The 143,607-nt window shown below is 47.0% G+C and overlaps 4 protein-coding genes and 1 long non-coding RNA gene across 9 annotated transcripts; 3 read left to right on the top strand and 2 right to left on the bottom strand.

Moving 5' to 3' along the window:
* Positions 1-36,481: 36,481 nt before the first annotated feature.
* On the bottom strand, positions 36,482-51,638 carry LOC119453270 (uncharacterized). Its single transcript, XR_005192241.2, has 3 exons — positions 51,277-51,638; positions 48,396-48,630; positions 36,482-41,788 (listed from the first exon to the last, which is right to left on the bottom strand). It is a non-coding gene; the product is annotated as an uncharacterized LOC119453270 (long non-coding RNA).
* Positions 51,639-52,122: 484 nt separating this feature from the next.
* LOC119453269 (ER lumen protein-retaining receptor) lies at positions 52,123-71,234 on the top strand. 2 transcript variants are annotated; one of them, XM_037715295.2, is made up of 5 exons: positions 52,123-52,316; positions 58,073-58,332; positions 60,025-60,105; positions 63,335-63,587; positions 69,191-71,234. In XM_037715295.2, the coding sequence occupies exons 1-5, from the start codon at positions 52,226-52,228 to the stop codon at positions 69,223-69,225; spliced, it is 720 nt and encodes a 239-aa protein (XP_037571223.1). In that variant the 5' UTR covers positions 52,123-52,225; the 3' UTR covers positions 69,226-71,234. The 2 variants fall into 2 exon arrangements, with proteins under 2 accessions (XP_037571223.1, XP_037571224.1); XM_037715296.2 differs by lacking the exon at positions 60,025-60,105 and having other exon boundaries at positions 52,137-52,316.
* A 5,615-nt stretch (positions 71,235-76,849) lies between these two features.
* Positions 76,850-78,135, bottom strand: LOC119453268 (glutathione S-transferase kappa 1). The gene has a single exon (XM_037715294.2). It carries the CDS (start codon positions 77,766-77,768, stop codon positions 77,088-77,090), a length of 681 nt encoding a protein of 226 aa, XP_037571222.1. The 5' UTR covers positions 77,769-78,135; the 3' UTR covers positions 76,850-77,087.
* A 1,138-nt stretch (positions 78,136-79,273) lies between these two features.
* On the top strand, positions 79,274-119,912 carry LOC119453267 (axin-2). 3 transcript variants are annotated; one of them, XM_037715293.2, is made up of 12 exons: positions 79,274-79,541; positions 86,719-86,901; positions 87,028-87,321; positions 89,553-89,843; positions 91,224-91,516; positions 93,410-93,698; positions 98,081-98,293; positions 103,504-103,764; positions 104,209-104,438; positions 107,466-107,789; positions 108,791-109,054; positions 114,063-119,912. In XM_037715293.2, the coding sequence occupies exons 2-12, from the start codon at positions 86,803-86,805 to the stop codon at positions 114,187-114,189; spliced, it is 2,685 nt and encodes an 894-aa protein (XP_037571221.1). In that variant the 5' UTR covers positions 79,274-79,541; positions 86,719-86,802; the 3' UTR covers positions 114,190-119,912. The 3 variants fall into 3 exon arrangements, with proteins under 3 accessions (XP_037571221.1, XP_049523633.1, XP_049523634.1); XM_049667676.1 differs by lacking the exon at positions 79,274-79,541 and adding an exon at positions 82,078-82,169; XM_049667677.1 differs by lacking the exon at positions 79,274-79,541 and adding an exon at positions 82,245-82,900.
* A 5,640-nt stretch (positions 119,913-125,552) lies between these two features.
* LOC119453265 (ubiquitin-conjugating enzyme E2 S) lies at positions 125,553-142,451 on the top strand. Of its 2 annotated transcripts, XR_007467028.1 has the most exons (5): positions 125,553-125,707; positions 132,378-132,566; positions 133,624-133,853; positions 137,441-139,847; positions 140,626-142,451. XR_007467028.1 is itself a non-coding variant. In XM_037715292.2 (4 exons), exons 1-4 carry the CDS (start codon positions 125,699-125,701, stop codon positions 137,574-137,576), a joined length of 564 nt encoding a protein of 187 aa, XP_037571220.1. In that variant the 5' UTR covers positions 125,553-125,698; the 3' UTR covers positions 137,577-142,451. The 2 variants fall into 2 exon arrangements, 1 of the variants encoding a protein (XP_037571220.1); XM_037715292.2 differs by having other exon boundaries at positions 137,441-142,451.
* Positions 142,452-143,607: the final 1,156 nt, after the last annotated feature.

Genomic DNA, 143,607 nt, shown 5'->3' with positions numbered 1-143,607 from the left:
AGTGTAAACGCGAGGAAATCTGCCAAAATTCTAAATGTACTCGATTCCGCGGAACATTAGAATTCAGCGTCACGTCCGTGCGTCGCTCATATTTGCATACAGAGAGACGCGCGCTTTCAGAGTATAGCGAGCCAAGAAGAACGGGTCCGGCGTTTAGGCAACGCTGCCGTACAGAGCCACAGACAGGAGAAGATTAATAGGTTTCACATGCAAATGAGCACGCGGTGGCTGGCGATATAGAACGAGCCGGAGAGACCACCGTCCCGACCAGAATGAGGACCCACCGAATGCAAATTTTGCTTTGGTCGCGTGGCGCAGGTCGCTACAAAGCTTTTAAACGCGGTCGGCGCACGCCACACACACACACAGGGAAGCTCTCGGTCGTAAGATCCTGATAAGGCGGTTGCGATAAGGCACGACGCCGCCCGTGCCGCAAACCAGTATACTAACGTAACGAGAAACGCGCAAGCGGCCTTGAAATAACCGAAATCGTCCGTTCAGAAGCCATCTTTCTTCGTGCTTGTTTACAATAAATCACGACGAAAGCATCCGGAAGAAGCGAAGAGAGAAACAGTTCTTTTTTAAACCGGAATTGTGAGTAGAAGCACCGCTTTGTTTGCGTTGCCCCCCCCCCCCCCCCCCCCCCTCCTTACAATAACTCCGCTTAGAGGTTTTGGTGCCCTGCGATTGTGTAACGCTGTCGTTGAAGGCTGTTCCATTTGTTTAATGGCAGGACTTCCGCATCGTGCGAAACGGCGGTTTTGCGTTACAGGTATATCTGAAGCGTAGGGTAAAAACAATCCACGTGGTGCTCAGAAAACAAAGCAAAACAAATAAAGATAAATGATGCCACTGTGGATTGCGGGATATCTATCCTGTTTCCCGCAGTTGTTTTACTTCCAGCCCACCCCGTAGGCCCCCTATACGCTCTATAGCAGCTCGCGAAACAAGCTTCCGCTCCTTACGAGACACCGGGATTATCGGCTATCCCGTCTCACCGCGTTGTGTTCTTCATTAAAAGCCCATCCGCGAGATTATATATAAGGCCAGTGCCTTAAGCTTGAAGCGAGCGAGCTCTCCGGGGCGGGCAATTCACAGTGCTGTTACAGGACCCATCCTCATTGCCTGCCGGCGATGGCGGTAATGAGGCGCCTGGGTAACTTGGTCGAGGCGACGTCGCACTCTCTGGTTTGTTCCGGAAAAAGCCGGTACGCTCCTCGACCCCCCCCCCCCCCCCCCCACCAACCTCCTTTATTAGTCTTTTTGTTTTCCCGCGGATCACCGTCGTTTGCTGCGTTTGAGTGCGCGAGAAAGGAGGAAGGGGGTAAAAAGGAGGATAAGTGAGGCCGGGTGGTGGTGTGCCAGTAGTGCTAACAAACGGCGCGGTTCAGTCGGTTACGAGGGTGTTTTGACGATCGTCGACGATCCCCTTTCCCTCCTCCTCCTTCTTCACGACTCGGCACCGCTAGGGCTTTTCGGCGGTTTCCTCATCGTCGGCGAGCGGCCTTTTGTTGCCGCGAAGCCGATGATGGTCGTCGTGCGGTTGTTGCGGTGTGACGACGGCGAGGACGGCCCGAGCGCTCTTTCATTCGCCCCCGTACTTTCTTTTTCTTTCTTTTTTTTCTCTCTCTCTTTCTTTTCTGTCCCAATGAGGTGACCGACCTCTTAGAAGACGCTGACGCCACAATCAACGCGCTTTTTTGGCGCGGAGATGCGTGTGCACGGAAGAAACCAAAACTCCTTGAACCTACCGTCGTGTCTCTAGAGGGGTGTAAAAAGGAGTCGCAGCGCCTCTTTAAACAAACAGTCCTCAATTAGCTCCATCTGCGCACTCGGTTCACTCCGTTCGCGAACGCAGTGCGCGAGAGGACGACGTTTTGGAGGGTGTAAATAAAGACGGTCACAATACATTTCGGCCAGTTCAAATAGAATGACGACACTCCGGTCGCATCTGTGAATATGGACGTGAGTACGGGCTCTCCTGTTAATGGCCGTTATTTCCGCACCAAGCAGCCCTCGTGTCTGTACACGGTGTGCAAACATTAGCCGGGCCTTTTGTGACCAATGCACTTCAACATCAGCAGCTTCGTATGCGTTAATGTTAAGCGGGTCGAATCGAGCTGACCCAGCCCGACCTGACCGCGTTTTTACATGCATCTCGCCAAGCGGGATGGCGGAATCATACCCACACCTTGCTGGCGGGTTGACTGAACACGTGAACCCGACGATTGGCTTTCGGCCCGACTCAACGCGATATAATAGTTTTAGATCAGGGAGATGCAAGCCTTGGGGCCCCCTAGCGCTTAGGGTTACGGTACTGCGCATGCGCTGAAGGGCCTGCGCATTTCTCCAGCCGAGCGGACACAAGGAGGGGACCTCCGCTTTTGCACGCTGTTATCACTTGTCCTAAGGAAGACGCGCTCATGGCAGTCGCTGAGGCTATTGATGAACAGTGTGCTAAGTTAAGTGCTTCTGTCGGCCTGGAGTTCCAAGAAGGTGCATCCCCGTCCGTAGCAGCCGAGGCGAGCCTCTCCTGCGTTCAGGATCAGTCGCACCTCATCGATCATCGTTAACTGCATGTTAAGGAAACGGTTGGGGGCATTGCTGCTCCCCCCGTCAAGGCCATCGTAGCTACCTGTGGCACGGAGCTTGGCATTTCCGGTGCTTGACCAGGTTGATGACCACGCCGCGGGAGAGCAGGATACCGAGAATATTGGGACTGGCGTATACAGGGACACTGATTGGGACTTGCCCGCCTGGGGACAATTTTGTGGGGTCTAGAAGCGCGTAAGGCAAGCGCCTACGCCACTTTTCGTACTTTCTCTCGTCTCTGACTTTCATCGTGTAAATAAACTACTAACTTCTTGGACACCAGACCCCCGTGACCAGTGTCCTGCGCTCCGGCCTATTACCGTCATAACGACAGGCGCCATTCCTGGGTGTGAGTTAAAGGTGCGGGGTTTAAGGCCCCGAAATCGCACCGCGGGTAATTAAAGCGTTATACCGGGGAAGTTAAAAAAAATAAAATGAAGATTCTGGTTTCCCGTGTGCCAAAACCATGATCTGATTATGAGTCCACGCCATAGTTGGGGTGGTCTCCGGATTAGTTTTGACCACCTGGTATTCTTAACGTGTACCCAAATGCACGCCACACGGGCGTTTTTTGCTGTTTCACCTTCGTCTAAATGCGGTCTACGCGGCCGGGATTCGCTCCGGCGACTTCGGGCCGGGGAATCGAACCTACGACCTCGGCAGCGCAACGCCACCGGGTCATCGCGGCGGGTATTGCAACCCATTCTAGTAAAGCACGGCCTCCGAGTGTGCCCGCCCGCTCCACTCGGGAAGCCACGGGTCGAGAGGCGTTAGATAAAAAAAAAAAACTGTTTATTCTCTCTGTGTTGCACGCTCAGTGTCTTCGGCAATGTCGTGAGAACCAGCACGCCGCAGTGCCACCGGCGACGGCCGTGACCTCAGTGGTTGCGTAAGATGCGTCCGCAGCGATAACCTCGCGGCGGGCCGCCTTGCGATAGCAGACGCGTGAAAAGGGCTTATCGGCCATCCTCATTTCGTAACGAGTTAAAGTAGATGCACACTGCTAGACGCGAAGCCGGCCGGTGGTTTGAGGCTCTGCAAGTATGCGTCTATCGCAGCTGTAAACTGCCCTCCTTTTTTTTTTTTTTTTTTTTGGCGCGTGGCGAATCTACAAACAACGCACACCGCTGCCCGTTAAGTAAAGAGACATAAGCTGGACGTTTTCTGCCTATCTTGTTTGTTATTTCCTTTCTGTTTGCTACGACCTAAATACGCTAAACGTTTAACACCCTACAAACTGCAAATGCGAGCGCCTTTAAGAACCGAGTGTTCGCCGGCGGAGCAGCGAAAAATGCACAGCATCAAGACGTCACCGTGATCATCATGGATCGTGTTTTTAAAGGACTGTCAATTACTCCGATTTATTTAGTTCGTGTTGCAAGATTATGACTAATTCCATACCGGTTCATGTTAAAGGGGGAAATCGGTAACGTCATCACCGTGATAGGGCCCCTTGCGAATTACTGGTATTGTGGGGGAACATCGAAGCCATTTGTGAAGACAAGCTCTAAGCCTCGCTCGATGCTTGCTCTACCGCCACACATCCCGTGGGCTGGTCGCACCCCCCACTATGACCTCACCATCAGCCCCGTTCAACTTTCACGTGGCTAGTATCATAATGAAGGAACGATTGACTGTACAAGGGCTAGCCGTGCTCACTATACTTGTTGCCGCTACGTTATAGGGTGGCTAGAACCACAGATCGCGTGGCCAGGTCGTCCCCGTCCCCCCTTCACATGACGTCATCACTAATGGCGACCGACTTTCCGGTATCGAATTCGAGGCGGAGTATAGTCGAACGGACGCGAACACGTTTGCGAAAACAAGGTCCGCGCTTGTTCGCACACTTGCTCTGACACCACCACGCCACCACACATCGCGTGATGCATTCGCCCCGCTTGTGACGTCATCACCTGCCCCGAAAAGAGGGGGGGGGGGGGGGAGAGATAACGGACCGAGTACTGCTATTACCTTTTCGCGGGCATTAATGTGACCAACCCACGTCCGCCTCGCGGACTTTCCCGCGCGTGCTTTTGGTCCATCATAGTGATTTCAAAAAGCCAATCCCGCTGCTGCGTTGTTACTGTTAAAAGCGTTATCTTGGGTCTGCTCCACCGACGGACACGGACGGAATTAAACGGCTAAATAACCGTATAAAACGAACAAACTAAAAAAAAAAAGATCTTGCAGCCTTCTCCTTTGCGCGGCGTCCCACTTTTCGAGCACATGTAGTATACGTGTGACGCACTTACCGCAGCTTTTGCGGGCTTCGGAATTCCGGGGAAAATACGTGACCGCCATGACACAACGGTCTTCCCCTCCGTGGAGGAGCTGCTGTGCCGGCGCGTAGTTTATGACTCTTGCCGGTGCCGACACCCCGTGTATATTGTTGTCGGTGTTGACATACCATATATATCGTTACGACAGTGGCGACACACCGAGTACCTGCACTTCCAGAGGCGCGGGGTGGGATAAAATGCAGACGGGCGGGATTTCCGGGAACCAGAGGACGTCGTTCATTGGTGTCGGTGACTTTCCAAGGAGCGACCAGTGACGTCGGCCGACAAGCGGTTCAGCCGAAAAAGCCCACATACACGGGGGATTATGTGAAACAGCGTACAGTCGATCCAGGATATAAGGAACAGGCACTAAAGATATTTCGACATATCGGGTATAGTTCGATATACCTACACTATAGCCTGCAATGAACTCTTGCACGATCCTCTGTGATCCGTTCGTTATGTGCGGATTTTTTTTTATATATATCGCTAACGGATAAAAGACGCCGGGAAGGAAACCACTTATTGGAACCGAAAGTACGCCTAAGTGGCATTAAATTTACCTTGGTGTGCCTTAATGTGTTGCTCAGTGTCACCAAGAATCACCGTCTCGATGCCCGAGATTGTGTAGACCTGCTCCTGTCCACTTCGCTGACAATGTCCGAACAGTATACCGACGCAGCACATCCAGCGTAAAAGTCAGTCCCGAAGCGTCGAGCTCCTCACCTGGCAATAGACACACCGAGTTACTTTTCTAAAAAAAGAAAAAGGGGCGCTCCCCGAGTTCGATATATTAGGTGTCCGATTCGTTGCGAGGGAGTTTCAAAGGTGCCCTGAATAAGTTTCGGTTTCGTTTCAACGGATGTGGGCACGAGCGCACCAGATGCCCGAGGCAACGCGTATTACACCCCGCTGTCTGCCGCCGTGCGCGCCAACTCACTCTCCCTTTCTTTCAATGCCTTCGCCCCTGTGCAGGGTAGTCGACCGTCTGGTTTAACGTCCCTACAATTCCTAGTTTTTTTTCTCTCTCTCTCTTTTCCTGTCACGTGAACCACAGTTTGGTCGTTCAATCCGGAAGCCTCCCCCCCCCCCCCCCACCGCCCCCCTTTTACCTTCCCTTATTTTTCTATTTATTATGTCGGACGGTTTTTGCCCAACGGAGTAAATGACCACGCATACAACAAATCCGCGCCGCTTTGGGTTAAAGGTCAGTCGGTCTCGGTTGTGGGGTCCGATGCGAGCTTCCTTTCGAATTTCGCCACTTTCTTTAATTCGATGCCGAGTTCCTTGTCAGGAGACGTTTGATTCGGGCCTGTCTTCAGCTTCTCTCTAACCATCAAATCTCTTTTCTGGCAGCTATGTGCCTTCATTGTTCGACGCGTGCCGTTCTTGGGGGGCTTTTAAGACAGTATAGCCGAGTATTGCAACATACTTCTTACCAACCTACAAGAAAGAAAGAAAGAAAAGAAAAAGAAGGAACAGCGTCGATCAGGTATAGTGTTTCCCGGATATGTCGCAATCTTCCGACCTGTGCGTGGTTCTACGCAGTCGCACATAGAAGAAAGAAAGAAGCAAACACTCGGTGGCTGACTGAGCTGTTGCAGCACATCGGAACGGCCCAGAAGTGCCAATCAAGAGTGTTACAGCACATGCCGTAAGCATCATGCACGCGTACAGCCACCACGAGCCGCGTTCTCCGAGGTTCGCCAGCACGTCTTTTCCTGCGTGCCAACCTCTACGGTCCATCTCGCGAGTCGTTTGCAGCACGATGGAAGCTGCGTTGCTCCTCAGCCAATAGGAAGGCCGAATGCCCCTCGAGATGTGTTCATCCGCGCCGCGTCGTCTGTTCCAACGGCTGCTGAATCCGCGACACTACGGCGCGCATGCGCAAGGGCCCTAATATGTCACGTGTCGCTGCAACGTATCGTGTGCCAAGCAAAAACAAAACACTCTAATTCTGTCATTAATCAGACAGTTACGCCCGGAACTATATTCCGCGGCGCAGGAATACTGCCTGTGTACGCGTCGCACTTTCGGCAGCGCTGCAAACGACTTGTGAAATGGTAAGAAACAGGGTTTGTAGCAGCTTTTGCGCGTAAAAATATTACTGAATAGTTTTTAAGGGTTTTCAAGACTATGACAAAGCATTTTTAAGGATTAAATCATATAATGCTTCACAGCATAAAACAAAAACACAGATTTCAACAACGGACAATCATTTTCTTTAGCGCGCGGAAGAAAGAATGAACGCTAAGGCGTTTTTTTTTTTTTTTTTCTTTTCATAAACCACCACCAACCACTAGAAGCAAGATGACTCGTGGTAGGGAATCATGCTTGTAGTGGCTGGCGGTGGCGCAAGGATAGGGTACAAATTGAACTCGACTTCTTTGACTTGCATAAAGCTCGCGCTCGAATACACAAATAAAATCCGCTAGGCGTAGCCGAAAAGGGAAATTCGAGGCTCTCAAGACCTTGAAAATGGCAGCCTTACAATCAAGGTTTCTCAAGGTTCACAGAAACTTCGAAGAAAGCATATAGATAAGAAACGAAAACGACGAGCAATGAATGAGGCATTACAGGCAGATCAGAAGATTTCCGTTGTTCCAGTTTCTCGCTATACGCTGTAGCGAGTTGTCGTAACCCTTCCGCAACACGTGCTGGCTTCGCAACGTAGGAACGGCCGAGACCAGCCGTCAAGAAAGCGGTAGCACGCGACAAGAGAAATGCGAGAGCTGTCTGTAATTGCAGCTGCGAAATGGGATCGTCCGTCACGGACTTCAACAATGGAATCAACAACTCGGCCCGCAACACAGCCCGTGCGGTTGGTTGGCGTCATTTTGCGTAGCATAGATGTTCGCTGGACGCTCGGGAACTTCTGCAACATGTTCCCATTCGTAACGTGTACCGCAAAACAATAAAAAAAGAAGTACGAAACTTCCGTTCACTAACGGGTTCCGAGCACTCGGGCCTTCGGCAACCACACAGAAACTGTAGTAATCGGTGAATGTCCAAAACGCTGCGTTTCGGCAATAGGGCGGCCATAGGGTAGTCTAGTGTTCGCACCAAACCCAAGTCATAACCTAGTAGCGCATTGCATAGCTGTTTAATCGTTATTATTTGCTGGCCGTCAACGGGGCTTTCGTAACACGCCAGTATTCCCGATAATGGCAAAATGCACAAAAAAAAAGAACATCAGTTTGTTTTCATATTGGCGTATACGTTGAAGATGCGTACGGCGTCAAAATCAATCCGGACACTGCCTCCACGGATAAACTCCGGCTGAGCTTGGGAACGTTGGATGCGCGACAGAACGTCAGGTCCGAATCTTCTCGCGAATGGTGCTCGAGCAGCGAGTTGTGAGGAACTGCGTTCTGGGTGACGTGAGCATCGCGGCCACAGTCTGGCAGTGCCCGTGCGCCCAGAGTCCGTTTGCGAAGTCGCGCAACTATAAAAAACACGCTTTCGCGACGGCAATTTCCGCGCGCGTGAGCGCACTTTAACCAGCACCAACACGTCTTAATTGCTGCGCTGACGTCACTCATGTTTTCCGCATACTCCACCTCTCCACCAGCCCCTTACGTGACCAAGGAATTACCGCGTGACTTACCAGCTCCATGCACACTTGACGACCAATGATTTCTGCTGAAAAGTGGAAATATACTATCTACAAAAAAAAAAAAAAAAACATTTGAAGGTTACCGACAGCTTATGAATGTAATCACACTTCTGTCGCGAGTCTGCTAGGTGACTCACTTTTGTTCAGCACGGTTGTGCATTGTTTTTTTTTTTTTTTTTTTTTTGCTTTTCAAGGAACACGACTACTGTCTAACGCCGGCACAAAGTCTACAAAGCAAAGAAGAAAAAAGCAAGCTAAACAGCTTCTAACTAGTGGTCTGGTGCTGGCATTCGGCGGAGACGGCGAACGATCATCATTACTGTGCAGGAGTTGTATGGATGCAGATTGCTACTATGAATAAGAAGTGATTGATCGCAGTGGGCTCAGTTTCCGCTTCGGAGCCCGAGGTCGCGGGATCGATTCCCAGGGTCCCATTCCGATTGTGGCGGAATGCAGAAACCCTCGTAAGATTGAGATGTGCGCTGGAGAACACCAAGCATCCAATATTATTTGCACCCCCTCTACTAAGGCGTCAATGTCGTTGCCTTGGACCCCGTGCCTTGAACGTTAAACGCCATAATTATATAGAAGGAAAGAGCTAGTTGGCTTAGAAATGTCACGCGCAGTGACAAAGTGTGCATCACTAAAGGGAAATCGAAGACCCAAGTTTCGCTGACGATAGCGCGCTCCAAAGATAACAGCCTTTTCCAACGATGGTTAAACTTATCATTTCCAAAGCAGTTAGCAGTAAAACCAGACTGACCTTCGTATGATAACGACTTTCTTCGGTGACTAATCGGGCAAAAGTTTGACCATCGCCAAACAAAAAACGATAAAAACAGCGTTGCCAAGCATGACTCACGAGTTCAAGTTTCTTGATATTTATACGCATTGGCTCATAGACCATCTATAGAACTTCCAACAAACAAATCGGCGTAGTTGACTACGCGCCGAAGTACATACAGACAGGACGAAGCTATATCGTGTCCGATGTCGTGATCACGTGCATAAAAAAAAAGAAAATACGCAATGGGCTACCCACGTGGAGACAAAACGGTGCCTTCAACGCGCATTCTTTTTTTTCTTTCGCGAGAAATCCGAAACGTCCCCACAACGACTCATCGACAGTCGCAGCACGTCCGGACACGAATGCAAAGCTGTTCTTCACAGCGCGCGCGTCGGTACCCCCCCGTCCCATAACGAGACTTGCTTGTGCCAAGAAAATAAAGCGAGCTTGCCCACAAACATAAAAGGAACGTGGACTTACGTGCGTTGGTTGAGATCACACTCTTTTTTTTTTTTTCTGCTCTTCTTTCACGTGCAACCTGCAGCACTGAACATCACACGGTCCCCGGAAAAAACGGCGTCGAGAATTCCAAATGGCCGCCCGAAGTTCGTCAGATGCGGGCCCCGCTGTTGTCAACCACGGCGGCGGACACCCAAGCACCACCACCAACCACCACCACAACCGACGCGGAGAACAACTTTTCGAAAACTGGAACGTCGCGGTCCTGCCTGCCCGTCTGCCCAGAGGCGGCCGAGGAGCAGCAGAAGACGCGGTGGCAGCACCAGAAGCAGACGATAAGTGTGGCAAGGGTAGGGCGGTTCCCCCCTCTCTTACACCTCTCCATTCTTTCTTTCTTTTTTTGCCCCCCCTCCCTCCCCTCCTTTGTACCGTGACGTGCCGCGTGACGTTTACACGTCTCCGCCAATGCGGAGAGCGAGAAAAAGCTGAGAACTGTAGAGAGAGACTTCGAGGGAGAGAGAAAGGTGTCGGCGCGTGGTGGAGGTTTGTTGAGAGGGAAAAAAAAGCCGAACCGGAACGGTGTGCCTCCTCGCTCGGTGTCTTCTGCTTCTCGCTAGAAGTCGTCTGCTGCTACTGCTGCCATTGCCGAAATGCTTTCTTTCTTCGGTTCGAAGATTTAACGGCCGTTCCAACCGCCTGGGAGCGGCAATCTGAATAAGGGATATATACAAGGGCGTACAAAAAGCGCCGCGCTGTAACTAAACCGAGCGGACGGGATGAGATATGGGACTAAGATACGGAAACAAGGTAGCAGCGTTTGGGAAGCCAGTTTCCGAGTGCCGGAGAAATATACCGGCGCGGTGGGGTGTGTCAGATTGCTGGCAGACGAAATTGGAGAATGTATCGTCTGCTACTCGTTTGTTGCAGACGAAAAAGAAAAAACACGAACGGTGATTCTGCAGGCCGAGTGAGGATATATATATATATATATATATATATATATATATATATATATATATATGATAAAGAGACGATAATCGGGCGCCTTGATTTGCACCACCACTGGAGAAGTGTGCCACTGCGTCCAAGGCTGCCAAAATCTGTACCGGTCGGTACCGTGGTAAAGCTAACGATGTAGTAATACCGGAACCGATATTTCAGCTGCAATGAGGCGCTATGTCGGCAGACATTGTAGACAAGACCGTATCTGTGACAGTAAGATGTTATAAACATAAGACATTTGCTTTTTTTAACACATTGCATACCTAATGGGTATGCAATGCATAACATGAATAAGTGCGTCCATGTGTGTTTTACTAAGTAGAAAAAAAATTATTCATGCAAGTTACCATATAATGAACAACACTTTAGATAAGAAATTCATGAATAAATATTTGGGTATGCTGCTGTCGGGCGATTGCTCTTGGAATGCAAATGTGGACCATGTGGTTGCCAAAGCCGCAGTAGCATTGAATTATGTTGAAATAAATTGAAAATGTGCAAATTCTAACCTTATAAGCACGGCGTACCTAACATGTATAAGACTTATTTTGGAACGTCAGTGGTGACGTTGGTACTAGTAAAAAAAAAAAAAAAAAACTGACAGAATGAGAACTACAATACAAATCTGAAACAATTCAAAACGCAAAAAATGAAAGAAACTAATAATAATCTGACACACGTAATATTTCAAAGGGAGCACTAGAAATTGGCGATTTAATTCCACAGCACATCTGAAATCTCAATAGGGAAATAGTAGTACGGAAATCAGTGAGACGCATCATCAGAAGAACGAGAGCTTGATTTATGACAGAGAGAGAAGGTTTGCAAGTTCAGTGCTCATCTAACCAGAACTATCTGGTGAAATAAAGGGAATTGAAATTGAAATACACTCCAGTTCTTTCCTTGTGTACGCGTCTGCATGTCGCACTGGCTTCCTGCTTATTCACAAATACGTAACGTTACGTTATGTAACGTTAACGTTATGTTGTATTATGGCTTCAACACAAGAGCGGTTGGGCTCAACTCCAATTACAAGATTGCGGAGTGCTATGCAAAGTTTCGTATTATTTAAAAATAAATGGACACAGACCGTAAGTTCCAAACGGCGCTTGTATAGTGAACCAATATACATTTCGAAAAGTTCCAAGTGTCACTGAAAAGTGTTCTCTGCTGTTCCTACGTTTGTGTAGCATTGGTGATTGATATCTTTATGTTAAAAAATTAATTATGGGGTTTTACGTGCCAAAACCACGATCTGATTATGAGGCACGCCATACTGGGGGACTCCGGAATAATTTTGACCATCTGGGCTTCTTTAACGTGCACCTAAATCTAAGCACACGGGCGTTTTCGCATTTCGCCCCCATCGAAATGCGGCCGCCGTGACCGGGATTCGATCCCGCGACCTCCTGTTTAGCAGCCCAACACTATTTTTATGTTGTCTCAGTACTTCCAACTGGGCCAGCGTAACGCGTATGTGTTACATTCACAAATGTTCTCAACGCGATGGATGAGGGGCATCAATATCCTTAGATGCGCAGAAATTATAAGAGAAGGTCCACACGTGAAATTCGATGACCCAGCCTCTGAATCTAGTATACGAAGTGTTTCAGTATGCTAAATGCATGATATGCAGTGCCTTTCTTGAGAAAACCAGCTTAGCTGTTTTGTACCAAAAATAAAGAGCTCCTATACATATGTATATACGAGTATAGAATAGCGAATAAAAATGGTCTCCAGTGGCGTGAGGTCCTTTTCGGAACTACCGGGAAGATTAAAAATACGAACTGCAGTTTCTTAACATGTGGCTAGTAATGGAAAGTAATGCAAACAGTGTAAATCTTGAAAAAACTTCGAATGATTAATATACATTCAAGGGTTTTTAACTGGATTGAGAACTTTTGTCACAACGCCGTCAATGTGTTCTCATCAACAGAATCAAGTCAGATCTATATAGGTCACGCCAGGCATCCCGCAGGGGTCTGTGCTGGGGCGTCTTTTATTTCTTGTTTATATTAATTATATTCGCTTAGGCATCAGCTCAAATATGCGGCTCTTCGCATATGACTGTATTACATATAGAAAAATCCAAAACGATTGTGATATCCTAGAACCGCATCAGCTCAAATATGCGGCTCTTCGCGTATGACTGTATTACATATAGAAAAATCCAAAACGAACGTGATATCCTAGAACCATAGGCCGATCTTGAACGTATTTGTGAATGGCGTCTGAACGCGAACTTTCATTCATTCAATAAGTGCGTCCATGTGTGTTTTACTAAGTATAAAAAAATTATTGATGCAAGTTACCATATAATGAAGAACACTTTAGGTAAGAAATTCACGAATAAATATTTGGGTATGCTGCTGTCGGGCGATTGCTCTTGGAATGCAAATGTGGACCACGTGGTTGCCAAAGCCGCAGTAGCATTGAATTATGTTCAAATAAATTGAAAATGCGCAAATTCTAACCTTATAAGCTTGGCGTACCTAACATGTATAAGACTTATCTTGGAATCATATGTCTGTACTCTTTGGGCAACGCGGATACATCAGTGCTACACGGTGATTAGGAAGAAGGAAGTCGACGCGTTCTTCGCCAGAAGACAGCTCGAACACCAGGTACCCCATCTCTTTTCAACAATGGATTCGTTTGCAAAGGAGATCGCGTCCTCAGAGGAAAAGAAACACCGCGAAACGCAGAAGAAGAAACTCTCTTCCTTAATCAACCAAACTGAGAAATCAGGATTTATTAGACAGGCACACAGTAACCAATTTGTCATCGGGGAAGCTCACAACAAAACAGACTTCAATCCTGGGAAAAGGTCATAAATTCAATGTCACCACAGGTAACCTCCCCCTGCCCAAGATTATCGCGGCCCTCGAGAGCGGCATCCAGCAGCTGGACCCCAAAGTGCGGGAACTGGTCAGACTGAAAGCAATAGGCATAATAAGGTTCCATAACAACCGCAGAAGAGACAGGAACTTGTCTTCCGACGAAATAAGAGCGCTGAGAATAATGAAAGATACAAACATTGTAATTCTACCGGCGGACAAGGGCAACTTAACCGTTGTGTTGAACATACAGGACTACGAGGAAAAGGCGTCCACCCTACTTAACAGCCAAGGCTACGAAAAACTAAAGAAGGACCCACCACAAGGACCCAATCAGTACTGAATAAGACGCTGGTCGAAATATTCCGAAACCATCCAAGTTCTCGAAATCCATCTAAAGTTAATGTGCAGGAACGGGTCCGCACCAGCCTTTTACCGCTTGCCAAAACTCCGTAAACCCGGAATCCCCTTACGGCCAATCGTAGACTTTTCGTGCTCCCCACTTCGATCACTATCCATATACTTGCATCAGATCATATCACCCCTCACCGGAAGGACAGGATCCCACGTGCGCAACCCCGAGAACTTCATCAAGTTCACATCAAATGTACGTCTCGAAGATGATGAATGCCTGGTCTCTTTTGATGTGATCTCTTTGTTCACCAGAGTACCCATTCAGTTAGCTATATCGGCAACTAGGGGTGCCCTGGAACGCGACGATACACTCGACAAGAGAACCCCCTTGAGTGTAGACGAGACCTGCCGCCTTCTCGAGCTGTGCCTGTCAAATGCCTACTTCACCTTCCGAGGCAGCTATACTACAAGCAGGTGAAAGCAGGTGGAACTCCCATGGGGGCCTCAATTTCCGTTACCATGGCTAACCTAACTATGAAGAATATCGAGGAGAGAGCTCTGAGTACTCTTTCCCTCGAAGCCAAAGGTTTTCCTCTGGTACGTGGATGATTGCTGCTGCATCCTGAAGGCGTCGCAAGTCGAAAACCTGCAGGAAGGAAGGAAGCAAGAGAAAGGCAGAAGGCAGGGAGGTTAACCAGAATAACGTCCGGTTGGCTACCCTACACCGGGGGAATGGGAAGAGGGAACACAAAGATGACAGGGACAGAGAGGAGAGAAGGAAAGAAGGGAAATGAGCGGTTAGTTCGCTGACGCGTGTGTTATTGCACCAATAGTCACAGACGATGACACAAGCCCGTCGTCCTCAAGAAGCACAAAAGTGCCTTCACCGCTTTATGGGCCGACGAGCGATGGGGGCGGTGTTCCAGCAGCACCTGCACGGAAAGCGTCCGATTATCCAGGGTTTTTTTTTTCTTTTTTTTTTTTTTTTTTTAGCGCGTTAGCAAGTTCTTGTCTTTCTTGGGCATATCGTGGACAGTGGCACAGCAGGTGGTCAATAGTTTCGTCGGTGCCGCATGCTGCACTGTCGGTCACTCCAATTAATAATGTAGAGTATGCCTTTGTGAAGGCAACTCCTAACCAAAGGCGACATAGAAGCGAAGCTTCACGTCGAGGAAGTCCGAATAGAGGTCGGAGGTGCAGTGAGGGGTTTAATTGATGCAGTCGTGTAAGTCGTAAGTTTGGCGAGTTCCACTCGGTCAGTGAGAGACTGCGTGCCAGGTGTCGAAGCTGCCTTGCGGCGTCTGTCCTCGAAAGTGGAATTGGAACGCTGAGCTCTGCTTGGTGTGATGTGCGAGCAGCGTTATCTGCGGAATCATTGCCACCGATTCCACAATGACCAGGTACCCATTGAAATACAACCTCGTGGCCTTTTTGTCGGACGTGATAGTGAAGTTTCACGGTTTCGTATGTCAACTGTTCATGACAGCCGCGTCGGAGAACTGACTGCATGCACTGTAATGCCGGTTTTGAGTCTGAAAACACAGCCCATTTTGTAGGTCTTTTAGAATCAATGAATTCTAGTGCACGACGCAGAGCCGTTAGTTCTGCCGCCGTTGAGGTCGTGGCATGCGATGTCTTGAACTGCAGTGTTATTCCTCGCGTTGGTATAACCACCGCACCACCAGAACTGGACGACGTAGTCGATCCATCGGTATAGATGTGCACGTGGTTGCTGTACTTTTCATGCAAGAGGAGTAAGCTCAGTTGTTTTAGAGCAGGGGCCGGTACAACTGACTTCTTCTGTAGTCCTGGAATCGTTATATGTACTTGTGGACGGCTCAAACACCACGGAGGAAGCACTGGCTTGGCCGCAGGTGCGTACCCTGAAGTAAACGATGCACGATGTGCACTGACAAACCTGCAGAGCCACTTAAACTCCATAGACCATGATATATAGTTCACGTATGAGCGCGAACAAAACGGATCGCGACCATTCCCAGATGTACAAGTTACACGAGCCGACGGTGTTCTAAAATTTTCAGTCTACCGAAAAACCAACCCACACGGGCCGCTACCTTCACCTCCGCATCCAACCATCCGGCAAACCACAAGGCATCGGTCGTAAATTCTTTATTGAAAGGAGCCGAAACTCATTGCTCATCGGAATAAGATCAAAAGAAAGAAAGGAGAACGGTTCTCGACGAACTTAGAAAGAATGGCTATACAGCGGACTTCACTCGAAAAACCACCCGACAACAAAAAAGAAGAAACAAACTACTAGACCTCCAGCCGTTGATTCCCCCCTTACCACAGAAACGAGTGTTCATCCCATACGTCCAAGGCACCAGCGAAGCTCTCAGCCGAATATTGAAAAAAGAAGGCCTTAACGTCGCGCACAAACCGATGAACACTTTAATATATTCCTCCTTCCTAAACCAAAAGACCGTCCACCAAAACAAAAAGCTCAAGGCGTCGTCTATAAAATCAGCTGTGCCGACTGTCCGGCGTCGTACATCGGGGAAACCAAAAATCCAAAAGAAAGCATCAGACATGAGAATGACGTCAGGACATTCAACCGAATACGCAGCGTCGTCGCCGAACATTCCGAAGACGCCGACCACAGTATTGCTTTCCAAGAAACTCAAATCCTTCAAACAGAGACAAACTCGCGAAAAAGGCTGGTCCTGGAGTCGTGGCATGTTCAGAATACGGCGGGTAATATAAACCGCGTGAAGGGCATCCTACCTTCTGTGTATGTCCATGGCCTTGGAGACACGACGAAAAGAAGAAAGGACCCCCCGCTCTAGGTCACCAACACCAAAACATCTCGCTCCCCTCCCCCCTTCAATGGCATCCCCGCGGGTAAAAGCGCCCCCAGCATCGGTCCTCCCAGCCGACCACCAAAACGCCGGGGCCACCCCACCTTTTAGCCTTTTCCGCCTGTCAAGAACAGCTGTCCTGTCAAGTGCCTCCCCACCTTCCGCTCTCTCCCCTATCCTCCTTTCTTACGATGGACCTTTTAAAAGCTGCACACCACGCGCGAGACTAAATACCGACCACAACATCGCCCAAGGTTAGCGGTATAGAAAACATCATGCTGGCAACTCTGGGCTGCTCATCAAAACTAGCTCTTTCATGTACCCAGAATGGAGGCCGAAATCGAGGTCTTAATAAATTTTCCCAACCAGACAGGTTATTCTGTCGAAATGTTTAGCTTCAGCTCTTTGGGACCCGTCTCAAGCATGCCTGATCAATAAACTAGAAAAAAAATCAGAATAGAGCAGCCAGGTTCGACTTGGGTAGGTACGGTAGGAACTATTCGCGATGATGATGATGATGATGATGATGATGATGATGATGATTTATTGGCATCCCCTTTGAAACGGGGTGGCGACAGATAGTCACCTAGCCTGCTTGACTCCAGCAATTCATGCGACACCTAGCGGCGAGCGCCGGAAACCTCGTACGGAGGTCGGAGCGTCGGAGCAGACGCTCCGTCCGTAGCCTTCGCACTGCGATCGGGTGCGCGTCAACCATCAACGAAACTCCACACGGCCGTGGAATTATGCTGCGCCTTGCATTTTTGCGGCGTCGAAGAGCCACATGGATTGCGAATCTTATCATAAGCTGCGACAACGGCAATTGTTATGTTCGCAACGTCTTTCTCGAGAAAGTTTTTTTTTTTTTTTTTTCAGCCGAGTTTCGGTTTGTTGTTCGTGTGAAGAGAACGCGATACTGTTGCTTGTACTATGTTTGCAGTAAAGCGCTATAGCGAACTTCAGGAAGTTTGCGTTGAGGTTGTTACTGCCATCGTGATTACGTTCAGCGTATTGCTGCAACATGCAGTTTCATGTGATAGCCGGCGTGGTAATGCAGTTTATGATGGAAATGTCGCCGCGGTACTCAAGCTTTCCTTCATTAAAGCTGTTATATCGGATACATGCTGCGCACAACGTGGAACTACCGAGTATGGTACATCAGCGAAAATCGTTACATCGGAGTTTCAGATACTCCCGGGTAACGTCGGTAAATCGTTCTATGTAAACACATGTACGCGCCAGCGTGTAAACTAACTATGGGGTGGCATAGCGGTACGCCTTCCTTGCGACCTGGACACGCTACCCGTGTAACTAGTGCAAATTAGTAGGCGCTCATATGAAAATGCGTAATTATCAAAGCAATTGTATCTCTTATCAGTGTCTGAAGGAAATTGGCAGTTCAGAGGCGAACACAGTTTTGGCCACTTAAAGTGCAGGCTACGTAAATTATAGAATAACATGAAAATTAATTAGATTCATAATGCAGTAGCTTAGTTAACATTAATTTACACAGATACATTTGTTTTATTTCATTAGTACACAACAGCCATAAGCGACATGTTCGTAGACAGCGGGGAGTAATCAATCATGGTCAGGCCACGCAGCACAAGCCATACATGTACATGGTATGCAAATGTGTTTTTATTGTAGTATAGCAGATCTTTCAGCTTCTTATTTATCGTTTTGTTCTCTACAAGAGAAAAAATGGTTCGCCACAGATTCGTAGTGCATGCTGGCGATAAAGTGCAAAGCTTGATTTTAGGTTCGCTTGCTCTCTGGACTTTTTGAAAAGAGCGTGCAGAGTTTGAGCCTTCGCCGAACGAAAATGTGGCAACAATGAGAAAGTGCGCGCCGGCTGAGCATTTATCCGCATTTACAGCGGCAACAGCTGATCGAGCAAGTCGGTGCGCTGCTGCGGGCCATGTTAAACGTACCAAACTGAGGAGGTTGTAATATTTCGACAATCCTGGCGAGGCCAGCGTGACGTATTCAACTTCACCGGCCGCTGTCTCGCACGCTCGAAACACCGGACTATCTATCCACGCCTTAACAGTGACTCAAAGCAGCAGAAACGTGCTTGTACTTTTCTGGCCATCCAACAGTGCACGAGCACTTCGGTTCCAGGACCAATGCGTTCAAGAATCAGAATCTCGTGCGGGTCCGCTGTCCCGCTAGATGTTTGCACACACCGTGCGACCACTTCAGCCTCATTACCCACTGTGCCTCTCTCAGATCGGCTAAAATGATTTGGCCGGCGTAAGCTACTCGCTTTCCTTCCACAAAACGGCGCAAACCGGCATCACACTGCACGGAAATCATCAAACTACAGTGTACGGTACATCCAACACAGCGGTTGTGGCGACGGGGGGACCTCCGTATAGCCGCCATGTTGCACAGTGTAGCCAGACGCTGGATGGATGGATGGATGGATGAGGCTGAACCCTTTAAATCGGGCGGTGGCATACGCCACCTAGCCATGGCTATTAACATAATACATACAGTTTTCGCAGCGCCCCCTGCAGTTCATTTGAGTTGCGATATTGAAAAAAGAGTTGAATTGGTAATCACTTTCGTCTCGCAGAAAAAGATTGCGATTATAACTTCTTGTACCAAATATTTAATAACAAAACTGGAATTGATAGTGAAAGTTACTCAAAACAGCCAAATTATATATCTGGATGGACTGACCACAAGTGCAAAATAAGGGAATAACTGGCCAAGACGAACCTGAATGCAAATTCTTTTTTTTAAGCTATTGCTCAGTGGAATCGACTGACGTCTGAGCAAGTGTGCAGTTAGAATGAAGCTGTATTTTTGTAAGCTTGTAACCCCCCGCTTGTAACCCCCATTTATACATTTGCCCGCTAAGCTGGGAAATGTATGAATAAAGAACACAGAAAAAATGTCCACAGCCATGTAATAGCACTCACGAGAGGTAAAACATACCAATATTATAATGAAAACAGTGATCTAGCTCCATGGCTCCCGCCTACCGATTTTTGCACATGCTTTTGCAGAAGGACGTTTATTTACCTCAAACGGGACCATTAAAAAATGTTTTTGAAGAGTCACGGAGAACTGTTGGTGCAAGGTGTATTAGGTGTTTACAAAAAGTGGCTGAACATATATTTTGCCAACAAGCGGGTAATCAGTGGTGAAAATCACGCAGTCACATCACACGGGAGACCGTTCGTAATTTCACACAGCGAAGAAATGCGAGTGGCGAAGCGTCCTGCCGGTTTCTTTCCTCGAAGCCTGCTGCAAGAGCTGGGTGCAGAGTTTTGTTTTTTCAGCCACAACAGCCGATTTTGAACTGATGTCCATTTTAAATATGTTTCTTCTTGAGTGTTTATCGCGGAACTACAATTGCAACCGAGTCGGAGGCGCCCTCTTCTGCCCCTATCAATATGGCCGCCGCGGCTTCACTCGCTCCCTAGACGGCTGCAGGGACTGCACATCCAGAAGTTTTATGGGTGAAAATGACCACTAGCGACGCGAACCAGTGTACGCTGGGAAAATAAATACTTCTGTCTGCGATTGTGTGCGTATATACAGGGTGTTTTCGTTTTTTAGCTGCACCATTTTTTTAATTGCCTGTGGCAGGTAGCACAATTCTAACCCTTGATCTAAATTATCCGATGAGGCGGCCATTACGTTTATGAGAAACCAAAATGCATAAGTGAATAGTCAACGTTAAATACGCTGATTAACTTTCAAATTAATCATTTTACGGCACATATTTTTATCTACGAATTGTATAGCTAATTGATTCGCAAGGCGTATCCACTTAGAGCTAATTCTCAGGACTGCACCAGTTTCGAGGCATTAATTTTCAAAGTGTTCGACGAAGTGCATTGGTGTTTCAGCTACTTTTGTGCTTCAGTGCGTAAAACAGCGTCTTATAAAAAAATGTAACAGGACATATATTATACATACATACAATATACATATCGGTATAGTTTAACGGCTACAGCGCCAGCATTGTCCTACTTTTGGCTTGAAATTTCTATACAAATCGTCTGTCTGCACAAGTCAGTGTAAATGTGTCAGGTATACCGCGAACACTGAAGGCAAGGTGTTATTATGAAAATTACACCAGTGGAAATTCTTAACTTTATTCAACATATAAACAAAGAATTGGATGAGAACATCGAAGAGGCAAACATTATTTCGTCCTTCCATTGTCTATAAAGACACGCATATATGTTGCACTTTGTAAAAAACAGTAATAATAACCCCCAGCCCTTCATACAAAAAAAAAAAGAAGAAAGGTGCAATAAACAGGGGACCGCCTCCTTCCTTAGGTGCATGCTCACTCCCGCATTTTGGAGGTTCGCGGGTCCCAAGCACGACAATGCGACATCGTGGAGTACCAATGGAATATGTTTCGGTAGTGGCCGTGCTTCTTGAAGGCGTCGGTGTGGATCGCCCGCCAGAGTTGGCACAAATCCCAGCCGCCCCAGTGCCATATTCTGTAACGGCCTTTCCAGGCGAAGTTGGCGCGCGTACATGCCAAAGTCGCGCGACGCGGCCACCAGGTAGCGGGTCAGGGCTGCGAGAGAGCCGAAGGACAGCGCGTCCACGTAGGGACCCAGGGGGCGCTGCGTAACCGTAGTCGGTAGGGAGCCTACATGCAAACGGCGTTGCATGTAGGCTCCCTAGTAGTCGGCGGCGCCGAACACGACGGGCACGAGGTCGTGGTCGAGCGTGTCGAACAGCTTCTCGGTCACGTAGTCGAGGCACGGGTTGCTTTTGAACGACAGATAGAAGAAGTACTCGCTCCTGGAGTTCTTCCAGCAATTGTCCCGGCAGCCTCGTTTGTTGCCGCAGTTTCCGATGATGTCGACGTCCATGTTCTTTCTGAGCTCTCTAACGAACAGCTCGCGCTTTCCGAGCGTCTGGCAGTGGCTGACGAGCGTCTGACGGGCCAGATGGCCATCCGGCGCTTCCCCTACCACAGAAGCCGCAGTGCCTCCATCGAGTATGCGAAGGGCTCCTCGTGCTCAATGGTCCCACCGTAGGGGACATTGAAGTAGTCTAGCAAGTAATTAGAGAGCGAGAGCGAAATCTGTCGAAGCAGCGGAGCTGTGGTCGTTCTGTTTCTGCGATTGTCGCGTATGTTTCTTTTAACAGCGATGGGCGCCGAACGTCCATCGTGCTAAGAGCGCGCTGCGCAAACGCCTGGCTCCTCTCCTCCTCCTCCTCCCCGGCGCGCACTCCGATTGGTCGGCTAATCTCCTCCCGGCGAGTGGGTCACGCGACCTCTCCGGCTCTGCTCCTGCGTGACTGCGCCGTCAGCAACGAAAGGACATCACTGGGACCGAGCTGCGACTCGGACCCCCGTCACCCTTTTGACAGGTGCTAATAAATGTTATTTCTTTCTCTCTTTCGCTGTGAAAGCGAACGAGAGAGAGAGAGAGAGAGTGAGCAAAAGAGAGAGACAGAGCGCGAACGAACGAACGCTTTTCTTGAGTCCAACCACTCTCCCCGTCGTAAATGCGAAAGGTCATAACTTCGACTCCAAATCTAAGCGTTGAGAAAAAAAATTAATAAGCATTAAGATTATTTGGATAAAAGAATTACTCCTTACTCTAAATGCTTTTTCGTGTTTTCTTTATTGGCAAGGCTGCGGCGCATTCTGAAAGTCAAGTTGAAAATTATCGTCGAGGAAGGCAGCAGGAGGACGATGGTTTGCTTGATACAACAAGCAGACATAAAATTTGCGCCCCTGTCTAATTGGGGATCCGTCATTAGAAAAAATTGTGTTGCTGGGATTGGCAGATGCGCCTTTGCTGTTGAAAAATATCCTTGGGAAAGGCAGCAGGAGGACGAGGTTGGCTTGAGACAACAGCAGACATTAAATGTGCAACCTTGATTTCTAATTGCCGTTCTGTGATAGCAGAATGTCCTGTTGCCGAGATTGGCAGATACGACTTTGCATATCACCCTCGGTACCTTCATGATCATCAGTTGTACGTATACAATGGCGATGCCAAGTATATGACCTCCTTGGGCGATGCGGACAAGGCCTCACCGCAAATATTTTTTGTTTCTTTCTTTCCAACCATTACAGCATTTAAGCAGGCCCCCAAACGATAGCTTCTTTCTCCCGTTTGCCTGACCCCAAAAGTCCCCAGAAGCAACGTGGGGACTTTTTGTTGGATAACCTTGCCTCTCGTCTTGCGCCTCAAAATGTGCCTTTGCGAAAATAATGAGGACCAGCGCCGGATTAAAGTGGGGGCTATGGGGGCTGCAGCCCCGGGCCCTCAACTTTCAGGGGCTTCGCTCGACCATTTGACAAAAAAAAAAGTAAGTTGCTTGCTGCCCACGTTGTCATCGAAAACCGACAGCCAGGGCAACTTCTTGACAGCCGTCGCGTTCCTTTCGGCGAAAGCCCCGAGCTCGGCTCTGGTCTTTTCGATACAGGGCGTTTCGACGAAACGTAACTCTGAGCATGCCACCAAAACACTGTAAGGCATGCCTTTACCATACAAGAATTTGAAATTGTTTAAGCAACAAATAAAGTTTCAGATTACAAAGTCTAACAGTAGCAACAAGCAGAATACTCACTTGCAGGCGCGACAGAATCACCAGAAGGACGTGTACGTCGGATAATAACCATTAAATAACACTAGAAATCACAGCAAGAAATTAGTTTCCTGAACCCATAAAGATTATGTATATTTTATCACTAATCAGCGAACGTAACATGTGGGTTTCGAAAAATTCAGCGTCCTAAACCAGTCATCATCATCATCATCATCACCGTCGTCGTCGTCATTAGGGCTCCAAGGATGCAGTTAGCCCCGGGCCCCGAAATTTCTTAATCCGGCACTGTTGAGGACAACGCTTTTTGCTTCGTCGGCCGCCTCATGCAACTGCCGTCCAAACATGACCATAGTGACCGATAGAAGTGTAATGGCGAAGCGTCAGTTTTTGTCGTCAGAGGTTGGACGCGCTCTGTGCATGCGCCGCCCACCCATGAACACGAACTTCAGTATAAGGTGCAATCTAATATTTATCACTAAACGAATTCGCAGCAACAACGTACGTGACATCATTAATTCGCCTGCGGCAGTTAAAGAAGTATCTACGACCCCCCCCCCCCCCCCTCGCTGTACTCATGGTCGCTTAATTCACTCCCCTTAGCAGCAACCTTCCATGTCTGTCGTGGTGGCAAAACATGCGACACATGCGAAAAAAAAAGAACACCCACTGCAGAAGTGAAAGGTGGAAATGATATAATAAATGCAGAAACAAAACAAATGAAACAAAAAAGGGGCAAGTTTGCACTCGGTCGTGCAAAGCTTAGGCACAGCGAAACTGTCGATCCTCAAGTCTTACTGGCTGCTGCTGCTAGGTATTAACTTGGTTGCTGCTAGGTCTTGACTTGTGTTAACTTAACTACGCATGTAGGAAGGTATTCTCGAGCGATCACTTTCGGAGGTACCTTCCCTTTCGCGACATTTCGCGTGACTAGCGCTGGGCGCGTCAGCGCCTACGAGCGACAGCGTCCCTGGCATGCCACAAACGCAGGCAGGCTAACCAAGGATGACACAGTGCCACGAACGCTGTTGCTTGCCGACGCCGAACGCGTTGGAGGCTAGCCGCTCGTTATCAATCGGCCCGCTTTTTTTTTCTCCTGGCTCAGCGCGCCGCGGAGAGAAGAGAGGTGGGGGTCGGGAAGGGAGGGAGCTGGTGAGGAGGAGACCGCGTGCGGACTCCTCCTCCTCCTGGTTTCCATGGCTACGGCGTGGCAGTTTCTTGATACGAATCACAAATTACGGCTGGCTTAAACAGCTTGGCTGTTAAAAATTAAACCCACCGCTATTCGAACACAGCGCCTCAGTCACGAGCCGAACACTTTGGCGCGGCGCCACGGAAGCTTTTTGTTTTCTATATTGATTCGAGCACATCAAATGGCCCACTGAGCGAAAAGACCGGCGTTGTGACAGAGTCAGGTCGGCTTACGCATTCGGTTACAGGCAAGGCAATGATCACTCAGCAAAGCGCCGTCTCCATTGGAGGTGTACTATCGCAGTCGCCTTTCAGCGAGAAACTGCGCGCGACATGAACTGACAGGCATTGTCTTCCATAAGAAAGAAAAAGAAAATGTCGTATACGCGAGATCGCACGCACCGAAATTGACTGCTCACGACAAAGCGCCATTGCAAGCGTCGAAAGAGTGGCAGTGGCGGTTAGAACCCCCTCAAGTTGACGCCCCTCCCCTCCCCTTTACACTACATACTTCTCGTTGCATCGAAGACAATGGAGGAATTGTGCACAAAAGACGTCAATGACCGAGTGGTGAAATTTGAAATAGGGAGGGGGCAAAAAAATAAAAAAATAAAAAAAAGAGTGTGGTCTGTCCAACACCTCTATCACACTCACTTCGAAAGTGAACATGCACATGTCCGAACCAATTCGATGCTTAAAACATTCACCAGCCCGTCTCCTGTAGAGAAAATGGGGGTAAGCGAAGCTTGTGTGTGTATCTGGTCTTCGTCAAGGTAACGTAAAGTTTACGACATGTTACGGTAATGAAGCATCAACGTTTATTAAATGTATGCATCGAGGGAAGGAAACGTACAACGCAACGGAAGGAAAAGTAGCACGAAAGGGAAACAAAAGTATAAGGAAAGAGAAGGGAAAGTAGTAGGTCAAGTACACACACAACCTTTGCTTACCCCCATTTTCTCGACAGGGGAAGGGCTGGTGATTTCCTTTCTTTCTCTCTCTCTATCTTTCTCTATCTTTCTTTCTCTCTCTCTCTTTCTTTATATCTTCTTTCCTCTCTCTCTTCTATCTTTCTTCGTCTTTCTCTTTCTCTCTTTCTTTTTTGTCCCTGATATGTGCCATTGAGCTTGGACCCTTTCTGCACTATCGCCAGGATCGGCCCACTTTTCAGCGTGACACCAACACCACCACCACTGCCGAAACTTGTGAGCCTACAAAGCTTCGCTTAAAAAATTGCTGGAGTGGCATCCCCCGCAGTTACTTACCAGCACAGTTGAAGCCAGAGTTTGCCTATACTTCTATTCTGAAAGAGGGTTGCGACAGGTGAAATCCGCTCACAGCACATTTCATTTCGCTCCGTTATTATTAATGTTATCCTAACCGGAAAATAAAAGCTCGTGGATTCCGGCTAAAATGTTACACCTTTGACTGCGTATTGATATCATGATGTGCCATAAAATTTGACAAGACGTCTAGGTTTCCTTCTCAAACCAGTGACAGAAAGAAAGACGTCGAACAATACATGTACGGCAAGATTAACCATCCTAAACAGCACGGAGTAGGAAGAAAGTGCGTCGATAATCCCCGCTATTCGCTAACGGTTTTACGTGCCTATGGTAAGATGGCGGCGGTCCGGCTTCACTTTTGAGACGCCATCTCCACTTCGAGCTCCTTGGTCAAAACGGATACTGGATCCTGTGGCCGAAGTGTGAGAAGCACGCGACGTAGAAGGCATTCGCTTGAGGGCACTCCTGATTGGCTTACGGGACGTCGCCTTTCTTAAGTCAATTCCGGCGCCACGTGTGACAAGAGCATTTAACGCTCAATCTCATCCCTTTCAGGCACTAATTATACAAGATGCACTGTCAGTTAGTGTGTCAAAGTTGCATAATTTTATTCCTGGAAGCTGAAGACTGCCCTTAAAGAAAAGAACAAAAAGTAACTCTTGTATGTAAAAAAGCCGCAGTTTTGCCGGAAAGACGAAGCATCGATTGCGATATCAAATTAGTGGACAGCTATACGAAGTAAGAATAGCATAGTTTCATCGGCCGTGTAAACTTGTAAACATAGGCATACTAACTGAATTAACAAGCATGGTGTCACGCGCGCACAAGCACACATGAACGCATCTCACTCGATGACCGCGGAAACTCGCTGTCAAAACGCTGGAGTGAGTAAGCGTGGCAGCAGCTGCAAGCGAATTGACCTTTGTGCTGCGTCTCGCATCAACGCGAACTAAGCCGCGAAAACACAGCGCGCGACGGAAGACGGCGCACTTCCTTCCCGCTGTCCTTCCTTGCGTGCGCAAGATTGAGCCGCAATCGCAGGCTCACCCTTGCAAGCTTTTACTCGCCCATTCAGCATACGGCACGCGGCGATGTTATCGCCCATAGACTTTATGCGGAACCTCACGGCGACGACAGAAATGCGCAGGACAGCTACGTTCCAAGCCTTGTGTGCAGCAAGAACAAATCTATCGGAACGGAGCACTCCCGCGAGCGATTAGGCCGAAAATAATCAGGTATAGTGACCGCACCGACGTACTTCACTGCGTCAGAAACGTGCCAAGCCGCTGCTTCAAATATTTGCCAAATGAGGAACGGAGAGCAAAACACACTGATCCTGATTGAATTCATAAGCGGAAAGTTTGGATAGCCTGTAATACATTTTTAGCCTTGCCATTACAACAAGCACCATATGCGCTGCTCGCGCCGTTTGGACAAAGCTTAATGAACTCCGAAAGCACTTACACGTCCCCTGAAGCTGTAGCCAAAGCTTCTTGTCGTCCACCCAGTCACTGTCTACGATATATCCCGAAACAGAGGTTTTTTTGCGCCGCATCGGGCGTCATGTGCACCCATTGTAAACGTGGAGGCAACAGAGGCAGTTGAGGTAGTTGATGCAAGCAATGGACGCGTCACCACGTGATCAAACATGACAGCGCCCACGGGATCGCCGCGAAAAGGGTCAATAATTGATATCGCAATAAAATGATGGAGTGGAAGCCGGCGCTTGCCATTCGTTCACCTCTGAAATACAGTCTAAATTTTCGGCTGGTGTCCGTTTACAGGATCAAGTCCTTTGGCTCTGTTTATGTAAATGCCAATTGAACTAGAAAATACTTAAGCTGGTTGTTTCCGGCGAAATTATTATCTTCGCCTGAGTATTGATGACGTTATCTACAATAAAATTTGCCAGGACATTCAGGATTCATCCTAAAACCAGTAACAAATAGATACGCGTCGACCTGTACAGCAAAATAAGGTATAGTTCTAAACTCTCGGGAGTGTGAAGAAAGCGCTTCGTTTCTTTCAATATGCGGTAATGTCTTATTTGCCCCTCCTAAGATGGCGGTTTTTCGGCTTAACTTTCGGAACATCATTAAATTCAACTCCATCAAATTATACGGGCAGTTCAAGCGATTTTTTGCCGTCGTCGTTGCCGTGAGGTTCCGCACACATTTAGGAATATGTATGCTCTATGCCATGCCATGCTATAGACATGCGGTATACTCGGGTTGTATTGCCACACCATCCTATCACTAAAGTTCCTCACACCAGGTCTTACATTCTTGACAAAATTATGAGTGTGTGACATAACTTTATTTGAAATCCGGCGATTGGGAGGCCCGGGCCTGGGGCCGCCTAGATGGCCACTGGGAGCTGTTGCTCCCGCACGGCATCCATGGCTCGCTGGACGGCCCAAAGTTGGTCTAGGAGTTCTGAGCTGAGTAGCGTGGCCGACCACCACGCCCGTAGTTTTTTCGGGGAGACTGCCATTTTTTCTTGATATATTTTACATCCCCACAACATGTGTTGAAGGGTGGCTCTAGCAGACTTGCATAGCTTGCATATATCGCTGGCGTATATCTCGGGGTAGAAAGTCTTTAACCGCACGGGACTCACATAGGTTTCTGTTTGTAATCGCCTCCAAGCAACGGACTCAGTTCTGTTCAGTTTAGTGTCAGGCGGTGGTAATATTCGCCTCTGATTTTGATAGAATTTTCTAATATCGCTAAATCTTGTTAATCTGTCTTTTTCTCTCCTGAGGCGTGGCACGTCATCATAGTCAACAAAGCAAAATTCTCTAACGCAGAGAAGAATGGCAGGCAATTGCTCCGGTTCCCAGCACATACGACTTCAGGCATTCACGCAATCAACCCCAACGAGGTATACAGCACACCGCGAAGCTCGAGTTCTTACTCGCCGAGCTTAGCAAGGAGTGACTTCCATCGGTCAGGGGAACGCGGAGGAGGAGACAAAATTATTCCTCGGAATTTTATGAGAATGGCAGCCCCCAAACAAATGTCACGGAAACAAAACACAGACAGCGCATGCCTTTTATCTTAAATCTTCTCAGACTTAAATACGAAAAGTGCGAAACAGATCAGAGCTCAAACCTGAAAATGATGTAACTTTATTGGCGCGGCTGTGCGCAACCTCTGGGATCGGCCTATAGGGAAGAGGTTTGAAACGTACCCGATACGGAAAAGTGGTGGCAATGTCGCTAAGAATGACGTTGGCTTTAATTAATAAACATAAATGAAATTGTCCGATGGCAGGATTCAAAGGTACAGGATGAAATGTCGCCGCGCGCCGAACGCTGTATGTGCGAGTGAAAGGGCGCGATCACGGGATAAAAGACGTCGTGGGGGAGGGGGAGGGAAGGGAGGCGACGTTTAGCTGCGGCACCAAGTGCCTATTTATATCAGAGGCTACGTCACCAACGCCGCACGCATTTTGAGCTAACGCCGATGGCGTCGATAACAGTTCTGCGTGTTGTTGCTACCAAAGCCGCTCACCTACTTCTAATAGGGCGAAACTGTGACATTTTTTTACTTAGCTTACGTGCCAATGCAGCTGCGAGTCTCACACATCGTGACTCAAAAGCAGATGATGGCTTTATCGTCGCCGCGCGCCGAACGGTATGTGCGAGTGAAAGGGCGGAGGGGCGCGTCTTTCACGGGAGTGAACGCACGGCGGAAAACGCTTAACAGGCGCTCTGTTCTCCTTTCACCATGTATTACGCGCCTTCTTACGTTAGCTGCGGCACGCAGTGGATCCGGCAACATACATTTATATCTAACATGTGGCTATCGCGCTTATGGCGAAACACACACACACACAATATATATATATATATATATATATATATATATATATATATATATATATATATATATATATATAACCTGGTGTGAGAAGCTTCCGGCACCGCTACAGCTGTAATTAACGGCTCTATTCTCTGCGGATGCAGGCAATGAAACAACAAACGCTGCCTATTTTTGCTGCAAAAAATATACGCCTTTAAAGGGACTTACAACCGATTTTGTAAGGACCAAGTTTTTTTTTTTGTTTTTTTTTTTTTATGGCGCAAAAGAAAGCTCACCTTCTGCAGTGTTTACACCTGCAGCGGTTACTTAAAAAAGTGCGTGGATATTTCGTAAGCACAATTTCTCGATCTGAGCAGCCTCTAAAAAAAGTAAGAGTCCCTCCGCCAGCAATACTGAGAAGTGGGAGCGATACCGATAGCCCACCTCGCAAATTGTAAAAGCCGCCCATCGTCCTGCTTTCACAGGAGCGAGTGCAACTGTGATTAACCACCCTCGATTCGAACTTTTCAACCACTTTTGGGAATGAAAATCTGATACAATAATTTTGCGTTGTCGTACAGACCTTTCTTATACTTGTATCGCGTTTTCCCCAAGTATACGCCTATATACGCCAAGACTGGCTGGCCCCCGTCGTCGCTATTCTGTAGATAGATGAGACAAGCCAACTCATCAAAAACAAAAGCGAAGGCAGCGCCACTTTTCTACTCACTACAAACGAAGGCCTATCTGCACATTGCAAGTTAGAAGGAAAACTTATAACAGAAAAAAAAAAGATAGTTAACCAGAGAACCTGAAACGGCGCCCCGGTGTTCAGCAGTGGGTTAATCCCGACGCTGTATTGAAGCGTTTCTGAATTATTGGTTACATGTTTGTGTTTCTAGTGGAACGCAAGTACCAGTGGCGGGCGGATGCTGCTAACCACGACGCCGAGCTAACTCGAGATATCGAACACATGCGACAACGGCGGGCCGAGGAGACGGCGTTGCGGGCAGAGCAGGTACACGTATACGACGCAGAGAACGACGTCACTAACGGCGCTGCCAATGGCGCGCGCGCTTGGGTGCGACGTAGAGAACGACGTAACTGACGGCGCAGCCAATGGAGACGTTTAGAGAAACATGGGACGAACGATTTTTCGTTTCGCCTAGCCATATACAGCTTTCGCTGTAAGAAGTGTACTGCATTTCAATACCGATAGAAAGACCAGGAACCGCGTGCGCTAATAGAAGGTCACGTGGTAGACCTCATATGCATCCTAATTGTTTTTGCCAGGTGGGGCGCCAAAGGTCATTTTTCGCGACTTTTAGTAAAGAATTAAAAATATAAATTCACATTTAATAAGAAAACCACGACTCGTTTTAACCAGTACGATATGCAATCTTTCCGTCAGCGGGGTTATCTCGATTCATGTTCTGAGCGGTTGTCAGTCCCTTTAAGCGAATCATTCCCTCAGTAAAGTGAATAGCTTCCTAGAAGCGTTCAGCTGTTAACCTACATTGACAACCATCGGTGATGCTTTTAGCAAAACTTAGTTGATATAGCGAGTCCTTGTCATTACAGAGTGATTAAACTTCATTATACTGTGCAATGAATACAGAAAAAATATTTGTCGCTTTTTTTTTTTTGCAGCGAAACTGATTCGGGTTGCTGCGCGAGTCTAGTCGCCATCTGATACTTGATTTCTTTTCTACCCGTGAGTAACGATGTCATCACCAATGTTTGTTGTGTATACAGGTCCGGATATATCAATTTAACTGATATCTCGAACTATTTTTAGCACACGAACCACTTCGTTATAATCGCGGGTTTGGCTCAGTATGTATAACAAGCAGGCGGCGAATTGTATATTCCTTTGAGCGACGAATTATATAGTATTCCTTGAAAAACACAAGTCCACCTGTCGAAACGTTGGCTCCTGCTTTCACCTTAATTGTTCTCGTTTTGCTCATCGTTTTGAGACCCGAAGACAGCTATGGGGCATAATCGCTTTTCAAGTCGGTTCATCATTCATGGTGTAGAAAAACATCGCTAAAAATACGGTCAGAAGGAAGAACACAGGACGAACGCTGGTCCTGTGTTCATCATTCGATTACCATCTTTTATCATCATCATTGCATTACCGTGCATCAACTTGTATTACCGAATATGCTAAACGGGTCAGAAGGAAGAACACAGGACGAACGCTGGTCCTGTGTTCATCATTCGATTACCATCTTTTATCATCATCATTGCATTACCGTGCATCAACTTTATTACCGAATATGCTAAACGTTATTATTATTACGAACGCGACCCCCCCCCCCTCCCGCCTTCTTTTTTTTTTTTTAACTAAGCACCACGGTTAGATGTTGCCAAACAGCATCTCCATGTATGTAGACAAAAAATCATCTCCTCAAGTTCGTCGCGGTGAAAACCGCTTTTCTTCGGCTAAACGCAGAGATGAAGGTGTGACGTCATGCGGTTTGTTGCCATGGTGATCTTTGCATCCCGGATTTTCATGTTATGTCGCGCTATTCGAAACGCACTTCATGGGCGCATTTCCGCATCTGAGAGGACACAAAAGTGTATACCTAAGATAGCGTCAGTATTTCTCGTAAGCTGCCAGTAAGGATATATAATCAAACAACTTATACATATACAACTCCACACGCATCTGACATCATATCCGTAGTAAATGTTTTACGTAATCGCATCCGAGTTCATTTTAAAAGGTTTGAAGGCAATATGCAGTATATTGTACAAGCTGTCTCATGTACTATCGACCAAAAACGTTTACGGACCAAGGGATCTGACAAAAAGCTGAATATCTCCGCAGCCTCAAAACGCAGCCTGGTATTCCCATTTCCAGCCTCTACTGGTATATGCGAACGACATTGTGATGTACGGTTTTACTGGCTACTTTTCTGAGATCCCGTGGTGCGTAAATCTTTTCGGTCGATAGTACATATACGAGCTGCCGATGTAGTCCTGTTGAAAACAAAATCCGTAAGCCCCATATCGAAAAATCCCATATGAATTCATATCCCATATAAAACCTCATATGTTCTTATACATTATGGGAACGTACGGCATGCCTTTCATATGATTTAGGTGAACATGGTTTTTATGTGGGACCCACATACACATGAGATTACTGGAGGCGACTCTCATGTGATTTTTCGATAGATGGTTGCTTTAGATGATAGATGGCTTTTTCATCTTGAAATGTGTATCCAGTGGTGAAAAAAAAACACATGATGATGACGATTATTGACGTCATCGCGGCCGCCATCTTGAGGTACCAGCACGTCGAGAAGCTGCACAAGCAACAAACGTGGCAGCGCCGCGACAAGCGCGCGTCTCGTTAGCGCCCCTCGAGCGGAGCGACAACTTCGATAGCAGTAATAACAATTCGGCGAAATATTGTCACCGTCAAAAAAAAAAAAAGGCAAAACAATGTGTACACGCGTCACAATATGTGGTGCACCGACATCATCGTGGCCGTGGGCCACGTTCGGGTTATACTGCAGCACGGTGAGAAATTAAAAGGCTGCGTCCGCGAGACATCACGTGGTGCACTGCAGCCTTCGTAATATCGTCCGCCATTGCATGCACGCGGTGTTGGAGCGAGACCTCTGCCGCGTGACGCCACCACGAGCGAGACGTAGAGGAAGGTATTGGTGGCCGGCCTGAACGCAGCCACGTTGTGAAAGTTGACGCAACGGCGCCTTTGTGTCTGCGCCGAGGGGGCGAAGTCGTGCGCGCTCGCGCGCCGTCGATCGCTTCGGCGTCGCCCTGTGCCCCAACACAATGCATAAGCCGCGTCTCGCCACGATGTATAGAAGCCAACATTTCATTGTCCGGCCGTGTCGTTTTCTCCGCGTGTTCGGAGATCGATGTACGTACGTGCTCGCGTCGACTACATTATTCCTGCTTCGATATATTCTGCAGGGAAAGTGGGAATCAGTTCGCGGAGGGTTCATTGTGGCTTTTACACTCGTTATATAATAGCACGTTATACGCGGAGGCCGCCGCGAGCGCATTGTTTCGAGCGGTGCATAATGTCAGCATAAACTCAAACGCGCGAACGATTCCGAAACTATACTCCGACTCGATTGATCCGTCTTCAGGTTCGTCTGCCATTTGTAGAAGTGGGTTGATTTCAGACTGTAAAGCGTATATACACTTAATTTGGGACTGTGCTGCCCGGTATCCATCCAGGTCGCAAACGGCAAAGCGCGTTATCAGAAAGACATGCGTAATCAATCGCATTCGATCTTGACAGGGAATTGTAGCGAGCGCAGGGTTTTCTAGAACGGAAACGCAAGCAAGACAAATTATAATTATTAGAGAGCTTTAGATCAGGGTGCCCAGGCATTGGAGGACGCAAACCGCCGGGCGTTACAAAAGAACGCAAAGCGAGCGCAAAAGAGCGCAGAGGTTCTTTTGGGTGAGGCTCTTATTATAAAACTCTCTATTGTTAGACAAAATACACCCTAAAGGGTATTTGAGTACCCCAACGCTTGGGTGTGGTTTTTAATCTAAAACTCTATTGTTTCGCAAAACACGCCCAAAAGGGTGTAAACTATTTTTAGAGTTTTAGATATCTCATATCTGACTCCATTCTTGGAGTTCTCTTTACTCTTTACAACTTTTTGGAGTTCTCTAAAAAAATGTATACCCTTCGGGGCATATCTTATCCATCGATAATAATCGCCATCTCTTTTGCTTGCGTTTCATTTCTTGAAAACTCTGCGCTCGCTACCTTTCTGTCAAAAATAGTATGTCACGCTGGTAACGCGCATACCGTACGGTGCGCAGCGTTAAAGAAAGTAAAGGCACACAGTTAAGATAGACGACGATTATTGTTGAAGGTTAAGGCCACAAAGGGTGCAAACTCTTCTGAGTGCTAATCTACAAGTTGAAACCATGACTACGCACTCCAAGAACACAGAAATTGTGCTCCGGGGGTCCTGTCGCGGGAGAAAGTGCTTGTCCCGCACATATTTACCTCAATGACATAGAATTTCAAATTAATGACAATTTTTTGCTGGCCTAAATTCAGAGCAGCGGTGGACCATCAGCAATTGCCAAAGCAGTTCACTAATAAACTTGCTAGTTACGTATAGTAACTTTACTGTATAAGTGCAATTGCAGAATTGGAGCTAGCCAGTGCTCAAGGCATGTCGACTTGGTGGGCATTCTAACAGCATTAATTTCACCTATTCGTCCCTAATGAGGGCGACAAACTGCATTGGTGTTCCACAGACTAGCTTTGAACACCAATGCATTTTGCTGCAAATTTGACGAAAGCCATCCTGAAACTGATGGTGGTAACATAATTTGTATTTTTGCTATTAAGCACTGGCAGGCTTCAATTTTGCAATTGTAACAAGTGATGCTAATTATTTATCAAAGATTTATTAAAAAATTGTCGCAGTTTCACCCGAAAGGCGAAGCATCAATTGCGATAGCAAATTAGTAGAGATCTATACGGATCAAGGATAGTAGTTTTATCAGCTGTATTAACTTAGACATGCAGCAGCACCAGCAACGCGCAGAACGGTTGTCGACGCCGTCGGTGTTTTTGGTGACTGTTGCCGGTGCCTCTGGCGGCGGCTCGGAGGTTTTCGACGAGATTAGAACGGGACACTCGTCGAGCAGCGTCAGAAGTCTTTAGCACCTTCTCGCCTCGCAACGTTTTTATATAAATAGGCATTTGGTGCTGCAGCTAAACGTCGCCACCCCTCCCTCCCGTCCCCCCACGGCCTTTCGCGTGACGGAAGAAGTCGCGTATTGTAAAGGAGGAAAGAGACGCTTAATTCAGCAGCCCTTCAGGGAGCACGGCGGAGAACGCGCGTTTCTCTCCGCCGTGCGTTCGCTCCCCGTCAAAGCCTGCGTCCCTCGCTACCTTTCACTTGCACATACAGAATACGGCGCGCGGCGACGATTTCATCGCCGTTGACGTCATACGGAACCTCACGGCGACGGCAGAAATCCGCTTTGGAGCGTCCATATAATTGCTATCGCAATAAAATGTTATAGCCCTATTCCACTGACAATACACAAATTAAAATGTCCACCACTACTATGAACCTTGGCCAGTAGAAATTATCAGTTCAGAATCAAGTTCTTAACTGGAGACAGTCGTTAAAAATGGGGCTATGCACAAAAAATTAGGCTGTCGAAGAAGAATGTAAACTTTATTATCAAATCAATCAGATGTGAGTGCGGCGTCTTTTTAGTGGGTCTGGGCACCCGCCGCGGACGCGGTTCCGAGACCTTGTCTCGAAGCGGCTTCCTCGGCTCGCTGGACGGCCCAGAGCTGTACTGTCAGGTTCGAGCTGAGCAATACGGTCTTCCAACGCGAGCGGAGGCTGGCGGTGGAAGAGACGGAGGTGTCGGCACTGCCCAATTGTTTGTTATGTCCTGATATTCCCATAACATGTGATTAAGTGTGGCAACCTCGCCACAGGATGTGCATCTGTTTGTAGTGTACATGTCTGGATACATCGATATCCCTGTCATTTAACATACAAAACAGTTAGCTTTGCATGCTCGGTACAATAATTCTTGCACATATCACTCACAAGTGAGAAGGACCTACTTCTTGCCACTTCAAAGTTTCTGCGCTTCAATCAGTCTTGTAATCACCCATTTTAGCAATGAATGTGCTAATTATCCTTTGATCTTGAAATTTAGCAAATCTTGCCTGCATACTTTGACTTCCTCTCCTTATCCTTATCTCTGTATCTCTCTGATCCTGCTCGTGAAAATTACTTAAATGCACTCTCTGAGCACTGTACAACAGCATGACATCAAGGACCCTCATACTCTTTCCAAGGGCATTACTGTGAAACTGGAGTGTATAAGATCGATGGAAAACCACAAAGCAGTGACACGAGTATAGAAATAACTGGCTTTATTTCCACAACCTTTCAGTGCAACCTGTGCATGTATACATCTTCTAAACAAGGCTTCCTTCACGAAGCGGTGTGCGCCTTCTTTCAACTCTACAAAAATAGCAACCTCGAAGCACACGCAACAGACGAACGTACACAACGCTTTACGAGTAATGAAGCAGCGGTGGACAGCCGACATCGTACAACAGCAGAGAAGAATTTCGCCAGGGGGTTTTCTAAAAAATGTGAAATGCAGAAAGATTTTGGACACCAAAAACATGCTTTAGCATGTTTGCGTCAGTGGCACACAAATTTTTTTTCATGCAGGTTATGCACTGCAAGTCAGGGTGGGGAAAGAAATGACATCCTGTGAGCACAAGCACATGCAAGCCCACACTGTTTGGCCCCAATGTAAGTGCTGGTAGATTTTATGCTGAAATGCACTGCATGTTGAGAAGACACATGCAAATACCGTAATATGGATTGTGACATTGTGCGCAAGTATTTCAGCACATGGAAGCACAAACAACCCTCTGCATAAAGTTTGGCTAGCGGCGACAACTGCCTCATTATGGAGGCAATGTATAAAATCTATCTAAAGCAATGGTAGTGGTGGCTTTTACTGGCTTAAGTAAAATGTTTGCAAGAAAATTGCTTCTTGTGACATGTTCAAGCAAGGTATGGCATTTTTTTTACAACTTCACGTGTACACATGTCCATTAACATCTAGAAGAAAACATTAGGAAGTATTAAGTGCAAACCTGAAAAGTGCCTCGTTAGTGTTACTGACATTAAGTGCTTGATTAGTTTAGGCTTGTACGAAATATTCGAACTACAACATATTTTTGCAATATGAATATTATCAGGTGAGCAAGTAAATTTAAAAATGCCAGCACTGCTATGACCCTGTAGGTGGTCTTTCGTGGAGCGCATACTTTGCTGGATAAACAACGGTGCATCAAGAGGTTGCATGGCGTGGTCTCTATTAATTATCACAGCAGGTCGACACCTATCGTACCCGACTGCAAACGCTTCACATTTGGAAGCTCGCTTCATTGCTCTACCATCCACCAGTGCCAGTTTTCTTTTTTCGGCAGGTATGCGATTTCAGAGCACAAATACCAGTGCCTATGGGCTGAAAGGCTGGATCGGCTGACATCGCAAGGTCAGGGCGTCCCTTCACGATAAACTCTTTAATATTTCGTGCCAAGAACTGCACATTTTAACAATTTCCAAGCTGTCTCGCCAACGTGCAACTTTCAACCAAGATGCTTTCAACACTAACTTTCCTGGATGAAGCTGTGAGGAATTTGAACAAATGTACTACCACGTCGAATGAAATGCAAAAAAAAAAGAAGCGAAAAGGAATGCCTCTTTTGCTTGATTACTTGCAAGATGTGTGATTCTGGTGTACCGGGTGCTAAGAATGCTCTGGGCTCAAAACTAAGCCTCTGTAAATGAACCTTCCCAGTATCATACACAGTGGCAAATGTGGAACGTGAACTTCACCTCCTTGTTCGTTGTGTCATGTTAGCAATTCATTCCAGCGTGGCAGTACACTAACATCTACTCTCGATAAAAAGACCTAATTAGTACACGGGCCACTATAATCGAACATTTATTTATGCTACAATGAAGAAAAAAAGTGTGATCCATAAGACCATATAAAGTGATAGAAAAGTTACTCTGCAGACCGTTGCAAACTTGGGTTGCTAAGAGTGGTCAAGTAATAATTAGCTGTTCCATCTCGGTGCACACAGCCTCGTGCATAAAGTGAGAGGTCAAGTTTCAACCTGAAATTGATGAAAAGTGTCCATTCAAATTTACTAACCACCACAGTGGTAAGCTAGTAGTCAGACCCATGGTATAAGATGTGGTTTATCGATGATCTCCAATCTTAGCCTGAACTGATGAATTCTTTGCCTGAACTCTACTATTTCAGCCTGAATTGCACACAGCAACAAAGTGGTACTTTGCGTTGTTTTCTTAAGATTCCTGGATGCTACCACAAGACACAAGCATTGAAAGTTGGTTTCAAACCATTTGATCAACAGTTATTATGACATTTAATACAACTGAAGTCCTTCGATATGTCTAACTGCTCACGAAACTTCAATGAAAGCTATGCAACTCAGTGCTCTCAATTCAATGGTGAAGCTTTTGGCTTATGAATTATCAGTCATCATGGCTTATCAGTTATCAGTCCCAAGAGAAAGCATAACTATCCTTTTTTTGTGAGTTATACTGTGGTTTTGAATTCAAAGGCCAGTGTTCGTCAACTATATATGCCAATCTGTTAGGGTCAATGGCATGCACAATCTTCATGACACCTTTAGAAGCAAATTGCAAGAGGTTTTGTCAGCTACAAGAGAAGATACAACCACCATGACATGCCTTTAACTGACATATTTCTAAAAGATTTGACGAATGCTCAAGACCTGATGCTTACGCAACAGTGAGTACGAATGACAGATCAACTGAAACACTGGCATTGAACTGTTTAGGGAGTTTTGGACCTAAATAATTGTGCCAGCATTTGTGGTTGTCAATGGAGCATGCTACTTGTTTTGCATATTCCATAAGATTAATTTACAAATACCTTACTGAGCTGAATCCACATACATCTGCACACTTACTTTTTTAAGGAATGGTGACGCCCCCCCCCCTCCCCCGACAAAAAAACAAACAAAACAATTCAAGGGCTCTGACACAACTTTGCACCAGTGCATTGCACTAAGTCCCATCTTTCAAACATTTACAAGTAAGCTATTGCACGTAACTTCTGTGACAATATTGTGAACTGGAACAACAGTGTACCATTTGTAGAGCATAGCCGCAACAAATCTTTACACTCAGTTCTTTCATTTTTACGTCTTTCTATTGCAAAAAGATCAACTATCTGTCATAACACTGACAACACTGGAACATTATACAGCGCTAAAAAGGTTTCAATCCCTATTCATGTCTTGCGATAGTATATAGAAGCCATAAATGACAGTACGAAAACATCTACAACAGTGTTACTGAATGTGAACCACAAACAAAAGTTAATTTGTTCGCACTAAATTTGGGATTCTTCCAGAAACACTGGGCAATTCACAATTAACAACTTATTTACAGAACAGAAGATCTTCCCACAACATGGATATTTAATCTCGGCTACCTAATCAACGGAAAAGGTAACAAAGAAAATCCCTATTAATTGTCAACCCCGACTCTACAAGCTAGCTGCATTGCATAATATGAATCCTGCCTTCAGAATGAATTGCTAATCTCCAACTCTTCTTTCAACTGCTCAGCAGTCTAGCAGAACTGATGGTAAACAACAAGCTCTTAACATCAGTGACGGAATGTTTCAAACCGCGGAAAAGATGCCACATACAACTTGCTGGGATAAACTATGATAGCACATTCAACATACACAACGTACACAACTGCCACATCAATCAGCATACCATCACCTGATGCAGGTTGTGAATATGGTGAACCTTAATTCGCTAGTATTCTAAGTAGCACGTAGACCAACTATACAGGGCAGATTGCGAGCGACAACACGGCTCTTGTAGAGGGATAATGCCACGCTGGTTGTATTACAAAAAGAAAATGAGCCAAAGTCACGCAACTGTGCAGATATTCGACAACATGCCAGTCGTGAGAAGAGTGCACAAGACCCGCTTGTGCAACATCGGCAAGGAGAGAACAGACGCTCGTTGTCATTGACATTGAACAAAAAGATACGACACAACTTGCAGAATTCAAGTTCCTAGGACTATCAATTTTTGTTCTGAATTATTAGTGTTAACTGTCAAAGATGCTGTCCAAAAGACATCTCAGTGGCGCCATCTTGTAGTGGTGACCATAAACACATTTGTACCTGCAAACAGTCTGCGATACTCAAGTTGTACAAGTACAGAACTGCTTTTTTTTTTTTTCAGCCCACCATACTTGTAGTTCTGCAACCACACACAGCAGCCATCAAATGCAGGTTCGTTTTGACCATTCGTGCCTCATAAATGCTCTCTTACCTGCCTTTTCTGGCAAAGCTGCACTGCACTATGAATCCAAAAAGTGTCACTAAGCCATACAACTCACCAAGGACATAGCCATAATTTTTCGATTTGCATAAAACAACCAGAACTTTGAATATTCCCAGTTTGAATTATCGCAAGTCCACTGTATTCTTATCTTAAACACCTCACACATAACAGACGTCAACCATGTTCAGTAAACCTGAAACTGACCTCAGTGTGGCAGCCAAAGGGCCCTCGGTTTAATTTCACACGTTTTCAACACCTACATTGCAGGAAAGCCACAATATACCAGACATTGGCTGAAGTTCTTACTACATGTTCGCTACTACATGTAATCAGTTTGATCTACGTTTCGTGTAAGGCATTGACGTCCCTGAAGTTGGCACAGGAACACGCATCATCTTGCAGCGATGTTCATTTGTTCTGGCATGGCTAAGAGTGGTCATGTGCGCCTGCATCAAACACAGGCACCTTGAAAACTGGTAAATTGTTCACAAACTTGATTTTCATAACCTTTCACTATCGCACAAGAAGCAGAAGTAGCAAGCACACCAATGGCTTGTGCAATCGAGAAACTAGCGTTGCAATGTAGCCGCTTTACAGGCTTGACCTGCTGTTTGTGAAGTGATGGTTAGCTAAGCACTGCTCCTTGTGGAATGGTTGAGCACGCCTCTGAGACAACTAGGAGCTCATGTAAATGACAAGTAAACGGTGATTAATCAAACACAGATTTAACATTACAAACGAAACAAAAGCATGGGCAATATTTGTTAAAGTTTGACTTAGAAATTCTCAGAGACCTGGTGCTGACATTCTACACTGCACATTTGTCCAACTTCTTGGCAGTAGAATTGCATTTTTAAAGCTAAGTCCACGATGGCAAACAAATGCCTAGAAAAACAATAAGCAATGCCAGACCACAGGCTTGGCAAATCCTACATATCAGAATGTTCACAGCTCGTCGTTGATGCTCCAGGGATTAGCATCATGGCACAGGATGATCGAGCAGCAGACACAACATTAACATGTTGTGCATGTTGAACTTGTCACTTGTGTCATGCCTCTTGTTCCACGCTCTTTGTGCTACCATGTGCACACTGAATGCCGTTTCACCCGCATCACTTCGAGCCGTGGCTGCTAGTGGATGGCCAGTCTCGAGGTGTCCTTGTAGCGGGGCCGCTTGCGGCCGATGAGCAAATCAAGCTTTACACTGGCCGTCCGGTTTTCCAGCTGCCCGGCGCTTGCCTCGAGCATTGACATCTCTTTCCTCAAGCCTTCAACCTGCATGTGAAACAGGTCTGTAAGTTGCAGAATGACCGCTATAGTGCAGTGCAAAGAAGACGTGAACACAAGAAGAAAACGTGGACATGTGAACACAGCAAATCCTGCGTTTATAAAGTTTATTTGTGCTAGGATCTTCCTCTCTATGCTAGTAATCCAGGTTTGAATACCAACATATCCTCATCACAATACTTACCTTTCGTTACTGGGCTTAGCATGAATGTTATACTTTGGGTAGGGGTATGCGAATACTCGAATATACAAATACGAATCGAATTGTAACTTCTCGAATCGAATCTTAAATATTCGGTTACTCGAATATTCGTTATATTCGGCGAGCCTAGTTGGCGAGTAATATGTGAAACACACTCTAAATACACAAAGTTTGAATGCCACGAACCTGATAGCATGCAGATTTAATTGTGGTTGTGACACATCCAAACCGTGAAACTGAACTAAAACAGCCTTTTGTTTGCGCCGCTCGCACAGGCTGCACCATGTTTCATTTCCTTCACAAGCAAAAGTTGTATACAGTCGCCGACGGATTTTTCGGACTCCAAAAATTCGGACTTGTTGGATATTCCGGACTTCATGAATGCACCGTCCGGGTTCCCGTAGAGCTAATGCAGTTTCGCGACAGATTTTTCGGACGAATTCAGGCACCAAAGTTCGATTTTCCGGACTAAATCGCTCGTTCCGAGCCACGCTACCCGTTCTTGGAGGACGCCATGTTGGAATTTCGCCGACTTGACCAGGCTTGGCTTCCAGTGGCCCCGACTATGGCCTCCAAAATTGGGACACGCACGCGCGCGCCGCGCGAGGCTAAATACCGATTGCAACATCGCCCAAGGTTAGCGGTATTGAAAACATCATGCTGGAAACTCTGGGCTGCTCACCAAAACTAGCTCTTTCATGCACCCAGAATGGAGGCCGAAATTCCCTAGTCAAGTCGGCCAGTTGAACCAACGCCTGTTGAACAGGCGAAGTGAAACTCGCTGTGCATATTTTTTCACTGCTGCCCATATGATTATTGATGGACCCGCCTATGCGCATTGTTCTGTTTATAATATTTTCAGTGTTTATTTGTTTATTTTAGCCAGGATTGCGTTATCTTGCGAGCGCTCACATGAATTCACGGGGAGATTGTTAGGACTGTCAACAACTTCATCGTCGGCGATGCCTTATGTCGTGTGGCATGTGCGATCATTTGAATGAATCGTCTTAGTGGCGACGATTGTTGACCATTTTTGCGTATGTAAGTGGTCGATTGTGCGCGATAAGGAATGGGTTATTCGCATTAACCTGTGTGTGTGTTTATTTGACAAGAAATTTAGTTTGCTCCGCGGTAAAGCTTCAGGCTCTTTCTGTGTTCTCAAATTGCGCAATCTGTTCACATCTGTGCGCCCACTAATCTCATGATTCCAAAAAGCCACATTAGAAACATGATCTTTCCGTTTTCTTGAACCAGTACGTAAGCTGTTGCCGGTTAGAGCTACGGGAAGTCCGCGTGGCAGGTCGAAGAAGTAAGGCGACTGTTACAAATGCGTAGATCGTCAGCGCGTTTGTCAACGCGGTTATAGGCTGACTTTATTTGAACTTGTGAATCGATAAGTCGCACAGTGTGTGCTGCTATGAGATATGCAGAATATGCAAAGGCACAAACGGAACCGAGATCGAGTTTTCTCAGACTTGCAAAATTTTTACAATAATCTGTTCAGGTCAGCCTGCTAGCTGGAACCATGTAGTGCTGATGACATGCTGATTGCAAAATAAACTCCACCACCAAGTTTAGCAACTGCCTTGCGGAATAGATAGCATTACATTTGCTAAATGTGTTGAGCATCGACAAGATCGAACGACCTACAGAACGCTGATTTGCGCCCGACAAGATATGTCAATAAGGACGGGTGTGCTGGGCCAGGGAAGCTAAGAAACCGCCACAACAAACGGGTGGGAGCTCGGCAGGTAGGTGAATGGCCCTGAAGTCCACGCAGAAACAAATATAGGAACGCTAGGCGCCGCCACGCCGTTCAAATAGGTTAATGTTGAAGAGTGCGACAGTGACTAATGTAACAGAAAATAATTTTAAGTATGGGGGGACCGCATAAAAGGCGTCAAGAACGAGTCGAGAGAGCGTCTCGTCACTGCCCGATCGCTCAACACCAGACGGCCGTGGCCAGTCGCCTAGCTGAGGTTCACCTACCCTGTCGTAACATGTGCTAACTTAGATTTCTCATAAATAAATGAAACATAGTTTCATTTCTCTTCAGAATAAGCTGCAAGTGTAAACCTTGCGCCCACGTTCATCTCCTGCGTGCACACACGTTGAAATCTGGCGCACGCACGTACGAGGGGGGGGAGGCGATAAGGCGGCGAGCGCAGCACGCAGTCGCGTGACTTTACTAGGGACATCTCCGCCTCGCAAATCTACGGAACTGCACAAGACGAGATCTGGCAACACTGGCGTGTTCTGGTGGGGATTTAGTCGCTCCCGCGCACGCCATCCTTTCGTCTCGGAGGCCACGTGCAAAATAATGGGGCTCGTTTTTTCGACAACCATGGCGATCTCTGTTAACGGAGATCGGCAACGCCGTGACGCTCTTGTTGACTGTATGCGGAGACGTCAGTCTTGCGCAAATCCAAGCAAATCGGAATGCCTCCAAGTGTAGTACGAGGCAGGGCATTATTAAGCATTTTTTTAATACCACTCTAAGCCTAATAAATTTTCATTTTTAAGGTGAACGAGTTTTTCAGACTTCGATTTTTCGGACTAGTTTTCGGTCCCCGCGAAGTCCGGAAAATCGGTTGGCGACTGTATACACTTGAGAGGAATCGGAGACTGCAATTCGCGAGCAGAAAAGGAAACCGCCCTAGCGAACCGCAAAACCGCGCACCACGGCGTGCTGTGTTGGCTGCGTCCCGTCGCTGCGTTGCTGACGCGGGCGGCACTCGTGCCACCTCTCGGCCGCAGAGCCAACCAATTTCTCTCTTACTTTTCCAAGCCGGATAGGGGTGGCGCCAGTGTCTCTTCCCCCGTCACCCGTTGGCCTCGTTTCGCCGGGCAATCCGAAACCATCAAGTCCCTCACTATCGGAAACCAAGCCGACGTTTTCTGCTCCCGAATTTCATCTGCGTTATGTGTCGGAAAACGTAGTCTGACGTCAGGGGCGACATGACTGAACAAAAAGTGCCATTTGGAAACATTTCGTAAAGAACTCAGAGCCTAAGACTACGTGCAAAAGCTGTGATACGAAACTTCGAACGCCATCGAGTACGACGACGCCACTTGCGAACCATCTCAAGAACATGCATTTTTCTTTGCACAGTGTGTTTCTGAGAGACAGCGGGAGGCAAGGAAGACTAGAAGGTGCACAGCCGTTCATCAAAAGTGCACTGAAGTCGGGCAAGGACCTATCGCAGCTCAAGAGAACGGCGATAACCACCAGGATTGCCCGAATGCTGGCGCTCGACCTTCAGCCTTACATCTTTGTCAAAAATCGAGGTTTCAAAGGGCTGATGAACCACATGGAGCTGCTTGTACAAGATACCCAGCCGCACGACGTTTTCGAGGACAATCATCCCGGCGTTGTACAGAGACAGTCACGGTTGTCAAGGGGAGAATGCATGCGGACTTCCAGGAAGGCATAGAGTCGATCTCGTTTACAAGTGACATGTGGACGTTGAGGGTTAACCAATGTTACATCAGTTTTACCTGCCACTACTTAACCTCCAACTTCGAGATGAGAAGCTTTGCATTGGACAACCAGAGTGTGACCGAGAGTCACACTGCTTGCAACATCCTGGAGCACCTGCAAGAAATGATGGATAACTGGGAGCTGCCACTGCCGAAAGTGTCAGTCTATGTGGTGACGGACAATGCACAAAACTTCCGTGCGGCCCTTAGGGGCATTTCTTGCGTCCCAATGCAGTGTATGGGTCATACACTGCAACTAGCTATAAAAGATGCCAAGGAAGAAACCAGCAGGAGTTCCTGCCATTCTCAAGAAGTGTCACGCAATTGTTGGTCATTACAAACACAGTGTCCAAGCTGCGGCAAGATTGCAGGATTGCCAGCGACGAATGGAGCTCTTAGTTTTGGAACTTATTCAAGACGTGGAAACATGATGGAACAGTGAGCATGACATGCTCTCACGTCTTGTGCAGCTGAAAGAAGCCGTCTGTTTAGCTTGCCACCTCTGACACAACTATGCCCAACCTGACACCACAGGAGTGGAAAGCAGTGGCTGGGCTCGTCAAAGCTCTTGAACCAATCGCATCAGCGACCAAAGATCTTAGTGGTAAGAAATATGCAACTTTGTCGTCAGTGGTACCATTTCTCTATGGAACACAAATGGTCCTGAAAGACTGCATTGCAGCCGATGATGACACCTCAGAGTTTGCAAGAAACTTGCTGAAAAGCATGAGAACAAGGTTTCCAGGGCAGGACGAGCAAAAGGAGCATGTGTTGGCAACCGCCTGTGACCCCAGGTTTAAAAACCTCTTTTGTGCTCAAACATTCCAGGAAACAAGGCTCGTAGAGCTTGCAAGAATTGAGTTGCAGAGCTCTCCAGGAGAAGCATCAAGTGACTATACTGAAGCGTCAACATCTACATCTCACAAGGAGCGCATCAGCAGTATCTGGGACAGCATTGAGAACCTGGCAGCATCATCAGAAAGAAGACACTCCTCCAAAACAGCTACCATCGAGGAGTTTCAGCGGTACCTTCGAGAGCCCACTTTCAGTAAGGACCAAGACCCTCTAGCATTCTGGAAAGAGACAGGCAAGCAATACTTCCCACGACTGTGCAAGATGGCCATGAAGTACATGGGCCTTCCAGCAACGAGTGTACCAAGTGAAAAGTTCTTTTCGACGGCTGGCAACATCGTTACGGCCCGGAGGGAGAAGTTGACCCCAGATCACGTACAACAGCTGCTTTTTTTGCATGAGAACTTGTAAATATTCGAGCTTCTATTAAATAATTTTGCTATTCAACATTCGATTCGATATTGGGCTTTTTTTTTCTTGATTCGATTCGGTATTCGATTCGAGACTTACTATTCGGTATTTGCACACCATTACTGTTGGGGGCTCATCAATTCCAGTGTAATACTTCTAAAGCTTTGGGGCATTGTCAATGTGATGCGTCCTCAGAGCATCCATGCTTGAGCAGAACATGGCGATGGGCGAGTGCCAAAAAAGCAGTTATGTTTGCTGCCATGTTGGAATGAGGATGCTCTTCATTAGATTACTGTTGTACATGGTCGTGACCAAATAAAGGTGCTCAGTACCACACTACGACATCACCCGAGTTCCTTCAGTTTCTCTTAATGACTGCAAATGGAAATGTTGTCAACACACATTTGTCACTGTTATTTGCAATGCTGAAGTCACTAACAAAACGTACACCACTATAAATAATTAGTCTTATATCTGTTGACACCCGCATTAATCATTTACGTGACAACCCAAGAATGCAGTGGCAAATACTCCGTTGTACAACTCAGAAACTTTGTGCATATGCGCACCGTCCAATTTCTGTGACATCATGGTGGAGGTGAGGTTCTTCCAATATCAGTGTAATCGAGCAGTGTGCTTCTGTGGCTGGAGCATATATTCAATTCTTAGGATGTCACCAAGTACAGTCACCACAATACAGTAATGAAGCTGACTTCAATGAACTGGCCTCGTCATTCTCACCAGTTGTGAGCATTCGGTCTGTTGATGCGGCAATGCTTGTGTACCTTTTTTGTTTCACATTTATGCTTAGGTATGAGGCAAGTCGATTCAAAAGCACAGATAAGCAACGATAAAGGTTTCGGCAGTGAATTCATTGACTGGTCGGGCTTAACGCGACGCAGTGATGATGAAATACACATGCACGAGTTAGAAAATGGTACATGGAAGACTGTCACTGGCTGACTGAGCATTGCGAGAAGACAGATCGTCAGCGATAATTGGCTGGCGCATGTATAGCTAAGCCGCACAGCTTGATGTCACAAAGACGCGGCAGTCCTGCCATGCCATCGTTCACAGAACAAAGAAAACGAAAGCTTCTACCAACACCAGTGGCATGAATTTTCTCAAAAGGCAAAATCAATATGTGTGGAAATGTTTTCAAAAGTTATTGCTGAGTAAAGGTTACTGTTAAAACAGTCAAATGTACTACAGTCAAACATGACAAATGCATTCATCTGCTCTTTGCGCCTGCAGTATGTACCTAGCCACTAGTACTTTGTTTCAAACGAGCATCTTCTCCATAAGTACACACGTTCACGGTCTTGGCTTGAGCGCTCAAGTGCCACACTGCAAAGCAAATGAAGAGCAATACAAATGCAGCTACTAGGTCCATCAGACCGCGCTGAAGAACGTGCGACTTACATATTCAGGTGGCAACCACTGCGCACAAGCGAGGTCTTTCAAACTAAACCGCAACGCTAGAATTTCACAGTTTTCGGCTCACAGTGCATCGGTCAAGCACCCAAGGCATAAGTATGTACATTTGTACACCACTCCTGTCGAGGTATGTTTGCTGGTGAATTAGCTACCCGTCACTGACAACGACATGCGTAGTTTGCCTGTTAATGAGTTAGAGATTCACTCGCTCACCCGCAAGGCATAATCTTGGAAGCGGTAGAACTTCTGGTACTCGTGGTAGCGGCGCACGACCTCTTGCGTCAGAAACAGGATCACGACTGCGCCGAGGCACACTAGTGCCAAGTGCAAGCGCCGCTGGGGCAGCCGGGCAAACATCTACGCACCACCGTGCACCCTCTGTGGATTCCTCCTCTCTGGCTCATCCCAGGTGGCGCCAGTTGTCATGGTGGCTGAACAGAGTGCGCTCCTGCACGGCGAGACATGACGATAAGTGCAAATGTTGTGCAGCAGGAAAAGCACACTAGGTCAAAAGAAAGACGGGCAGTAGCATACAGATCTGGAGCTTCAGGGTGATGAAGAGCACACTCCCACCAAACGTAAATGGGAGTATTTGTTCACAAAGCGTCGGGACAGCACTTTACAGAGGACCACTTAAACAGATTACATTGAGCTGAGACCTGGGCTTGTTGTGCAATGTTAAACTAGGGGCGCCCAAAATTTTAGCAATGACAGGCTATGTGTTACTTAGCTAATGTCATGAAGGTCATTAACTGTCATGGTCTCTAGAGGGAATGCATGACGTAGGAACCTCTTGGATAATGAGAAGCCTCTACGTCAGAACAAGGACCAAAACATACATAAGTTGATACAACAGAAAACATACCTAAATACAACTAAGAATAAAACCAAAAAAAACTAAACCAACCCTGTAAATAACAAGTTAGCAATGATAAGAGGAACAAGAGTAAGAAAGTCCTATTGTATATAAGAGTTCGTCGTAGCCCTAGCACTGAACGGGCGCCGCTGATTCAGACATCAGCATGGCACAGCTTGACGTTTTTGCAAGGAATGTGGTGTTGCTGGTTGTGAAATAAGTGTGGCTGACCAATGACATCAGGTCAACGCGTTTGGACGGCTCAGGCCTTTGCACTGGAGCTTAGAACTAAGCCACTGTCAGGTAGTGGCTGCCAATGCTCCCGGCTGTGCCCGCTCAGCCCATGCAGCGTAGCCGCAGGAGCAGGGGGCAGCGTCCACCACAGCGCTGCCACATACTAGGAAGAGCAATGCCAGTGGCAACATCCCAAGACAAAATGTTGAACTACAACAAATCCTAAACATTGCTGTGCAACATTGCCCCCAGTGGTGGTAGCAAATTTCTGTCGTTCTTAACTGTCATCAAGAGTGCACATGTGACAGGGCTGTAAGGCTGATCGTGGTGACTTGCACTGTAGGCACATTTGATGTCTCTCAATGCAGCACCAACTTTCAAACTGCTCCTAAATAGCTGTAATGCTGACACTCTTTCTTACTTAAAGAACATAACACACAAAGCAAGCATGCTTTGGTTAACCCCTTAGGAGTCAACACTTCTGGACAAAAATTGTGCTAGAACAGGCTGCCTACGCCGCAACCAATGGTAACTACAAGACTCATCTGCGCGCTAAGTTTGTGAAAAACTCTCCTAACAGCTTCAAGGTATAATGCATGAGGCATGCTCATCAAAAGTAAAGAAAGAGATTTTGTCCAGAAAGGAAATGAGCCGGTCTAAAAGTGTAAAAGATGCTCGCTTTTGTGAGCAGCCGACGCCACATCATTATCGTGCTTCTGGGAGTTCACTGCACCAAGGTGTAGGGGGGTGCGGCAGCCATTAGCTAAAAGCCGACCTGTACAAGTCACCTACGGTCTGCCAAAACATTTTAAAAAATGACATTGGTGGCCCAACTTGAAGAGAATTTGCACCAATCAAATATGTTTACTTGGCAGAGGCAAACATTGCAAGCAGAGCTCCTAGGATGGAATTTTTAGGTTTTTGTCAACTTTAATGCAATTTGAGGGCAGAACTGAAGTTGTGGGTTTAATTGAGACAGCCAAAGCAAGACCTAATGTGCAACAAGATTTAGATTTCCACAGAAACCTAATTTCTGCCTGCCACAGGAAATGTGAAGCTGCTACACACGACTGATAATGAATGAGAATGTTTGTATGAAACACATTCTGGCAAACACACTGCAAAATTAAGAGCACTGGTTACCAGGCAATTAATGATGCCAATATTTTGTACACATGGAGCAATGACTTTCTGCACTTAAATAAGTCATTCTAATTTATCAAATAACCAAAGCCCACCTAGGTAATCACGTGTGCGTCAACCAAAATTAAAAAAAAAAATTAGCCAATGTAATTATTCGCAACACCAAAACCTGGCGACATTTTCGTTTCTCATTTACGTATATGCCACTCATTATCTGATAACCCCCATTTGAAAGAGTGTATGCTACGTGGTTGCGCATACTAAAATGTGCACGAACTGTAGTTAAACAGCTAGCTGATGACAGCAGCCAGTCAAGCCAATCAGCAGCAATCAAGTGCATTCAAGTATCTGAGATCACTGAACAATAACACCGCGTAATCTCTGCCTAAATTGCTCGCCACCTCTCTCTTCTTTCCGTGCGGAGCGATATACTATCAGCGGTGAAAGTCAAGTAATTGCTCGCGCAATTTATCCATCTTCGATATCGCGTACTTCCGCATTAACTAGACGGTCATTAAAACAAAACAACTTCGACAAACAGTACGCAACATGAGCTGGTACAGAACACGATCACACCAAACCGAAAGTAAGCGCTCGACGTGAAATGTGTTTATCTAGCGCAGCTACTACAAGGGGAGTAAACGTGGTCACTGAACCTTGACAATCGTCGACTCCGTTTTTAAAAGTACATGTTTGGTTTCAGATGTGGCGTAATGATAACTGCGCGCACCTGTTCAGTTATCAAATCCGGGAATCTGTCGCCCGTAACGAAGAGAAACGAAGCGGGTTATCGAAGCAAATCGAACACCTCTGGCACTAGTCGAACCCCGGAGGCAAGAATCGGTCAACCACGGCACAAACCTCAGCCCTGTCGCATGTCGATTTGAAGTCCAATTACGAGAAGGGCCGTCGCCCCATGCTCGCCGAACGCTGTACTTCGCCGTCGGTCACATGTATCGGTCTTGATAAGATGCGGTCGGCGACATTTCCTGGATGTCCTCGTCTAAACAAAACCCGCGCTCAGCGCTGAAGCTTGACTCTGCAGTCACTGGACACTACTCTCGCACCCTCTTTCCACTGCACTGTAGTTGTTACGCAACTGCCCGAGACCAGTTGCTTTCGGAAAAACTCAAGGTTACTCATTCACAGGCGTCAAAAGGTTCGTGGTGGATTCTTCGCACGCACCCATGCACGCGTCGCACACTGGCCACACGGCACGTGACCTAACGTCGCGCCGTGACGTCACAACCTGCGGCGGGTTGTGATCACGTGGTCGTTGGTACAGGAAGCGAATCACTTCCTACAGTTTACGTGGTTGCGCGCCTTGTTTCGTTCTTTGCTTCTTGTAGCTTTTAGTCCTGCGAATATCGCTGGTTGCTTCAGCATAAGTAAATAGCCCCTGAGTTTTGTGACCAAATTTAATGCACTTTGGTATTCGTTGAATGAAGAATCAGTCGCTCGTCGCTGCTGCAGCAGCTAAACCAACGAGCCAAATATTTGATGCAGACGACGTCGCTCGAACGCTGATTGGTCGACCGATTAAAGAGTCACGATTGTTTTACGAAAGCCGCATTAGAGTACTAGCCGAAGAGACCACTTTCTTGAAGTATTCGAAAGCGTTACCAGTATCTCACAGGTTTCTGGAGGGCTTCGTTCGCCAAGGTTAATTGCCGAAAGCCGGCAAATTACACGCGAAACGCGCGTTAATCTAGCGCCCTCTTAAGGGCGTGTTGCCAAGCCACGTCAGTTGCAGCGCCGCCATATTTGCCGGCTGTGAGAGACGCGTTTGTGGTCATAAAAACGTGCGAAGATGAATATATTTCGCTTAGTGGGTGACTTATCCCATCTCCTGGCCATAATCATCCTCTTGCTCAAGATATGGAGGACGCGGTCGTGTTCAGGTAAGCGTCACTCGCAAAGGCAGTTTACGCCGCGCTCAAAAGGCGTGCGGCTGTCGCGTAGAGCATATCGTCGTCAGCATAAGCATGACTGCACCATTGCATCCCGAAATCCTTTTTTCGCCCGTGTACTCATTGGCGGCTGCAAAATTGAGCAGTTAGAAAAGAGCCACCAGTTTGGTGCGTTCCGCGGTTGTGCCAACGTCGTGGTCGAAGGCAGTGTTGGTCGCAGTTGGGAAATGTTTGTAGGGGCCATGCAGTGCAAGTTTGTTCCGTCTTTGCATTCCAAGCCCGTAAAGCAACAGCGGACAAGCACATACGATCACAACTCGGGCGACACCATCTGCGACCCTTACCACTGCTAGCCCGCATCGTTCAGTGTGCGGGCGCGCTCGTGTGTTTCGGTACGCGCCGAGAGTTGATTGGACGGCCGTCAATCTCGGATCGCTAGCTCCTTTTTCTCAAGTTCGTTCCCTCCGCCTCTTGGCCGTAGTACGTGTTCGGTCATTTTTTATTTTTTTTTTCCTTATTTAAAGCAGTGCCCTGACGGAGATGCAGCTCTCAACCAACTATCCGAGCTTCCGTCCTCATTGGGAGAAATGTAGAGGAGTCGTACTCGTGCGTGGACCCCCCTCACCCCCCTTTCTTTGAGCGCACGAAATTGGCTTTCAGAGACAGACGCCTTTAGCTTTCTTAATACACACCCTTTGAATGACGCGCTACGTAATCTTCGCTTTTATCGAACTTCCGAACGATATCTCTCGGAATACTCGAGCTTTTGCTATCCGTCGCCGAAAAAGCGATATGGATACGGCGTGGCATATCCGTCCGCGGAGAACGGATCGAACTGATAACGTCCGCGGTCGCGGTGTTAGAGAGGACAGATAAAGCTTGACAAGCGCGGAGCGAACTCTTCATAATCATTGTCAACTCAGTCTGCAACCGAATGTTTCGTGTGCAATGGAAAACGTAGTCCGTGCATTTGCAAGCTCGAAAGCTTTCTTAAATGTGACGCTGTTTCGCGAAGGGCGCCGCTTCAAAGCGGTAAATGTAAATCTCTCGGTTGCTAGTACGTTGAGTTTCCATCAACTCCTACTAATGTGCACACTTGGAGGAATGTTGAGCACATGCACACACATGAGTGAAAGCTTTTCACGTGGCATCGGCAGCCGACTGAACCGTCCTCAGTATGGATTGTAATAAAATGCTTTCTCATTACAGTAGTGGTAGTAAGACACAGTTAAGCGACAAGTAACTTTCGCTTGCAACACGACTGTAAAAAAACTCTGCTAATTATACTGTGGAAAAAATAAAGGGAGAATAGGGGTTTTCTGAAGTTTGACAAAGGTAACAGGTCAACATCTCTAACCAACTACTATCAGTGTGCAGTGCTTATTCGTGCTAGTGTGGCGGTGATGGAGTTGTGGGTATTTTCTTGTATGAAATGGGATTGATGGCTGACATATAATGGGCAAACATCGTAAAGAAAAAAAATAGTGTTGTATCTTCCCACTTTGTGATAGTCATTACAACGGGGAACACAACCGAGTATAGAAAGGATCGAAAAAGATGAAACATTTGCCATCTTTCATTTGGCAATGACTGAAAGGCAGCAGCAAAAGCGTGCAGTCTATGGTGAGGTCTGCATCGGGGCGAAGTACGCACGGTTTGAGAAAGTAGTGAAACATGTTTCAGTAAAATCGGCCCACTCATGCATTTTGCATAGAACACTGAAAAGCTTCTTCGACATCATGACAATCGCAGCAGTGTTTGTTTTGCTCCTGCTGTATAGTTTTTCCATGAACTAAACTAGGATATCGCAGTTGTGTACATCATTTTTCTCCATTCGTTCCTTCCCGAATTTCTCGTTAGTGAACCGGCAAAGTATTATCTCTCCATGTGCTTAATTTGAGCATTAGCCTTTTACATAATTTGCGTGCCTTGAATTTTCGCTATCGTCTGGGAATCTTCAAGTGTAGAAATGTGTTTCAAAGTGCATCGGAAGACTATTTCAGGTGCTTCAAGTTACATAGGAAGGGAGAAGCAGTTTTGAATGGCAGCAGGCTCAAGCAATAATAATGCAGTTTATCGCATTAACAGAGCAAGTTTTCATCATTGATGCGAGCACCCTGTTCCGCACAAACTGTGGCGAAATTATGAAGTTTCGAAACCTGACATACAGTGTAGTTATATAATGAAAGTACGAAAGTTTGTCTTCACATATAGCTATTAGCAGCCTTTGCTTATAAATTTATAACATCTGCCTTCATATTGGATTTGTATAGATTTTAATGTGGTGTTTGAAAAAGAATTACTAATTTTGCACTTTTAAGAATACTCACTGAAAACATTAGTTCCTTAGTTTAAAATTCCACTTGCATCTGTTAGTCAAGTTTAACTCTCTTTTAAATAAAAGCTTCCATTCAAGTTACCTGTTTAGGTAGGATAACCTACCTCAGTGTCTCCTGCATACTTACCGGTAAAGTAAAGAAAGGTATAATAAGGAAAACCGGGTTATCTGGTTACACTTGTAAATTCAATATGGGTATTGCTTCTTTAAGTGTGGAGATGTGGTAGGGCAGTACGTCGGGAAACTTGTAGGCGGCAACACCATCAATACCAAGCAGGTCCCTGTGTTGACAGAGATCACGGCAGCTGGCCAAGACCATTACCATGCCACACCATCTTCAGTTAACCCGGTTCATTTTCTACTTGTTACCATTTTGGGAGCTACAAAATTGGTACCACTACTGCTCAGTTCCAATTAATGTACCATTCATTACCATTCTAAGCTACAAGAATGGCATCACGAGCATTTCATTGATTGTACCATCCATTATAATTACAATAAATGGGAATAGTAATGTTATAAGTTATCATACTTCGATTACCATCCTAAGCAAGATGAGTCCTGGTATACTCATTCTTTTCAATGCAAAGTTATCGTGGTAGTTTCCATTGGGGGCCAGGGCCGTAAATGAACGAAGTATTGACGCACCCTGCCGTGGCTGTTGCTGAAGTGCTTACCGTTAAATTCCGATTTCCCTTTTTTTGCATTTATCAGTGCGTTTTGGTCCTCACAATTGTAGGCCAGTGCTACAGGAAGACTAAGTGAATCCACAAAAAAAAATGACAAAAGCATTTCTGGGTGCCAAGGATGTCTGGGTGCCATTACTGCAGTCATTATGCCATATTCAAGGCCATTCATATTCAAGAAAATTTTTCGTCTTGGGGTCATGGCTAAGCATACGAGCAGCATTGACACTCGCAGTAAAAAAAGCACCTCTATACGGGCACACATCTTAAGAATGCACAATTGCACGCAGTTTTTACTGCATGAAGCAGAAGGGATTGATTTTGTTTATGCAGTTGGAAATAAAACACAGACACAGTCGACGAAGTGCTATAGTGAAGACTGGCATTCAGTAGCGCAGACTTCTGTTGCGACATCCTTCGCCAATAAGTCGTGTTGTTCTGGTAAACAAAATGCCGCGAGAGTTCGGAGAGAGTAATGCGTCACTCTAGCATGACCTAGCTAATGTTCCCCTAGATGGATGAGCGTGGCTGTCGTTCTCCCAGCGCCCTCTCGTGAGAGCCAGGCCACGCGACACAGCTGCGTCATCCTTTCCGTGTTGCTACGCTTGCTTCTGTCGGCTGGCAGAGTCTCGCAGATGCGCTTAGGCTGCACGTGCGTCGCAGTCCTATTGTTCAGCATCTGGGAATATAGCTTTTTCTTTTTTTTTTTCCTTTCTTGTTTCTCTTTTTTGTTCTACGTAGTTTTGACGCAAGGCTGACTTATATGCTTCCTGTAGGTTTAAAAATGCATACCTTTATCAGCTTACTGCTTTTATGCCGTATTTACAAAGGATACAATTTGAGTGAGAGTTCATATAAAGCGAGGAACGATGGGGTTAAAATAATACTTTCATAATACTTTTCGTTCCAGTACTGATAGCCAACGATGTAAATAAATAATTCCACCTCGCTACGTTTATTCACAAAAAGGCTGTAACGTTTGCGCAAAGATATATGGTCTATAAGAAAAAAAAATTTGGAATTTGCCTTCATCCATGGGGAAGCCAGCTGTGGCCATGTGACACTGCCTATTGGCAGCTGCTGAAAGCGAAGCAGTGTTCCAGCAGGGTTGTGATGCGGGAAAGGTGGGTGTTTTGAAGATGCCTACACCTAGAAGTGATTGGCCGCATCTCATTATGGCCGTGACTCCCGTCTGCAGCAAATCTGTCACCACTGGACGACGACTTAAGAATGAGGACATCGTGTGTACGTGTATGGAGAAAAACAGCTAGCAGCAATGAATCTTGCGTGCTGGCGTTCGTGTCACAGTTTTGTGTGGTCACCTGACCAGCTGTGTTTACAAACGCAGCGTCCTGTCTCGTTGCTGTCTGGAATCAAAAGTTGGGCTGGTTGCCATGAACAAGGCTCTAAATAATTAACCGTCGCGCGCTGGAGCAAACGAGGTTTCTGCCATGATAACTGGGTCATTAGCTATGCATTACAGCAGAAAAGAAACGATCCAAAAATTTCCTGTCGTTCCTTTAATGTTGGGAGATGCTGAACAACCCTGCCAAGTTGCACTTGTGCAGGGTTGTGCAAGGAACTGATAACAGTGAAAATCGTCAGGCACATCACAGTGGCCCATCTGCTTTTCTTTAATGTTTTATTGCGATAGCAATTATATGGACACTCAAAAGCAGATTTCTGCCGTCGCCGTCGCCGTGAGGTTCCGTATGACGTCATTTGGAGATGAAATCGTCGCCGCGCGCCGCCGAACGCTGTATGTGCGAGTGAAAGGGCGCGAGGGACGCGCGCTTTCACAGGGAGTGAACGCACGGCGGAGAACAAACGCGCGTTCTGCGCCGTGCTCGCTTAAGGGCTGCAGAAGTAGGCGTCTCTTTTCTCCTTTACAATGACCATATATGTAGAGCAAACGCGCCTTCTTCAGACGCGCGAGAGTCCGTGGGGGAGGGGGAGGGAAGGGAGCCGACGTTTAGCTGCGGCACCAAGTGGCTATTTATATCAGAGGCTCCAGCAACAGTCACCAACGCCGCACGCATTTTGAGCTAACGCGGGCAAAACGCCGATGGCGTCGACAACAGTTCTGCGTGTTGTTGCTACCAAAGCCGCTCACCTTACTTCGTATGACATTGCGTAGAGTTATGAATTCAGGCTTGACAAACTTTCTTTTTTATGCTTGTGTCAAGTTTGTCTTCCGCTGCATGCTTGCAGATGGGAAAATCGCAGTTACCGCAGTCGGTGCTTATGAAACAGGAATTTGGTCTGTATGTGCAGAAACTGCAGCCACTGTTAACGCAGCGCAATCGCTCCATGTGAAACGGGCGTAATAGTCGTGAAAAATAACACCGGACGAACTGTGCAGTTCCTACTTAGAGGCATGTCAAGTACCAATGTAGAGTACCAATCCTGTCGGTGCGTGCTTAATCAGTCTCATGTTCTTTTCCTATTATGTACTGTTTTCACCGCTAGTCTTTTCCAATTAAATTTAAAGGCTCACTTGGTGCATGCTTTTTTAAATTATTATTATTGTTATTATTCAAGTTATCAGTGCAATATAAACAGGACAAAAAGAGAAGATGCAGACGTTGCGAACACTAATGAGGGGTCTGCGTTTGTTATTGTGTCAGCGACTTCTCTTTGTAACGCGGGTAACATCAAGAATTTCGCAACCAACTATATAGTCCATCTAACGGTGTTGCTTCTGTTTACCTCTTGTTCCCCAGGCATCTCTGGCAAGAGCCAGATTCTGTTCTCCATCACTTACACGGCGCGTTACCTGGACCTGTTCACGACATTTGTGTCGCCATACAACAGCGTCATGAAGGTGGTGTTCCTGGCCACCTCGTACGGCACGCTGTACCTCATGTACGTCAAGTTCAAGGCCACCAATGACCGCAACCACGACACGTTCCGCATCGAGTTCCTCCTGGTGCCCGTCACACTGCTCGCGCTACTCGTGAACCACGAGTTCACCCCGCTAGAGGTGAGAGCTCGTACACCGGCCTGTCGCTTACAGTGCACGTGAACCGTTTTTGCCAATACTTCAACGTCATGGTGGTTCAGAGCAATGTCAGAAGTCTGCTATAATCACCTGAATATTTCCACGAATTGCAAAAAAAAAACTTCGCTAAAGAAAGCTTGCACGACATTTAAGTTAAACTATAGCTTACGGCAATTTTTAACTGGTCAGTTAAATCGCACTTAGGATGCTGTGAATATTAGAAATTGATAAATGAGGCATGTGTCAAGTTTGTGTATGTTGAATGCTGCAATGCTCATTAGTGCCTAGTGTACTTCTGAGAGTACCATCACCATTTTGTATCTGTAAATAATCAAACAAGTAACAAACTGTTTTCCTTGGCACACCATTTTGATAAATATAGTATTGCAAAGACAACCACATCTTACTTTTTTGTCAGCTATACCATTATGTCATTGATCTCTTCAGCACCAAACTTGGCAGAGATGCTGTGAACATAGCAGACATTACTGTGCGTGCAGCCTTTTTTATCCCAGAATGGTCCATCTTTAGAAAAATGTTACGAAGTACTGTTGATGAGGACTTCATTTAAATACATCACTATTTATCAGAATGTTTAAATTTTTCCTAGATGTCCTTATTATTTTTTGAATTACGTATAGCTTAAGTCACCGCCTGCATTGGCGAGTAAACGGTCGGAATGTGGAAAAGCAACACAACCCCCTATTTCCTAAAACGGTAACAGATATAAAAACACTGCTTTTCCTAGAAAAGCAGCTTCGATTCACCCACATGGCTCACTGAGCACACGCCTTTTGAGGGATACACTTCATTAACAACTTCTTTACTTTAGACGCAGCACACAAACAGCAGAGACAGACAAGCCACACATTGTTTTTAGATCAGTAACTTCACCGGCGAATTTGGGGTTGCCTATTTTGCCTGCTTTGGAAACTTGCTCGTAGAAGGCTGCTATGTCATCTTTTCACCATCACCAACGGAAGGTTCGGAGACTGACGAGCGAATCTTCTTCGCAAACAGAAATAATTTGAAAACTTAATGCAACATTCGCTCAGTTGTAAAAAAGCCCTAATTCGTAAACTTTACAAATAATTCAGTAGAATTGACAGGTATGCCTGAGAACATGCAGAGTGTGTGACCGAATCTAAGAGCTGTAGCCTATTGCATCGTGTTAACGTTTTTCTCTTTTTCTTCTTGCCTGTATTGTTTCTCTTTGCTCCTTCTATTGCCGTTTGTTCCCTTTATCCCTTCCTCCAGCGCAGGGTAGCCAGCTGGTATATACACTGGCCAACCTACTTGTCTTTCCCTCTTATTTTCCTCTTCCTCCTCTAATGTAGCAAGTGAGTGCTGTGATGCATCGAACTTAGCCAAAGTTCCTTGAGGCATTTTGCAGCAGAATTTGCTTGCCATCGTGATGCTAGAAAAGTCTATAAATACTGCAAAAAAGTTGTCAGGGTGAATAAGGACTTGCTAAATTTAAGCGTCTCTCTCTCTTGCTAAGTTGCCAACGCTGGTGTTAGGCATTTTTTTTTCCTAAGCACTGCGCCTGTGTGCTCTCTTCTCATGTCCCGATTTGCTGTGCTCCGTCTCCAACCACGACCCTGACTGCTATTCTCTCCTCTGTGTCTGGGAACATTCTGAACATGGGGGTGGCCCTCCTTTCTGCCGACACAGACACTACCCGGCGGCCAAGAGCGTGGGTTTTTCCAAGTGGTGTTCTCCCACGCCACCCTGGTGTTCAGGGACCCCTTGGAGGTAGAGGATGGAGCTGTTGTTCTTGGCACGGCCTCACTAATTGGTCCTTGGGCAGGCGGTTGCACACTAGGTGGCAGGAGCGGCGGCGGTGGTGGAACTCGCTGTTCTTTGTTTTTTACTTTTTTGGCCTTGTCGGGGGCGGGAGCTGTTCTTTGGCAATTTATGCTGCAGGAACGCTAGCTTTAGCAAGAGAGAGGCTGAGGCACGCTAGAGAGCATGTTGCCATTACATGACCAGCGATGATTAGCTCGCGGATCTGTGAAGCAAACGGGTGCAAGTGGACACCACATTCTGGGATAACTTGCTCAAGAATGGAAGTCTAGGGTAGCAGTAGGGTACAAACGGAGGATAACAAAGAAGCTTTAGACTGAGGAAGACAGCGACGGCACAATGAGTGATGGAATAAAAATGGATAAGCACAACAGTTAAGGGACGGGAAGGCGACGGGTCGAGCTTGCACCTGTGAAGTCCAAGGTGAGGAAGTATCTGGAAAACGATAGGACTATGTGAAAGAGAAGCCTTTAGAAGCAGCACCCTTACGTTGAATAGGGCTGCAGCTGACAAGTGTCAGAAAGCCTGCCAGGTTCTGTAGGCACAAGCTTAAAGGTTGAGCTAGTCATCTTGCGTTCATCCTCGGAAAGCAGGACTGTAGACAATGTGGCCAGGAAGAGAAGCGCGCGCATAAGGCGCAGTGCTTAAGCTTTGTGCTTCTTTCATCCTGTCTCTGTGTCAACTGCAGCCCTGCTCCCCGAGGATGTTCCGTAGATGTTGAGATTTCAGTGGTATTGAGTGATTGGGGTTCATCGTTGCCCCTGCAGAGGTCGCCGCAGTGCTCGCGTGCTACAGCTTGCATCCTGTGGCCCTTGCCTCCTCCCACCCTTCTATTAGCATGGCCGCCGGGTTCTGCCTGCTCCTGGTATACTCGGGCTGTGGTCAGACGAATTCTCTTGGCTGTGCGTGTTGAAAATGGCTTGGAGGGCTTGGGTTCGTGGGTGTGACATGTAGCAGTACATGCCGAGGTTTTTTCCTTTCCGGCACATGGTTGGGTATCCGGTGCACTTGCTAAGGCATGGGGATGAGTCCGAGTCGGTCCTCTACCTGCAAACCATGAAATGAATGTTGTTTGTTTGGCAGAAAGTGTTGGTGAACCTGTGCTTTGACTGCTTTTGCTCACGTTGCAGGCTGCATGGGGTCAATAAACAGTCGAGCAGGGAAATGTGAAATGTTGGTAGTATGGTGTAATATCTTGGTGTCTGGCACAAGAGACGAAAGCCTGTGTATTTCTAGATGAATTGTGTTTCTCAATTGATGTCTGGATATTGTGATCTTTGTGTTTCACCATCTCAACAATACAGAACAGCTCTCTTGCATTAATTTGTTTTATTGGCCCTGCACAGCCACCCTTTGCAGAAAGGTATAGGTTCTACTGTTTAATTTATGCTCTCTGTGACTGCTTTCCGTGTACAGGAGTGGTTTTGTGTTTGGGGGGCATATTGTGACTCTGAAAACTGTTCACAGGCTAGTGGTAACTGAGATTCACTGGTTGTCATGTTTGGCTTTTTGTAACAGTGTTGGTTGGGATAATTACTTTACCGGTTGTGTGAGTTATGTTCTTGATATTTGTCTGCATGCTGCATGTGTGTCTTACTGCAAATAGTATGCATTCTGGGTGGTCTAGTGCAAGGTGCGTGCAACAGGATCAGGCATAGTCTGTTGCATGTGTCCGGGTGTTCTTAAAAAGGCCATTTCTTGAGCTTCTACTTGTGCTGTTCTTGGCGTAACTCTTTCCGTACCGCGCCCATTGGGCATCGTTAGCCCTCTATCGATGGTTTGAAACGCCGCTTTCGAGACCTTCCGCGCTGCTCACAGACATACTTCGCTATCGGACGTGAAAGAGGAAAAACTATATTTTTGTTTTCTAAGCAGTTCGCTTTTTTCCCACCAGGCTGTGATTTTTTAAACGCACTCCGAAATTTCGCGATCGTCAAAGCAGAACGCAAAAATGTCCGGTTCTGGAAACGACGCGCACGCTTCGGGAGATCGCAAATATCGCGATTCCGCTGCCTCTGCGGCTAATATTATCGATACATCGACTTTTCGTCGGTCTAAGTCTGAAAGCGACGACGACACAAACCAGCCCGGAACAATCGGCGGCCGCAGCCCGGCACACCCAACTGTAGTGCTTGCAGTTAAATTTTTGTAGCGAATACCTGTTCAGTTAAAAATTCAGATTTTTTTTTTTTTTTAGATAGTGCTTAATAGACGGCAATACATTTTGTATATCTTATAATTTTCGTAAGATGTCTTTCTTAGTAGATACAAGCGTGTCTTTACAAATTTATTCGATTTTATCGCACAATCTTGATTTTAACAATTATCTTTTTTACTACATACATCTCATTAATAAAACTTTTATGCGTGAAAAGTGCATTCCTTTTGCTTTCTGTTTATGTATTACATTAAATATTGAGTGCAGTAGTTCCTTCAGAAAAAAACATCTGCCGTAACATACAAAAAACACCTACTTTCCCTACGGTAGGGAAAGAGTTAATTGAAAGAACTTACTGTGCACTGAGAATCTAGACTTCAGTTGTGACATTGGTGTTCTAGCCTATTAAGTGGCGTGAAAGGGTTCAGCTCTTGTGCGACTTTCCAGGATGAGATGTTGGGAACAAGCTCATCTTGTCACATGGGTTGAAAAGAAAATGGGAGTGAGTAATGGTGAATAAAAAAAAAGAAAGAAAACCTTATCTTCAGCTGACATCTTTCCATGATGCCCAAACAGTGAGGACAGGCTATCTAAAGAAGCATTCTTTAGTTTAGGCCTAAATTTACACCAGGTGTGGTCTATGCTGGTCTGGAAAATGCATTAGTCTGATGGTGGGGGGGTGTTTGAAGTAGCCTCTCCTGCACACCAAATTTGGAGGATGCGGGCTTGTGCATGGTTGCTGCAAACATTGATGGCTTACCTTGGGCCGGTATAACATAACACTATTCCAATGTGTTTTTATTCCAAATCGGCCATTAGCCCACCGTGATAGGTCAAAACGGCTCCAGGTCTACCCATATGGGTGTGACACATTGGAATAGTTTTACGTTATACCGGCCCCGGTCTGATTGTATTCCGGAGTGCGCGCACGTGCATATGCCGCTGATCTGACGAGCTTGCCTCCTGCTCTGCCATGGCCCATCTTACCATGGCGGGCATCACTTACGCGCCATGCCACAGGTGCTGTGGACACTGTCCATCTACCTTGAGGCGGTGGCCATCCTGCCGCAGCTGTTCCTGGTCTCCAAGACGGGCGAGGCCGAGACCATCACCTCGCACTACCTGTTCTGCCTGGGCTCCTACCGGGCCCTGTACCTGCTCAACTGGGTCTACCGCTACTACACTGAGAACTTCTACGACCTCATCGCCATTGTGGCAGGACTGGTGCAGACCGTCCTCTACTGCGACTTCTTCTACCTGTATGTCACGCGAGGTGGGTGCACGGGGCTGCGGCCGTCTTGGATTGGCTGTCGAGTGGCTTCGGCCGTCTGGGATTGGCGGTCTTTCGCATCTCTTATCTACTCTGTCTTCACTGAAACAAATTCGAGCTATGCTTGCGGACAACTTTGTTGTGGCTATGCAGGCAAGGCTATGGAAGCCTTGCCTGCGATCGATTGTGTCCCCAGTAATTTAATATACAACGATTTCCATGGCACAATTCTCCACTTCAAGATTCCCGCCAGTAGGAGTGGATAACATTTGAGTGGCGTAAATCGTGAGTACCCGATGTCACGGAGTTTACCGTGAGCCACAGAAGCATTGACTACGAACTCGCCTGTAGCCTGTTAAATTTTGCTTGTGCGCCCACGCGCACTTGTGTCTCTCTACCGTGTTCCTGCAAATGTACATGCAGCCGCTCTGAAAATTCGTCACCACCAGCGTCTTTAACGTCAGACTATCTTGCTCTCATGAGAAAGAAAGTGATCATGAGAACGAAATTTACAGAAGAATAGAATTGGGTTTCAGTGCATATGGCAGGGATTGCCAAATCCTCACTGGGGGCTTACCACTGTCGTTGAGAAGAAAAGTGTCCAATCATTGCATTCTACCGGTGCTAACATATGGGGCAGAAACTTGGAGGTTAAAAAGAAGCTCGAGAGCAAGTAGAGGACTGCACAAAGAGCGATGGAACGAAAAATGTTAGGCCTAACGTTAAGTGACAGGAAGAAAGCGGTGTGGATCGGAGAGCAAACGGGGATAGCCAATATTCTAGTTGACATTAAGAGGAAAAAATGGAGCTGGGCAGGCCATGTAATGCGTAGGATGGATAACAGGTGGACCATTAGAGTTACAGAATGGATACCAAGAGAAGGGAAACTCAGTCAAGGACGGCAGAAAACTAGGTGGGCTGATGAAGTTAGGAAATTTGCAGGCGCAAGTTGTAATGAGCTAGCGCAAGACAGGGGTAATTGGAGATCACAGGGAGAGGCCTTCGTCCTGCAGTGCGCATAAATATAGGCTGATGATGATGATGATCTTGCTCTCAACAACGATGTTTTCGTGATGGCTATCACGACGAGTGCCGAGAAGGGAGCCACATTTCATTTGTAGACTTCAAAATTGAAATAAATTACCTTTAGCTGTCTGCTGCCAGTCATATTTCGTGAAAGCATTCGTCATAAGCATGCAAAGCTTACGCTATAGTCAGTTTAGCCTCTAAATTTGGTGTCTACTCTCATTTAAGCCCCTCCCCCCCCCCCTCTTCTTTTTTTCCATGTGTTATCAGAGATGGAAGTGCTGCGCCGTCTTGCGCCAAACCACTGAGATGCGCCAGCGATGTGCCAGCTTGGGCCAAAACACTAACTTCGAATGAAGTCGCTAAATTTTGCGGGAAGTTCGTGTTCAGTGGCAACTGCACAGCCATGTGTTGGCTAGCATTTAGCCCTAGAAGCCAAGCTAAGTAATCCGTTTCAGTGTGGGTGTGTTCGGTAGCACATTGTAACTTGGCCGCAGGAAAGCTAAAATCTCTTGTGCTATACACTGCATTACAAATGTTTTATATGTCTTACGCGTTTACATTATATGCGGACCACCTAAAGATGTTTTGAACTGACGCTCTTTTTATGGGGCAGTCGGGAAATAAAGCCGAGCTCTCAGCTGAATGAATAAGTTGTACAGTCTGTCGTTACATATTTTAGGGCCCGCTTATATGCCCTATTGGAAAATCCGCATTGAATAATGGCGAAAACCATGCGTGTGCCATTGAAATATGTTTTGCACGTGCACGACGTCCGGTTACTAGGATGGTAGTGCGGCACGCTGACAAATGAGCTGCTTGCTTTCGTTCAACTTCTTGACCAGAAATATCCAATGGCAAGTGTAATCGTCACTCAGATTTTCACTCTGGGTGCGCTGTATTCTGCACAACTCCACCATACAAAGTCCGACTTCTGCGGCCGCAAAACGCAAACCAAGGATGTAAAGTTTCGGCTTTAGTCTACCGTAGCAGCCGAATGGTGGTAGTAACGGGTTGGAGAGTATGCGAATGACAAATTCTGTTCGCTGCAATGATGTTCTCCACGCAACTTGCGTAGATAGAGTCTAAAAATTTTAAGAAACCACTGCTTGCCATTCAAAATATCGGTCACCATTTTACATTGACTTTTTTGGGCAGCCCTAATAATCGAGCTTGTTGAAATTACTGGTCGGCGACGCTGATCGGAAAGCCACTGAACACTTCTTTTTTCCTTTATTCTTTTCGCAAATGTCAGAGGTATTTCTTCTCGCGAAGTTGTGGAATGCTGGCAAACATGCAATGACCAACAAAGTAACTTCGCATTTATTCTCTGGTGCTCAGCTATGCCAACTGAATGTCGCCAAGAATGTCAACGGGAAAAAGAAAAAACTCTTGACTAGCATTAACAAAAACCTATCAATATGCAATGGATGCTGTTCACGTAAATCCCTTGGTTACTTTTTTTTTCCTTGGCCACATTTAGTTGGCACGTCCGGTATGGAACCTAATAGTAGTGGTTTCTGAGTAACACATATGGGTCTCCTTTTGACGGGTGTATTACATTTCTTTCCTTTAGTTAACTTTCCTCCACCTTGTGGGTTTGCGCAGAACCGATTTACCGTAACCCAGTAGTGTTCTGCAAAGTCAAGTGAAGAACGTCTTTTCTTGATTTGTCTGTATTTCACTCATGTTGAGCTGTACCTGGCACGCTCCAAACCTGCTCCAATGTTGCAAATTTGCTGCTCCCAGAGCTGCTCCAAAACTTCCTTGGCCGCTTCCATCTCGGCGTTTTGTACAATTTGTGGACTCTTTCTGCCTTACTGCTGCAACTGTAAAGGCGCATACACACTAGCGCAAAAATGTGGGCGGCTCGCCGCCAGCAATAAAATGCAGCAGAGTGGCCGCACCAGTTAGCGGTGAGCCGCTGCGGCAGTCACATGACAGTATCAAAATCTTGCCTCCTCTCTTTTACTCTGCGTGTAGGTGCAAGATGTCACGTGCTTTTTCTTTTGTCTCCTGACAGACAGGCGCTGTGTTTACGTTCTTCGTGCTTCGTTCTTAATTCGAGTTATCTCTTATGAAGATGACATCGTTGCCACTGATCATAATCATGTTGATGTGCGCACTTCTGTTGCGACGTCGCCACGTTCAAAAGACAAGGAGAATGAGGTACTGGGTGTCGCCCCCACGTCCTTGTATTCGGGGTCAGTCTTTTCGTACAGAATCAAATATGGCGCACTGTCTCCAAAAGCCTTTCCATCAGAACGTCTCAGTTTAGAGTCGTCATCGTAAAAAACATCAGCAAACCGTGACAATCAAAGCAAGCGCAAGTGAGAGCTGACGCGAGCAGATGACGGTACCAAACGAGCGGTCCGGCTGATGCCAGATACGAGTACGCATCGAGCAGTTGCATGACACCAGTTTCCCACACACACGTCATTGAAAGGGCCGCTATCATTGTTCTCCGTCATTTTGGCTCGCTTGCTGTCGTAGAAAGCTGCGAAAAATCGGTCCAGGACCGATCTCTCTCGCAGCGTGTGTTTTGCCGCCGCCGGCATGCAGCGCACATTTTTCCGCTACTGTGTGTGCGCCTTAAGAGTCGCAGCCCAGTCGGGCAAAAGTTTAGCTTTAGTTGTGCAGCCTAAGCCCCTTAAGGTAATTTTGTAAGATTGTCTCTGCAAAAGGAAACCAACAGAAGCCTCGAACCGATAGACCGGTGGCATCTTGTCCTGATAACGTTCTAGTTCTTCCTTCAGAGCACTGTTGATTCACTTTTGCAGCTGTCACACATCACCGAAGATGGCCACTTGAGCAGGCAGTGTGAGCAGTCGTCTAGAGTCACCACAACAGCCCCAGTCATTTGTGTTTTGGCATGGTGTCGGCATCTTAAGTTTATAACAGTGCAACGTGGGACAGGACCAGCAGAGGATGCATGCAGTGCTGTGTGTGTACTCGTTCGTTCTGTCCCGTGTTGTGCAGGTTTAAACTCAAGGTGATCAACCAAGAAGCCCGAATTCTGACATTATCAAGTTATATATCGGGAACATGTCTGTGGAAACGTGCACGTGTCCGCATTTTGTACGCTCACGTACCCGCTTTGGTCACTGTGTGTGCAGTGTTCCTAAGCAGCTTATTTTTGACTGTCAGTTTCTGTATATACTAAATTTTTGTTTTGCGATTTTGCTATCTGGGCTATCATCATTTCCTAGTTGTTTGTTGTCTCATCTGCTGACACGTTTCTTTTTTACTGGTATGTATATGTGAACTTCCCACTTTCTTTTCTTTCTTTTTTGTGCACTACTTGCTGTATCCAGCAGCGCGGAGACGGCCTGTCAAGCTGTCTATACAGCTTTTTTTTTTTTTTTCCTCTACTCCTTCATTGATGATGGGGATACATTGTTCTGTCCTTTCCTTTTGAAGATAGCAATGTTTTTGATACATTCAGTAAACGAGCAGGTAATCAAAAGGCAAAGACGAACGTGGTGCCGACAAAGACGGAGCACTGAATCTTTCTAGTACTTTTTTTCATTTCACCTCGTTCATCTTCATATCGATTACCAACACAACCAATCAACCTGCCACGGTACGTCCCGTAGCTATGGCGTTTCCCTGCGGAGCTCGGGGACGCGGGTTTGACACTTGTCGCGGCGGCTGTGTTTCGATGGGGGCAAACTGCAAAAATGCTTGTGTGCTTAGATTTAAGTACACCTTGAGAGTAAGCTTAAGCTCGGGGGCTCCTATCTAAATACATGGGAAAGGAAAAATCGTTTTTCTCGGCAACCACTGCACCAAATTTGATGAGGTTTGTTGCATTTAAAGAAAAAGTTCAAATCTAGAGACTGTTGGTGGCGGGTTTTTTTATTTAGATTGTCAATCTTTTACTAAAAATTCAGAAATCACAAACTTTCAAAAAACGAAACTATGAAGCTTACAACTCTAACTCAGCAATGGAAAATTATATCACGATTATGTAAGTTGCACCTAATACATCTAAAGCAGGCAAAATTTGTATATTATACGTGGTTCTGAAATAGACCACTAACTCTTGTGAGTACAACTTTTGCAATACCCTTGTAAACAACGCAACAAATTCACGTAAGATATAAATTGACATACAAAATTTGTCTGGTTTGGATGCTCTAATGGATGGAGTTTACAGAACTGCGATGTCTGTTCTAGGTGCAGAGCTATGTATTTGTAAACTTTGTGCTTTTATTATTTTCTTTTTTCAAGCTTACAAATTTGTGAAAATTCCATTTAAAATATTCAGGCCCCAAATCGAATTTTTCGCTTCGAGCAGTCACTAGAGTTTATCTTTCTTTCTCAAATGCAACAATTTTCCTTAAAATTGGCGTAGTGCTTATCTCAGAAACGCGGTTCTGCGTTTTACATGTATTTGAAAATAGGCGGCATCGGAGTTGTGCCCGAGCTAAAGCTTCCTCTTAATAAGGAACCCCGGGTGGCCAAATGTAATCAGATTGTGGTTTGGCGCATAAAACAAAAGCCCAGAATTTACCTTTGGCATGTCCAGTCACGCATTCATTTCGATGTGTTTTTCGCCTCTTTCCTGTTTGTTACAGTTATCAAGGGTAAGGCACTGAAACTGCCCGCCTAGAAGCAAGCTAGGCTCCCAGCTGTCCAAAGTGCCGCCGCAGACCGCCCTTCCAGACTTTTGAAGGAGGAGGAGGAGCGAGCGCACAGACAACTCGGTTGCCGTGGACGCTTTCTGCAGTCACCCCCCTTCGGCAGCCGTTGTGCTCGGCAGTTCCTTGGATGCATCCTCTGTTGATACTGTTTGTTTTCTTTCTTCTTTCCCGTCTGATGTCGCCGTAACCCACCTGTTTCTTTTTTTTCTCTCTCTCTCTCTCTCTCGTTTCTTGTCTCATATGGACTGAAATTCACGACGGCCCTGTGCTTCCCGAGTCAAGTCTTTTCTGTTTATCTTCTTTCTCCACCCTGTGTAAACAACTTCCTTTTAGAACTAGAAACTTGTTGGACGGGGTTTGTGGATGGCTGCTTGGAGCGGCATCTCCTCGTCGCCCCACTTGCAAACGACTGCTAAGCGGTGAGCAATTAGTGTGGTGAGATAGCCCTTCCAAGAGGGCAGACTGCCAGTGTTTGAAGGAAGTGCATTCGGCCACAAAAGGTTGCGGGACACTGGTGCCAGGACAAATGCGAATTTCCGCTCCAAGGCCGGATGCTTCTAATTTAATGGAACACCACGTAGGTCGCAAGGGCTACTGTATGCACTACACGCTGGTACGTTGAATTCTAGGCTACGAGGCTTGATGGGAATTCGGCTCATCTTTGCAAATTCTATGTCCTGTAAACTTTTGTGGCCAGCTGTACGCGCGTGCCACGGAACCGATGGTGCAGCGTCGAGCGCAGCTCCTGGTTTTTCCTGAGCGGTTATTACTACTAGTCTGTTGTCTCTGAGCACCCACGACGACTTGCGACCCGGCGAAGGTGGAGCAGGGCCAAACTCTCACGCCGCCATCTGCAAGCCCCGCCCTTGGCTGTCAATTGTGCGATGATGTGCAGCGGCTTTGTTGTGTAGGCTCTCACATGCTTGCTTCATTGAGTCTCTTGCCTTGAGCCAAGCATCTGGAATGTCACTGTGCACTTTTCTTTTTTTTTTCGTGTTCTTCTCACCGAATGAATGAAAGGGATGTCGGTGTTTCATAAAGGGTCGTGTCGGGGTGGCCGGTTGACATCTTGTGTACAGTCTCAGCGAAAAAGAAAAGAAGTGTTCCTCTCCCTCCCTTCTTGCAAGTGTGCGGACGATTTATCATTGTTATTATTACTGGTTATGTACTTTTTTTTTTCCTTTAGTGATGAGTGCGTGTTTAAAGTATGGTGAAAGGAGGCAGATTTCAATGTTGCACTTGAGTGCTTTCTCAATGCCAGTGTTCGGTAACTGTCTACCGGAAGTATATATGCAGGAAGAAATTGGAAAGGGCATGCCGTGCGACGTTTCGGCTCGTACGTTTTCAGTGCAGCAGCATCAACAGTGTGTGTGTCTCTCACCGCCAGCTTTTCCTTATTGCCTTGTGCCGTTGGATTCTTGCACGTTTACGATCAGGCGAATGCACTTCATCTTGGTCAAACTTGGTCAAAGTAACCACGAATGTTTGTTTGGGGAACTCTGTCAAGCAGCTTTCCTTCTTTCATCGTTTCGCGTCGAACGGATGATTTCCAGCGACCATTCGAGCTCTTCTTTACAGAACCAGCGTTTAGTGTAACAGAGCGTGCCAGGAAATGTACAGTAGCATCTGTAGCAATCGCAAAACCGCCTACCTGCTGCAACCAGTGCTGTTTGCATCGTTTTCATTATTTTTTTTTAACGGTTCACATGTATTGTACATACTGGTGACATGTCACGATTGCCAGTGTGCGAAAGCGAACAGGTGAGGCACGAAGAAACTTGTGGGCTGTATTTTTAAAAAAAAGAAAGTGGGTGCTGGGTTATGGTTTCTACCTGCCTGCGGGGCGTTGCCGACTCCTGCGGAAGACAACACAGCCAAAGTGACTCGTCGGATCCCACCTTCGCTTCTCTCCTTGTCACTGGCGTGGATTCAAGGCATGGATTGTGGTGCAAATAAAACATGGTTTACTGATTTTGGATCCAATCATCGCCGTCTCTTGCTCTGAAGGTCGAGAGGACGCAGGCGGCTGTGTGTTCACAGAAAAGCAGCAGGAATTAGAGCTTGGTGCAACAATTGTGCGAGGAACACGATGCTGGCTTGTGCAGGAACAGTCTGTTATGGTGATGCAGCTGTACTTGGTTTGGAAATACAATTTGGTAGCTAGCGAGATTTCTGAGTTCTGTTTGGCTGCTTAAGCGTGTTGAAACGAAGCACCAGCACGTATTCGAAACAGATTGCAATAAGGCAATCGGGCAACAAGTTATATTCTAGCTTGATTTTGACTACTTTCACTCTGTGTACTTCATTTCATGCTGTGCAGGTAACGCTGTGGAATCTGCGCTGGTAGTACGGTAGCAGAATTATCTCTCCGGGTGTTTTGCAGAGCGCTTGCTGTTGATCTACAGCACTTCCTACAGATTAACTACTTAATTTACTGCAAGCATAACTTGTGGCTGTAATTTTACGTCAGATTGCGTGTTATTTTTGCACCTTCGTGCTTCTGGTGCGCAACATGCAATGTCTTGGTCGTGAGCAAAGGCACTGTGTTGGTCATTCGCCGCAGAAACGTGTCATCCTACTGTTTGGTTGTGAATAGGATTAGATCTGCGATGCCTTCCACATTATGCATCATATTTTGCAACACACACGTATGAGACAGACAGACAACTGCCCAGATTATGTAGTGAGATGCTAGTGGAAGGCTAATTTATATTGATAGAATCAAGTATGCTGTTCACAGTTGGAAGTAGGAAATTACAATTGGCACAATAAGTTGCAAAGGACTCTGTGGCATGAACTGGTGGTGAAAGCTTAGTACTAGAGATGGATGCAATCAGATTAATGTACGTAAGTTGGCTGTTACACCATACTTAGTTTAATACAGCAGCCTTTATATTACATAGGTGTTTGTAATTTATGCTATGCATATTATGAGCTAAATGTGCACGCTCACAAGCAGTGCCGTCTTCACAGTGACAAGTGGCACACAAGTGCTTTTGCATGCGTGCGTGTGAGTAACCCGAGTTCTGTGATACAAAATCCCTTCGACTAATTCTGCCATAAATGGGTGCTAGCACTACGTCAATGACGCTACTGGCATATCCTGCCGCTTCCCACCAATGCCAGCGTACAATCGCTATCACGCTCGCCTATCATTTTTTCCAGCATGTTTCCAGTGTACGACTTCAAGATTATGATCGCGACTTCACATGAAAAAAAAAATTCACCGACGATTACGATACTCCCTAATGCAAACTTTGACATGCTCTATGCATGTTTTTATTTCGCGATATGTTGGCTGGCGCGGACACTGTCTTGTGCGGCACATTGCAACCGGAGCGAAGTGTAGTGCGACTGCCACGTTAATCGGGAGATAGCGAGAGGCAGCGCGTGGGCGCGGTTCACAGCAGCCATTGCAGACAGACCTCCGCTCATGCGGCACTTTGTTTCCATATGGCGCTTTGTTTTCATTGGACGCGCGCTACTCTGGCGCCACCTCATAGCCATTGTCACCGCACAGCCCGTCTTGCGCGGCACTACGCTTCTTGCGCTTTCACCATGCCCTCCTTCGCTTTCCTCCTCGCGCTTTTCGCTATCGCCGTCTTTCATCCCCCAGCGCTCCGTGTTCGCTCTTTCATCCTTCGCTGTGCTCGTTCGCTCGGTTAAGCTGAGGCGCACCGACGCTCAACGCAGAAACGGGCGCTTAAGAGCTGCGCTCTAAAATTCCATTAAGTCTTTCACTGCAATTTCCGTGCTGCCACTGCTGAGTTGGACACTTTGATCGGTATGCTTTCCGTGGCACTAAAAAAAAAAAAAATCGCGCAGGAACTTCTCTGAGAATTAGACATCTAATTATTCGTAAGCATTATGCCACTTGCTCATCTCCACGCAGCCCCGTGTCATTATCATTGTTTATCCGACCAGGCAGTGACACGAAGTGCTTCGGAAGGCGGCGCCAGGTGCGCTGATGAAGTTCCGATATCAATCGTACTTCCGCGGCTGCTGCGTATGGCGCCCTATCTTGAAAGCGATCGTCTTGCGTGATGGAGGGACGGGTTTCCTCGGTTGGTAGGCATAGATATGGTTGCTTAATTTCAAGAAACACGAGTACCACAGACATTGGTAGTCGGATCGATTTGCGTATACTCCTATACTACTGCAGAAAACGTATGGGCAGTGCGCCAACCAACGCACCCCGCCATAGAAGAAAGAACCCCGTGCCTTATCGTGCGTGTTGCGCCAAGTGCTGCTTGTAGTGGCAGCGTTATCGTCGCTAACTATTGAACACGTCTAGTAAATCCCGTAGCTCCAGACATGCCGTGCATCCGCGTACAGTGCGCTTCGTCACGATGCACCTTCAATATAGTTTTTTGTACACTCTATACCCAAACAGTCTAATATAAATAAATAAACTACCTGTATATATATCCAACCTGGATATATATATATATATATATATATATATATCACATTTAACGAAGTAAATTTTAGAAATTTTCTTGCTGATATTAGCAAGTAACAAACACAAATGAATATTTGCGCGTCGAATACGAGGTTCAACTCTGCATTTTTTTCATGTGCGACACTATTTTTTTGTTCACGAATGCGAGAAGCCTCCATATTGCTGCCTGCTATGTACTGGTATGATGTACAGTCTACTTCCGTTCATTCGACCCTGACGGCACCGACGAAACTGGTCGAATTAAACAAGATGCAGAAATATTGTCCGAACACACCACATTTGGCAATATTTGCCAGATCCAAACACGGCCCCTAATCAAACGCGCGTCTGCTTTCTAGTGTGTGTAAAGTAGAAAACTAACATAGAAATGACGTTAAAGCTGCTAAACAAAGTAGAAACCTAACGCGCACCCGATTTTTTGGGGAAGAAAAATTGCCACTGGTCTAATGGGTGTTGAACAATGGCGACCGATTCCCTAAAGTCCGCTTTGCCGTAATACATAAGTGTTATGCAATAACGCATACGTCGGTTTAGGGTTTTATTCGATTGCACCGCGTAGGCAATTTCTGACAAAATTTTATGGAAAAAAAATATGTATGCGCACGTTAGAATTGGGTGATTACCGTAGTCAGACATTGGGGGGGGGAGCCACAGTTATTGCTCGAAATTCTTCCTAGGGCAGATCAAAAATAGGCATTTCCGGTGGTAGATAATGTGTGTTCAACGCATTCACTGTCTCAGCTCAGTTGAGACAGACGCTGTCACTAAAGGGATCGCTATTAGTCACCATAGGAGTCGGGTGTGTGCGGGCTGACTGGCCAAGTTCTAATTATCCGTCAAAGGTCAATTTTAGGATCGAAATAGCGGAAGTTCGGAACCATAGAAGGTGCATGGGCGCTGGGCAGAAGCTTCGGTTAGGATCGAGTTAACCGAAAAATCGAATTAATGGCAGTCTACTACATATGTAATCCCTAGAGCTACAACCCAAATTATGGCGCCACGTCATTGCAGCAATGGGCGTCATTTCTGCTAGCTTATCCAATAAAAGCAGACTGAAAGCAATATCTTGGGGCAGTGTGCTTTAGTGATCAATTTCACAAAATTTCACCGAAATTGGCACAGTACGTGTTGAAATATTTCTGTGGTTATCGTCGGTGCAGCTATCTAGCTGGTTTGGAATGGTACCGTAGTAAATTCTTTGTAAACATCAAGAATGAAGTGCCTATGGTGGCTGTTATTTCGGAAGTGTCATTCAGATTCATTGATCTGGTTGAGCTTAGTGAACTTGAAGAAAGCAATGCTTAACCTCAAAAATAAGCCACGTGACTGGAAAAAAAAAATTATGGCCAACTGAACTAAAAGCTCTTTCACGACCTGCCATGGTTGCTTAGCGGTTTTGGTGTTGCGCTGCTAAGCATGATGTCATTGGATCAACTCTCGGCCATTCCAATGGGGGCGAAATGCGAAAGCACCCGTGTACTTGGGTGCATGTTAAAGAACCCCAGGTGGTCAAAATTAATCCCGAGTCCCCCACAACAGTGTGCCTCGTAATCATACCATGGTCTTGGCACGTAAAACCCTATAATTAAATTAAAATCTATTTCTTGGCAATATTTTCAGTCCTAAATCACACATTAGTGACATTGCTTCATCTAATTGCATGGTTCTAGCTGTGTCCATGTTGATGGGAAACTTTTTCGAATTTCATAAAACTTAATATATTATTTTATGGTTCAGTCTCCCAACGACATCACATCTCAAAAATATGTAATGGGCCTTATTGCATCTTTGCCAACACATTGCAATTCTACTCTCAGGTTTGTACATTTAAAACTACCTTAAAGCGTTTTAAAACCATCAGTCATGCAGTTTTTGTAATCACCTATACTTTGCAAAAGCCAAAAGGTTATTTGCTTTTTTGAAAAATGTGCACTATGATGAAACAGTGTTATAAGGAATGGAATGGTTTGCTAGTTATGCTTGCAATTTACTGGAGGATTTAACCTTGACTTGCCAAAACTAGGAAACCGTGTTCATATGTTTTTATGGTAAAAAATTGCCTAAGTTGACTACTACTGTTATCCAGATTTAGTGGCATGGTTTGCCAAGGCACCAATTAAACTCTGTGATGACTTGCAAACTGACAATATTCTCGTGAGGTGTTGTAGAAAACTAAGAGCTGTTGCAAGCGTTTGTGTGTTGGAAGTTTTGGCTTAAGGTAAAGTTCTCGCACAAGCCACTGCAAATTTTCTCAGCAGAGTAGCAATTTTTTTATTAAAATTCAAAGATGCACGTCAACATGGGTAAAAAAATAGACACACCAATATACCACTGCACAACTGTTTCACTGGGCCAAGTAATGCAATAAAGTTGGCGGCCTGTAAGCAGTATTTCCCCAACACCACCAATGTGCTCATATATTAGTGAACTTTCCCATTTTTCTACATTTATAATAACAATAATAATAATAAAATACACTAGTGGATGTAGTGCAATTTTAAGTTGACATGTATGGGACATGATTCATATGTTGTGCCTGCAATGTTGCTTTTTAAAATCCCCGATGCTGTAGATGTGTTATGGGAACAAGCTGTTCCTTCTGCATCACCTTATCACAGTGCTATTAAATGTTCCATAAAACATATTTCTAGAAACCTGGTAGCTAGCCTTTGCGACATTTGTAACATCATAAACATGACCAAAGTATTACCACTGGTATTACTTCGTGGCAGTATTCAAAATACAATTTAACATTAGCATATAATATCACCCAGCCTTTGTCGTTCGTATACTTAAGCTACAATTGGGAATTCAAAGATTAATCACCAAAACTTTTCATCTAATACCGGTGGCACACAGTCCCTTTTGATCGCAATCAGGCCCAATCCGGATAGAATTTCTCAATTGTGATAGACAATGATTGCTGCTACACGGTCCAACTACTAAAGTACAATAATCCGGGTCCAGTTTGGGTGAGCTTAAGCGCACCAGTTGTTGGTGGGTCCAAAGCACATATTGAATTTGTATAAAATTGTAATATAAATCTCTCTCTTTTTTTTTCAATAAAATATTATTTCAATTGCCATTGTGGGCAAGGCTATTGTCGATTGATCATCAGTAACTTTCAGCAACATTGTCGGGAGCCTATGGATTGCGATTGTCTGCATTCGGATCAAGCAAGATCACGATCGAAAGCGGCCGTGTGACACCAGCATAACAGGTCATTGAACAGGTGCACACAAAGTTTGCGTGCAACTCTGTGCGCATGCTCGCTACTGGTAGGCACTGAGCATGCGCAGAACGCCCGACTGGCCCAAACGTTCCTTCACTACCTGAAAACTACTGAAACCAGTTGGCTGTTCACGCGTATCACAGCTTAGCGGCTTCGGCCGGTTTCGGACCGAGCCACTTCTTTCCCATGACGTGGGCCATCACTTCGAACCTGTCGCTGCCGAAAAACACCTCGGGCTTGCCCGCGACGTGCGCCACGATGGTGGGCGCGCCGAAGGCGCCGTACTCGTCGACTGCCTGTTTCGTGTTCTCCACGAGCACCTTCTTGACTTTGTCCTCCTTGATCATGGCGAGCGCGTCCTTAAGCGCGTTGTCGTTCATGCCCGCGGCGCGACCGACCTCCGCGACGCTCTCTTCCTCGGCGATGTCCTTGTTGTCCTGGAAGAAGCGCTTCCAGAATCCTCGCGACGCCTCCTCGAGGTGCTGCGGGTACTTCATGTCGAGCGCTACGAGAAAGCGTTGCGGTTTGATCGTCGACTTGGTCGTTATGAACTCGAGGAAGAAGTCGGGCGTCTTGATCGGCACACCGAAGTAGTCGGACAGCCGTCGCATGTCCTTCAACATGTAGGTGCCCTTGTTCGGGACGAACGCCGGCGGTTTGTTGTTCGATTCCTTCATGACGCCGCCCAGGAAGAAAGGCTTGAGCTTCAAGTCCAGGTTCCACGGTGCCCTGTAGCGCATTAAGGTTTCGAACGCGAGGTAGGAGTAAGGCGAGACGACATCGTAGAAAAGTTCGACGGTGATCCGAGAAACAGCCATGGTGTTTACGTACGTACTTCACGTGCGGGCGAGCGCGAGAGTCTCCGAGTTCGAGCCAAGGCAAAGTCGAACAACCGGATCCTACTAGTTGATAAAAAGAAACAAAAATACTTAGCTGCCCGCTTTTCTCCCACACCCGCTAAGCACTGTTCTTGGGGTTTGTTGGAGCGTTATCAACTGTTATCACACATTGATAGAAGAGGCAAAATTAACAAACGGGTGGAAAAGTGTCCTTGTCTGCTACTGGATCAGTAGTGTCCAGCAGTAGCGGTTTTCGAAAGAGTCAGTAATTTAGTTACGTATTCTATAAACATAGCTTATTTACGTTAATCTGATGTCATCACGTTTGCTTGTACAATTAGACGTTATTTACGTTAGACTTCACTGTCGCAAGTTTACCGCAACGCAGTTTCTCACACGCCGATAAACACTAAGTGGCATATGTCTTCTCAAGTATGCTGCACTGTGTAAGTATATTCTAGGCACTGTAATATAACTTCGCTGCACGAGGAAATGAAATAAAGATTTTGGAAATAAAGGAATGAAATAAAGATTTTGAGGTAGTCGAAGTAGCGAAGGAGCCACATTTGTCGCCACCAGACGTCGCTGAGAGCAGTGTCGACGTTTTTTTTTTTTTTTTTTGTATTTTTCGTTTCATTTTTTCGTGTTGGTTTGTTTGGGCCGCGGAGCGTGTGAAACGGTGGCGGCAACTTGCCTTTGATCTTCAAAGCACAGCCGCCCCTCCCCGTAGGCAGTCAACAAGAAGAGAAGAAAAATGTGGAGAGGGTCGGACGTTTAGACGGCTTCGCTGGCACCAAGCGAGTTCGTTGCTGCAGGGGCAGAGCTTTAATCGTAATCAGATTCGCCAGCCAGCAAAGGCCTTCTTTCTTGCTTCGGCTGCTCAATTTTTGACGCCTGTTAAGCACGTGCGCGCTTTTTCACGCTTCCACCAAACCACGTGCTACTGAAGCAGGAAAGATTTCTTTGTCAAGCCGGCCGCCGGCGAGCTTACAAATAAATAAATAAAAAAAAAAATTGAAAAGGACGGTCGAGGAACGACCAGATTGTGGTGCGTGTTTGGGGTCACTTAGCGGGCTGTCGGCCTCTTTGAAAATGCTGGACATGTGGTTCTGAGAGGCGAAATCCCCAGCCCGTAGCGCGTTTAGAATGAAAAAAAAAAAAAAAAAAAATCGTATTCTTACGGCGTATTCATAATGCCCTAATATCACCGGCGCAGACAGTTGAGGCGCACTCTAATACCTCTCAACAGCCAAATTTTTTTTTTTTATTCTATGCAGTTTTCGGCCGAGAATCGAGTAAATTTCGGTTGCATCATACTCGACAAACAAATCCACGGGCGTACGCCGCTCATTAAGAAATTTTGAACCGCGGATACCAGCGATATTTGTTCCCTAGAAAATTTGTCATTGGTCGGTGGGAACGGTGACGTTTAAGTACGGAGCGTCGCCATTGGGCGCTTTTCTCGTGACGTTGGCGGTGTGATAGTATGGCCGCCGTGGACATGTGCGGCGATGGTGGGGGACGGAAATCGCAGTGCGGAATTTATCGTTGAAGTTTGGTGATCGTAGTCGAAGCGTGTTCCCGGTCATCGGTTGTGTTTTCCCAAGACGAGGACGCACCGAGTTCGAATCGTCACGCCTCGCCGTACACGCACTGGCGTCCGCAAGCGCTAAGCCTAGCCCTCGTTTTCGGCACCTTTATTTCTTTTTTTTCTTCGTTTCGGGACGTCTAGGGCTCGAGCGACGAACACCGGTGAGTAGAGAGATTCCTCTGGCGAAGGATTGCACGGTGGCAAGCTCGGAGCGTATGGAAACTCTTTCAGCTCGCCAACTTTCGCTACAGTTTCGAGGCGAGCGAGTACTTCGTACTGACTTTTTGTTTCCTACGCTCCGCGCTGCCGAAAACTTTCTTGCGTCGAAGTAAAAGTCGAAAGCAAAAGTTGACCAGCGACACTCTAGCGAGCCGTGTGTTGCTTGTAACAACTTCAGAGTCGCGGCTAGGCCTATTGCGCTGTCTATTCGCCGTTTCTTTCGCAGTTTGATTCGGTAAACAGTCGCGAGAACGGCGGTTGGCAACTTCTTTGGATCTTCGCGAGGCTCGCATTTGTTGCTTTTGTTGGACGCTTGGCCCGCGAAGGTGCTAGCTTCAGCGACGTGCTTGTCGGGGTCCTGGCTTTCCTGCCGCGGGTATTTGGTCATTGTTGGCGCTACAATGCATCGCCTTGCTAGCAAATGCGATACTCGTGTATGAAGTTTACGAAGTTTGAAAAAAAAAAAAAAAATTCTGAAACCGTCATCTCTGCACCTGAGGTAGTACAGTTGTGGGGGAATGTGGGTGGTCAGGCGGACTATGAGTGGTGGGTGTTATTGAACTTTTGGGCTTGGTGGTACGAATGTTTTAAACGGCGTGACACAAGAAACAACACTACGAGTCTGTTTACACTTTGCTGTAGTAACATGTGATCTTCGCGGGTGGTTCATTTCCTTATCAGCCAATACTTTGCCCGACTCAATCGTTTTAATCGTGAGCTTACCTATCTCGTTCAGGTAATTTTAACCTACTTCAACTGCTGCAACCCGCCCGCAGCTCTGCACGATAAAGTTAATGCGCACTAAAAACATTCACTAGTGACGTTTCTAGCCTCCGCTCAGCTTATTGTAAGCCTCATTTTCACTTTTCTTTTTAAACTCGTCGCGGCTCGCCGCTGCTGAGTCTGCCAAGAATACCCCGAGCACTCTGTAGCAAAACTGTCTTTGTTGGCGATAGCGGCTGGAGATAAAAACACTGCTTTCTGATGCAGCTGGAGCCGTAATCCGGTCTCGCGACCCTTGCCTGATTTTGTGAGACCAGTCACGCGTGCTACAACTCGAGCAACTACAGAAATAATACCGGGCAGAATAACCCCTGTCCGCTAAAAAAGAAAAGAAAAAAGCTCGAGTCCGTTCTTGAAGGACCAACTCGTTTCACTTAATGCAGCTGTGTAAGCGGTTTCGATGGAACGAGAGTAAGCACTCGAAACAATGCGTGCCCGCCTGTTCAAAAACGGGATTGAGTGCGCGGCTAACAATGGTTAGTGTTCAGAGCCTCGGGGACGATACACTCGAGGGTCCTTCACTTCCAAACCGCGGCTCGTTCGTGCCAGCCCATCGACAAAAACCGCGAACTCCATGTCCCTAGGGCACGCCGTAACGAGATCAAAATTCCAGCGCTCGTCGATTCTTACTACCCCCCCCTCCCCCTTCGCAATCGTTCCTCTTGCTCCAGTGGTTTGATATAAAATTCCCGAACGAAGACCCGGTTTGTAGAACATGCGCGCACCTTTGAGTATCACTACTGCGTTGACAATACACTAAAGCCATTCGTCGCATTTTGCGGAGTGTGGCAGATGAAAAAAAAAAAAAAAAAAAGGAACAAGGTGCCTGAGGCCATGTCGCGCGTAGCAGACGACGCGGAAAACTGCGTGGGTGGTCCTTGTCGTCTGCACGATCCCGCGATAAAATCGAATTTTGAGTAACGAACGACACGTCGCTGGGGGTTACGAGGGTACCTTCGTTGTGGCGGCGCGGCGGTCCCCCGATCTTTGGTGAATGAAAAACGTGACCGCTCCCTTCTCAGCCGTACTTCGCGTTACGGTTGACTGTCTTGGTTCTACAAGACCATTGGAAGTGTAGATGCAAATGTAACGAGCGAAGGAAACATTCATAACTTTTGTAGTAATGGTTTAGCCGGTCCTACCTCCGTTCGCGCACATTGAACAGCTGTTTTGGAAGCCATCTTGCAGCTGCAGGTGTTCGGGCTTTTGCGTACTGCATCGACTTGATTGCCCTGAACATCTTTATTGTAGCTTTGGAGGGCTTGAAATCGTGAACTCGGAAGATATTGCGCGCAATGAAGCCTCGTAGTTCTTTGATACCACGGTGAAGCGCCGCGAAAAGTGTTGGCGCGTAAATAAAATACTTCATAAACCATGTAACCCGCTAGCAGTTTACGAAGTTGAAAGTTAATTACAATTGCGAAGAAAACCGGCTTTATTGAGATGCGCGTTATCTCTCTCGCAGCGGTGTACGTCGCCTCCGTTACCATTTCCAGAACAGCTCTCGCTTTCATGTTTTTTATTTGTGCATACTACAACGTCGAATGGTCGCTCTGGCGTGTAACTTCGTGTCGACGGGCCGTACGCGTGCGCTTAGCATCGCTTTTTTTTTTTTTTGCCACTGGTGGCGTGGCGAGCGCTGGGGAAGGGGGCTTGCGTCATCGCGTCGAATACCTTATTCTGATTGGCCCGACGGGCGCGTGCGGGGGAGAGTGTGTCGAGTTTGCGTACGGGCCTGGATAGGCGCGATTCGATCGAAATTTTGTCATTCGGACCCGAGCTGTCAGGTAAGGCCACAAGCTTATCCAGGATTCCTGTTTAAACAGATAGCTGTGAACGTTGTGGGGCGAGTGTTATTAGAATTTCGAAGATATGGGTTGGGTGCCCGCCTGCGGTGAAGTTATATTTTCGCCCACTTTAATTTCCCGTTACCCGGTTATTTCTATGTTTCAATTAAACATAACAATTAGCTTCCCCTTTGTTTTCTCATGCTTCATTGTCAGCTCGTGTAGTAGTGACTAACAAAAAAATCTAGCCTCTCAGCCCTCTACTTCTCTCTGCTTGGTTGGGGTGGTCATTGATGTTCTTTGCTAGCGGTAATACAGTAAACATACATTATAAAATTAAGCTTGAGGAGAAGCTATTGGCAATGCAATGAGCAATGGAGTGAATGTTAACAGAAAGACAGTGATGTGGATTAGAGATCGAATGAGGTAGCCAATGTTTTAGTTGAGATCAAGATGAAAGTGTTGTCCAGACCATGCAATATGTGAAGGGGATAAGTAGTGGCTTATTAGTCAAAGAATGGGTGCCGAGGGTAAGGGAAGCGCAGTTGAGGACAGCAGAGAACTAGGTCCTGCGAAATTCACAGGCATAAGATGGGGTCAGCTAGCAGAAGACGGGGGTAATTAGATTGTGGGAAGAAGCCTTCATCCTGCGGTGGGCATAAAATGGAATGATGGTGAATGGGAGCAGAGCTCATGGTGCATCATGGCTGGCACTGCAGTTTGTCTCCAAGGTGTGGTAAAGTTTCGTCTTCGCTTTCTAGGAAAAAGTGAGGGGGTGCAGGTAATTGTGTAATCTTGACATTGCTGTTGTTTTGAAAGTTTAAGAAACATGTTTGGGTTTGATAGTTCGGATGCTTAAAATTCGCCGTCTATCAGTCACCAAGATCTAGCTTTCTTCAAAATGCAACAGGTGTTCTCCGGACTTCACTTCTTTGCCTTTCAAGAAAGCATTTCAAAGCTTGTTGTGAGCTCATGTTTTTTGCTGCCGTATTTGTGCTATGTTGCAAATACGCAACTTTGTGCAGTAAAGGGTCAAGGGACTTGGAGATGTTGAAGAATTAGTGCAGAATCAACTAAACTTCTCGAGAGCTCTGTCTACTGTGATCAGTTATATGCAAGTTAAGGGCTCATAATTGCAAGAAGAAGAAACATCTTTAGAATGTGCTGGGTCTGGTTTGAGAGACTTCCAGTTAAACCTGACCTGAACAAAAAATTGTGGTAGTTTGTCCGAAGTGCATTACGGGGGAAAAAAAAGGAAGATAGGTGTTGAGCATTTTTTCTTGCACCATCAGTACATCGTCGTGTAGTGCATTCGGCTTTTGTATTGTTTCCTACAGTATGAACAAATGACTGTGCCTGTTTTGTCTACTTTCCTCCCAATTTTCTATTATGGCTTGGTGTCTGTGGTGTTCTGCCACCGAGTTGAAATCGCAGGTTCAATTACAGGGCGCATTTGAACATGAGCATAATGCAATAAATTCGTTGCGTCTCATGCTTTGAGTGTGGATTAAAGAACCACAGGGCGTCATTTCAAGACTTCCGATGGTTGCTTGTAACCCCTTCATTGTCTTTGGTTAATCGACATTTTCAGTCAGTCTTCGTTCCTGTGCCCAAAATACGTTGACAATGTATTGGTATACATTGTTGTATACAATGTATACATTGACAAAGGGACAATGAAGGAAGATATTGTCAAGATTGAAAGCTTAGGCTTCTGTAATAATTCACTATTCATAGTGAGAGCAAAGCCTTTGGAAGCAAGAAAATGCAAGATAAAAGCGGCGCCACCTATTTTGGACTGTGGTATCTCTCGTGTGACGTCAGCACAGGCAATTGAAATTGAGCAGCAGTGGGCGCTTCGGTAGAAATTTTTCCATACAACAGTCATATATCAGCACAAAAAATTATTTATTCTGCTGTCTAGATTTTGTTGGTTCTGAGGATGCAATGGATGTGTCTGAAGAAAATTTTCCATCAACGAAACTTGTTAGTGCCCGAGTGGGTCAAGACGAGGGAAGTTAGGGATGGAAATTCATGGGTTGTGGTGGTCCAGGATGGTGCCCCTCGATGGCCCGAGGGCACCGTGGCAACACGAAGGAAGAACCAGCGTCTGATGGAGGGCAACGTTTATTTCGCAGCAAAGCGTCCGGCCGTGCTGTGCCCAGACAACTCTCCTCTCTCATGCCAAGAGCCCGCTCTTAAAGGCTCGGTCGCGCTCGGTCAAACAGCCCAACAAAAACACGCACATTCTTTGGCTGTCTTGCTTTCACCCGCCCCTACGGGAGCAACACTAAATTCGTCAAAGCCCGCAAGCGTCCTTCAGTGCACTCGCTACTGGTTAATTGCCATCCGTCATGCCCGCTTGAGCAAACAGCAACCAGTTGGTGGGCCTCTGCAGTAACATGGGTTGAAAATGCCGCATCCAGCGCAATTCCCTTGCTCTTTGCATAGCTTCCACGGGCACTGCCAGCTTTTGCCACCAAAACAGTGCATTACATAGAGGAAGCACGAGGCTTATAAACAATGGGTGACTACATGTAACATTAACCTAATATTGTTACAAGCGTGAAAGTCGTGTATGATTTGGGTATGATTTGGGTATGTGCCGCGGTGATTTTCGCAGTACAGCGCTTTCGGTCATACATGTATGGACGCCTTTTCACCATCGTCGCAGACCACCACTCGCTGTGCTGGCTAGTCAGTCTGCGTGATCCATCTGGTAGGCTTGCACGTTGGACAGTACGACTTCACCGTTACCTATAAAAGTCTGTCACGGCTACCGCTTCCCACGACGGACTGTGACGCGGACAACTTTGACCACTACATTGTATCCTTAGAGCCAGCATTTCCTGATCTCAATACCTTTAAGACTGCGCAGCAAAACGACGACACTTTAAAACTGCTTGCTGCCAAACAGAAATCAGCAGTCAATCGTTATTGCACACGTGATGGGCTTCTGTACAAGAACTATTCTACCACAGGTTCACGATATCTCCTGGCGGTCCCGAAAAGTCTGCGCACTTCCATCTTGTGGGCTATGCATGACGAACCAACCTCCGGTCATTTGGGAGCAGCTAGAACTCTTTGCCGTCTTCAAGAACGATTTTACTGGCCTAATATGCATCGGATAACGCGACAGTACGTGTCTAGCTGCAACGACTGTCAACGTCGCAAACGTCCCACAAGTACTCCTCCTGGTAGACTCTACCCTGTGCCACCCCCAAGGACTCCATTCGAGCAAGTCGGGATCGAACTTCTCGGCCCATTTCCACGGTCCTCTAATGGAAATCGTTGGATCGTAGTGTGCACTGACCACCTGACACGCTACTATGGGACGGCTGGGATACCATCAGCTACTGCAGCTGACGTGTGCCTTTTCTTGCTACGTTTTATCATCCTCCGACACGGGCCTCCTAAAGTCGTTATTAGCGATCACGGGCGACAGTTTAACTGCAGATGTGGTTGAAAAAATGCTTCGTCTGTGTTCAAGTTTTCGACACTCTACGCCGTACCATCCACAAACGGCCTTACGGAACGCACCAACAGAACTCTCACGAACATGTTGTCCATGTACGTTTCGACGGATCACAAGAACTGGGACAGCGTTCTACCTTTCGTAACTTATGCATTTAACACCGCCCAGCACGAAACTACCGGCTGCAGCCCCTTCTTCTTCTTTACGCTCGGCCGCCACGTTATACCCTTGATACGATCTTCCCATTTATGAACCACGATGATGCCTGCATATCTGAGACCGTCTGTCGTGCAGAAGAAGCCTGCCGCCTTGCTTATTTGCGCACTCTTGCTTCACAAGATCGCTCGAAGGCACGTTACGACTGCCGACACCGACACGTATATGATCCAGGTGACTTAAGTGTGGCTGTGGACGCCTACCAGAAAAAGTGGGTTGTGCGAAAAACTACTGGTGCACTATGTTGGATCTTACGTTGTGTTAGACCGTATAAGCGAATTGACATACCGCATAGCACGTTTCCATTCAAATGGTCGACGCTCTTCAAAGACTGAAGTGACTCATGTTGCGCACTTGAAGCCCTGCACCACTCGAGATGCTGTTTGACTTGCCCGGTGGGCTTCCTCTGCGTGAGGGGATGTGTTACAAGCGTGAAAGTCTTGTATGATTTGGGTATGTGCCGCAATCAGTAGTGGGACACGGGGTACGAGAGGACAGAAGACGTTCGCCTAGTGATAGCGGAACCTCGGCTGGCGCCCAAGATCGTCGGTTACGTCTCAATAAACCCTCTCTTCACGGAGAGTTACCCGTAACAATATGTTGTTGTTCTAACATATCAAAAAATTCTGTACATTCCACATGAAAGGGTCAGTTCAGTAAGGAACGTGCCGAGTGATAGATTTCTGTGACCTCACTACCTGTTTCCTTCCAAGTAAGAGATGGCATATAGTAGGTTGTATAAGTTAATCTGAAGTCCTCCACTGTGGCATCTCTCATGGCCCCTGCATCATATCGGGATGTCCTATCCCGTCAGTCGGTCGAAACGAGTGCGACATTCTGCCAATCACCTTGGTGCAGGTCTGCACCATGGGACCGGCGGACTTTCTCCAGAGGCGGCGGGGAGGAGGGCGCCGGCGGAGTGGGGCACCTGCCTGAGGAAGGATGGAGGATGGCGACCCCGGAAGTCGCCACCCCGCGGAAGGCGCAGACAGCCGGCACCACCGCGAGTGCTCGCCGCGGCCGCCATGGGACCCCGGAAAGGTGAGCGTGTGTACTGTGGCCAAGATCTCGCATCAATACCCATGGTACTCAATAAGTGAGTGAACAGTATTGGCAATGTGCCCATTCCATTCTGACATGTTCTTGCATGCTCCCTCTCTTTTGCAGGGATTTCCGGGAGACATGGGATGTTCCTCAGTCGCCCATGGCTCCAGCTGCGGATCACTTTCTACGCTATCGGAGAACAGCAGCAGCCAGGCGGCGTCGGGAGCCACGCCCGCGACAGGGTCCGAGGGCCCGCTGCGGTGGGCGTGCGACCTGCGCAGCCTGCTGGTCGATCTCGAGGGCCTGCGCCTGTTCGAGCAGTTCCTTGAGCAGGAAGGTGCCGACAGGCTCGGCCTGTACTTTTGGTTTGCCTGCAATGGCCTCCGGTCCTGCCCCGAGCCATCTGTCCAGCTGCAGGTGAGCACGACGTGTTCCTGTTTAATCGTTCGCTTCTTTCTGACAATCCAGGCCTTCACGCATGCCCGAGTGTGCCATTACAAGTTGCTCGTGGTGAGCGAGTCGATGACGAGCTTTTCGATTGCTGAAGGGGCTGCATGCAAACCTGAACTTGGCTACTGCAGCTGTCAGTCGGCCATGTACGTCTGTCTTGTGCTTGACTACCAATGAGGTCAACATGCACAAACGTATCAATGGCAAGCTCCCTATAACGGCTTATTGTCAGCACCTCGCCGACCATTGGCAAATTTCCGTACAGATACTACTTGGCCTTGGCCACTAGGCCTAACTAGTTGCAGTTTGTTGCAGAGTCGTACTGATAGCAACTCTGCTCAAGGCCACCATGTCCAGGAAATCGGGCAATGCGCCGCCCTCATTTGAAATTTAGGTTTGTGGAATACATTGGTTTTATAGCTAGGTGGTGGTGCTGCGATAAAGTTGGAATAAATGTTCAGGTCAGAGAAATAAGGGCTCTGAAACAGGCCAGTGACTGTGTTTGACATTTGTGCTGCTGTATTTTTAATTTAAACAGGTTTTTGATGAGACTCGTGTACTTAAAATTTATGTGCACATTAAAGAAAACTTGCTCGTGTACTTAAAACTTACGTGCACATTAAAAAAAACCCAGGTGGTCAAAATTAAAACCCCATTACGGTGTGCCTTGTAACCTACTGTGCAGGTGTGAATGGTAAACTCCACAATTTATTTTAACTCCCAATTTTTATATAGCAAGAGAATATGCCATTGCAATTCTGCATAATTTATTATATTCATGTTCGTTGTATTGAAGTTCGACAGTACAGCATAGGCCACTTATCAAGTAAGTCTCCGGTGTCTCGAACTTCTGCACCATAAGAGGTACCACACTATAACAAAACATTTTTCAAAGGCTGTGCACGTGCAAAACATGTAGACCAAGCAGCCACGTGTGTCCAGGAATCGAAGCATACGAATGGGATGTGCCTTCACTTTCGTTAGCATGATGGTTTGTCTGCTTTCCAAGTGCAGTATAGCCACTGCGAAGCATTTCGTTGACTCTGGAGGAAACGGCAACTTTTGCCGCTGACTTCTTATGAGATGGTGCTGGTTGGGTCTAGCTGTCGGGGGTGTTGAGCATACTTCAAGCTTGCCTTTGAAATACGTTTGTACTGCAGACGAATACACGGAGGTCTGGCGCGAGATCATGCGCACCGGCTGAGCTGATGGCAGTGCATGTGAAACGGTGGGTCGGCAGGCCATCAAGCCGGCAACTACCGCGAACGCGTATAGCAAAAGTTTTTGTGTGCGCGTGCTGGTAGGAGCAGCGAAAGCTTGCGTGTTCACAGCGTTCCAAACTGACGAATTTGCGGAACATGGTTTAAGTTGACAGCATCGGGGAGTCGGGGTCGCACGCACAGGCGAACTTCAAATGCAGTCACGGCCTTGACCGATTTTTGTGCAGTGCAGAAGTTGAAAATAGAATGTAAGTTTTACCGTCATTGAAATTAGTTTTTCTGACCTGCCTGATAATTCAGACATTTTTTGAGACGCTCTCCGTGTCCAAAAATATCAGTCGGCAACTGTATTTACTTTCTGTGCACGAACTGAAGAGCATAAGAGCGGCAGTGCACACGCACTTGGGGTGTGCAGACTGTGAGCTGCTGAGAAGCGGCCAGACCAAAAAGCCACTCTGTTTCCTAAGCAACCCCCCACGTGGTTGGAGAACCAGCACGCTGCTGCGGCATTTTCATTTCTTTTTCTTCTTTTTCCACTCAGCCATTCCTTGCTCGTTCACTTGCTCCGTGTCTCCTCCTCCGTGTCTTCTCCTCTGCATCAGCCTCGTTGCTCTTTCCTGGGCCGGCGCACTTCGTCGAGAAGCGCGCTTGCTGCCTTGCTTGTCTGGGATTTTCCAGCAACCACATTATAACCGGCATTTCGTCTCGCACGGCTGTACTATAAGCCCTATGCGTATACATTGAGCATTCTATGGGAAGATAAACGGGAGTTCGAAAGAAAAGACCACATTATGTACAAGCGGTCTGAGCTGTACTACTCATTTATACCTGTTTAGCCAATGTTAAATTTTGTTGCAGTCAGCCTTTAGGCTGCCTGCAGTGGTGTGTTGTATTGTGTTTTAACAACTCCACCTCCAGTGTTTCCTCAGCGATAGTCTCCCTCATATTGTGGCATTTTCGTCCCCATGTGGAACGCAGTACATGAAGAGCATCTACCGGCACTACATCCGCAACAACATGGTGGAGGTGTCGCCCTCGCTCCGGGCCAAGATCACCGAGCACGTGAAGGAGGGCATCGTGGACGTGTCGCTCTTTGACCAGGCGCAGCGAGAGTTTGAGCAGTTCCTGCAGCGGTCGGCCTACCCCAAGTTCCTCCAGTCGGACCTCTACGTGGAGCGCGTCGAGAAGTGCCACGCTCTCGCGACGGCCACCGCCGAAGCGGTAGTGGCACCGTCGGAAGGCACGGCATCTCGAGGAGATGACGGACAGGTGGGTTTTCGGAAAGTCGCAGTTTTTGACTGCAATAGCAATTATGCGGACGCTTGAGGCGTGAACGCGCGCTGTCACGGCGCATGCCAGGCCCACGTGTGGAGGGTTAGTAGAGACGTCAGAAGATCCTCAGTTTGTTTGCTAGGGGTGGGAGAATATTTGTGAAGTTTTGAATACAAGTCGCACTAACTACAGTAGAACCCCACTGATACATTCCTCATTCACACGTTCCTCAAGTGTAACAATTGCTAAAGCCAACACCCCCTACATAAACTAAGGCTTTTCCAGTGGTCGCGTGACATCACTCAAAGGGTTCGTGCAGGCACTGCGCTCCACTATTTCAGAGTGCCGTGCTGGGCAAACAGTTTTCTTTTTGACTCGGTGCAAAGCCGTCGAGGATGAAGAGCACCGGCTACATCGTGATGGACGGACGATCTGTTGGTGATCAGCTCACTGGCGATAAAATTATCTGGATGTGCACGCGTTAGTGCAAAGCGTGTTACAAATGAAGGCGCGCGCTGCGACTGTGCTGCGGCCGTGCTGCGAATAAAGTCGCGAGGCCTCAGTTGCGGCTGCAATTGAGGCCTCGCGACTCAGATTTGCTCATTCATACACTAAGTAAAAGCGTGTTGACTTAGTAAGCATTTGCTTATTGTTTTCTCGATACCCTCGATAATTCGACATTAGGTATAATGTTCCGGCATTTTTTTTTTTTTTTTTCAGTCTCGTGAAATCCGAATTAATGAGGTTTTACTGCATTGGGCTTTTGACTCGAACAGCAGCGGTAGCGTAGCGACTACGCTGTTGTGCTTCCGAGCTTGAGGCCACGGATTCAGTCCTGGCGTCATTTTGATCGCAAAAGCGCTTCTGTAATTAGATGTAGGTGCACGTTAAAAGAGCCCCACGTGGTCTAAATTAATCCGGGCCACTGCGGCGTGTCTTCTCATAACCAGATCATTGTTCTGGCACATAAAAATCTCGGAATGTAATTTGCATTTTATGCACTACCTTGGCGTCCACATTTGTGCACGTAGCACCTGAAGGAGATTTATTTATTATTTTTAACACATTGACTGCGTCGTTGGCCGCCGGTGGGTCCCAGTAGTCATTCCCCCTGTGTGACTGTGCAGAAGTGTGTTTCTGATCTGACTCGTCGTGGTGCCAACTCTCTGCACCTTGAAAAAGTTTCAACCGACAACACCACCTTGATGACTTACCGGTGGGGACACGACGCACCTGGGGGAATAGGACAAGAGACCCACCGGTTGGGTCATGAGGTGCAGGAATTGAGACTACCAGAAATGCTGCCGCTGCGAACACGTTATCAATAAAAAAAAAAGTGAAGTCCTCATTCGTCTTGCACTTTTCTTAACTTCGCAGAACTCTGGTGGGAGCAGTGAAGAACTGAGCACAGCAGCGGCCGATGCCTCTGGTGCGGCTGCTGCTGCTCCTGCTGAATCGGTACCAGCGCCGGGCGAGGATGACAGCTCACCACCGCCGGTGATGCCCCCAATGGGTCTCGAGATCATGCCGACCGTCAAGGAGGACGAAGAGCTGGCAATGGGGGCGTCCCCTGCCCCGCTGACCCGGCGGAACGTGTGGAAGCTGTACCGGTATGGCGAGCAGATTCCGCGAATGGTGGCCCGCATGGCATCGGAAGCCACATCAGCAGTGTGAGTCGGCGTTACACTGAATTGCATGCAAACTGGCGTAAAAGAAAATTTCGGCCAATCCTGATGCTCTACGTATTGCAGTCGGCGGCCAAGAATTCGGACATGCTTGAGTACAATGAAGTCCACATATAACGGTATATTGGTTATAACGATGAGTCGATTTTAGCATATCGACTTATACATTAGGGCTATAAGAAAAAAAGTCGGCAGATTCCACGCCCTGTGGGAATCAATGTTATGCGAAGCAGTGTGCGGGGAAGCTACCAAGTTGAACGAAACGACCATGAGAGCACCAAGATGTAGGCGGCTGTTTCTTGACCTACATGACACGCATGTCATGACATTCATGTCATGACCTATCATTTATGTTCGTCGTACGCTCTTATCATACCACAGTCAAACCTCATTAATATGTAGTCGGCCGGGAACGACGTTTAGGTTTGTACTAAACAATGTACGAATTAACCGCCAATGCCAGTTTATCGGCTACTTACCGGCGGGTAAAGAACTATGTCAAGATGCTCTGAAACACACGCACTCAGACAGGCTTTATTCAACGGTAGGCAGCAAAATATTGGTAATCTTGACTTGCCACCGTGGCGGCATTGCCGCGACGACAGCATCTTCGAACTCGGTAAGGCCGCGAGCCAGTTTGTCCATGAGGCGTCGCTTACTAACTAAATTAACAAGCATGTTGTAACGCGCTTGATCTTTGAGCTTTCGAACCATACCAAGATGGGGGCGCTTTGTGGCGGGAAATACGCGATATGGCTCCGAGAACTGTGGTGATTTTTCGCGATTTAAAGCTGTTTTATCGTCCTGCGTGCTGACAAATTTTTTTCGGGCACTTTTAGTGCGTTTTTAGCCAAACCATTTTGATAGAGCGTAGATTAGCCGTTGCAGATACCGAAACGCGTGGTTTCCAAAAATCGATTTTTCTCTCGATTGTCGCAATCTAATGCCCGCGTCCCCCCTTAAGACAACTCAAATTTCAGACACCTTACAGTGCGTTGTGCGGTAATTCAAACTCGTGAGTTTGCCCACTGAGTCGAGTAGAAGTAGCAACATTTTCGTTTTGACACGTCACTGGCAGGGTTGTCAGCCATGTCGCCGGCACCGCCTCAAAACCAAAACTATTAAAGCCTTGTCATCAGTAATCGTCGACCGCGCCCAAATCGCAGACGAGGCAAGCCAAGCCACTGATTTGTAAAGGCTACATTTGCGATTTGTCCGGTTTGTTGTTTGGCTTTCGCTCATACAGAACTCTCAACTCCTGTCGCGTGACTCCCGCAGTGGCAAAATGAAGATAAGTCTGGCGTGGCATGCCGTTTAGTTATGCTTGCCGCTAGTCTGTTCCGCCTTGCTGTGGTGGTTGCCCGTAAGCGCAGAGTCTGGTGCTGAGGTACGTGAAAGTGATAGATGTTACTGGTGCCATTTTGGAAAAACTCCGCATGGCCTATGCAAGGGCTGTCGGGCTTCTATTTTCGGGACTTTGCATATTTCGAAACTGCGCTTACCTCTAAATTTTTTTCCAGTTTTTATCAGCTTTGAGTTAACAAGGTTTTACTGTAATCGTTATTGCAATAGAGTATCGGTTGGTTCACGTCAAAGTGTTGGAAATATTAGTAGTTATTGTACATTACGTCTATCGAACAGATTTGGTCGAATGATTGAGCACATCTGAATTAGCAGCTCGACAGGATGACAAAGGCACACACACACATAGCTACTCATGCACCCACTTTCAAGTCCGAGAGTCAATTTCTGTGCAGTTTTTCGAATGCATTTGTTGTTCTGTTGGTTGACACTCGGGAGACGCGACTTCTCTTCGAGACCAGATGTGTAGTGATTCGGTGTACCTAATCGGTGGCTCTTGCACTGCACGCTTTACAGCAGACCCAAGGCAAGCGGAGGCACCTCTTCCCTGGGCGTGCCACACCCGTACCACGTGAACAACTCGTCCTTCGTGCCACCCTCGGCACAGGACAGTGAGCTGCACAGCCTGTCTTCGGGCGCCTACACGGATGACACGGGCACCGAAGTAGACAGCGTGCCTCCGGCTGCGCCTTGCTCCGCCTCTGCGGCCAAGGAGAGCCTGATTCAGCGTGCCACCCATCGCATGTCGGTCCGCAAGAATGCCAACATCAACCGGGACTCGCTGGGCGAGCATGTCATCATCCCTGTGAGTCAGTCAGCCCTGCTCTGATTGGGGGAGGAGGGGATGAAAATTAACTTTTTTGTTTCTTGGCAGAAAGGGTTGAAATTTGGCACACACACTGTACATTGCAATAGAGATGCAAATCTAAAATTTGATTAAGATATCTCCGTTAGTTTTTGTTTAAAAGAATTTGCAAAAGTTTACAAGTTCCTTGCTCGTGGAAAGCCTGGCACGGTAGCAAAACGTGGTACTTGGTGCTTGGCACTTGGTGGCGGGAAATACCAGATATGGCTCAGTGAACTGCAGTGATTTTACGTGATTTAAAGCTGTTTTCTCGCCCTGCGCATTGACAATTTTTTTTTTCGGGCACTTTTAGTGTGTTTTCAGCCAAGCCATTTTGATACATTGTAGATTAGGCGTTGCAGATACCGAAACGCATGGTTTCCAAAAATCGATTTTTCTCGCAATTTTCGCGATCTGATCCCCGCGTCCCCCCTTAATCTTTGTGCTTGTGACTTCAGATGCATTTGTGTCATTTTTCTTTTTTTCAGTGCTGTATCTTGAATTTTTTATGTAAACATAGTTTTCTTTTATGTAAGTAATACATTTCTCCCTGCATGAAAAATCACCACAAAATCATTGCGTTTAGACTGCATTGTTTTGTTCGAAATCATCACTTTGCAAAGGCATGAAGCGAGAGACATGTGGTGCTATTTAGAGTGCAGTCAGGCGTTGGACTATTCACATCAACAGCCGCACCCGACAGACTCCCAATGGGTTTTAACAGCATGCGGTGTCGGATCGCATGCTGCACGCGCAACTAACTTGCTGGATGTGGTTGTGTGTCTGCTGCGTCGGATGGATAGCTGCAACCAATGACAGCGACTGTAGCATGCATGTCATGGTTAAGTGCGCGTGGCAATGGCTCTCACAGACCTGGCGGGGCAGTACCAGTGAGCCACTTCATTGCTGGTCGAATCATACCGGTCGCGGAACTCTGCCACAATTTTTTTCCAGATGCAAAATAACTAGGGTTGTGCGAATACCAATTTTTACACCGAATCATCGAATGGTTCCAGAAGTACCCGTCGGGGCGGTTCAGTCAGCTAAGGCGTTGCGCTGCTGAGCACGAGGTCGAGGGATAGAATCCTGGCCGCGGCGGCCGCATTTCGATGGAGGCGAAATGCAAAAAACGCCCGTGTGCTTACGTTGTAGTGCACGTTAAAGAACCCCAGGTGGTCAAAATTAATCCGGAGCCCTCCACTACCGCGTGCCTCGTAATCAGAACTGGTTTTGGCACGTAAAACCCCAGCAAGAAGAAGATGGTGCCAGAAGCCATTCGAATATCAAATACTTTTCAATTGTTCCAAATATTGAGCAGTTGTTTTCCCAATCATTATAAAATGATTTTCACATGCTAGTATGCATAACGTTAGCATTAAAACCATAAATGGAGAATCATTAACAAATAAACAGATTCTTTGCATACACAGGACTCCTGCGAATGATCGCTGGCAAAGTATGGTTTCCTGAGTGACTTAGCTTGCTCCACTACATGTGTTCTCGTGCTTTATGCTGTGGGGTCTCATGCATGCTCTGGTGACAAAGGAACGACAACACAGTAGTGCTAACAATCAAAAGGGCGTTTATTGCACCTTTCATACACTGATACACGCTAGCCGAATTACCACGCATAGAACATTCACATGGGCACGCGACAAATCAAGGAAGTCCGACTCACCGCGACCGGATAGCGAGCGAATATGTTCGCCCCATGCTATGACACCATCGCCTAGTCGTTCACGTGTACGGTCACACGAACGGTGGCGCGTTCGAACGATCCGTGTTCGTCCATAACGGTGCCCCGCTCTTAGCCACGCGAGACGGTCTCGCGAAGCGTGGATCGGTGCACGTGCGGGTCCCGTCCGCATCGCACACCGACCCCTACCCGAAGAGGAAGCGCCTCCCACCTTTTTCTCCCAAATCACCCTGCCGTTCGGTTGCGTTAGCATCGCGACACTTGCGCAATCTCTCACAATGCGCCGCAACTACCACGACTGCCGCTGGCGCTTAGCCACACGGTGAAGCCGGATTAAAGAAGACGCGTGAGAGTCTCGCATCCCTACAATGCTTATGCAGGCGTGGGACTCCTGCGCCAATTGCACCATTTTGATAAAAAGGCAAATTCCTGCACCAAACTGCGCCACAGCGCAGAAAATTGCCGGAAATTGCGCCACGCTGCGCCAGAACAGCTTCGGAATGTGTGCTTCGGCAATGGCCGCAAACAGCGAGCAGATTCGTTCTGTGAAAAAGAGTGCAGCCGTTCACATTCCGCGCGACGGCGCCTTTCGCGCAAGTTTTCACACTTTTAACACTGGACTTTTCGTTGCTTCAGCAAGTGGTCGGCACGCGTGTGGCCACTCCCAGCTGTTGTCGCTGCTGTCGGAACGGTCAGGGCGGCTGTGTTAGGCTGAGGGCACTGCGAGCGAACTAGATATTAGGGAGGCACGCGTAACTGTGGGCTCAGCGGGCGGGCGTCTCTGTCCCCAGAACCGATACATAATGTAAAACTTTCAATTTGTTTTTATGCCCATATGGGCAAGGCCTGGACCATTTTGACCGATCACAGAGGGCTAATGGCAGATTTCCAATAAAAAGTCGCAGTTTTGCCTGAAATGGGAAGCATCGATTGCGAAAGCAGATTAGTAGACAGCTCTGCGAAGGTTTGATCGGCTGCATAAACTTGTCAACATTTGCTAACTAACTAAATTAACAAGCATGATGTAACACGCGGACAAGTAGACATGAACACATCTCGCTCGATGATCGCAGAAACTTGCTGTCAAAACGCTGGAATGAGGAAGCGCGGCAGCAGCATGTACCCAAAGCCACCGTTCAGCATGTATTGCATGTACCCAGAGCCACCGTTCACGAGAATGCCCATTTTCTGTCCAGCAAGCTAACGCCACCTGGTGTCATATTTGAAAGCTGGCGCCCTCACTTCCGATAAGCCTGCATTTGCTATCAGTTTGTGAAACGCACCAAAAGTACCTGTAGGGAGTCTGCTACATTAAGTCAGCTTCTGCTTCATTTGTCCTCATCTACAGTTTTACGTGACGTTTGTTTTGTGGAAACATACCATATTTTATCGGGATATTCACGCTTCCCAGCATCTCCGCAACTGTTGCCAGATCCATTTGTAGCCTAGCGCGGCCGTCCGAGCTTCTATCGTTTCAAGAGCGACCTCTTGAGAAGCTAGAAAATGGCTACATTAACGACACAAATCAAGTAAACCGACCTCAGTACTATTAATCTCCTTTAATTTCACAAAGAAGACACTGCTTCAGTGCACATAATCTGATCATGAGTTAAAAGAAACTGTGTGTGGCTGGCTCTGTCAGCTGACATTTTTGTTTTGATGTCCCGTAACGTAGCAGCGGCCATCGCCAGTTATTTGGACAGTTGTTATACCATAGCGAATGCATTCCCATAATTCCTGATACGATACGCGTTTTACATTTCGCTTTGAAATGCACATTTTTCATCGCAAACCTCCCCTTTTTGACGCATATGGTGTGGTACGTCTTCTTGGCGAATTATCGTGTTTACATGAGATGTGATACGCTTAACAGTTGATACCATATCCTTCATCTAAGTTCATCTAAACGCAGCTACTATTCGATTTGTTGTTCGAAATTTTCGAATATTCGCCCTTTTTTAGAAATAATTAGGTGATGTTGAAAAGTGCGCCTGTTATGAAATGCAGTGCCCAATACTAAATCGTTACCGGGATCGAGAGCTATGATGCGATGAGATTCCCACAGGCAGACAGCACTCTGATAATCCCTGCGAGGCGGCATAACTTGCTCGCCTAGTGTGTTTGCTCTTAGAAAGAAAAGTACTACTTCTATTTTTATTGAAACTTGACACAGTGTGCAGACATTAATTATGCTAAAGAATAGAATCTATTTATTACAAACTGCGGCCGATGGCCATTGGTGCCTGTCAACAGACCTGGCACTGCAGACGGCGTTGTGGGAAATTTCACGCTCAGGTAGAGATGTTTCTATTGGCATTGCTCATGTAAAACAAAAGACCTGTGCAAAGACGTTTTGTTTTACTTTTCTTTGTGAAGTTGCAAAGTATTCCAAGCACGCATGCAGAGGCGTTGGTTTTGAGTGGAGCTTATGCGCCACTTGCTTGTTTGTACCGTGTGACCCGAATTGCCGTATTCAACAGCAATGGATCACGTGCAAATTTGCATGATGTGTCTCCTGCTTTAACCATGAGCGATCCCCTTGGCACTATTTACCACCAAGCAAATCTGTTGTTGGTTTGACCTAGTGTGTAGTCTTTTTCGTCTAAACTGTTCATCTTACATATGTCTGCCCCTGTTGACATTGCAGCGGACACAGATGGAGCACCCGTACAGCTTGGCAGAGAAGAACCCGGAGAAGTTTGCCACCTCCATCATCGAGAAGCTGCACGTGGTGAAGAAGCAGCTGGACTGCGGTGAAAGGCTGGAGCGCTTCCACCGGGCGCAGGCCGAGGACTTCCCCTCGGCGCCACCTCGGGGACCCCCCATGGTCGGTGCCGGTGTTGGGGCGGCCTCTGCCTTGGTGAGTGACCACAGTGAACAGCGCTGGCTGCTGATAGCAACCACCTGCTTGCTTGCTTGCTTTAGCGAGTTTGGTTACTGCCATCATCAGCAGCCTATTTTAAATCTATACAGCACTTCATGCTGTGGAACCGTGCAGGTAGTGCAGTCAGTGAGATGTGCCACTGCAGATTTTGTCATGAACTGGCCTTTGATCTCTGACGGTCAATTTGATCTAGTTACACAGAACGGGGAGGCCCCTGTGTATAGTCTGGACTCCCGAGGAGAAACGTGCCTATGTATAGTGATGGCAGGAACAGAGACAAGAATGCAATCGTCGCTGGGAGTGCGCACTACATTCGCCCATTACGACGAGAGAAGTGAAATTTCGAAATGAAGAATGGCACCTTGTCTTGCATACACGCGCGACGGTGCCACTGCCCTGGGGGAGCGGCAGGAAACTAGGCAAGCATTGGTTCTTTTACGGCAAAGTTGTCTATGACTAGGATCCGGGATTTTATGGTGTCCGTGCAGAAGAACCTCTCCCCTAAAAAGTGAGAGTGAAAGAGCGAACAAAAAAAGTCGCAGGCCTGCGCCGCGCAAGAGTAGCTCCAATTTCGGCACCATGCACAACAAGGTCTTCGCCTCGATTTTGACGAGAACGATCTGAACTGTCCGCCCGGCGTCGACGGCGAGCTGCTGCTTGTAATGCTCTCTGCACAGCAGTCTGCTGAGCCTGATGATGCCTGGTTGTAGCCGTGCACGTAGCTCTACGATTCGCTTCTTGAGCAGCGGTTCGTACCTTGCGAGGAGACGCCATAACGTGTACCGAAGAGGTACCCAGAATACGTGGTGCACATCTAACATCGGGATAGCGTTGATTGCGCGCCTTGTCTGAATCGCATCGCGTCTGACTTGCATCTCGTCGCACGCGGCTGTTGCAGGCACGTTAACTAGATGGCGCCACCATACTGGCGGAGGCTCGGGTTATCTGCGCCTACGCGTCGGCCTATAGGGCGCGTATAAAGGGAATTTTTCTTCTGCTTGATAGCAAGCGCTTGCGTGGCTCACTGGTAAAGTATCCGACTCCCACACGACTCCCACGCAGCGGGCCTGGGTTCGATCCCGGCAGAGATTGAGGACTTTTTTCGCATTTCCGGCGATAGCGGTTATGGGGCGGCGGCGGCATCATCGCGACCAGAAACGGCTATTAGAATGAGCCCATAACAGCTTACGCTGTAAAAAAAGCAAATGCCTATCGCCGCTCGCGTTGGAGCTCAGTTTTAACGGCTTCCTGTGCCTAAAACGATGTCTGTGAATGTATGACGTAGTTGGCGCCCCTCAGTGCAACCACGCGAACGCGCTCGTGCCACTGCTCACGCATTTGTCGTCGTCTTCTCCCACCAATGGCTCCGTTGCCACTCATCATTCCAGTGTTGAATTTCACTTCTCTTCTGTTGTCGTAATGGAGGGTATGAGCCATTGCTTGAGGAGGTAGGTCTGTCTTGTGTGACAGACAGACCTAATAACAGAGGTGATATGCGAATGTGTGTGCATACTTTTTGTCACAATGACCACCGATCAGGGCAATAAATATGTTCGTGCCTTTGTTCAAAATTCTGTGTCACCTCTGTGTCGTGCGCTAAACAGCTTCGCTGGTCATCCACCTTCACAGCGTAGAATGGCTCATGAATTTTTTCTTTTTACTGGACTAAGCACTTAGTTGTAACGTCGCAGCCACCTGTACCATCACACTTAAAGCTTCGTCCTGGGCATGCATTACACTGTTGCCATGGTGCCATCATCATCATTGTCACGCTGTCATGCCATCTTGTCACACCGTTATCTCTGTAGTCATACCGTGGTCGTCGCATCATTCCATTGTTGTCGCGCCGTCTTCATCGTGGTGGCATTGTTGTCGCGCTGTCATCATTCTGTTGTCGTAGTGCCATTCTTGTCATACTGCTGCCATCATGCCATGTCGACATTGTTACTGTAGTTACTCGATTGTAACGTGATTTCTTTTTTTGTGTGTGACTTTTGTTACTTGAACTCGACCCTCGTAATACATTCAAATAACAAAATTTACTATTTTAGAATGAGTATTCTAAATTTCGCGGTTTTTAATATTACGTTCACAACCTGTACCTTTTCGTCTCTATTCAATCCATAGACAAGTTGACCGAAGCTAAACCTTTTTTATTGTAATCAAAACCATTTCTGTGCTTGTGACTTGTGTTACGGTTACGATGTTGCATTATCCTACGACCTTTCGCATTTCGACTGTGTTCATTCGCAACGTTACGGCGGCGCAGAGCGTTCGTAACGGCGCCTGCTTCGGGAACTACTGAGTACTTTTGATGGCTGAGGAGCTGGGAAGCTCTGCCACGCCTCAGCAGCTCAACGTCAATGAGTCTATGATTCTCCGATGGTGGCACCAATGTGAGGCCCTTTGTAAATGCAGGGCCAGTCGGAAGGGCCTCGTAGTGGCTTGGTACTGTCCCGGAATGAAATGGTTGGGCTCTCTTTTAGGAAGTCATCATCATCAACCTATATTTATGTCCACTGCAGGACGAAGGCCTCTCCCTGCGATCTCCAATTACCCCTGTTCTTGCGCTAACAACTTATTCCAACTTGGGTCTTAATTGTCGGTGTCATGGGAGGTAGTGGCCGAAAACTGCACCAGGGAGGCCAATTCCGGTTCTGGTGAGGGAGTGACGTTGATGAAGCTCAGTGGGCCTGCCTAGTTTGGTTGCACCTGAACTAGTCTAGCCCCACTAGCTCTCGGCAATATATATATATATATATATATATATATATATATACAGTGTAGACCGCTTATAACGTAAGTCGCCGGAGTCGCGAATATCCGCACACATGCAAAACATGTGTACCGAGCCGCCACGCGTATGCGACAGTCGAGGAATGCGGCTAGAACGTTTGCATTCAATTTAGTCTAATCTCGTTAATTCGAACCAAATCACGCGGCGGGCTCCTCCGACCGGCATTGCTCTGGCACTGCCATAGAGTAAAAGCTTAGGAGTGACCCCTCAATGTCGCGCACGAACAAAACAAAAAAAGAAAGAAAAACACGGCGGAAATTTCACCCTCTCTCAAATGGCGAGGTCGCCGATTCTGTGTTGCGCCGGAACATGCGTGTATGTGCCGATGTCTCAGCCACGCTACCGTAGCCACGCGTAGAAAATGGCAGTGAACCCTTCTTTCTCCTTTGTGCTTCCTCTACTTTCTAGTCACGTACGTGTTGACCTTGCACGCTGCTGCTACGGCACAGAGGGAAGCAGAGGCATTGTCCCAGGCCGGCCAACGAAACTGCCCACGCCGGCAAACGCCCGCTTCCCGATAATGGCAGAAAACGAAACTTCGGGGAGCTGGCGCCCAGCCGGCTGGAGGGGCGGTGCCTGCGGGCGCGCACGGTGACAGTCGAAAGTGAGGGAGCTAAGAGGGAGGGCGAGGGGAGCCACCGAAGCGGCGGAGTTGCCGAGGCGAAATCCGCTTCCCTGCCGCCCTCCTCCCTCACATTCCACGGTGTCCGCGTGCGCCCTTCACCGTGCCGTGCCGGCGCCGCCCGTTCCCTCCCTGAAGTTTAGTTTACTGCCGTTATCATGAAGCGAGCATTGGCCAGCATTGGCAGTTTCGTGGCCCTCGCTCGCTATGCGCGCCGTGATATTTTCTCGCACTCAAGGTTCTGGTTTCAGCCTCACTAGCTGTTCGTTCGCACCACGCGCCCTTCTCCTTCACGTCGTCTCTTTCTTCCTCGAGCACTCCTTGGGGCGCCCGTTTGAGGGGAGCGTTTGCCGTCTCCGCTGACTTCCGTACTCCCAGGCAGCCGCACTGTAACCGGTATTTCGTTTCCCACAACTGCACTATAAGCGATACGTGTATACATGGAGTGCTATGGGAAAATTAACGGGAGTCTGAAAAGACCGCACTATATCCGGTCCTGCACTATAAGCGGTTACGTTATAAGTGGTCTATACTGTATATATAAACATATTGCCGGTGTCAGGCACCACTCCATGCCTGAAAATGTAGTGGACTGGAGTAGGATTCTAACTTGCGACCTTCAGATTTGAAGTCGGGTGTTCTACCTCTGCTCCATGCCACCACTTTTTGCTCGAATAGAAGTATTTAATCTCAAACGAGCTTGACGGCACGGATGACTTGATTCTTGGGCGATCACTTTAGGAAATAGTTTCGCTTTTGCGAGACTTGGCTCGTTTCGGCACCAATCCCTCGATGTATCGTATTTACTCTATTCTAACGCGCCCTCGATTGTAACGCGCACCCGTTTTCCGTGACCAAAAGAGAGGGAAAAAAATTCTTACAGTACCGCGCACCTCATGCTTTCAGTACAGAAATACAACTATCGCTCAAGATTTACTCCCAATACACTAAACTTGCGATGAACAAAGAAGTCCCAGTTTCGTCCGAAAGGCGAAGCATCGATTGGGACAGTAAATTAGCTTACAGCTATAGGAAGTAAGGATAGTAGTTTTATCGGCTGTGTAAACTTGTAAACATTCGCTGTTTAACTAAATTGGTCGACTAATGCCTAAGCACATGTACTACAGCACATGGTCGAAGCTACGGGAGCTAGCCTCGAAGTGCGTAGGAGGCGGCCATATTGAAATGCCGATGGCGATATGGTAGTGCAAATTTACGCTCGTACTCGATTCCAACGCGCAGGCAATTTTTGGACCCAATAAATCGGAAAAAAGGGCGCGTTAGATTCGAGAAAATACAGTATATGGTCGACAGCGCTCTTGGCACTGATAACGAGCTTGGCACAGCGCCAGAAACACTTGTTAGGGACGCTTTCGGTGCTGAGTCACGCGAAATTTCCCGAAAGTGAAACAACATATCTCCTAAAGTGAACGCCCCAGAATACCATCCAAGGAAAGCTCCGTCTCCTTCTCAGACAACAATGAGAAGTGAAAACTCGTTTCCAAATTGATTTCGTGAATAAAGGTACCATTTCTCTTGCCGTTCATCTTGCATTACATTAAGTTTTATTTCTTTTTATTTTGCGGTCTGAAAAGTCGACCCTCGCATTACATTTGAGTTAAGTACGATACTCCGTGTTGGCTTTGTTGCCTTCGTGTCGTTACTTGTTTGCATCACACACAACTGGATATCGCACCAGTTTTGCTTGACTTCGACAGTCTTGTCTCTCAGTGGTCTAACTTTAGCCATTTCAACATTGCACTTCAGTCTGGCGGAGGTGCTCCAGTTCCTGGCTCCGGTGCGGCTCCAGGACCCGCAGCTGCCAACAACCCAGGCTTCTGTGAGCGTCTGCTAGGCATCCCGCCGGAGGAGGTCAGCTCGCAGAGCATCCTGGACGAGCACGTGTCGCGTGTCTTCGACTCGCCTCTCTCGCACACACCACCACGTGCGCCTTCTCCAAGACACCGCTTTGGACCGGCCATGGCGTCACCGTATGCAGTCCTGGGACACCAACACTGGCACAAGAAGGTTCGTGTACCCGGCATGCTTAAAGGGTCCCTCACCAGGTCTGGCCATTTTTAGCTGACAAGCGCAGTGCATACAATGTGCGCTAATGATTGTGTCTTGAAAGTATTACACCGCTACGCGCTGCAAAAACAGCTTGAAATGTCAAACCAAACACTGTGCGCCCTTCTCCTTGCCAGTGCCGCACTCCCAGCCGGAGAGGCGACGTGATTCGCAGAAGTGCGCCTACGTATTTCGCAGGCGTTGTGCCACCAGTGTTTGCTGGAAATTGGGTGAAATGGAAGATGCAGTAAAGGTGTGCACAGATTCCAAAGCAGTCTTCAGGCAGGTCTTCGTTTAAACATTGGCAGAGATTGATAGATGGGTTCTATTGAAATTTCTCTTCCTTACTTTCTTGTTCATGGTTTTCTCCAATTGGCCTCCTGTCTTCTCGCTGCCACCATGCAGGAACGGGACGCTTGCTCCAGCGACAGCGGTGCAGTCCGCGACTATTCGCCCGACGACGATGCAGTCCACGGCAGCCGGAGGAGGGCCCAGGGAGGCTGCACCGCATCTGGTGGAAATGCTGCCTCCAGGAGGAGCTTTCGGAGTGGGCCGCAGCCGTCGGACAGCGGTGTGGACAGCGGAGCCAGTGCTGTGTGCGAACAGCCGCCGGTTAATCAGGGAGCGACTGAGCGGTGAGTTGAAACCTACGGCTGGTGCGAGTTGGTGTAGTATCATTTTACGTGGTGGACCATTTTGTACCAGCGAGGGAAAAAGATTGGCAGTTTCGCCCGAAGGTGATCTTAAGGTTTAGCATTGCATTTCAGCTACTCGGGCAGGGGTCTAACAATACGCGGCGGGCAATAGGGCACAATGTAACATGTGAGGCAACTGCTGCTGCACAGCTCACAATGCTAACATGGTCAGGAGCATTGCTAGTGGCATGGCAGCTTCATGGTGCATGACATAATACTGGGGGAAAGCTGTTCTGTGTTTGTCGGTGCAATGAAAGAAATAATCATCATCAACCTATGTTTATGTCCACTGCATCCACTGCCTCTCCCTGTGATCTGCAATTACCCCTGTCTTGCGCTAGCTGGTTCCAACTTGCGCCTGCAAATTTCCTAACTTCATCACCCCACCTGGTTTTCTGCCGTCCTCGACTGCGCTTCCCTTTTCTCTTGGTATCCACTCGAACTGTAATGGTCCACCGGTTATCCATCCTACGCATTACATGGCCAGCTCAGCTCCATTTCTCCTCTTAATGTCAACTAGAATATCGGCTATCCCCGTTTATTCTCTGTTCCACACCGCTCTTTTCCAGTCTCTTAACATTTTTCATTCCATCGCTCTTTGTGTGGTCCTTAACTTGTTCTCGAGCTTCTTTGCTAACCTCCAAGTTTCTGCCCCATATGTTAGCACTGGTAGAATGCAATGATTGTACACTTCTCTTTTCAACAACAGTGGTAAGCTCCCAGTCAGGATTTGGCAATGCCTGCCGTATGCACTCCAACCCAATTTTTTTCTTCGGTAAATTTCTTTCTCATGATCATCAAAGAAATAGCATACAATAAACCCTCGTTAACTCTAACTCTGCTATCTCTAAATGTTGGCTAAGTTAAAAAAAATTTTACGCACGTGGTGTCAACCTATGTGTTTTTCACCTCTTATCTCGAAAAGCTGTTGCACCAGGCTCCTGATATCTTGAAATCTAGATTCCGAAATTACCAAGGTAAAGGTTGCGGGGCAGCGTCGCTTGCACTCGCTTTTCACCTAGAGACAGCTCGCTAGCCGAGCTAGACGTCGCGCCGGGCTTGCCACTTTTCTTTCCCCCTTTCTGTCTATCGCCTCTCGCGCGCAATTGCTCGGCTGCTCGCTGCGACTTTGGTGTGACCTCGCACAGCAGGGGCGAACTAGGTGTTGAAGTCTTCCCCCCCTCCCTTCCTCATTTAGGATGCTGTCAGAGATGCATAAATGTGGTCAAAGAGTTTTAATTGTCTCCTTGGTCAAGGTGATCAGCACTTTAGAGCAGGTGCTATCAGCGTACGTGCTGCGCCCAGAAGAAGCCAGCATGTGAGCCCACAGCTTTCAGCGAGATTGCGTCTCGATAAGGATACTCGCTTCAGGCTCACGCGACGGTGAGGCCTAAATGCCGTGTCAATTGTAGGCGCTGGCCAAAGGCGTGACAAATGTACTATTCCACATTTCATTGCTTGTTTTCGAAGTGAAATTGTCCAGAATTCATTACGATGCAAAAAGTACCAGCGTCGGCTTTTTGGATGTCTAGAACCAGTTGTGCTCGGATGACTGACTTCCAAGTGTTGCACTAGGATCAATCGTCTGGCCAGTACTGCCATTGTCCGTCGTCGCACCGACGCTGATGCTTGCAAAAGTGACCGAGATTATTACTGGTGGCATTTTGGAAAGGCTCCATATGGCCCGTGTGCGGCCAGCGGGCTCCTATTTCTGAAATTTCGCTTATCTTGAAACTGCACTTATCTTGAAATTTTCCCCAGTTTTTACAGTTTCGAGTTATGGTGGTTTACAGTATAGATTTAACTTGAGGTTTACTGTCCTCCCTTCTCAGACCAGTGTAAGCCTCGCAGCTACTCAGCAGGAAGGCATTGTATGTGTCCACACAATGCACGTGCCATGACGGTGCAGCTGCTTGGCTTCGTAATTATTAAAGCCAAGCACACTTCGTGTTTCTTGCATTTCTAGAGGCCTCCTAACCACCAATGCTCGGGCCATGCATGCAAAGTGGACGCCTTGACAGCACGGCGTGAACTTGCTTGAGTGTTTGTGGGATCGCTATTGCAGTGGAAGCTGACTGGAGAGAGGAGGGGGGGTGGGGTGCATGGGAAACACTCTGTGTGTCGACATGCCTTTTATTGTCCTCCTTAGCACAGAGATAGAAACCAGCGGCGCAAAACCTTCGGCCGTGTAAAAAAAGCCTAGTTTCAGGTAGTGCCAGGTACAAAGCAACCTCTGCGCAAACATTTACTTTAGAGATATGAGTGAGCGAGTCGCAAGAAACTAGCAAAAATAGACGTTTCTGACACTGAAACTGAAAAAATGTGCCACTGCCAATACACTGGCTGTAAATGACAGAACCGAGAATGTTTAGGAGCTGCGCAGGTGGCTTGGGCAATGACCTCTGAGATTTAGGCAATGCACGCTCAAGATAAACATCTTGGAGGCCATGGCCTGCAAACACATCTGCTCACCACCAGGCGTACGTGCTTGATTAGGTGTTATTATACCTAATACAGTAAAACCTCGTTGATACGGTTTTGAAGGGATCGCAGGAGATAAATGTAACAGCTGGAGGAATGTAACTGTGAGGAAGGCCTCAACATCAGAAACAGCTTGTATTGTGATCAGGCGGCGCATGCGCACGTGTATAATTAAGGGACACGTACTGTGTTTGGTGACAGTGGCTCCTTTCCACTCTTAATACGGTTCACCTCATTATTTTCTATATGCTTCACTGCAATACATTATGTTATGCAGTGAAGTCAACTTTACAGGAGCGTGCAGAGACGTGCTTTTGGTGGGACAGAATTGCACCGGTAGGTCAGTGACGCTGAAAAGGTTAAATCATTGCCATTGCTTGTATTTTCCTTCACATACCGCACTTGCTTTCCACAATCCCAGATCAGCATGTGTTCTGATTGCAACACATGGTTTTGAATGTGCGTTTTATTTAACTTGTGTTGCAGGGTGAACAACTGGATCCTGAACCACAAGGTTCCCGGCTACCCGCTGGGACCCCCGGATCCAGAGAAGGACTCCTCGCGGAGCCACAAAAAGTCCACCACCTCGGGCACCTCGTCGCGGTCCAAGCAGAACTCCGTCAACACGGCGCGAAGCCGTTCGTGCGGTGTGGCTCCCGGCTGCGGCTCTCTTTCGGGCTCCGGCTGGGGATCCCAGGAGTCCGGCCTGCCGCCGACCCAGCAGCCACCAGACACGATGACCCAGCTCGTTGAGGCACGCCGGAGGCTAGAGGTGAACTACAGTGGAAGTCAGCAGGCAGCAAAAGCCAAGTGAGTTTGACCTCTCACACTTCACAGCTTAACCTCGTTGTGACGAAGTCACCTAATGTTACGTTACGTGCCATTGAATGACTTTTGTCTCTTGATGACACCTTCACTGCTGGAACAGCTGTGCCATTTGCACCAAATTGCGCCAGGAGCGGTACCATTGCGCCATTCTGCACCATGTGACGCATAATGAAAGCTTCCTTCTGTTGATGCTGCCTCGGTAGTAAAACTGAAACCAAAGCCTCAAGTACGTAGTCATCATGATCATTATCCTGGAAGTCAGCAGAGTAGGCATAGGCTCAGATATCGTCTATGTGATCGGTTCACCATTCAATGTTTTCATGCTTTTGTTAAATTTTTCTCCCACGGATGCTATACTGTACTGCCACTGTAAGGTGGTTTGGTCTTTGCTGCAGTTTGGTGTTCCTCACACCAGTGTAGCATGGAGCTCGCTCAAGAAAGGATGCCGCATCAAACAGAATTCTCCGATAACTTCCATTCACGCATTGTTTAGCATAGTTGGTGGTGCCACTTGCATATATTGTGTAATACATGTGGGCATACAACCGCTGGCATACAATTTGCTTATAAGTAATGGACCTTCTTCGCAGCCGTGCACGATTCGAAGAGCAGATTCCGTGGTTGCAATTTAATCAGCTTTCACACATTCCCCAGCATAGTTATGCGGGAGAGATGGTGCACGTTAAGAGAAACCTGTGGGTGTATTCACTGTAACGTCGCACCTTTATTAATGGAACTAATTTGATGAAATTTGGTAAATTAATTTAATTTATTATACTAATATCCGATCTGAAATCAGTGCTGTTACAGCTTTTGATTAAAAACAATTGGTATCCTCTGTCATTCTCTAATGACGAAACATGAACCTTTAAAAACACTGTCATAATTTGTAACAGAAGGAGCTAACACTTCCCATTGACAGCAGTTTTCTTGCTGTTTGCTGCATACCACTTCTCTCTCTCTCTCCTTTTTTTCCCCCGCAGAAAGTGGCCAAAGACAATGGTGCGGGGGCCTCCACCGGGAGGGCAGCAGGGGTTTGTCGCTGGGGCCGGTCCCCAGGCAGCTCCGGGTGGCGGGTTGTGCCCCGCCCCTGTGCAAGTCCAGGCCCCACCCTCGCCCTCCACCGAGATGACTGTGATCGGCTACTGCTACTCCGGCGAGACGGTGCCCTACCGCACAAAGCTCGCCGGCCGAGACATCACACTGCGCCAGTTCAAGTCTCTCATCAGCAAGAAGGGAAACTACAGGTGAGCAAGTGGCCGTGACGGGAACACATGCATTGTAGTCAGGCTATTAAAGTCCGTGACATTCAGTCAGTCGGCAGCGATTGGTCGGCTAGAGTCTACGACAGTTGGTCAGCCAGAGTAAGTGACAGTCGCGTTACAGTTGAAGACAGATTTGACAATGCTACATCAGTGGGCACTCAGAAGTACTGTGTATATGTGCAGCAGCTAATCGTGTTTGCCCATTCTTTCCCTCGCAAGATGTGCCCAGTCCTTACGTACCAGCCAATTTTAACATGCTGTGGTCACCCCGTCGTAGAACAAAAAATGGCTAGGGATGGCAGCAGCAGCAGCTGCTGTGTTCAAGGAGGTCAACCCAGTATTGTGCAGTTTGTGGAACATTTGGGCTGCTCCTTTCTACAGACAGTCATGTTTTAGGCCAAGCCGTATTTGAAGCAATCCAAATCACTCATGTCTCGGCATTTTCATGATGTTGCAGCTTTACCTCCTCACACCCAAAAAAGGCACAGGGAGGAGCGCAAATGACATGCTCATACCCGCGAGTATAGCCTCCGAGATCATGTGTCGTGCATTGACCGATCTCGGAGGCCACATTGCATGCTTGTTACTTGCCGCAAGCCACTACAGTCAAACCTCGTTAATACGTAGTCTGCCGGGAACGACGTTTAGGTACGCACTAAACGATGTACGAATTAACCGCCAATGCCAGTTAAACGGCTACTTACTGGTCAGAAAAGAACTACAGTTAAACCTGGATATAACGAAATTGACAAATTCCCGAAAAAATTCGTTATAAAGAGGATTTCGTTATATGCAGGTTCGGCACGAAAATTCGAAAAAAAAAACGCTTACCGTATTTACTCGATTCTAACGCGCCCTCAATTGTAACGCGCACCCGTTTTCCGTTTTCGTCGAAGCACTCATCCGCGGAATGTCACACCAGGTACCGGATGCGTGGACACGTGTCGTTTCGCACAAGCGCGAGGCATTGGAAATGAAGAGCGAGCGTCACGATGGCGTCGTAGCGTCATATAGTGTTACAGTAGGACCCCGCTGTTACGTTCCCGGGGGCTGCGTTTTCCCGGCTGTTACGTCGTTTTCGGCCGGTCCCGGCACAGCTCCCGTAGAACCATTGGTAACCCCGCTGTTGCGTCGCAACTGTGGGACCGTTCCTGCATCATACGTTGCGAACTGCCACCCCGCGCCGGTCCGAGCGGCCATTTTGACTTTTCATTTCGCTTGGCTTGGTGGCTTGATGGAGGCATTGGCCGCCCAAAGTGCCGGGGGCGACAACTATGACGTATTCTCGGTTTCCGCCAGCAAAAGTATGGCCCTTGAGATCCGTGTTTGCTATAAAGATGGTGTCTATGACGCGTTGTGGCCCTAAAATTGGTTTTGGCTTATAGATATTCGGTATAAAGTCCAAGGGCGATATTGCAGTCACCGCGCGCGGTATGCTGTATGTGCGAGTGAAAACGTGCGAGAGGAGCCGACGACCGCGTCTAAGGGTACGGCCACGCTAGCGGCAAGAAATGCGCGCGTCATGCCGCGGGCGGCAAGTTGCCTTGCCGCGAGGCCACCGTGGCAAGCGCGTCTCACTGCGCGGCAGCGCAATGATCTCCCGCGCTCTCTGAACGAGCGAGCAACACCGCGAGCGCTCGTTGTTTCACGCGAGAGACGATGATCGTCGATTGAAAACCCGGCGCGGACCGGCAGCGGTCCGGTTGTGATGGCTCTGTGACGTCACCCTCGTCACTCTTGATTGGTTCTTCATCTCTCAGCACGCGGCATTTGCCGCAGCACGCCGGAAAACCCCCGATTCCTGCCGCTTTTGCTGCGCGCGGCATGACGCGTTGCCGCGCGTTTTTGCCGCGTGTTTTTGCCGCTAGCGTGGCCGTACCCTAAATCTCGCGCGCGGAAGAAAATCTCAGAGGAAGCACGACTTCTTCCGTTGCGCTCGAGGCACCGGCGAGGGAGCGAGGGGGGAGGGATAGCGGGGCTACAGTGGCGGGGCGGTATTGTACTGTCCTCTGGCATCAACTGCGTACTGCGCGGCGGCGTGCGGTCGTGCGGGCCGTATCTTGAAAGCGATCTGCGTTATGGCAGAGTCTAGCAGTGTAGATGCGTCGGTCGGCGGCTCGTAGCTTTGTGCGGGCCGTGTGTTCTCGGCGCTCAGTTTGCGTTGAAGCGATAGACAACAGCACGAAGGTCACTTCGCTCGCTTCTCCAGCGGCGCTTCCACACGCCGCCAGTGTTTGAGAGTGCGTGTCCGCACTCATCTAGTGTGATGTGTCAAAGCGTGTACCTGCGCGTCGGCAACATCAACTGGAAAAGGAGAGAGTGCCGGCTTGGCGGGCTAGAGCAGCTGCAGCAAGCGGCAGGATCAGGTTTGAATGAAGGGAGGGGGAAAGGTCACGCCAGCAGTGGCAAGATCGCCGGGTCGAGGGATGCAGGCCCGCCTCACGCACGCATGCACACGTGCGCTCGCTTCGCATTTCGTCGCGGCGGAGAAGGTGCTTCCGGTTGCTGCTCGCACAAAAATGACAAAATTTGGGGCGAAATCTCTAGGTTGTCGGATGGGAAAATTCGTTATATCGAGGGGGTCTCCCGCTGCCACTTCGTTAAGTAGAGGTCTCAAATACATGTGCTTCTATGGAGTAACGGCGGGGAATAGAAAAGCTTCGTTATATCCAGGAATTCGTTATATGGAGGTTCGTTATAAGCAGGTTTAACTGTACGTCATGATGCTCTCAAACACAGGCACTCAGACAGGCTTTATTTGCGGGTAGGCAGCAGAAAATCGGCAACCTTCACTTGCCACCGAGGTGGCCTTGCCACGACGACGGCATCTTTGAGGCCGCGAGCCAGTTTGTCCATAAGGCCCCACTTACTAACTATATTAACAAGCACGGTGTAACGCGTGCACAGGGAAACATGAACATGTCTCACTCTATGACCACGGAAATTCACTTTCAAAACGCTTGAGTGAGGAGGCACAGCAGCAGCAGCAAGCGTGCTGCCTCTCGCTTCAACGCGAATTAGACGTCGAAAGCACAGCGCATACGAAGCTACCAGCACTAGTTGCACTTTGTCTGCAGACCGCTTTGACGATAAGGCCCGCGGGGGTGCGCACTTTTTTCATGCCGCAGATCGCTTTCAAGATACGGAGCCCGCGCGGCTGCCGCCGAAGTAAAACCCCTCCCTGGCCTCCCCCGCCGTGCCTCGCGCGCAACAGAAGCGCGCTTTCGCCCCGTCTTTCTCCCTTGCGTGCGCCAGATTAAGTCGGCTGACCCTCGCAAGCTTTCACTCACATACAGCGTACGGCGTGCGGCGACGATGTTGCCGTGTTTGGACTTTATACGGAACCTCAAAGTGACGTCCAAGGTGATGGCAGAAATGCGCTTCGCAATAAAATGTGCTTCTGCGTGGTTACTTCTTCAATTCGACGGCAAGAGCGAATTCGCACCTCCCTACCGGCGGCTTCTTCGCGTTACCAGGAGCTAATCTCGAAGGCCATGCTGTTGTGCGCGGCAATTGGCAACAACTGTATGAGCAGGAAATACGTCATGGTGGCCATGTTTTAGGTTCATTATCGCTGACGGCTGTCGTCCGGGCGTCGCAACTCGAGAATCAAACGTCTGCGCACATGAGATTTTGCCGATTTTGTGCTTATGCATGTAGATAAGAAACAAATAGTACGCACTAACCACTTCGTAGGCAATGAGCAACTACGGCTTAAGCGGTCAGCCAATACATGGGGTTCATTGGGGGCTGGGTGGGGGAATCTTCACGACTACGTTTAAACCGCAATTACACATTAAGCGTACCGTATTAACGGGGTTTGACTGTACTAGAGGGTACTGTTTACTGTCCTGTCGACTCGGGCGTTATCATCGCCAGGTCATTTACCACAGATCCAAAGTGCTATCGGCTGTGCTGCAGCTTGTTATTTAGCTGTATCGGGGTTTCTGGCACATGAAGAGGCCATCGCTGTAAAAAAAAAGTGTGCATAAAATGCGTGGTGTGCCACTTTGTTCGACATAGTCATTTAGATCTTAAGGGGGACAGGAATCTCAAACAGTAATGGACAGCACAGGTGACAAGCTTTAAGGAGGAGCCATTGAAGCGAGCTATCAAATGACAAAGGCAGTGGTACACACAAGGACAATAGCTTAAAGGGACACTAAAGGCAAATACTAAGTCAAGCTAAAGTGATGTATTAGTGCACGAGTATCTCTAAAGCGTCAATATTATCGCGAGTAGAGCCTTAGTAATAGAGAAATTAAGTTAAATGCAGGACACGATTAGCAACTCCCCCGGGACATTCAAGTACTCGCCCGATGACGAAGGCACTCCTCATTTAAATTCTGGCACTATAGTACTGAACCACTTGTTATAAAAACATCATTGTACTGTATTATAAGAAGAAAGAAAATACTACTACACCAGTTCTATTACACTTTTACAAAAAATAACTAACTGACATTACACCGTTGACAACGACGTGGGCGGTGAAAAGGTTTCATGTTCGCTCGACTCTGTGCCGCCCGCACTTATACGTTTCAGTTTTTCTGTTATCGTGTAGTGTTGCGCTTGTTTTTCTGACTCGCGAACCTTGCACTAACTGCAAGTAGCAGAGAATTCCACTTCCATGCGACGTCGCGGAATGCCCGAACGGTCTAGGCCACTTTACCAAAATCGGCGCGCACCGTACCGCCATCTGTCGGGCGCCGTTACACTCACCAACGGCAGAAAATGGCTAATGCAACGTCACCACTCCTCGGTTGGCGTGGCGGGTGATTTGAATTGCAATAAAGGTATTTGGACCCTTCAGATCCAATTTTCTCGCAAACTAAGTGTTTTCTTTGCTCGAGACAAGCGTTTTAAGGTTTCTGGAAAGGTATTTAAACGGTCCACGTCGGACTTAGTATTTGCCTTTAGTGTCCCTTTAAGAAGTTGGGCTGTACAAGTGCAACTTTTTATGGCTGCTCTTCTTCCATCATTTCTGCAGGTACTTCTTCCGGCGCTCTTGCCAGGAGTTTGGAACTGACGTGGTGTCCGAGGAGATATCGGACGATAATGAGGTCCTGCCACTCTGGGAGGGCAAGATCTTCGCCATGGTCGAGCCGATTGACTGAACAGCTGCCACTGTTGTCGCATCGTCTCGGTCCCTCGTGCCTCACCTGACACTTCAACCTCCGAGATGTTTGTTAGTTTGTTCTTGAAGATGATGCACTACTACCGGCAACATTGCGCAAGAAGATCTCAAGAGCATCGTCCAACCTTGTTTGTGCAAGTCACACTGCTGCTGCCAAATTCATGTGAAATGCGTGACAATCCAGCGGTTTCACCGTGCTCTTTGGTTTGTGCTGTTGTACCAGTGCTGTCACCACCCTCTTCCTTTTGACTTGTGATGGTCATCGTCGTTGATGTGGTGCCATTATTGTGTGAGGTTCCACTACGCTAGCTGTGTGTTCACCCGTGACTTTCTAGAGGGCACAACCGGGGGGTCACTTACATGTTGTGAATGAAAAAAACTGTGTGCCTTCCCTTGCATCAGTAATCAGCCTGGTGTGTGCCGTTTCTTTTTCCCTGTTAGTGTTGTCAAAAATCAACCAGCTTCAGTGCTGGGGAAGCCAGTGCAAAGACGGGAAAACGAACGCCGTCTCGCCTTCGTCTGGGCAGTTGTGCGACGTCCAGTGTTAGAGGCGGCAATTTGGTGGAAGAAGGAAGATGAAGCCTTCCATTTTGGCGTGCGTTTTTTTTTTTTCTCCTTTTATTGTGGTGCTGCACAAACTGGCCAAAATAGCGGCCCCAACCACCCCCTCAACACATCGAACGCTTAGCCATCTCCCACCGACAGCTCTTCTCCGAGCGAAGCTGCTTTTTCTGACATGATGATTGGAGCGTGCGTTTGACGAATGATGATATCCCTGTCTGCTTCACTGAAACGGTGCAACTTCATTTTTCGCGCAGTACTCGGCGCGTGTTTTATGTGTGTGTGTGCGCGTCGAGACTGTATCGGAATCCTTTCAACGAATGGGCCTCCTATACCACCAAGCTCACTTCAAGCTCCCACCATCAGTTTCCACTGCTTCAGCATTTGTGAAGCCCTTCGCAATTTTTGTGCATTCTGTCGTACACGTGCTCGCTGCATTGTAAGGAACTGTAGAGTTTCCTCTAAAAGTAACTAGTAGAGGGAATTGGCATTACAGTCGGTCTTCTTCCATGTGAATGATGGTTGTACATGGATTTGTCTGATCCTTGTGCTTGCCGAGCCGTTTAAAGCCTGAAGGACAAAGTTTAGGCAAATCCATGTGTACTGACCATCATTGCCCGTGCTGGCTAAACTGCCGTGCTTGGAGCTTTCCCATAGACTCTGGTGCCAGGATTCGCCCTGTTGATTTTTGTTGGAAACTCTACGGAAGGGACAGAAAACAGGAATATTGTCGAGATTAGCCAAGTTTTGGTAGGTGGTAAGCGTGAAATAGTTATTGGACTTATCGTAAGTGGAAGGGTGGTTAGCCAAAACGGCAGGCAAAACTGAGAGGCAGGTGGTCAACACCGCCTGGACATCTCGCTGTTAACGTCGTTGGATATTGACGACTTCTGCTCTCGGGCTGGTTAAATTGTTTGCCCGTGCCTGCTCGGGCATGAAATTTGGCAGAGATGTTCCGACAGACATTCTCTCTCGCGCTAATAATTGAGCCTGTTCTGCCAAGAGAGTGGAAACAGATTCAAAAGTGTAACTGCCATTTTTAACTGACTTTGTTGTTTCTCCTGAGCCTTCTTCTAATGTAGCTGAGAGCATCTATAGCTGCAGCTGTTAGAGTAGCCAGATTTGTTTTAGGCAGTCTAGCAGTAACTTTTAAAATACTGTCGGATAAGTATTGGGGGTGTTAAACTGGCAGAACTTTGTGAATAATTGAAAGGCGGGTTATTTTTCTGTGTGTAAAATGTAAGAAAATGCATTGCTTTATCTATGCAAACATGACAGTTCCCGCAAGGGAATCCGAACGACGTATTTCTAAAAATATGGAGGTAATAAGTCGGCGTGCTGATGAAGGAGGAAATATCCTCGGTTAGGTGACTGCAAGATATCGTGACAGAGTAACTTGCAGACTCTCAGGATAATACTTGTGCCTCTTTTGCAGCAGCGATGCCTCTAGAAAGCATAGTTAGTATTGCAGAAATAGTTATGCCTTGTCATTGTTGGGTTAACGCTGGACATTCTGAGTGGCCTTGAAAAGTGCTTTCTTATTATCCATACTTATCCTACCATACAAATCAAATATTTGGAGAACTTAAAGTGCCATTCTTTATAATATTTCTGTTCAAAATTTCTTAAATTTGTGCTCCCTTATGCCAAAAGTAAATAATTAGCCTAATTTGCAAATGCTATGGCAACTTTGCTTTTAATCTTTTAATTCGACTAGCTTGAGTGTTGAGAACACTCCATTTTAAGATTTCAAATAAATTCTTCTAGAAGCGGGAACTGATGGCTTGGGGACAAGTTCTCGCCATCGAACTGACTGACTGTCCGACTGACTACGGACTGTGGTTTTCTTTTCTATTTATGCATCAAACACATGTTCCTCTCTCCGTGGCCATGTCAGTGAACTTGGTTACAATAATTTGTCGCGTTGGTGACGTGACGACGCTATGCCAAATGAAACATTGTGCTTCCAGAGGACTTTGCAAACTTTTTTTTTTCTTTATCACTTGTCATGGTTGTGCTTTTGCTGTTGCGTCATCGCATGATTGGTTGTATGTGTGGGTGTGTGATTGCATGCATGTCTGCTGGAGTGCTTTTGGTTACTTGAGCCTGGTTGTGCGTTTTGTGTGTGTGTGTGACCTAACCATCTGTTAGTTGTAGGCGGTTGAATGTTGGTTTTCGTTTTTGCTCTGGGTGACGTTGCCAAAAAAGAGACTAAGATGCATTTTTTTAACTTGTTGAGTTACGCCGCTGTCCTGTTGCACTTTGAGGTTGCCAGAAAACATAGAAAGGTTTGCAGGGTACTAACCGTGGGCTGCATCCAGGACGTGCCATTGTGTTTGCGTGCCTTGTTTGTTGTGGCTGGTGTCATCGTTCAAGGGTTGTGGCCCAACGGGCATGTGTTATTGTTACCGTGTTGCTGCATCAGTGAGCTGTGCAGTTCGGAAATGCAGAACTGGTGGCATCATCCTTTGATGTGTTCAACCAATGGTCTAGGGCAGTGAAATATGGTTGCATTGAGGTTATCGTGGAGGCCTGTACCTAACCATTGGAAGTAGATAACAAATTCCTATTGTGGTGAGAGCTAGTTGAAAAAGTGCAAAAGGCGCTAGTAGCATTGTGTACCTCCCTCCTATGCCTCAGTGGGATAGTAATAGGCGATGGTAATTAATGCGTATTGTAATAGAGCTGCCTATTGTTAGTTGCTGCAACATGTAGTGCAGCCACCAGAAATGCTGACACATATGGGGCATCTTAAAAAGCATGTTGCGCAGGCGCTGGTAATGATAATTCGGCACTTCCAAAGCGCCTATGAGCTTGAATCATAAAATTTGACTATGATGAGCTTCGTGAAGAGATTTACTTGCGTTATGTGGGTTGGTAAAATGGGGAGGCTGCTGCAGCTTAGACGCAGTGATGTCGCTCCTTTCGTTTCTCCGGATTGACGAATTCATATTTCAACAGTCGATCTAGAGCAGGTTTCAGATTAACTCGCTCCACGGTCAAGCTTTCGCTAGCTCTGTTGTTGTGGCATGGATCTGGTTGAAATTGAGGGAGCGTTGCATCTATTGTTACCTGTTGAAGGGGCAAGTGTGTTTTCAGCACCATATGCAAACATTGGCAGATTGTAAAAGGATGTATAGTTCTGAAAGTATGACTACATGGCCCTCAAAAGCTTCGTCAACATTAACTTAGGTGCTTTGTGTTGGTTACTGCATCATTTTTTTTTTTTTCATTTATTAAGGTTTATTTAGTGAAAAAGTGTCAGATTTTCAGTTTGTGCTGTGCCGTAGTAATAGTGGGAAATTTCTTTGCCAGGTTCGTATAGCAACGAATCGTGCATTTCGGTTAAAATGTTCAATACACAATTTAAACTATCGTACAAGCTTGACGCTGAATCTAGCAGTTTGCTTAGCAACGAAGTCCCTATTTTGGTGCATCTGCTGCCTCGTTTCCGAAATCTCAAGCGTTTGGGACTTAAAGTCCTATGCAACAAAACGTGGCAGGGAAACATGCTACTAGAGAGTACTAATTATTAGAGAGAGTACCCGTATCATCTAGCTTCAAATCTGCTCGCCAAATTTAATGCAGACTGAATTAAGTGTACGAGCCCAAACTAGGGCCCAGTGTCTCGCGAACTACAGACACTACAAGCAACTAAGTATGCTCATCAGTTAGCCCTAAATTGGCACATTTCACTCTGCGAGCATTGTACTTTAAAGCTGCCTTGCCCTGCTACTTCCCGGGTGCCTTTTTGTTAAATACTTGACGGCTTTTCTTTCCTTTTCTTCTTTTCCTTCAAGGGACAGGATAGTAAACACATTCATCAACACTTCAAAAGGTGCCTCATTTCATTCCTGACTGAGATTGTTTTATTTGTGAATCATACCTGTGCTTCTGAAAGTGTAAAGCTGTTTACTACTGCTCTCTCCCTCCTACATCCAACCCTCCCCCTCTCCCCCTTTGGCATTGTTGCTTTTAGATGTCAATGTTTTTGTGAAGAAAGGTGTGGCATGCGAGGATTTATCGGTACTGATGGTGACCGGTTATCAAAGTAACAGGCCCTTAACTACTACGCTTGTATAATAAGGGCAGATTGTGTCCTTGGTTACTGCTTTGTGTTAGTCGAGTGCTTCAGTGAGCGTAGAACAAATTTATGTTTATGAGCAAGCTATCACATTTCTGTAACATTAGTACCTCACTGAATTACTTTATTGCTCGTTCTGGCTCTGTTTTGATGCGAATTTTACCCTATAACACGTGCAGCGACGAGGTGGGGTACAAATTATTTTTTTGCCACTCGAATGCACACTGGCACGGTACTGCATGGTTCCAGGTGTGCTCTTGTTGGTTTGTAGGCTTTTTTAATTCCGTGCAGCTATTACCAGAGAATGGCAATGTGGTTGCGGACGCGAAGCACTCATGTGCCTTTTTGCATGTTCTCTGCGTCGATTTTGACATCTTCTCTGGAGGAAATGGATGACAAAGCTATGCATTGCCCTTGCCCCGAGTCTTGGAAAGTGTGGACGCGTACAAACTTTCTTCCACTTGTTTGCTTGGCTCATTCGTGTCGTCCTATTTCTGTTTCGCACTGCATCGACAACGCCTATTTAGAGGCTTCGAACCTTTTTTCTCTCTTGTACAGTTTTTAGGACGAAACGGAACATTTTGTTTTTTCAAGGAAAATTGTGTTCTATGCAGGGTTTTAAAAATATGTCCCGACTTTCTGATGGCATTACGTGTTTACAACGTAGTACGCGATTATTGCGTGGACATGCGTGCATGCGAGAACTTTTTTGAGAAATGATGTAGGAAAGCGGTCGCCACTGCAAGTTTGTGGAATTGTGCAATTTTGTGGTAGTACTCTGCTCGATGTCACATTGTTGGCGCTTGTGGAAGTGACATTTAGAGCGGCAATGTTGAATGGCAACGAACAAGCTTTGCATTTGACCCTAAAGCAAGCCGCCCAGTGCCTGCCTAGCTTTGTACAAGCACTGCCTCGAACAGGCTTCTGCAGAACGTGGGGTTTTCCTCGCGACTTTGTGGTGCACGATGATGACACTGGTGCCTCCGTCCCATTTATTCTACAGCCACGGCGGGAGGCCTTTCTTGTAAATAAAAGTTTCAACATTACGGGTTTTTCTACGAGCGTGTCGTGTGGCATTCCTTGACCTCATATTGCGCTACGCTTTACAGAGACTGCCACTCGCTGTGCTTGCTGCGTGCTACTAGGGACGATTTATTTCCCACTGGTCAATGCGTCCAAATGTGATCAGGCATCAAGAGTCGTATAGTTTTTGAAAGCGACACATTTAGACTCCCGATTATGGCCTAATATTTAGCTCTATTTTTTGTGCTAATTTGTGCACCATTTGCCGGGCATTAAATTCCGCCCAATAAGTGTACGATGGGCATGCATGTATTTTGTTGTGTTCTTTACTGCCCCACTTTTTTTTATTCCCTTCTGCGCTTGCTATACCCCACCATCTTAAACTTTCTCCTGTTCGCTCGCCATTTTCCCCCGTCTAGAGCTGGCAGGCGCTGTGCCCCTCTTGGTGGCAATTGCCACCTAGCTCTCCTCTCTTGTTATCCTCTTTCATCAAGCCTAATAGGATTAACCTTATATTGCCAAAAAGAAATTAGAATTTACGTAAAACCATTCATTTGGTAGTGAACAATTTCCCTCAGTTTCAACAGAGGGCGCCCAAGCTGTGCGGAGCCTAAAGTCCCTATATAAGAAAAGTACTGCCATCCTTCGATAAACGCCGCTTCTCTCTCTCCTGTATCTCCGATTGGACGATGATAGCGCGTGCTTTTCACTTTATATTTTATTTTTTTCCGCCTCAGAGCCATGTTGAAAGTCCTCTGCGCAGTCGCCGGCGGCGGCCGCGCGCCCGGCCTGAAAGCTTCAACGTGGACTTTCTAGGTGCGCCACTGTCGACTTGGCTTTCGCAAGCAAAAAGTAAAGAAAAAAAGCAAGCGCTTTAGGAGAGGAGGCGGCGGAGGAAAAAGTCGATGGCGATAGGGACTTTAGCGGAGCCTATCATGTTAACCCTCGTACCACGTCAACGGAGCGCTTCCGGTGGATGGCGCCATGTACCGCCGTATAATAACTATTAAAGCACTTGGGAACTCGTGGGACCTCGCTTATTGTAATACACGAGCTTATTTTTGGCGGGAATAGTGGAGGCGGTGAAAAAAATTCACCGATGATTGCGATACTCCTTAATGCGAAATTCGAGCGCAGCTGTATGCGTGTTTTGATTTCGGGATGTATTGGATGGCGCTGGTCTCATGCGGCACGTTGCAAACGGAGCGAAGTGTGGCGCGACCGCCTCGCTAATCGGGAGATCGCGAGAGGCTGCGCGATTCGCCGCAGACAGACCTCCGCCAATGCAGCGCTTTGTTTCCATATAGTATCGAACAGACGACGCGCGCTACCCTGGCGCTATCGTCGCCGCAGAGGCCGTCTTGCGCGGCACTACGCTTTTCTCACGCTTTCGCCATACCCTCCTCCTCACGCTCTCTTCGCTATCGCCGTCTTTCATCCCCGCTGCGCTCCTCGTTCAAGATAGCGCCAACATTTCCCTTTCTCATCCAGGACCACTTTTATCATCCTTCGCTGTGCTCGGTTACGAGGGACGCCGACGCTCGCCGCCAGAGCTGCGCTCTAAAAAAAGAACTGGAAGTTTCGCCCAAGGGTCAAAGCATTGAAGCTAGCAAAGTCAAGTGGTGCGCTGAAGCCTCTTGGACGCTGTTCTCAACAATACACGCGGGTGACATGCTGGCGCGAGGCAGCACCGATATCGCGCAGCAGAACTGCCAGCTGTCTCGCAATGCTGCCTGATTGAGCAGCGCGGCATAGCAGTCGCACCTCGATGGGCGCACGAGACGAGGCCACGGCGGGTCCCAGGGTCCTTCAGCACTTTCGATATTGAAGGACCCAGTTGTGAGACGTACCGAATGAGGAATTAAACTGTCGGCGTTTGTGTGGTTGGAAGGTTGCTGTCCGTTCCGGGCTCAAACCACTGCAGTGATGTACCACAGTCTAGCTGATCGAGTCCTTATTACAGACATGCACACTTTGGCACATGGCTGAGAAGAAGGGGGGAGCATCGTCTCGACTTGACGATACTCCCTTCCCCCATATATGCATCGGTACGCAGAAAACATAGATACGGTACCCCTTCTAGCCACCGTAACATAGTTTTAGATTAAGGGGACGCAAGCGTAAGGGCCCCCAAGTGCTAGGGGGCCCTTAAGCTTGCGTCCCCCTAATCTAAAACTCTATTTACAAGGAGCACTCGAAACAGAACAACACGTGGTGCAGCGTAAAATGAAATATACAATAAATACAATAACATCTCATAACAGAGATTTAATACAAATTAGAAATAGTGGCAGAGCAATGCACATAAAAAATTAACGACAAACATGTTTCGAAGGGAATTATACGAAATTGTACGAAATTATACAGGTCGAGGTATAAAATAAGCCACACTTGTTCGGTAAAGAAAGTAATTATGTACAGCGGTGAGCACTGTTAGGGTGAACACGCGAGCGCGTGGCCGACGGCACTATCAGCGCCGCGTAACAGCCATCGTTGGAAACATTGCACATGCGCAGCATGTGCTTTGCGAAACACTCTTTCCACCGCGCGCATCACGTCATCGATACGCTTGTTCGTCGTCTGCTAGCCGCATTTTTTGTTCGCTGAGCTGATACCTTCTGCATTTCAAGGTCCATCTGGATTGAAGATTGGCGCGTGAAGGAAAAAAGTGAGTGTAAGAGGGATAATTATTAAACTTTTTATTCAAGAAAATTGCACTTTTGCAATTCAAGTTAAACAAGACCATGAGAACAAATATAAAAACATGAGCAAATCTAATAGCGAGTCATGTGACCACTTACAGCAACGACTGCAGCTATTCTGGACGGTAACGAGTCGTAAAGTGATCGAACATATTCCCGATCGGCTTTCAGCCTTTCCCACTCGTTGCTGACTTGCGCCCACAACTGGTCCGAAGTCGCAGAATAAAGGGGCTTCCTTGCCAAAGAAGCTTTCAGACGGCCCCACACGTTTTCTATCACATTCAGGTCCGCTCCTTTCGGAGGCCATTCCAGTAGGTGCATGTGCTGCTCCGCCTGGAACTCCTTGACAGCCCGCGCCGTGTGTATCGGTGACCGGTCCTGTTGGAACAGGTAATCACCGTCTGGGAATAAACTGCTCGCATATGGCAACAGCACATTGTTCAAAATGTTGCAGTATTGTTCCGACGATAAGTGTCCACGTATACGTTGCAGGGGCCCTAAACCATATCTTGAAACAGCACCCCACACGTTCACACTCGATCTCCCACTGGCAGAAACACCTTGCACGTTGTCCGGGTCGTTCCTGCGTGGCATTGTGACGTTAACTAAAACAATTGCTTTTCAAAGCAGGAAGTTTGCCTCACCGTGTGCCTGGTAGTCTCCAAACACGCAATCTTTGGTCTTGTCGCGTCGAAAACGTCGACTCATCCGAAAAGATGACGCGACCCCACTATTCTGATGTCCATGCTTCGTGCAGCTCAGCGAACTGCCGTCGTGCGTCCTTGTTTGCCGCCGTTAGTAGTGGCTTCTGCGCTGCGACGCGACTGCGAAGGCCCGCAGTACGCAGGCGACGTCGAACAGTGGTGTCCGAAACGTCCAAATCCAAGTCCTCGCGTATTGCTGGGGCTGGCAAGAAAGGGTTACGAACAGCAGCTGCAACTATGAGGGCGTCTTCATCGTCTGTGGTAGCTTTAGGGCGGGGCGCGCGGTGTGCATCCTGAATGCGACCTTCATACTTGTAGGCTTGAATTATCCTGTTCACAGTCTTCAGGGGCCTATTAACTAAAGCGCCAATATACCGCTGGGAATAACCTTTCAGGGAAAGATCGACAATTGAGCGCCGTTCATCATCGGGAACGCTAGCCATAATACGATCTGGCGACAGAATGAACGGCTGCGAAAGATGTTTGGTTGTTTTATATACGGCGTTGCATGCACAACAACTTTGAAGGGAACGAATAGACACGCCCCCATAGATATACAAGTTTTTTTGTCTTGTTCTGTTCAAGCACAGATGTTTAAAGAAATCTTAAAATGCAGGATGCATGGGCTTAGAAAACAAAAATGCGGCTAGCAGACGACGAACAAGTGCATTCATGACGTCATGCGCGCGGTGGAACAATTATTTCGCGGAAGGCGTGATGCGCATGCGCAATGTTTCCAGTGATGACCGTAACGGGGCGCTGACAGTGCCGTCGGCCTACGTCGGCCACGCACTCGCGTGTTCACCCTAACAGTGCTCACCGCTGTACGTAGTACATTCTGGGGCTTGAAAGCCGTAGTTCGGTTTTGCCCGAACGTGTGGTAATGGTCCATTGCTGTGGCATAAGTGTGGTACATATGCCCACTGCTGCACAGCATGCAGGAACAGTTGCCTCGGAGCATGGCCCGTGCCCACGAGAAGGATTAATGGCCGCGCTTGAGGTATATTGGAAAAGTGCACCCAAAAAAAGGCAAGGAGGGCTAAAAAGCAAAGTGAAAAAAAAAAAAAAACTTTGGCAATTAGGCAACACAAGCTTAACAAAATTTTGAGAGGGCGTATTCATAAAACGAGGAAAAATTCAGCGGCAATTTAGCGGTGATGCGAGAGAAATGCGTTAGCATTACGTTGCATCTGCAGTGTACTAGAATACTATAGTACACTGTAGTACACTGTAGTTGCATCGCATAGTCTTCTTCAGGAGTTCACTCCACACACGTCCTGCTGCTTCGAGGAGCGAGCGAACCGCAACTGACCTATATATATATAACGCACACGCTCTTCCAAGCTCTTCCATCCCGTCTCTACTACTAACCACGTTACCGGCGTTACCGGCGTCCCACACTTCACATACATATTTTCCCCAACGAGCGCTTGCGCCAGGAACGGGGAAGGCAGAAAGAAGTACGCTACTGTGGCTCCGCCTAAAGTCCTCAGATTTTCTGCTTGATATCTAGGGACTTTAGCGTTTGTATGGGTGTTCTGTGCTTTAGCGCCGCTGGAGAGCCAGTGTTCTTTATTCTATGAGCCAGTTGAGTAGATGGAGTGTCCACTTGGCCTCGTTTTTCCACGGCCGTGCTGGAACGCGAAAGCATTCCTGCGCGGTTTTGGTCGTTTTTGCAGCCAAACGCACTGCTCGTATAATCGCGTCTTTGGACGCCCCGCCAGTCGCGGGCCACACATGTGCGCTCACGCGCTTCGAGTACGTAAGTATGCGCACGTAATAAAATAGCCTAGAACCAGCGTTCTTCCATGTTTTTTTTTTTTTTTTTTTTTTCTTTCCTGATAGAACCAATGTCGTTTGTGACGGCTGCACGTTTCAGTGCCAGGCCTCGGTGCGCGTATTTGTTCCGATAAATTCCCCCGCCATACACGCACGCACACTTGGCATTTCGTAGTTTCATGCATTTCGTTGTTGCCCCTGCAGCTACGCTAACTTTTTCGCCCTTCCTCATTGGCTCAGATATGACTCGCACGGTGCCGTTATCGCTAGAAAGGATTGACCGCTTGGGGCGCCGCGCGGTAAGAAAATAGTGGAAAATGAAATGGCACTTTACAATTGAAAGCTGCAAACGGGACCATTCACCCGTAACTCTTTTTTTCAAATTGCGCGCTCGTTCGCTCGAGGCGCCGTTGGGAGGCTCCTGGTTCCGGAGTACGTTCGCTGAACTCGCCGATTGGTCCGATTCAAACTTGGCCACTTGGCTTCGTGTCTTCGGTTAGCCAACGCTTTTTTTTTCCCCCGCTACAGCCGTGCTAGCTAGGCGGTGCGTCCGACGCTGTGAGCGTTACTGCTCGCTTGGCCCTGTTGCCACTGCGACAAATAGCCGGATACCCGGGTTGGTGACACCTCTTCGCCATGTCCAGTGTAAGTAGAAGCCGTTTCTTAGCTCATGTGGTGCGATATTTCGAGCGCAAAAATCGGTACACCCGTGCGAATGGTGTTGAGGGCTCTGATTAGGCTTAATGAGCGACATAAACAAAGCGTCGAAGTTGCAAATTTGCGGCCTTTCCGCCTTTCGGCAGTGCATTAAGGGTTGCAGAATTGACCGCGAATGATCTGTTATTTGTGTTGGTGTAACGAGCTTCAATTATAACCCGGGCGTTAAGCCCGGACTGGACTCGGCTGCGGCAGTTTCCACAGCTCCGAATCCCGTTGAGCCATGAATTCGGTTGGTTCAGTCTCGCGTGCGTGAATGTTTTGTTTTGAACTTTTTGTTTACTGTGTATAAGACGGTCTCGCGAAAGTCAGTGTCGCAATGCAACAGTTTCCGCACGCCTACACTTCGTTGTCGCTAGAGAAGCGCCTGCGCAATGTCTTGTGCCGTTGTTGGATTTTCTTCAGTTCGCGCCCGTAGGAATTCATTCATTTCCTGGTGTATACCTCTGGACTGGAATCGTTTGACGGTTTAGTTTTCGCGTGTATATCGTTTGGCCACATTAACAGTGGCGAAAAAAAAATCTGCCGGCTTTTGTTAAAATGTTTCAATATATTCTGTGGCGCTAATTTTCGAGACGCGCGGGCAACGCCGTACGCGTCTCTTGAATGATCCACAGGTTACTTATCAAGGCGACTCTTGCGCTTCTGTTACGTCCGCGTAGTGTTTGATTTACTGCTGGTTATCAAATGCGTGCACGGGAGTCGCTTCTTGTGCTGCTTTTCAAAACGCTAGCGTTGCGAATTCATCTGCTCTATTTAACAGACGCCTGTCGTTGGACAGCGCTTTGGAGCGTTCGTAACGCAACCAAGCGAACCGCATCGTTCGCATGGTTACGTTCCGACGAATGCCTCGGCGAACGCGATGAGACAGTCGAGGCAGTTGCAGCATTGTTGCGGCGTCCGTGTTGTGAAGTATCGACGTCCACTCTGTTCTACAAACGTGTACCGGCCGCGTTTGCTTTGAAACGCTAGTATAGGTAATGCTCAAATGGAGCGTGAAGTTTCATACAGCGAGTTTAGTTATTGCTTGCATTGTGTTCCTGGCGCGTAGATAACTGAGACGGTGAATGACACAGTGATTCACAGCTGCAAAAGACGGCTGGTTCTAAAATAGCCTGTGTAGCGATGAATGCATCAGTTTCTTACAAAAATTATTAGCTGCCAACATGGGAAGGATGAGAAGTACATGGATTTGCCTAAACATTGCCCGTCTGGCTTTTCAAATGGCTTTGCGACTTCGTGAATTGATCATTTTCTAGATGATGCGTTGTAAATGCAACAGTTTGCACCGATTACGCATGCGCGCAGAGACCAATTGCCTGGCTGCGTTTTTAAAACACAGCGCTTGGAAATTTAGGAAGATGGAAGTGTGATAGGCAATGCCACAAAAATATCTGAATCCAAAAACAAGAAGACTATACAAAAACGAAGTGCCGCCCGTCATTACCATGGTAGCTCAATGATTAAGTTTTTTTTTTTCCCTCGGTAAGAAGCTGTGTGGATGTAACAGTTTCATTTCTGGAAGACCATGTGGCAGTGTCTTGTCCATTGAGCTTGTGTTTGCCTGCATTCTTCTTTACTTACCTTGATCTAGCAAAAACAGTCTCGCACATAACTTCGTGTGAAGGAACACCGAGCTTGTTGCCTCTCTAGTCTAGTCAGATGAGTAAATGAGATTTCATATTCGTTGTGTTGAGAACCTAGCCAGGTTTTGAGGATATTTTCTTCAGTCACGAATTACGATGGACAGTCGATAAATGTGCCAAAGAGAGGCGTAATTTTATTCCGAGGCATTTCTTTGTACAGCTTTAGTACAGGAAGATGTTCTGGAGTTGCTAAACTGGCCAGGGGCACCTCCCACGAGTAATTAACGATGTAATTAATGCATTATTGGCAACATAGTAATGACAGCAAAGTAAACAAGGTTAACAGAGCAAGTAATTAGGAACCGTAAATGTCTATAATATATAAAGTGTGAGAGTAATATAAGTGTATATCACCTACCGTGGTTGCTTAGTGGCCATGGTGTTGTGCTGCTAAGCATGAGGTCGCGGGATGAAATCCTGGCTGCTGCGGCCGCATTTTGGATGGAGGTGCAATGCAAGAATAGCGGTGCCCCGTGCATTTAGGGCACGCTAAAGATCCCCTGGTGGTCAAAGTAATCCAGAGTCCCCCATTACGGCGTGCCTCATAATGAAATGTTAAACCCCAGAATTCTTTTAAGTGTAGATACTGCACAAAACTAAAATGAATGTGAGTTGTGGCAGGGTGTTATGGTAGTTTGTTCCAGTTTTAATACACAGTAAAGAGCAGCAAATATTCCATAATTAATGTTCATTCGAGGAATTAATAAATTGCTGTCAGATGGAAATCTCATATTGTTATGCATACCTGCCACCTTTTAAGATTTTATCATAAAATGCCCAATTTCTAGAGGTTGCTTACGATTCTCGTATTGACGCCAATGATTTTGCCATTTTTCATTCGCGTGCAATTAAAAGCAACACTGATCTCAACGGAATGCAAATATAGTTGCCGAGCAATTTTCAGAGTCTGATATTTCAGATACGCTTGGTTATTCGGACCTACTGGCGGCAGTGTTGCAAGTAAAGGTAGTTATTACATGAATATTTCACAAATATTGTGAGCATTTCTGTTTTTCTGTGATGCAGATTATTCTAGATGCAAATATAAAGCAGCGTGCGTTTTCACGGTGTCTCTACAAATCAGTCAGCCAATTAAAAAAAAAATAGTGTTAGCCTCCGTTGAAAATAATTTCCCGTATTTTCCACCAAGTTTTAGTATTTTTTGGTGTCGATGGTAGTATCTTTTTTTTTTTTTTTTTTACATTTCAACCCTCATTGATGAGCCTACAGGCAACATACCAGAACAAAAATATTTTCTTGTTGAGTTTTGGTATCAAGTAAAAAGTTGCTGGCCATACGTCTTCAGCCAACACTGCATGACAGGCAGCAAATGTCGTTTGTTGGTTAAGAGCAGGAATAAAGGGTGAGGTTGAAGTTTGGCACGTGCCTCGCATTTTTTTTTTAAAGCACTATCGGAGAAGACAGACCGATGCAACATATTCGACTGATCAGGTGTCACAGACACGATGTAAAGCAAATTAAATGTGCACCTATGGTTCAGTTGTCACGAGAGCAATTTGTACAAATTTCAAACGAAGCCGTAGGTAGCTTGGCGTGAAGCCTATATCCAGTTTTCTGCCTGGTATTTGCCCCCTATTGCTGAAGTTGTGAAATATTTTTTCATGTTGTTGATACTTCGTATTCTTGATGTGCTTTGCACATTTAGATAGAAAATAAGCATTTGGGGGGGGGGGGGGATGTATGTATATGGAGTGTCAATAAAGGGTTCAGGTTGGCATGTTGTTTAGTGTTGATAAGAGCATAAATATTAATTGTATCTAAACAGACTTCATGGTTTGATTATGAGGTATATCGGCAAAGTCAATTAGTGCTGAAGCATGTAATGCAATGTTAGTGTGCTTAAAGAGCTGTAATTAAGTACTGTATGTGGTCATACAACTACAGAAATACATGATCCTCACAGCTTGACTTTGTTAATGTTGAAGATGTAATACATGCACGGAATGTGTCCCGCAAAATTGAGATGCAGTATTGTACGTGGCAGTGGTGTATGTAATTGCCTATTCAGGTGAAGTTCTTATCTGTTGCGGGAAATACGAGCTAGTTAAAATTAGTACCCTTAATGCAAAAGCACTTTTTTTTTAGGCTTTGTCAACATGCAATTTTAACTTATAGGTGTGGTGAGACATTGCTTGGTCTAAAATATTGATTTTATGATTCTGGGGCATTCTTTTGATGGTGCTTGTCTTTAGCTTTCAAAAAGTGACACTTTGGCATGTGCGACTTCTAGAATACTTAATTCATTTTAGTTGCCGCGTTGACCGTAGTGTTGTGTCCCCTTGTGAAATCTGAATTTCATATGAAGCTTTCATCGCTAAACCAATTCAGTTGACATAAGTTTTAGTTTTGTTACTTTCTTTTTCTATGTAGGGGGAGGGTGGTGCATCTTAGATAAGTCGGGGAATTTTCTGAAACTCTCGCGTGGTTTTTTTCACCGAGTATGCCGACTGTTAAGAACTTATTTCGTGCCTTTTTTTTTGTTGGTGATTGGAAGAACGCCAATGACTGACATGAAAACGCAAGTTTTGTGCAATAGCTATAGTGCAAGTGCGCTTCAGCACCTGGGAGTCTCTTGACATGTGTTTCCTTGTGCATGCTATCGATGCACTCACGACGGGGCAAAAAAAGACTGACTGCATATTGAAAGGTGAAAGCACGACATCAGATGAAGAACCGCAGAAATTGAGACTTGTTTTGAAAAATCGAGCAGTTTGACATCATTTAATTTGCATTTTTCTCAATGCGATTCTGGGACACTTTTTTCTAAAAAAAAAAAACAGGGCCGCTATATTATAGCGATGCCTTTTTCGATGCTAAATGCCTTTTCGCGATTTTGGCTTTTGCAACCACCTTATGGACGAGAATAGAATGAAAAGGCATCGGATACGAAATAGTGGCCCTGCTGAGTGTATGTAAACTAAATTGTGGGAAAATTTCACTTGTGGCTTGTACCATTTCTGGCACTAGAATGAATATACGCATTGTAATGGGAGTTTAGTTAACAGATCAACTTGCAGACTGTAAACTTGCACACTGTATATAGGTCATGAAACTATTCTAGAAAAGACCATGACTTTTTCTGAAGTAGGTCAGTGAATAAATGAATGGTTTATATTGATGTTAGGGTTCTTCATTTTCAGATTTTGTGTATTTTATTTTGAAATTCAGGGATTGGGGGGGGGGGGGGATAGGATGTTATTCTTAGAGGAAAACAGGAGAAATCAGTTTTTTGTTGTCTGGCACGAAAACCAGAGAGTGATCGGGAGTTTTGTTGCCTGGCAACCATAAGTTAGGAATATTTCTGGTTAATTTTACAGTCAACACAAGCAAGGGTCTCCTTTTGGACACATTCTATTTAAACAAACGAAATCACTTGTTGAAATCAACCCTTGTTGACATACATTATCGTATGCATTGGGCGCACATCAGTGTCCACATTAGGGGGGGGTGGAACCTGTCGGGCCTTTTGCCCTTCTCTTTTGTCCTTTGTTACAGGTTCCTGCGATACATTCTTTCAACAAAATTAATGGAAGACCAATTAGACGAATCGGCCACCCTTCTTTGAACGTTGCATTCTTCAGTAAACATTCCCTCAACGTTCACAATGCAGAGCAACATCAGTGTTGCATTAATTCGCTTTCTAGCACATTACCGCCGTTTTGTTTTTGTTTTCTTGTCAGTTGCCAGTTGAGGCTTCTTGGTCATAAACATGGCTACCAAACAAGCAACAAGTTTGTTCAAATCGAGCAGGTGCTGAGAATATATTTTTAATATGCCTGTTCTTGCTTGTGTTTTAAGCAAAAAAAGGGGGGGACATATAGTACCATATCCCCATAATAACTATATTAATGATGTGAAATATATTGACCACTTGCTCACAAAAGATAGGCAATGTTGATTAGATTTGTAACACCTGCAATTAATAATATCCTTTACAAAAGGACAAACTTTGCTAAGAAATCAGGCAGAACCACGTTTTCGCAAGTTTTGTATGGCGCACAAAAATCTAATTGTAGGGTTTTACCTGTAAGTGAAGAATCTTATTGATATTTAATGGCCTGAGAGAGTGGTGCCAGTCGTAAAATTGCAAGTGCACAGCATTGGTTGCACAATCGGTAGTTGGCTTCCTTGTTATTAATTTCGAAGCTCATGAGTGCCGCATGGTTGAACATAGGCATGTTCATTGATCATAACATGGCAGCCAAAGATTATAGCAAGCAGTGTGGTACGAATTATCCCTTCCATCAAGTATGGCGAGTACCGTATTTACTCGTATGTAGGCAGAGACTGAAAGAAAAAAACTTTGAAATTCAAGAGCAGGGCTGCATTCGAGGATGCGGTTTGCTCGTAACAGCCAGAAACTGTTGACCATAGAAAGGTCAGTACCATTGTATGGGAAATGGATGTTGCTGATTTTATTAGGACACAAAGGGAAGGAGTGGACGCAAATGACGCATCACACGGGCAAAATTGATGCAGGTTGCAAACTTTCTAGGCGCTCGCAACAATTAAGACGCGTGTCTACTTCGAAGCAATTGGTGGCAAAGAAGCCAGTGATGTTGACGAAGATGAGTTTACGTTCCGCATGCTTGAAAGAAAACGCCGAAATCCGTAATAACGCTTGTTCTTTTTGCAGTTGAACATCTTTTTTTATCCATTTAACTTGCATTCGAGGCAGTCCTTAAAAAAATTAATTCTGAGTTGCGGGGGGCTGGCTTGGAATTGAGGCTGACCTCAAGTACAGTGTATGTACAGACATCACAGAAACAGCACAGCATTAGCACTTTTTCATTCATTTCTGCTGTTTCTGCTGCCGGCCGATTTCAAAGCCCAATAGAGAAATTGTTTTGGCTTGACTTGTCTACAAGAAAGGAGCAAGGCGAATGTTTAAACAACAGGGTACTGAGCTGGGGCTGTCCCGTATCGTGCAGAGCTCCAACGTTGAAAACCTGCCGCCGCAAGTGCTGCGGCAGGTGTCTCGGGAACTCTGCGAGCTGGTTCGTCAACCACCTGAGGGCATCCGCGTCTTTGTCAACGAGGAGGACGTCACAGACATTGAGGCCACCATTGAGGGTCCCCAAGGCACGCCATACGTGGGAGGAGTCTTCAAGCTGCGTCTGGTACTGTGCTCAGCCCATTTGACGTGTTCAATTTCCTTAAGCCGAGCTAGGCTTTTGAATGGGGATAGGCACTGTGTGCAAGGATACATTTATTTAGCCTGGGTAGTTGCAGGGACCCTAATCATTTCCCCAAGCCCTAAGTAAATTTTTAGATGTATTGAAATGTTTGAATTTCTTTTGAGGGATGGCTCTTAGGCCTAATACATTTGCTGTCTGATAATTCAAACCCAAAGGGAACAGCTGATAAAAAGTCTGTATAATCGCGAGTCCGAAATATCTGACTCACCCAAAAGAAAGAAGCTTTGTTTTACTAATGGCCCTAGAAACTTGTCACTGCTTTGCTGTGCACACATGCATTTGCCTGCGACCTGGGGTGGCATTCTTGAGCTGACTACTTTCAAGGATACAATCACTTTTTGTGAGATTTTGCGTGATTCAGTACCGAACGTGGCAGCATTACTGTCACTCTGCAAAGACAGTGAAAGCCTGGCTGCAGTGCCAGGAACTAGCTATTGGATCAATTTGGTGGCTAGAATCGACACGAGGTTGCACAGGCCGAGTCTAAATTATCGGATGGTGTGCTGTAAGGTGTCCAACATTTTTGGAGTATATGGGACCAGTGGCATCCCACGAAGGTGTCCAAATAATTGGGCGTGTCTGAATTGTTCTTTCGGCGACTGTACAAGGAAGGGGAAGGTAACAAACATAATGAAGCGGCTATAGTGCAGAAACGCAATATAGAACGAATAGCAGGGGAGTTGGTCCACTGTTGGGGACTGCTTGGGGAAGAATGGGGGATTCTGTCCTTTGTTGTCCTCTGCGCTGTAGTTGCTTCAATATGAATAGCTAACTGCCCTGTTGCCAAGGTTAATGGAAATGCAATCAAAAGATGGCAACAGCTCAGGTTGTTCAACGAGATTGCAAGATGCACTGCACACAGGTTACTGTATTAGCGAACTCGATCCTACATCGCAAGCGAGCTACGTGTTTATCTCTTCCACTTCCTCACTGTGAACTTGCTTGCCTTCCCGTGGGTCCTCTCCCCTTCGATGCCCAGGTGCTGCCCAAGGACTTTCCGGCGTCCCCTCCCCGGGGCTTCTTCACCACTCGCATCTTCCACCCCAACGTGGCTGTTCCGTCGGGCGAGATCTGCGTCAACACGCTCAAGAAGGACTGGAAGCCCGACCTGGGCCTGCAGCAGATCCTGCTCACCATCAAGTGCCTGCTCATTGCACCCAACCCTGAGTCTGCGCTCAACGAGGAGGCTGGACGCATGCTGCTGGAGAGGTGAGAAACATCCTTTAGCCTAGAGAAGCTGCTGTGCGTGTGTGTGCAGCATTGAATATTACATCGTGCATTGTTTACCCTTGAGTGCACCCCTTCTGTTGGATACATGCATGCTTTGTTAAAGATGATTTACATTTGCACACGGCACACAGCAGCAAACTTGGAACAGGAAAGGCTGACATTGTTTTCAGATCAGTAACTTTACTGAGCAACTCTGCTGCTGCTGGTTTCACCTGCTTGCTTCAGGAACTTGCCCGAATAAACTGGTTCAAAGCAGGTGCTCCTCTAGTATGTGGAACCTTGTGCAACCCTGACTTTCAACAGCTTTTAAAACACTTGCAAACTAGGCTTTTTGTAAATTTGATGCGACATTTGTAAACTCGTAGAATGAGGTGAAATGCACGAATTAAAAAATAAAAAATTCAGAATGCTTTCACGAATGCAGGTCCGCATTCACACAAGAGCTGAACCTCCAACTGGCAATTTGAAATCGAAAGACAAAAGCTTGTCTGCTCTAGGATTCTGACCTCGTGGTGTCTGGAGGCATTGTTAAGAGCTGTTAAGTCGCACACATATTTAACGCCACAGATGGCACTACAGAACGATGGTATCCACGAGTGTGCTGTCGAAGCAAGACCTAGTAACGGTTACTGTGGCAGACACCAGGTGCGCGGCTAGCATGTGCAAAGGAGTAAACACATCAGAACAGTAGCGTTTGCTTTTTTGGTACAAAGGGATCACACATGGCCGGAAAAATTGGACTCAATTGGCCTGCCCCTTGCGTAAGGGCCACACCTTGTCATGACCACAAAAGAAATTGCGGTTTTTACACACAAGCAGGCAAGGGCAGCGGTGAGAATTATACGGGATGCACAGGCAATTCTTGTCTCTGACCTCTTGTGTGTTCGCCATGTGTGCGTTGCTTTATGCAATAGAACCTCGCTAAAGTGAATTAGTCAGGACTAGAAAAAATCACTATATACACATACCTGCCAACTCTCCTGAACTTTTCATAAAGTATATAAATTTGGACGTTTCCTACAATTTTACATGTGCTGCATCATGTTTTACGAAAGAAAGTTGTCGAAAAATAGGTGCCGGAATATTAATAAAAAAGAATGCGTAAAAAATTGTAATGGTACCTTGGTTGCAGACCAAGATGCATTATGCAGGCAGGGCAGTTGCTGCGGATGAGTTCCTTAAGGAAGTGAGACAAATTTAACAAGTCCCTAAAGCAAGCCAAACTGGCAATAGCAGTGTCGCTAAAAGAGTCACGGTCATCTAAAAAAAATGTAACAGTTTCGCCCTAAGGGCGAAGCAATGAATGCGATAGCAACACAGCAATGTCATACGAAGTAAGGTGAGCGGCTTTGGTAGCAATATGAATTGTAGTAAACATGAGCTGATTAAGTAAGCAGGTGTGCTGCGGCGTAAGTAGACCGTCATGAAGAGAGACTCGATGACCACGAGAAGGCGCGTGTGAAACGGTGGTGTTGATGAGAAGCGCTTACCGTGGGCAGCGCGTGCGAAGGGACACACCTGTAGTGCTGCACTGCCGATCTGGGCAGCATTGCATGTGTAGCGTGCGTTGGAAAATGTGGCCCGACTATTACTAACTGAATGAACAAGCGTGGTGTGAGCGCGCACAAACAAACATGAATAGATCACACTGAATGACTGCAGACAACGACTGTCAAAACGCTGGCAGCGGGCGAAGGTACGTGCGGTCTATCGCTTCAACAGAAACTGAGCGGCGAATCCACAGTGCATAAAGGTCAGAGCCGTGTGGAGATAAGAGACGGTGCGGTCGAGCGACGAGCGCGGTTGTTGGCAGAGTAGAAGTGCGCCCCCCGCTCCCTCTGGCGCTGGCTTCCCGCTTCCTTGCTTGCGCGTGGGAGATTGAGTGCATTCGCTCTCCGTGATGTCCACATACGGCGCGCGGCGAAGATTTTATCTATACGGAACCTGACGCCGACGGCAGAAATCCGGTTGAAGTGTCCATATAATTGCTATCGCAATAAAAAAAAAAATAGGTTGCTTGCCACTGACCTGTTGCAAGTTTGCTGTTGTTGTGTACTAAGTCTAAAGGTAAATACTAGTCTTCGGTAAATTATGTATGCATTCCACAACATGTGGGTCCTGTGAGCAAACTTAAAGAAAAAATATGCATACTCCCCCCCTCCCCCCTCTAGTGTGTACAGGATTTTTATGAATTTGAATGTTCACAGGCTGTTAGGTGTCTTCGCTATAGCTGTAGCTCAGCATACTGCCACTCTGGAACTATATCAAGAATTTTTTCAAGCACTGTTGGGCAGTAGATTTTGCCAGTATGACAAGTGCAACTAAACAATGGTGCTCTCTGATAAGAATTCAGGGTGGCCAGTGAGTGGCATGAATTGTCCTAATCCTTGTGCCATTTTTTTCTTTGCCTTATTTTTTCAGTGAAGCATTTATGATAATGCTTGCACCCCCCACATTGGCAATCTGAAATTAAATTTTTTTTTAAAATTTTAATTTTCTTGAAAATTCTTTGAAAATTCCTGCAGCAATCGTCGTCTGCTTGTACCAGCCAGTGACAATAGCGCATGGCAGCTGAGCGTCTTCTGTTAAGTGTGGCACACACACTATCACCACAATGCAAGTCACTGTCTCGTCTGCTAATAAAAGGCCTTGGCAGTTCCCGCGCTCTCTTTTTATGTGCACTTTATTTTACTTTAAAGGGGCCCTGAAACTTTTTTTTCCATATAATCATAGAATGAGCTCACTATTAAAGTACATCGTCGTGCAGATCTCGTGCCGGATAAATTTTTCGTATCTTTCAACTGTGAGTGGAGTTATCCCACCGATATCGGGCTTTCTCGTTTCGTCTCCGCTAGCTCGCTGGAAGCTACACAGTGGAGAAGCCACCCGGTCAAAAGTGTCATGGTGGCAAAAGGGCTCGTTGTGGGGCACCCTGTGGCAACCATGTTAGACTACACTATGCAGCACGCAGCTATGTGTAATTGTCACCTGTAGACTGGCAGTGCAAAGATGAAATGATTTTGCTGTCTTGAGATCAGACATATTTCATTTATTTGACCAAAAACTGGCAATTATTTTTACTGAGAATATTCTCGCAAACGTGCAATTGACCTGTGTTTCCCAGGGCCCCTGTAAGCCCGGAAATATTGGGTGTGCGCGTTAGATTCAGGGGCGCTTTAGAACTGTGTATGTATGAAGTGATATTTGGAACTATAATATTTGTGTTTGAGCTTACAGTGGCTAATGCAAGAAACCCAGTGCGCAGCCAATTCATTTTTTTAACACCTGGAACATTCCCTCGGAAAACTTTTCCAGCGTAATTATCGCATCCCCACACAATTTCCCACGAAAAAAAGTGCAAGCATTGTGCGAGTAAATAGTTTGTTTCATTACCGTGGCCGTCTTCACTATATTGGTGAAAAAGTACATGGATGCCTCCGAAGAGTGAAATCGGGACTGTCATTTTTCTTCCCTGCGGGTTCACTTTAATGGTGCTCTGCTGCACCAGACAGATCGGTGACTTTGCTAGTTCGCTTCCTTGATTTGTGTGTCCGCCCATGTTGCAGGTACGACGACTACTGCAGGAGGGCAAAGATGATGACGGAGATCCACGCGCGGCCCGCCAAGCACAAGGGCAACTCGCCACAGAGCAAAGCAGTCAAGATGGCCAAGGAGAAGCGGCGCACACTCAAGCGGTTATGATGGCCCGACGTCTGTCATCATCTCCCGCGCATCTTTTGTACATATAGGGCAGTTTGTGCACAGGCGTGGCCGTGCCTCGCAGTGAAACGGAGGTGCCCCTCTCGAGCAAAAGTAAAAATGCTAGTCGCGAGCGGGACTACCTTTATCCACGCAGGCCAGCTCGGGCGAAGTGTCGTCCAAGTGTGCATTTCTGTTGTAAGGCCTGGAATGCAGGTCGAACCATTGGCAAGCTCAAACTCCCGAGATATAGATTTTTATTTTTATTATTTTTTTTTAAATCGGGAGTTATGTATGCCACTCATCTGCTGAATTGTCTCCAGCTGTCATTAGAATTATGTGCTGCTGGCCATCACGCAGTATTGTGGCATTGGCCATAATACTTCTCATATGCATTCTGTTTGGGCGGGAGGGTCTTGCGAATGCCTTTAGCCACTTTGACAAAGAGGTCCAGCCTATCTTATTTTTAGGAGGGTGAGGGGGTTCATCATTGGAGGAAAAAAAAAATATTAGGAGAGCAGTGGCTGCCTTTCACGTAAATAAGACTGTTGAAATGAAAATTGGTAGGCAACAGTTTCTAAATTCCAAGCATTTGCATAGGTGAAGAGGTTGTCCTTTCAACGGCTGCACTTTCATTACCACCGGGGCATTAGTGGGATGCAGGCTTGTGCTAAAAGCAAATGATACATGTACCCATGGTGCCCACCATTGGTGTGCAAGCTGTAATTTGCACAGTTGTGACCCCCGAATTGCTAGAAGATGTGCTAATTAGCTCTCCCGTTGAAGAACCTGTCTTCGTGTTCCCTTTATTTCAGTGAAAACAAAAGGCAATTTATGACATTCAGATCCGATGTTCTCCTTTCCTGCTGTTTCTCATCAAAATTCGCGACAAAATTTTTCCCAGAACGGGATATGCGAGAAATATGAATTCCCAAGAAGCGTCGGCATGTAGCCATAGATTAAAGGTTTCAGTCCGTAGTAGCTTTTGAGACTTGTTGATCTGTTGTATTAGAAGTGACATGCCTGAATGGAAATTCACATGTCGGGGAACTTTTGTCTTGTAACTTTTGCAGCTGAGTGAATGTCGCTATTGTACCAGAATCGTTGCTAGAAGAGAATTCAGCCAATGAGTGTGCATATGTCAGCGGTAGGACACCATTGGATAAGAGCCGCGGTTTGACCCGTGTTGTGCGTTTTACAGCATTCCGTCTCGAGAAAACATTGCTTTTGAGGGGAGTGAAATAAATGGAAAAGCATTAAAGGCAGAACGGCATTTCATGTTCTGGAAACGCAGTGGCATCCCATCTCCTGTTCACTTTGTAGTGGTTGGCAGAGTTGGTGACTGAGTGAGAAAGTTGCGAAGATAAGCAAGTCTTAGTCACCATAAATGTAACTTTGCCTCATGAAGTCTTGGCAACATTTTAGTGACTTGTTATCATTTTTTCCCGGTAAGATTTTTCTGGCAAAGTTCAAGAAAGTCCTAGTTAAAGCCTTGTTCCCATTTTATCCCAAGGGGGATATATGTGCCTTTATCACTGCTGGGTGTGTCAAAGCTGCTTTTTTAGGCAAAGCACAATCTTTGAGAATGATACTGTTTCAAAAAAATCGGCGATTCCTGTTTTGTGTTTGTTCCATACACCGATTTCGCTCGCCACTGCAGGAAGTAAATTAAAGCTGTCGCTTTAACAAAAGTTGACAAAGACATCTGGAAGCAATTAAAACAATGACAGAATCCCGAGCTAGTCATCTGCATGACTTCGCGACTTTTTGCTAAAAATGGAGTTTTCGTCCACAATTTGGCGACTGCGTCACAAAAAAAAAAAAGTTGACCGAGACTTGGTTGGCCTTGTCGTGCTTGGTAGAGCTGATGCTTGGGCTGTGTAGCCTGCGCATCACTGCAAATGACGCCTCTGTTTCACTTCTAGGTGATTTACCCCAGGTTGAGTTTGCAGTCTTGGTAGTGCTTGGTCGTAAAAGTCTGGTGCTTTTTCACATTGTTTCAAATACTACAATTTCTGTGATTTTGTGCCTTTGCATGCAACAATCATTAGGCATTTGGAGAAGCGAAATATCGGGGGCAGGTGTGTTGACCCGAGATAACTTTGCTAGATGTTTCCTTTTTTTTCTATAGGTCAAAATTCAAGCACGCTTAGTGAAAACGTGTGGTGCTTAAGAGCTTTAACTGTGTTTTCTAGCCAAGCCAACAGTGTGTTCTGCGAAGTGCCAGTGTATTTCTTGTATTGAAGGACTTTTGCAGTTTGAGCATTTGATCGTGTTGGTGTTCATGCTCTGCCCGTTAGCGTAGAGTCTCTGCGATAAGGAAGATCCTGGAATTCTCGCATAACTTGGCAGTTCTGGAAAAGCTTGTGGAAGGGGCATGGCAAAGGAAGCAGGAAAAAGGCAGCCTCGCTCCTTACAGAATCTCACTTTGTCAGGGAAACTGATAGCGGGACTAGGGATGACAGAATCTGAAAATTTTGCGGCCAAACCCAGGAAATTGGCTACTTTATTCAGCCTTCCAATTTTGGAATCTAGCTTGTGGTCATGGCAGTCTGTCTTGTGAAAGGAATTTTGAATTAATGGCTGGTCCATTAACCTGTTGCTTTAATTAAACTGCCATTTTGCCTTGAGAAGCAGCGATGTTTCAGATTTGGGGATGCCTATTAAACTATGCTTAACGTCAATATAGTGAATTACTGAATATAATGTAGTCATAATGAGTATAGCACTGATATTAGCATGCAGTAGATATATGCTTATAATGAATGCATTTTCATGCCTTGCGCTATTTCATTATAATGAGGTTTGGTTGTATTTGGGGAGAATGCAAGTGTACTGGGGAATTTAGAAATGCAGGCCACGTAGGTGAAGCATGGTGGTAGGACATGTGATAAACGGTACTGGTGATTGCGTTGGGATGTCTATTCTTGGTGGTGCAGTTCCCTGCATGCACTGCATGACAACTGTCGTGGACGCCAGTTTCACCTTGTGAATAATTGCAAGCTTGCAATTCCTCTTAACACAGCTTTCATTTGAGCGTTATTGAGCCCAGTTTGGCGTTCATGCTCTGCCCGTTAGCGTAGAGTCTCTGCTATAAGGAAAAGCCTGGAATTCTCGCATAACTTGAATGGTTATCTTATGACCTGAACTCTTGAAGTTTTAAACATCAGAATTGCCGCTGACACTTGATTCGTCACTGGTGTTGCACGCTGCCATGCTTTCCAAGCCACATCACTTTAGTTCCACTGTTAAGCCTAGGAAATGTTCAGACTTCGCACGAAACTTGAGTGGAAATGCGAGCTGCACCAAATGAACAGAAGTGTACGCAGCCCTAGGAGGATATAAAAAAAAAACTGCTGGAGTGGAAGAGACGCTCTTCAAGTGAATCCAGTGCCACCATATTGCGATGGGCAGAAAGCTTGGCGGCCGCCGATTGTGGGCAGCGACTGCAGTGCGCGGTGATCTTTCCTGGACAAAGGTGCCTCTGCAACACCTTCTTATGCGTGCAGCCCAATTGCAACGAGCATGGTTCAACCCTGCGTGTTGGATAAACCATGCTCGCCACCCCCAAATTTATGTTGGCCCACCCCACACATTTTAAGTTGGCCCACCCCCAAAATTTCAATTTAGTATTGGCGATTATTTGCGGGGGAAAATATGGGGCAGTGAAAGCGCACAACATGCTACGCGGCAGGTTTCCTGCTCACAACACGATGGCTGCTGGCTGCTTCATTGTCCCCTATCGGTAGCTATAGGCGGCTTCCATGGCAGCAACTACCGTAGGTGCAGCCACTGAGCAATTAGACCTAGCAAACAATACAGCCAGAACATCCCTGACCTTTTCTATGAAAATGCAACTGCAACATATGGCCTTGGCAGCACACAAGCATGGGCACTTTGTAAGCTCTCCTAGCATTGGTGCAGTGAACAATGAATTGAGTGATGGTGCTAGCTTGTGCCTTGTGTGTGAGATGTTCAGAGGTGTCAAGGGGGGGGGGGGGGGTAGTCAAAAGAAAGGTCTGTCAACTGCTGTCTGGTTTCAGCACACTTGAAATGCGTGGCTTATTGGCGAGTTGCTGTATGGTTTTGCAAGCTGCACTATTCGATTAGGCAATTTATGTCAAGATATCTTGACTTTCCTCACTTGTGATGCTCTTTCTCCTGCACCTGTTATGCGACTGCATGGGGATAAATTCATCAAGCTTTCTCATTGCTAGGAGGCTGGCAAGTGTTGCGCACTTGTTTTTTGCTGAACTGGAACGGCTTTCTCAGTTATCTACTTCGGCGATACGATCACTTGCAAGGTTTAGCTTGACCTGGCACCGGCAGAGTCAGCGTCTACAACAATGGCGTTATCCTCGCACAGTGCTTATGTTGCAAGAAATCTCACAGAAGTGATTCCAGAATCTTGCAAAAACATTTCCTTCCCCAATTCTTCCATTGGAACCGCTGAAAGGGTTTTAGTACAGTATACTGGTCACGGTTTTGACCAGGATCTTGATTACTGTCTGAAGTTAAGGACACACTAGGTAAATCTACATCATTTTCATGCATCACCTTTCTCCTTTATTATTTTTTAATATATATTTAACAGCATCCCTTGCTTCTCAGTGTCGCTTGGCTCGGTAGGTGGCTTTTGATTCATCAGTGCGTCTCGCAATTGAAATCCCCATTTAGCACATCTTGCATCTGCTTTTTTCCCTTTTCTCCTGTGTACATACATCATTTAGATTTCCCCTTTTGCGTTATTCTTGCAGGCATCCTGCATGGTGCACATTGTTCACTGCTGCAGAGCTTTGATAGTCGAGAGTCTAGGTTTATATGTACGTTTGCACAGCGAAGAGCATCTTGCTAATAAACTTATCTTTCCAGTATGGACTAAGGGCTGTTGGTTCTTTGTCACCTCTTGTCTGGTGCTATTGTAAATTTGCACTGCACATTACAGCCTGCCACCATTTACACAGGGGTGTGTAGGGTTTATCAACTTTCGGCTGCTTTCTTCGTTCTGTTTTTACCTGTCAGTCTGTTGCGGTAAAGTGGGTATAAAGATAAAGGGGTCCCGAAACACATTATTGAAGTATAGAAACACATTGAAAGTTGAGCTGGACTATTTTTGAAATACTTTGCAGCAAAAAAGTACGTCAATGCGTTTATGTCGCAGTTCCACGAGAAATGCGAAGCATCAATTGCGATAGCAACTTAGCAGAGAGCTATACAGAGTAAGGATAATAGTTTTATCAGCTGTATAAACTTGGACATGGAGCAGCACCAGCAACGTGCAGAACTGTTGTCGACGCTGTCACCGTTTCGCCCGCGTTCGCAGAGAACGCGCGCGGCGTTAGTGACTGTTGCCGGGGCCTCTGGGGCGGCTCGGAGGTTTTCGACGAGATCAGAACGGGAAACTCGTCGTGCAGCGTCGGAAGTCTTTACCACCTTTTCGTCTCGCAACGTTCTTATATAAATACGCATTTGGTGCAGCAGCTAAACGTCGCCTCCCTCCCGTCCCCCCACGGCCTTTTGCGCGACGGAAGAAGTCGCGTTTGATCTATCTATATATATATATATGGTGATTGTAAAGGAGGAAAAAGGCTTAATTCTGCAGCCCTTCAGGGAGCACGGCGCATAACGCGCGTTTGTTCTCCGCCGTGCGTTCGCTCCCCGTGAAAGCGCACGTCCCTCGCGCCCTTTCACTCGCACATACAGCGTCTGGCACGCGGCGACGATTTCATCGCTGTTGACGTCATACGGAACCTCACGGCGACGACGACGGCAGAAATCCTCTGAGTGTCCACTAACAGAGGCGGAGAAACAATATAGCGTCCTCGATCACCCGCACCGGTGCGCACTGGGGCGCCTTAGTGCGCACTTTCATCCTCGATCAACCGCACCGGTGTGCACCGACCATCCTCGATCACCGGAAGCATGGAGGTAAAAAATACTAGGAGGGAGCGTCACGTGATTCCGCTAGCCTCGGCAAGCCAACCTCCTCTGAAGCCACCCCTCCCTCTCTCAAGGGCCCCGTGCGCGGTGCCTT

Source organism: Dermacentor silvarum, chromosome 5, assembly GCF_013339745.2.
Source record: "Dermacentor silvarum isolate Dsil-2018 chromosome 5, BIME_Dsil_1.4, whole genome shotgun sequence".
Classification (NCBI taxonomy): Eukaryota; Metazoa; Arthropoda; class Arachnida; order Ixodida; family Ixodidae; genus Dermacentor; species Dermacentor silvarum.
This window is presented reverse-complemented; position numbering and strand designations above follow the sequence as displayed.

Coding starts and splice junctions, on each gene's coding strand:
- LOC119453267 (XM_037715293.2), top strand. CDS start 86,803: ATGGAGGATGGCGACCCCGGAAGTCGCCACCCCGCGGAAGGCGCAGAC. Junction 86,902..87,027: donor CGCCATGGGACCCCGGAAAG/GTGAGCGTGTGT, acceptor TCTCTTTTGCAG/GGATTTCCGGGAGACATGGG. Junction 104,439..107,465: donor AATCAGGGAGCGACTGAGCG/GTGAGTTGAAAC, acceptor CTTGTGTTGCAG/GGTGAACAACTGGATCCTGA.
- LOC119453265 (XM_037715292.2), top strand. Junction 132,567..133,623: donor GAGTCTTCAAGCTGCGTCTG/GTACTGTGCTCA, acceptor TTCGATGCCCAG/GTGCTGCCCAAGGACTTTCC. Junction 133,854..137,440: donor GGACGCATGCTGCTGGAGAG/GTGAGAAACATC, acceptor CCCATGTTGCAG/GTACGACGACTACTGCAGGA.
- LOC119453269 (XM_037715295.2), top strand. CDS start 52,226: ATGAATATATTTCGCTTAGTGGGTGACTTATCCCATCTCCTGGCCATA. Junction 52,317..58,072: donor GAGGACGCGGTCGTGTTCAG/GTAAGCGTCACT, acceptor CTTGTTCCCCAG/GCATCTCTGGCAAGAGCCAG. Junction 58,333..60,024: donor ACGAGTTCACCCCGCTAGAG/GTGAGAGCTCGT, acceptor CTGCCGACACAG/ACACTACCCGGCGGCCAAGA.
- LOC119453268 (XM_037715294.2), bottom strand. CDS start 77,768: ATGGCTGTTTCTCGGATCACCGTCGAACTTTTCTACGATGTCGTCTCG.